Source organism: Aotus nancymaae, unplaced genomic scaffold, assembly GCF_030222135.1.
Source record: "Aotus nancymaae isolate 86718 unplaced genomic scaffold, 86718_ANA_hifiasm-v0.15.2.pri h1tg000058l, whole genome shotgun sequence".
Taxonomy (NCBI): Eukaryota; Metazoa; Chordata; class Mammalia; order Primates; family Aotidae; genus Aotus; species Aotus nancymaae.
Genome location: NW_026988472.1, coordinates 44,512,954 through 44,657,132, shown reverse-complemented (window position 1 = coordinate 44,657,132; position 144,179 = coordinate 44,512,954).

Sequence of the window (144,179 nt, the reverse complement as noted above, 5' to 3'; positions counted from 1 at the left end):
TCATCCCCATGACGCAAGGCTGGTTGAACATATGCAAGTCTATAAATGTAATCCATCACATAAACAGAACCAAAGACAAAAATCACATGATTATCTCAATAGATGCAGAAAAGGCCTTCGATAAAATTCAATAGCGCTTTACGCTAAAAACCCTCAATAAACTAGGTATCAATGGCATGTATCACAAAATAATAAAAGCTATTCATGACAAACCCACAGCCAATATCATACTGAATGGGCAAAAACTGGAAGCATTCCATTTGAAATCTGGCACAAGATAAGATTCCACTCCTATTCAATATAGTATTGGAAGTTCTAGCCAGAGCAATTAGACAAGAAAAAGAAATAAAGAGCATTCAATTAGGAAAAGAGGAAGTCAAATTGTCTCTATTTGCAGATGACAGGATTGTATATTTAGAAGACTCCATTATCTCAGCCTCAAATCTCCTGAAACTGATAAGCAACTTCAGCAAAGTCTCAGGATACAAAATCAATGTGCAGAAATCACAAGCATTTCTATACACCAATAACAGACAAAAAGAGAGCCAAATAAAAAGCGAACTCCCATTCCCAACTGCTACAAAGAGAATAAAATACCTACGAATACAACTAACAAAGGCTGTAAAGGACCTCTTCAGGAAGAACTACAAACCACTGCTCAATGAAATAAGAGAAGACACAAACGAATGGAAAAACATTCAATGCTCAACATTAGGAAGAATCAATATTGTAAAAATGGCCATACTGCCCAAAGTAATTTATAGATTCAACACTATCCCCATCAAGCTACCTATGACCTTCTTCACAGAACTGGAAAAAACCACTTCAAACTTCATACGGAACCAAAAGAGAGCCTGCATAGCCAAAACAATCGTAAGCAAAAAGAACGAAGCTGGAGGCATTATGCTGCCTGACTTCAAACTATACTATAAGGCCACAGTAATCAAAACAGCATGGTACTGGTACCAAAACAGAGACATAGACCAATGGAAGAGAACAGAGCCTTCAGAAGCAACACCACACATCTACAATCATCTGATCTTTGACAAACCTGAGAAGAACAAGCAATGGGGAAATGATTCCCTGTTTAATAAATGGTGTTGGGAAAACTGGCTAGCCATATGCAGAAAGCAGAAACTGGACCCCTTCCTGACACCTTACACTAAAATTCACTCCAGGTGGATTAAAGATCTAAACAAGACCTAACACCATAAAAACCTAGAAGAAAACCTAGGCAAAACCATTCAGGACATATGCATAGGCAAGGACTTCATGGCTAAAACACAAAAAGCAATGGCAAGAAAAGCCAAAATAGACAAATGGGATTTAATTAAACTCCAGAGCTTCTGTACAGCAAAGGAAACAATCATTAGGGTGAACCAGCAACCAACAGAATGGGAAAAAAATTTTGCAATCTACCCATCTGACAAAGGGCTAATATGTAGAATCTACAAAGAACTAAAACATATTTACAAGAAAAAAACAAACAAACCCATTCAAAAGTGGGCAAAGTTTATGAACAGACACTTTACAAAAGAAGACATCTATGAGGTCAACAAACATATGAAAAAATGCTCATCATCACTGGTCATTAGAGAAATGCAAATCAAAACCACATTGAGATACCATCTCATTCCATTTAGAATGGCAATCATTAAAAGATCTGGAGACAACAGATGCTGGAGAGGATGTGGAGAAATAGGAACACTTTTACACTGTTGGTGGGAGTGCAAATTAATGCAACCATTGTGGAAGACAGTGTGGCGATTCCTCAAATACCATCTGACCCAGCAATCTCATTACTGGGTATATACCCAAAGAATTATAAATTGTTATATTATAAAGACATGTACACACATATGTTCATTGTGGCACTGTTTACAAAAGCAGAGACCTGGAACCAACCCAAATGTGCATCAACGATAGACTGGATAAAGAAAATGTGACACATATACCCCATGGAATCCTATGCAGCCATAAAAAACGATGAGTTCATGTCCTTCATAGGGACATGCGTGAATCTGGAAATCATCATTCTCAGCCAACTGACACAAGAACAGAAAACCAAACACCGCATCATCTTGCTCATAGATAGGTGTTGAACAATTAGAACACATGGACACAGGGAAGGGAGCATCACACACTGCGGTCAGTTGTGGGAAGACAAGGGAGGGACAGCAGGGGGGTAGGGAGGGTGAGGAGGGATAATGTGGGTAGAAATACCAGATATAGGTGATGAGGGGTATGAAGTCAGCAAACCACTTTGCCATGTATGTACCTATGCCACAATCCTGCATGATCTGCACATGTCCCTGAGAACCTAAAGTACAATAAAAGAATCATAAATTCAGGTATAATACGTGCATTTATGTTATTATTTTTGATTTTTTCTATTTTAAATTGAGGCATGATTTACATATAATGGCATACACAGTTCTTAAGTGGACAGTTCAATAAATTTATATATATATAGATACCCATGTACTTACTCCTCAGATCAAGATATAGAATATTTCCAGCACCCCAGAAGATTCCTTCCTGCCCCTTTCCAGTACTACTCTTCCCCTGAGAAGTAACTGTTATTTTAACTTGTATCACTATAAACAAGTTTGCCTGCACTAGAACTTGATGCAAATGGAATCATACATTTATATATATGATTACTCACCATTATTCATTTATGTTGTTGGGAGTAGAAATAGTTTGTTCTTTTCCATTTCTGTGCAGTATTCCATTGCATAACCTTTGGGTTACTTTCAATTTTTGGGTCTTATGAATAGTGCTGCCATGAATATTCTTGAACATATCTTTTGATAGACATAAGCACTCATTTCTGTTATGAATATACATAGGAATAAAATTGCTGGGTTGTAAGCAAATATACGCATAGTGGATACTGTCAGTTTTTTTCAAAGAAGTTGAATCAAGGTACACTCCTGCCAGCCATATAGGATAGTTCCAGTTGTCCTACATCCTCTTTAATCCTTAGTAATGTTGATAGCAGTGTTGTTCATTGTAACTGTGAGATGGTATCTCATTGAGGTTGTACTTTGAATTACCCTGGTGGCTGGTGATGTTGAGCATGTTGCATATACTTATTAATTATTCGGTTGTCTTCTTTTACCAAATTTAAATATTTTATCGAATCTTTTGCCCACTAAAAATAATTTTCTCTGTTTTATGGATTTATATTTCTTTATAAATTTTGAACATAACTTCTTTCTTAAATATGTGTATTGTGTTTTCTCCCTGTCTGTGACTTGCCTTTTCACTCTATATATGTTGGTTTTTTGATGAACAGAAATTCTTAACTTTTTAAAAGTCTAATTTATCAATCTTTTAAAGTTAATGCTTCTGATGTCCTGCTTAAGAAGTCTTTGCTTACCCTAAAGTTATGAAGATATTCTGCTCTCTTTTCTTCCAAAAGATTGGCTGATTTCTCTTTCATATTTAAATCCTTCTTCTGTCTCAGATTAAATGTGTATGGTGTGAGGTTAGATATAATGTTTTTATACATTTAGCACATTTTCTGTTTTCACTTGTTTTGTGATTCTCTTCTATTTTAACACAGAATGAAAACTTTACCTTCAGCCACATTATTGTTAAGACAGGGAAATATGGATGCAAAAGGACAAACATGTTTCGGCACATCTATACCTCTGTTGAAGCCATTTTGCAGTCAAATCTAGGCACAGATACATCTTGGCAATTCACTTATTATTATTATTATTATTATCATTACTATTTGAGATGGAGTCTGACTCTGTTGCCAGGCTAGAGTGCAGTGGTGCAATCTCAGCACACTGCAACCTGCACCTCCTGGGTTCAAGTGATTTTTCTGTCTCAGCCTCCTGAGTAGCTGGGACTACAGGTGCATACCACCACACCAGCTAATTTTTGTATTTTTAATAGAGATAGAGTTTAACCATGTTGTCCAGGATGGTCTCGATCTCTTGACCTTGTGATCTGCCTGCCTGGGCCTCCCAGAGTGCTGGGATTATAGGCATGAGCCACCTTGACTGGACTTATTAAGTTCCAGGATATATGTGCAGAATATGCAGGTTTGTCACATATGTAAACGTGTGCCATGGTGGTTTGCTGCACCAGCAACCCATTACCTAGGTGTTAGGCCCCTCATGCATTAGCTATTTATCCTGATGCTCTCCCTCCCTATGCCCCCCGACAGGCCCCAGTCTGTGTTATTCCCCTCCCTTTGTCCATGTGGTCTCATTGTTCAGCTCCTACTTATAAATGAGAACATGCAGTGTTTGGTTTCCTGTTCCTGTGTTAGTTTGCTGAGGATAATGGCTTCTAGCTCCATCCATGTTCCTGCAAAGGAAGTGATCTCATTCTTTTTCATGGCTGCATAGTATTCCATGGTGTATATGTACCACATTTTATTTATTCCATCTATTGTTGATGGGCATTTAGGTTGATTCCATGTCTTTGCTATTCTGAATAGTGCTGCAATGAATATATGCATGCATGTATCTTTATAATAGAATGACTTATATTCCTTTGGGTATATACCCAGTAATGGGATTGCTGGGTCAAATGGTACTTTTGGTTCTAGATCTTTGAGGACCACCACATTATCTTTCGCATTGGTTGAACTAATTTACACTCCCACCAACAGTGTAAAAGCATTCCTATTTCTCCATAGCCTTGCAGGCATCTGTTGTTTCTTGACTTTTTAATAATGGCCATTCTGACTGGTGTGAGATGGTATTTTATTTTGGTTTTGATTTGCATTTCTCTAATGATCAATGATGTTGATCTTTTTTCATATGTTTGTTGACTGCATAAATGGTTTTTTTTAAGAAGTGTCTGTCACATGCCACGAATGTTCATCATGGCACTGTTTGCAATAGCAAAGACCTGGAACCAACCCAAATGCCCACTGATGATAGACTGGACAGGGAAAATATGGCACATATACACCATGAAATACTATGCAGCCATCAAAAACAATGAGTTTGTGTCCTATGTAGGGACATGGATGAATCTGGAAACCATCATTCTCAGCAAACTGACACAAGAACAGAAAATCAAACACTGCATGTTCTCATTCATAGGCGGGTGTTGAACAACAAGAACACATGGACACAGAGAGGGGAGTATCACACACCAGAGTCTGTTGGAGGGGGGCTAGGAGAGGGATAGTCAGAGCAAGGGTGGGGAGGGATAATGTGGGGAGAAATGTCAGAAATAGGTGGTGGGGGGATGGTGGCAGCAAATCACATTGCCATGAATGTACCTATGAAACAATCTTGCATGATCTGCACATGCACCCCAGAATCTAAAGCACAATTAAAGAAAAGATTTTTATTAATTAAAGAAGAAACAAAAGAAGTGTCTGCTCCTGTCCTTGCCCACTTTTTAATGGGATTCTTTTTTTCTTGTAAATTTAAGTTCCTTGTAGATTCTGGATATTAAATTTTGTCAGATAGATAGACTGCAAAATATTCATCCCATTCTGTCGGTTGTGTGTTCATTCTGATGATTGCTTCTTTTGTTGTGAAGAGGCTTTTTAGTTTCATTATATCCCATTTGTCAGCTTTTGCTTTTTTTGCAATTGCTTTTGACATTTTCATCATGAAATCTTTACCATGGCCTATGTCCTGAATGGTATTGCCTAGGTTTTCTTCTAGAGTTGTTAAAGTTTTGGTTTACATTTAAGTCTTTAATTCATCTTAAGTAGATTTTTGCTTGGGATGTAAGGAAGGGATCTAGTTTCAATTTTCTGCATATGGCTAGCCAGTTCTCCCAGAGCTATTTATTAGATAAAGAATCCTTTCCCCATTGCTTGTTGTTGTCAGGCTTGTTGAAGATCAAAGATGTAGATGTGTGGTCTTATTTCTGGGTTCTCTCTTCTGTTCATTTGGTTTGTATGTCTGTTTTTGTACCAGTACTGTGCTGTTTGAGTTACTGTGGCCTTGTAGTATAGTTTGAAGTCAAGTAGCATAATGCCTTTAGCTTTGTCCTTTTTGCTCAGGATTACCTTGGCTACTTGGGCTCTTTTTTGGTTCCATGTGAACTTTAAAGTAGTTTTTTTTCTAATTCTGTGAAGAATGTCAATAGTAGTTTAATGGGACTAGCATTGAATCTATAAATTACTTTGGGCAGTATGGCTATTTTCATGATATTGATTCTTCCTATCCATGAGCATGGAATGTTTATGTTTGTTTGTGTTCTCTGATTTCCTTGAGTAGTGGTTTGTAGTTCTCCTTGAAGAGGTCCTTCACTTTCCTTGTTAGCTGTGAATACAGCTAGGTATTTTATTCTCTTGGTAGCAATTGTGAATGGAAGTCCTTCACTTCCCTTGTTAGCTGTGAATACAACTAGGTATTTTATTCTCTTGGTAGCAGTTGTGAATGGAAGTTCATTCAGAATTTGGCTCTCCACTTGTCTATTGTTGGTGTATAGGAATGCTAGCAATTTTTGCACATTGATTTTGTATCCTGAAGCTTTGATGAAGTTGTTTATCAGCTTAAGAAGCTTTTGGGCTGAGACGATGGGATTTTCTAGATACAGGATCATGTCATCTGCAAAGAGACACAGTTTACTTCCTCTCTTCCTATTTGAATACACTTTATTTCTTTCCCTTGCCTGATTTTTCTGGACAGGACTTCCAATAGTACGTTGAATAGAAATGGTGAAAGAGGGCATCCTTGTCTTGTTCTAATTTTCAAGAAGAAAGCTTCCAGCTTTTGGCCATTCAGTATGATATTGGCTGTGGATTTGTCATAAATGACTGTTTTTGTTTTGAGGTATGTTCCATCAATACCTGGTTTATTGAGAGTTTTTAACATGAAGGGATGTTGAATTTTATTGAATGCCTTTTCTATGTCTATCGAGATAACCATGTGGTTTTTGTCTTTAGTTCTGTTTATGTGATGAATCATGTTTATTGATTTGTGTATGTTGAACCAGCCTTGCATCTTTGGGATGAAGCTGACTTGATCATGGTGGATAAGCTTTTTGATGTGCTGCTGGATTTGGTTTGCCAGTATTTTATTGAGGAGTTTTGCATCGAGTTTCATTAGGTACATTGGCCTAAAGTGTTTTTGTTGTTGTTGTTGTTGTTGTATCTCTGCCAGGTTTTGGTATCAGGAAAATGCTGGCCTCATAAAATGAGTTAGGGAGAAGTCCCTCCTTTTCAATTGTTTGGAATAGTTTCAGAAGATATGGTATCAGCTCCTCTTTGTATTTCTTGTATAATTCAGCTGTAAATCCATCTGTTCCTGGGCTTTTTTTTCGTTGGTAGGGTATTTATTACTGCGTCAATTTCAGAACTTGTTATTGATCTATTCAGGGATTTGACTTCTTCCTGGTTCACTCTTGGGAGGGTGTGTGTGTCCAGGAATACACCATTTCTTCGAGATTTTCTAGTTTATTTGCATGGAAGTGTTTATGGTATTTTCTGATGGTTGTTTTCTGTGGGGTCAGCAGTAATATCCTCTTTATCATTTTTTTTTATTGTGCCTATTTGATTCTTCTCTCTTTTCTTCTTTGTTAGTATAGCTAGTGGTCTATCTATTTTATTAATTAAAAAAAAAACCAGCTCCTGGATTCATTGTTAGTTTTGAAGGTTTTTTTTTTTTTTTTTCTGTGTTTCTATTTCCTTCAGTTCAGCTCTGATCTTGATTATTTCTTGTCTTCTAGCTTTGGGGGTTGTTTTCTCTTGGTTCTCTAGTTTTTTAGTTGCAATGTTAGGTTGTTAACTTGAGATCTTTCTAGCTTTTTGATGTGGGCATTTAGTGCTGTAAGTTTCCCCCTCTTAATCCATTTATGCCTAGTGTTCCATTATTGGAATGCTGAGCTAGTGGGAGTTATTTATATCCTACTGCTCAAGGTCATCACCAAAGTCTGGTTTTTCTCTCTCTCTCTCTCTCTCTCTCACACACACACACACACACACACACACACACACAAATGGACAACCTCTGGCATAAATGGGTTAACATTGATTTAGCTGAGTCCCAGAAATTCTGGTGTGTTATATCTTTCTTCCCATTAGTTTCAAAGAACTTCTTGATTTCTGCCTTAATTTCATTATTTACCCAGAAGTCATTCAGGAACAGGTTGTTCAGTTTCCAAGTAGTTGTGTGGTTTTGAGTGAATTTCTTAATCTTGAGTTTTAAGTTGATTGCACTATCTTCTTAGAGACTGTTTGTTATAATTTCAGTTATTTTGAATTGCTAAGTAGTGTTTTACTTCCAATTATGTGATCAATTTTAGAGTAAGTGGCATGTGGCACTGAGAAGAATGTAGATTCTGTTGTTTTGGGTGCAGAGTTCTTTAGATATCTATCAGATCCAGTTGATCCAGAGCTGAGTTCAAGTCCTGAATATCTTTGTTAATTTTCTATCTCAGTGATCTGTTTAATATTGATAGTGGTGTTAAAGTCTCTCACTATTATTATGTGGGAGTCTAAGTCTCTTTGTAGGTCTCTAAGAACTTGTTTTATGAATCTGGGTTCTCCTGTATTGGGTGCATATATATATATATATATATTTAGTATAGTTAGCTCTTCTTGTTTAATTGAACCCTTTACCATTATGTAATGCCCTTTTATATATTTTTTTATCTTGGCTGGTTTATAGTCTGCTTTGTCAGAAACTAGGATTGCAGCCCCTGATTTTTTTCTGCTTTCCATTGGCTTGTTACATTTTCCTCCATTTCTTCATTTTGAGACTATTTTTGTCTTTACACATGCAATGGGTCTGTTGAATACAGTACATTGATGGGTCTTCACTCTTTATCCAGTTTGCCATTCTGTGCCTTTTAATTGGGGCATTTAGCCCATTTGCATTTAAGGTTAACATTGTTATGTATGAATTTGATCCTGTCATCGTGATGCTAGCTGGTTATTTTGTAGACTTGTTGATGTAGTTGCTTCATAGTGTCACTGGTCTTTGTATTTCGTTGTCCTTTGTAGTGACTGGTAATGGTTTTTGCTTTTCATATTTAGTGCTTCCCTCAGGAGCCCTTGCAAGGCAGGCCTGGTGGTGATGAACACCTTCAGCATTTGCTTGTCTGAGAAGGTTCTTATTTCTCCTTCACTTATGAAGCCGACATACTGGGTTGGAAATTATTTTTCTTAAGAATGTTGAATATTGGCCCCCAATCTTTTCTTGCTTGTAGGGTTTCTCTGAGAGGTCTGTGGTTAGTCTGTTCGGCTTGCCTTCCTTTTAATGGCAAAAACTGCAATTTCTTTAGCATCAACCTAATAGGTAACCTGGCTTTTCTCTCTGGCTGTTCTTAACATTTTTTCCTTCATCTCAACCTTGGAAAATCTGCTTATTATGTGTCTTGGGGTTGACCATCTCATGGAATATCTTACTGGGGTTCTCTGGATTTCCTGAAGTTGAATGGTGGCCTGTGTTGCCAGGTTGACAAAGTTCTCTTGAGTGATATCCTGAAGTGTGTTCTCCAACTTGGTTCTATTCTCCCCATCTTTTTCAAATACCCCAATCAATTATAGGTTCAGTCTTTTTACATAGGCCCATAGTTCTTAGAAGTTTTGTTGGTTCCTTTTCATTTTTTTTTCTCTAATCTTGAGTGCCCGTCTTATTTCAGCAAGATAGTCTTTGAGCTCTGAAATTCTTTCCTCCATTTGGTCTATTCAGCTATTGATACTTGTGGTTATATTGTGAAGTTCTTGTGTTGTGTTTTTTTCAGCTCCATCAGGTCATTTATGTTCCTCTATAAACTGGTTATTCTAGTTAGCAGTTCTTGTAATGTTTTAGCATGGTTCTTAGCTTCTTTGCATTGGGTTAGAACATGTTCCTTTAGCTCAGCGAAGTTCATTATTACTGACCTGCTGAAGCCTACTTCTGTCAGTTCATTCATCTCAGCCTCAGCCTAGTTCTGTGCCCTTCCTGGGAAGGTGTTGCAATCATTTGGAGGAGAAGAGGCACTCTGGCTTTTGGAGTTTTCAGTGTTTTTTTATTGATTCTTTCTCATCTTCATGCATTTATCTGGCTTTGATCTTTGAGCCTGCTGACCTTTGGATGGTTTTTTTTCTGGGAACACTTTTGTTGATGTTGTTGTTGTTGCTTTGTGTTTGTTTATTTGTTTTTCTTTTAGCAGGTCCCTCTTACATACAGCTGATGTGGTTTGCAAGGGGGTCCACTCCAAACCCTATTTACCTGAGTTCCTCCTGCACCTGAAGGTGTCAACAGTGGAGGCTGCAGATCAGCTAAGATGGCTGCCTGCCCCTTTTTCTGGGAGCTCTGTCCGAGAGGGGCACCAACCTGATGCCAATAGGAGCGCTTCTCTATAAGGTGTCTGGTGACCCCGCTGGGGGAAGTCACACCAAGTCAGGAGGCATGAGATCAGGGACCTGCTTAATGAAGCACTCTGTCTGCCCCTTGGTGGAGGGGGTGCACTGCACTGGGAGGGGAATCCCACTCATTCAGATCACCCAGATTCCTCAGAATCAGCAGGGGAAAGACTAAGTCCATTGACCCATAGAGACCATGGCCGCCGCTCCCCCAAGGGGCTCCATCTCAGGGAAATCAGAGTTCTATCTGTAAACCCCTGTCTGGAGTGGCAGTTCACTTTTAAAAGTGCAAATTACTTTACCTCCTTGCTTGTCTATTCCTAACCTATTCTGCTCTCAGAGCAGGTAGCACTAGGTGGTCTAAGACTATGAAGATGAATATATCTGCTATAGAAACTTCAATTCTTAGCTTGTGAATAGTTTCTGCTGTGCAGGGCTTTTTAGTAGCCTATATGGTATGTAAGGGGCTATATAAATGCAAATTTGGTTTCACTTAGAAAGGAAATGAGCCACACTAAATGGACATGCGTACAACTCTGGAATTAGAAGGAGGGTGGATTCCTTCTGTCAGAAGGGCCAAAACAATACTCCATATCCAAATACATCCTTTAAAAAGTCTTAGCAGTTAAAAAGAACATACGAGTTTGGACAGGAACGAAAACAGGATGAATTCTCTGTTCTGCTTTGTTGCTTTACCCTTCAATAGCTGTGAAGCAAAACTCACCATCTTGGTTTGCTCTAGTGATTTCTAATTCTGAATGACCACTGGGCCCAAATGAGATGCTTTTTGACCTAACTCTAATATTTCTAATAATGAGGGACAAATTGGCATGCCATTGTTACAGAGTCCCTCTATTGCTCAACAGACAATGAACAATTTAGGAGCAATGTTTCCTGAATGAAAGAGAGAGATCAAGCAAATTGTGTGGTTGTGTTGCACTGGGCACATGCATAAATGTTATATATTTCTTCTCAGTGTCAGAAATTCCTCATTGGCATAGCAGGAAAATCATGTTGTTTTATCAAAATAATAACTGAAATTTGGCTTTGTTGAACACACATATCTTAGTTTCCTGAACTTTGGAGTACACAAAAGAAATACGGGGTTCTGGCAGGACAGCTGACAGAACTACCCTTAAGCTAAAAACACAGAAATGAGGACTAAACTAAAATGAAAATAAAAAATTAAATGCTCAGCTGAGTTCAAAAGGAAAAATAGGATTAATTTTCAGTTGCCAGAAACAAGGAATGTAAATTCATAGTGGAGTTTTATGAGTGGAAGGTCAGAGGGGGTTGAGGGAAATTGACCAGATATAGGCATTCGGGACATAGAAACTGAGGGAGATTAAAGATGGCCATAAATTCTTTGCCATTCTTACCATCGAGAAGTAGAATTTCAATTTGTAACTAAGCTGACCTGTTACTTGCTTCGACCAATAAAATGAGACAGAAATGATGCTGTGTAATATCAAAGATCATGACTTAAGAGATCTGCAGCTACCATGTTTCTCTCTTGAAATTCTCCCTCTTGGAATCTAGCTGCCATCCTGTGTGAAGCTCAAGAAAGCTGCATTGAGTCGTCATGTGGAGGATCACCGATGCATCCTATACAAAAGCTCTAGCTGGGGTTAGGCGTGGTGGCTCATGCCTGTAATCCCAGCACTTTGGGAGGCCGAGGTGGGTGGATCACGAGGTCAAGAGATTGAGACCATCCTGGCCAACATGGCGAAACCCTGTCTCTACTAAAAATATAAAAATTAGCTGGGCGTGGTGGTGTGCGCCTGTAGTCCCAGATACTTGGGAGGCTGAGGCAGGAGAATTGCTTAAACCCGGGAGGCGGAGGTTGCAGTGAGTCGAGATCACTCCACTGCACTCCAGCCTGGCACCTGGTGACAGAGCAAGACTCTGTTCCAAAAAAAAAAAAAAAAAAAAAACTTCAGCTGAATGCCTCAGCCAACAGTCAGCATCAACACTGCCAGCTATATGAGTGAGCCATTTTGAATGTTTCATTTCTAGTAAATCTTTCAAATAACTGCAGCCCAGCTCATACTTGAATGGAGCAAAAGAACTTAAGCTGAGTTCAGTCAACCTACAGATGCATAACAGCTGATAAGTGGTTGTTTTTGTTTTAAGACAGTAAGTTCCTGAGTAGTTTGTTACACAGCAATAGAAAACCAAAACAGGGCATGAGATTTTAATGCCCACACAATAACAGAATACAGTCGTCTTTTAGTATTCTAACAGACTGGAACCAATGATGAATTGGTTCCAGTACCACTGGCAGATACCAAATTCTAAGGGTGCTCAAGTCTCTTATATATGTAGCATTTGCATATAACCTATGCTCATCCTCCTTTATTGTTTAGGGAATAATGACAAAAAAACAAAGTCTGTAAATGTTCAGTATGAATGCAACCATTTTTAAAAAAATATTTTTGACTCAAGGTTGGTTGAATCTAAACATGTGAAACCCATTGATATCGAGGGCTGACTGTATATGGCTTTAGGTCCACACGTGCGGATGGGGGACACTGGAACCAAGACCTCTGGCTACATCCAGGACATGGAAATGCTGTTCCCTTGGTAAGAGTGATATGTTTTGGCTTTGTGTCTCCACCCGTCTCATCTTGAATTGTAATCCCCAGGTGTCAATGGAGGGACCTGGTGGGAGGTGACTGGATCATGGGGGCAGTTTCCCCCATGCTATTCTCATAATAGTGTTTGAGTTCTCACAAGGTCTGATGGTTTTATAAATGGCAATTTCCTCTGCACTTTCATTATCTCTTTCACCTGCCCCCATATAAGATGTGCCTGCTTCTCTTTCTGCCTTAATTGTAAACTTCCTAAGGCCTCCCCAGCTAAGCAGACCTGTGAGTCAATTAAACCTATTTCCTTTATATATTACTCAGTCTCAGGTATTTATAGCAGTGTGAAATCAGACTAATACAAAGAGGAACTAGAAGTACTCTGCCTACCATCCCAGATACGCAAAAGTAAGGTTGCTTTTCTTGTCTTTATTAGGGGCTAGATGAAAAAACATTCTTGCATGAATACAGAAGCCTGAGGCCAACATTACATATCACTGTGGAGTCTAAATTTACACTTCATGCAAGATTTCTCTAAGCTGTGAAATTAACACAAAAACTGATCAAGGATGGATGAGATCTTTTGAGTACTTTACAGAAACAACTTAAAACTGTTTGTTGAAACATTTCCACAATTTAAGGTGGCTGTGACACTTATTGGAGTGGGGAATTTCTACTGAAGATGGGCTCACTGTACATATTTGCAAACCACTTAAAGAAATGATTCATGTTGAGGAGGAGTCAAGAGACACAGAACACAGGATTGGTGACTCTTAAATATGACATAGCAAATCCAGCTGAAGAATCTATGTTTTAAAATTATTTAAAATAATTTTGAGAGAAAAGGACAAATAAAAACTAAGTTCAAAAGAACAAACAAGATACATATTTTTAAAAGTCACATGCCTTTGAAAAAGAACCAGAGCCGGGCGCGGTGGCTCACGCCTGTAATCCCAGCACTTTGGGAGGCTGAGGCGGGTGGATCATGAGGTCAAGAGATTGAGACCATCCCGGTCAACATGGTGAAACCCCGTCTCTACTAAATAATACAAAAAATTAGCTGGGCACAGTGGCACGTGCCTGTAATCCCAGCTACTCAGGAGGCTGAGGCAGGAGAATTGCCTGAACCCAGGAGGCGGAGGTTGTGGTGAGCCGAGATCGCGCCATTGCACTCCAGCCTGGGCAACAAGAGCGAAACTCCGTCTCAAAAAAAAAAAAAAAAAAAAAAAAAAAGAACCAGATAGAATGTCAAGAAATGAAAGATACAATCATTAAAATTTTAAAAGTCATTGAAAGTTTGAAACAATAGATTTGGTTCATTTGAAGGGGAATTAGTTGAACTAGAAAACAGATCAGAAACAATTGGCTCTAATTATCATAGAGTAATAATTAGGTAAAAATTTTGAAAGAGAGATTAGGATACATGAAGGATACAGGAATAGCTCTAACATATGCCTGATGGAGTTCCAGGAAGAAAGTCTAGAGGTAAGGACAGGAAAGGAATAATTGAAGGGATTATATATTAAATATTGTATCAATGGTCTGCTTATCACATTTGCATTTGTTATCTCACTAATTATTAACATAGAAAAGTGAGATTTACTGTTCTCCTTATTTTCATCTGAGAAAAATCCGATTTTGAAAAGCTACATAACACAGCATCATCTTCCTCTTCCCTCCATAGTAGTGTCTGTGCAAGACCCATATCCCTATCCCACTGACATTGATCTTTGGCCAAGGTCACCAAAAACTTCTGTGTGGTTGAATTCAGTGGGCTTTGATCACTGGCCTCTTTCCAGCCCCCACAGCAAAAGAGTAAGCATTCCTATCTTTACAGCCTCTATCTTCTTTGCTTGTTCCTTTATTTTATTTCATTTTATTTTATTTTCGATTTGGGGGTACGTTTGCAGGTTTGTTATATGAATATTTTGCATAATGCTGAGGTTTGGGCTTCTGGTGAACTCATCACTCAAATAGTGAACATAGTACCTAATAGTGTTTTGACCCTTGTCCTCCTCCCACTCCCCCACTTTGGAGTCCCCAGTGTCTATGATTTCGATCTTTATGTTCATGTGAACCTATTGTTTAGCTCCCACTTACAAGTAAGAATACACAATATTTGATTTTATGATTTTGAGTTATTTCATTTAGGATAATGGCCTCCAGCTCCATCCATGTTGCTATGAAGATCATAGTTTCATTATTTGTTATTGCTGCATAGTATTCCATGGTGTATATATACCATATTTTCTTTATCCAGTTGACTGTTGATGGATACTTAGGTTGATTCTACAACTTTGCTATTGTGAATAGTGTTGCAATAAATGTTCAAGTGCTGGTGTCTTTCTCATAAAATAATTTATTTTCCTTTGAGTAGATACCCAATAGTGGGGTTGCTAGGTCCAACAGTAGTTCTATTTTTAGTTTTTTGAGAAATCTCCAAACTATTTTCAATAGGGGCTAATTTACATTCCCACCAACAGTGTATAAGTGTTCCCTTGATTGCTCAGGCTAGGACTTCCAGTGCTATGTTGAATACGGGTGATGAGAGTGGACATCCTTGTCCTGTTCCAGTTCTTATGGAAAATGCTTTCAACTTTTCCTCATTCAGTATGACATGTATACTGGAACTTAAAGTAAAAATTAAAAAAAGAGAAAGAAATATTTTCAACTGTGTAAAACTTTAAAAAAAGATGTTTTCTTTAGTGCTGACCTTGGATCATTTGATGACTATATGTCCTAGTGATGTTCATCTTGTATACTATGTTGAAGATATTCTCTGAATTTCTTGTATCTGAATGTCTACCTCTCTAGCAAGATTAAGGAAATTTTCCTGAATTATTCCCTCAAATATGTTTTCCAAGTTGCTTACTTTTTCTTCTTTTCTCTGAAGTATGCCTATAAGTGATAGGTTTGGTTGCTTTACATAATCCTGTCTTTCTTGAAGGCTTTGCTTTTTAAAAAATTCTTTTTTCTTTATATTTATTTGACTAGGTTAGTTCAGAAGACTGGTCTTCAAGCTCTGAAATTCTTTGTTCTGCTTGGTCTAGTCCATTGTTAAAAGTTTCAACTATATTTTGAAATTCCTTCAGTTATTTTTTCAAATCCAGAGGTTCTATTTGGCTTTTAAAAATACAGCTATTTTGTCTTTCCTATCCTTCATCATTTTTCTATTTTCTTTGTGTTGGTTTTCAACTTTCTCTTGGATCTCATTGAGCTTCCTTGCAATTCATATTTTGAGTTCTTTGTGTTACTTCAGAATTTTCACTTTGGTTAGGATCCATTGCTAGAGAGCTAGTGCAGTGTTTTAGAAGTGTCAAAATACTTTTTGTATTTCCAGAATTATTGGGCTGATTCTTTCTTATATGAAGGAGCTGTCACTTCTTATTTTTGAATTTGCTATCATTTGAAGGGACTTTTAAATTTTTATTCTTTTTTTTTAACTTGAGGATATGACTGTTGTATATGTTGAATATGACCATTTGTCTTTGTTACTGGGTGCTTTCAGGAGGTCTAGACTCTGTATAGTTTCCTTGGTTGTGGAGAAATTTTGTACAGTGGCTTCCTCAAATGCTGCTTGTTGTAGTGATATTTTTTACGTATGAGTGAGCTGACACACTATCTCTTGTAGTACTGAGATTGTGGAGGTTTCAGGAAGTTTATCTTATACACTAATACTTTGCTTTTCTGAGAGCAGATGTTTTATTTGGTGGTGCAATTCAGTCTCCAGTTCAGTAAGTGGTGCTTAAAAGTAAGAGCTGGCTTACCCTGGGGTAGCCCAGTGAGTGAAAGCACTCACCCTGATGAGGGGTGGCTGAAGGAGATTGCATTGGTGTGTGCTGAGGTCTTGGGAAAGGATTGGGAGGGAAGCTGCACCAGCTCCTCACACTGTGCAGACAGGAATATAATCTACTTTCTTCTCATGGCCCTGTTGCAAGGCTCATGATCTTCAAACTCCTGGCTACAATGTGGCTCCAGACTGTGGGAACTCCCCTTCGGCAGCTATCACCAAAATGGTTTCAGGTAGAGCCTCTTCTCCAAGTTCAGAAGAGACAACTCTGTGGCTTGTCTGCCCTCCATTCCTGGGATACTGTCACTCTGTGTAGAGAGGGAGAGATGGGCCCTGCTCTTTGTGGAAGGCTCTGTGGCACAGGCTTACATTCAATAGGGGTGCAGCAGGCATTAAAAGTGCTGGAAAGGCTTTCTCCAAGTGCATATGCACTCGACCCCAGCTGGGAGAGCCTATGCTGTGTCTACAACAGTGGACAGGAAAGTGGGGGATGACCACCCTCTCCATGTCCATATCTAGCTGCTGGTGCCCCCCCTTCAGTGATAATTACTGTATCCATATTTCCTTTGTCCCAAAAGGGGCTTTAGTTGGTTGTGCTCCCACTCTCCTAGGGGAAGCCCATGCTGAGAGCTAGGTCTCCAGGGATCCTGTAGCTCCCCAGGGACCCACTGGTCACTTGTGATTGCTAAAGTTAGAAAGTATTGTGGAACATGTTTGTGGGGGATCTAGTGTTGTGGAAACTCAAGGACTGAGGTTCCCTGGGCAGGTCTGTGGCCCACAATGGGTGCACAACGAATATGGTGCCTGCTGTCTCAGTTTGGCCCTAGGGGAGTGTAAGCACCCTTGTGCAAGCCAAGTATTCAGTTCTCTGTCCTTGAGAGTTTCCCAAATCACCACCAACAGCATTGCCCAGGATTACAAGGGCAGAGGGGTTCCCTAACACTTTGGTGATATCAGATTTTTGCGGGGGTGAGAGGGGCAGAGAATCATCCTCACCTATCCTTTCTACAAACTCCTCAGGGGTTGATCTCTGCTAGATTCTTGCTGTTTTCCTTTTGTGTATCCCAACTTCTTCCCATGGGCTCTCCGACAGGTCCTGGCTTTCTTTCCTCAGCTTTCCATTTTGATCATGACCACTTACCTGTACCTCTGGTCTTCTTTCTGAGGAGAACTGGCAACTGATTCCACTAGTCAGCCATTTTCTTCTATTCTACTCTCCTCTAAACCAGTGGTTGTCAACTTTAGTATGCATAAGAATCACTACAGAAGCATGATTCAAAATAAATATTTTTTTGTAACAAGCCATTTCAATGCAAGTAGACATATTTCTTGTTTCTAGTTTTTCCCCTATAAGTTATTCCTTTTTTGTTCTATTTATCTCCATTGTTTCTATATACCTTCTAAGCAGGCATGACTATTTTTAATTCTTCAACCTCTTTCTTAAGTTGGTCCTATTCCTCTTTTGCTATGTGTAAGTTAACACATATTTGCTTTGTCATAATAACCTTTTTCCCTTTGTTTCCGTTTTGCCATGTCGCAAATATTTACTTTTCTAACATATTCCTCCATATTTTATTTTGAAAAGGTCCCCCTAGTGAGAGATATGAAGTCAATAAGCTCTGAATTGGCTGAAACATCTATTATTCAGGCAAATGCCTTCAGAGTAGGGTAAATCTGCCCAGGAGATATCCTCCCATTGGTCCAACATCTATGCCAGGGCAGTAATCAATTTATAGTTGTCTCTTCTGGTTTCCCTTTAGTACATCTCAGCTTCTATGCATCTTCTCTTGAAGCCTGAAACCTGTAACTGCTCTGGCTGTACTTGAACTTGCTTCCCCTCCTACAATAACTATGTCTCACCCCAATTGAACAAGCAATGCCAAAAGGGAATCAGTACTTGTTTATAACAATTTGCAAAGTCGGATGCTGGCAAAGATGAGGTGAATATTAAAGCCTGGGTAGTGCCCTTGAAATCTTCCCATTCAAATATAGAGAGTAATACATGAAGATGAGTCAGGGAGGAGAAAGAGAGGGGAAGGGAGACAGTGTGAGAGTAAAAAAGGGGAGGAAGAACTGAAAGAGGAGCTGAAGGAGGAGAGAGAGAGAAGATGAAGGAAAGATAGAAAGATGAGATTGAGAATGTTGGGCCCTTAGGGGGAATCCTGAGACTTTTGATTTCATAAGATTTACTCATGCAGTCATATGGAGCCAGAAAGAGAGAGTTGATGGTTTTTATGGTACAACAGATTCAGAAAATTTGGCCCCATAAATGCTTTGCTTTAGGAAGGGAAAGGTAGAGATGGGCTTAGAGGGGAAGAGATCCTCTGTGAATCACCTTTTCTCCAGTCTCTTAAGTTTATCTTGCCCACAAGCAGCCCAAATATTATTCCCAACAAACAGTTCTGACCATATCAACCTTTTTGCTAAAATGACTCCATGAACACTCCACTGGTTACTCTATGAAGTCGAGTCTCTTTAATCTAGAATTAAGACCTTTTTACAATCCTTCCCTAAAGTGGGAGGACTTCTGCTTTATCTCCAGTCAGTCTGATGCAGAATCATCCCGTTTTTCTTCTGTAACTTGATTGATCCAGTTTTCTCCTCTTAAACGTACTTATCTTATTGTTGACTGCTAAATGACATCCATATTTCAAAGCCTAGTTCAAATGCAATCTCTTCTATGAAACAGGACTGCACATCTCACCAGAAGAACTATATCCTTATTCGGAACTTATATAGCATTCCAGAATTGTAATAACACATGGCAAACAAAAATAAAGCACTTACTACCTACCATGTGCTAGCATAGGTGTTTTGCATATCTTAGCCTTCATAATGAACCTAAGAGGCAGGCAATATTATACCCAGTTTATAGATGAGTAAAATAAAGCCACAGAGACCTTAAATAGCTTGTCCAAGGCCACAAAGCCCTGATGTTGTATTTAGTGTAATATATATGATGTGGTTGCATATATTTGCTTTGCTTTATATACATCTCATCTCTCCACCTAGGCTTTAAGTTCCTTAAACATTGAGTCTTTGTTTAGCATCTTTAAAAATTCCTATTATAATACATCTTACAAAATAAAAGATGCAACAGATATTAGGAAAGAGAAAAAGGGAAGAAAAAGAGGAAGAGAGAGGAGAACAGAAAGAAGGGAAAGATCCCATTATATCTTGGCTGGGAAGCTATGATTACAAGGAAAAAGAGCAAAGACATTTCAGTGGAAGCTGTTTTCATTTCAATGGCTGTTAGTCCAAAATTGTTTTATGTTTCTATCTACTTTACCAGTAGACAAAGAAGAACCACAATCTTAACGTTATAACAGAGAAGGATAGTTCACTAATTTGATTACTCTTATTAAAGGATAAGTGTTTGCTGGTTTGAATTTAATCCTTTCACTGGTTACAATTATAATGCAAAGGTCTTGAGAGACTATCTTTTTCTTTATTTCTTACTGATCTAGGTGACTTTCAAGATGACTTGAAAGTTCAGGGTTTTATAATTCTGAAAAACATCATGTCTGACATTGGCCATTTATGTCATCAGGTAACTAAACACTTGTGATAGTCTCCCATTCCCCAAAGGATGAAGGCCATGACATTCATGTCCATCTGTCATGAGGAATGATTTGAACCTTTTTTGTCTCCTTTGATCACTGGTCACTGCTTCCAGACCTGGTACATTGCCAGGGGTTGGCAAATTTTTTTCTTAAAGAGCCAGAGAGTAAATATTTTTTTATTGTCGTGGGGCATACATGTTGCAACTACATGCCTCTGCTATTGTAGAATTAAAGCCATAGACAATACCTTCACAAATGCGTGTGGCTGTGTGTCAATAAAACTTTACTTATAAACTCAGGCATTGGACCAGATTTGGCTCATGGTCTGCAGTTTTCCAACCCCTGCACTATAGTTACGCTATGTCAGACCCTCAACCTTGTTCACTGCCACAAAGGAAGCTGTTTAGTATAGAAATAGAAGACTCAAGTGGGAAAACTTGCTTGAGAAGGGCAGCACATGAGTGTCATTAATGAGTATTACAATCTCTTTTGCAGAGGCCCCTTTCTTCTTAATGCTAACTCTTCTGTCTATGTACAGGCAAACAAAATCTTGATTCGCTTCATTTTCAGAATAAATATTTTAAGAAGCCTGCTTAAATGAAGATTTTGTATTTTAAGGAAAACAACATTTCCTTATATTTAATTGGAATCATGACATTGTAAATGTAACTAGCATCTAGGCTGTAAGGAATATCTTACTTCTGTATCATTTTGAGTTTATCAAAACTGTCAGAGAAGACTCCAGTAAGGGTAAATAAGAGAAATGGTAGACTTGGCCCAAATTTATTTCTTTCCATTTTACAAGATAAGGATGAAAGTATGAGAAAGTGAGTTACAAGGAATAACTGAAGCATAAAGATGAGAGCCTTCTAACACTCAAAAGAAATAGGTTTATCCTTGGTACTGACCTCAGCCTTCACAGCAGATCTCCTCGGGGAAATGGGATCTGCTAAAAAGTTGTTACACTTTGTAATAACCAAGAGCCTGGTTATAAGCAAGTGCTTGATTTTCTGTTGCATTGGATGGAACAGCAGTGGTTTGAAGATGGTGTAGGGAAGGCCCATCTCCTCCCTCTTTTATAGCTGCCTGATTGCATCCCTGTCCCCAGCCTGCACATGGTAGTGGATAAAGTTTAGGTATCTGTATCTTCTGTTTCTATTTTATCCATCTTTCTGTTATTCCCTAAAGAATAAGTTCCAACACACTTGTTGCACAATGGGAAAAGCCCTCTCTGGTTTTTATTTTAAGAACTGCTTACTCTGCTGAATTTCTTTCTTCTCCCCCTTCCCATTCACCTCTGTCCTTTTTTTCCAAACCTTTTTCTTTGTACATCTGTCCTTTCCCCTTTCCGTTTCCCCAAATGCAATTTCACTCTCCAGCTACTTGACTGTTTTCTATTTCTACTTTATGTTTCAATTTCAATATTTTCCAATAGTCTTTCCTCATTGAGTGACCTAGCCCCTAACTTTGGAAATAGCTATAAAGCTAAAGCTTTATTTAAAAACTTAAAAAATAAAAGATAAGCTGGCTATTTGGAACTCGGAGCACTTGTAACCGGACTATAATCTTGTCCTCTATGATTATGTGACAAACCAAGGACAGAAGTGTCTGGAACCCATACTGTGTGTAGAGTATGGCATAATTCTAGCAACTAGGAAGTCTGTGGAGCAGGAGAAAAGTGGAAAAAGAAGAACAAATCTCCCTTATTCCTGGATTGAGGTCATTCCTAGAGAAATTTTTGCTGTCAGTATAGCTTGTTGTTGGCTTCTTCTCAAACTTATTTTCCTGAACCTTCCTGTGTTCTCCCTTGACTTGTGAATCCTTCTGCTATTCTATTTTTTTATTTTATTTTTTGTCTTTCCATTTTAAAAATTGATACATGATTGATGTACATGGTTTCAGGGTACATGGGAGAATTTGATACATTGACATAATGTGTCAAGATCAAGTCAGGGTAACTGGGATATCTAAGTTCTCTATTTTATGGAATAACAGGTAACATTTCCTATTTCCTATTGTGCTTGATGCAGAATTCTTTCCTTTCAGCCTCTTCTATCCTAATCAAAACAGTCAAGCCCTCAATGCATTGAATCTCAACTAAACTTTAGGGGGTGAGGGCAGAGGGACTAAATGAGCATATGTGGAAAGTCTGATATATTTGAAGCACTTTCATGAACACAATTTCGTGAATCTTCACAACCTTCCTACAAGAAAGGCATTTTTGAGCCCAGTTTACAAACTGTAAGATGAAAGTTCAGAGAATTGGCCTTACTTGCTTTATTAGTTATCTATTGTCATGTAATAAATAATTTACCCAATAGTTAATTACTTAATATATATTTATTACCTCAGTTTCTGTGGGTCAGGAATCCAGGTGCAGCTTAACTGAGTCCTCTACTTCAGGGTCTCTCACATCCTTTAATTAAGGCATTGGCTGGGTATTAATCATCTTTTAAAAATTTTATGGGTACATTGTAGATGCATATATTTATAGGGTACATATGATGTTTTAGTGTAGGCATATAGTGTGTAATAATCACATCAGAGTAATTGAAGTATCCATCATCTCGAGCATTTTGTATTTCTTTGTGTTAGGAACCTTTCAACTCTAGTTGTTTAGTTATTTAAAATACATAATAAATGATTGTTGACTGTAGTCACCTGGTTGTGCTATCAAATACTAGATATTATTCATTCTCTCTAACTATGGTTTTGCACCCATAGTTGTTAATAGTTCCCAACATGAATGAGAGCATGTGAAATTTGTCTTTCTGTACCTGGCTTGTTTCACTTAACATAATGTCCTCTAGTTCCACCTATGTTGTTATAAATGGCATTTCATTATTTTTGTATATAATCAATTGGGTATATGCACCACATTTTCTTTGTCCACTCCTCTGTTGATGGACACTTGGCTTGCTTCCAAATCTTGGCTATTGTAAACAGTGCTGCAATAAACATTGGAATGCAGATATCTCTTCAATCTGCTGATTTTCTTTCTTTTATACCTGGTAGTGGTATGGCTGGATCATATGATAGTTTTTAGTTTTTTGAGGAACCTCCATACTGTTCTTCATAATGGCTGAACTAATTAACAGTCCAACCAACAGCGTACAATGATTCCCTTTTGTCCATATCCTCACCAGCACTTGTTATTGCCTTTCTTTTTGGTAAATGCCATTTTAACTGGGGTGAGATGATATCTTATTGTAGCTTTGATTTGCGTTTTTCTGATGATTAATGATGCTGAGCATTTTTCATATATCTGTTGGGCATTTGTATGTCTTATTTTGAGAAATGTCTATTAAGATAATTTGTTCATTTTAAAAACTGAATTATTCAATTATTTTCCTGAGTTGTTTGAGCTCCTTATATATTCTGGTTATTAATCCCTTGTCAGATTGGTAGTTTTCCAATATTTTCTCCCGTTCTGTGGGTTATCTTTTCACTATGGTGGTTGTTTCCTTTGCTGTACAGAAGCTTTTTAACTTTCTGTGATCCCATTTATCCATTTTTGCTTTGGTTGCTTGTGCTTTTGAGGTGTTAGTCAAGAAATCTTTGACCAGACTAACACCCCAGAGAGTTTCCTCAATGTTTTCTTACAGTAATTTCATAGTTTCAGGTCTTATATTTGAGTTTTTAATACATTTTGGTTTGATTTTTATATACAGAGAGAGATAGGGGTCTAGTTTCACTTGTGTTATAACTACCTTAAGGTTCAACTAGGAAATGAGGCAGTCTAAATTCACATTTCTTGGCAGAATTTATTGTCTCATTGGTTGTTGGATTGAAGGACTCAGTTCATGGCTGTTGGGAAGAAGCTGCCCTCAGTTCCTTAAAACATGAGCCCCTCCAATTTGGCAGCTTGCTTTATCGAAAAAGGCAAGCTGAGAAGGCAATATAAATAGTTAAATAACAAGACAGAAGTCATAATCTCTTATAACATTATCATGTAAGTGACATGTCATGAACTTTGCTGCAGTTTATTTCTTAGAAGCAAGTTACCATGTTCAGCCCACATTTAAGGGGAGATTATACGAGGGTGTGAATGCCAGCAGATTGGGATCACTGGGGCCGTCTTAGAGCCTGCCTGCCATATTTGTCCAAGAGTCTACAGTTTGTAAAGGGCAAATGGGACATAGACTCAGTCTGTTAGTCTCTAACTCTGTGTTCTTCACTCAACTAGGTGGCAACCTGATTGAGATACCTCACCTTGTTGAAGAATAACAGATATCTTGCAATGTTTTAAAATGTCTCTCTCAATCTGCTATCTCAAAGGGACATAAGGTATGAAAGTAAGGATGAGAATAGGTTCTGGAGGACTCTGATGTTCCTGAAGGTAGTGTGAGACTTCCTGTAGTGTGAACTACAGAGTCAGGGGTGGATGAGGAGGGGTGGGTCTGATGTAAATGGTAGTGCAGGAAAAGGAGGAGCTTGGCCATTATGTGTTGTATGCAGAGCAGGGAGAGGGAGGTAGGCCAGTTAGGGATTCTTACAGAGAGTGGCTTGTAGGATTTGTAGAATACTTTAGAATCTACAATATACGTTCACAATTGATCCTCACATAAAAAGCTACTAACTGTATAAGGTTCTCAACAAAGTAATTGAAAACATAAAGAGAATACTAAAGGATATCATGGAGATAGCAACTTCAGGAACCAATAGTGTGAAGACTGCTGTTTTTAAGATGAGGATATTGAGATCAGAGAGCTTATCCAAGAGGTGGTACAATTTGATGACAGAGCTAGTAAGACTTTGTTCTGATATGATGACTTAAAGTACCTTGCTCTGAATGTAAATAACTGAATAAGTAATTAGATGTAAACATACTTTCTTCTTTGCTCCTATGAGCAGAAGAAGTTGATTTGGTAAATAAGGAGATTCGTGTCTGGGAGGGTAATTGCCTTACTGCCAAGGATATGCCAAATTCCACACCTGCATGTGTTTAGCTCCATCCCTCTTTCAGTGTCATAGGATGAATATGAGATGAAGCCAAGATTAAACCCAGGTCTCATGCTGTCAAACTGTTTGCTCTTTCTTTTGCCCTAAACAGCTGATCAGGTATTGTGAAAGGGCAGATGTGCAATGATCTGAATATGGCAGTTGATGAGGAGGAGGCTCATAGGCTAGAACCAGTGGTCCAGAATAAGGAAGAAAGGAGAATGCCTGAAGTGTAAAAATAATATTAGTTAACATTTGTTTGGTAATTTTGGTATGCTGAGCCACCCACTCAACACTTCATAAGCATTTTCTCATTTAATCCTTCAACAAATTTTTGGGGTGCAATCTGTTATTGCTATATTACAGATGAGAAAATTGACACTTAGAGTGATTTAAAAGGTTTTCTTAAGGTTGAGAACTGGTAAGTGTTACAGATGGGATTCAAGCCTGGGTATCTTTGTTTTAACCAATCATATGCTGCTTTTAATCCTCAATTACCTCTGGAGTCTCATTCCTACCAGAATCTGAATAACAGAAAACATCTGGAAACCTAGCCCACTTACCTTTCTGCTTAGTCTCTGCTTTGAGCTCTTTTAAAGGCTAATGAAATGTCAATCATAATATTATATCAGTGTCCAATTGCAATTTGCATCTTATATAATAAAATATGAAGCTAAAATCTTCTACTTTACAGGTTATATACCTGAGGAATGTTGGAGAGAGAATAATCTCCAAAGGAAGATTTTAGCTAAAAGATTTTTTAGGCTGGATTTTTCATAGTCCAGTAGAAGCTTTGTCTGTTGCTTGGCAACTGGTTTTTGAGAGGGTGCAACCTGATCAAATTAACAGGCATGTGTGTGTGTGTATATATATATATTCATTAACAGGCATGTATATATATATTACATTATATATATAATTATATACATGTATATGTTAATGAATATATATATTCATTAACAGGCATGTGTATATATATATATGTGTATATATATATATACACACACACATGCCTGTTAATTGGATTAATTGGATATATGTCCTATATGTATGTATATATCCTATATATATGTGTGTGTACACACATACACACACACACACATAGACAGAATGCCAAATAAACTTGTTTTTTATACAAACTTATTCTTCTCTAATAGCTGAACCTAGATTCTAGATCATTTGTCCTCCAGTAACTTTTGTATTTAGCTACCAAAATTATTCATTCCCTAGGTAATAGGTATACCTACAGTTTGTAGCAAAATGCTAATATAACATCTATAATGTTCTTTTTACAAATAAATGTGTGCTTTTTCAAAGCCCTGAAAAGGTGTGGGTTCTCTTTGTGGAATATAAATCTTTACTTGTCTACCTGAGAAGTACAGCAAGATGTTTGCAGATGATAGGAGAACATCTGCATTCTTAGTGACCTTCCATCCATGTCCACCTTGAATCAGATATAATTTAAGTTGGTTTTTCTAGGAGCTGCTAAGTCTGAAAATAGTAAGAAAAAAAGTTATCTCCCTTTCTCACCATGTAGCTGTTACACATGCCTTGTGAATGTATCTAGAGGAAGTCCACCAAAGCTGGCATCAGGGAGGGAGCTCCAGCAGCAGTGCATCTGAGGTACAGCAAGTCAGGTCTGAGGGTCATATTCTTCCAAAGATATCTTTGGCTTTCATATCCTCTGCTATCCAAATTTAAGTGCTTCAAAATGGTAGAGTCAAGATTTAACCCAGGTTTATGAACTCAAGATCAAACTGTTTCCACTTTACAATGATAAAATCTCTACTTCCTCAACTGTCAAAGATGCTACTGTCATTTTGGTGATCAGTGGTATACTATTCTGAGATTACTTCTGCTGTTATGCAGAAAATAAGTGTACATTATCCAAGTATGAGTCCTACATAATGATCCAAAATGTGTTGCTATGAAGTTCATGTTTGAACTCAATCTATTAGAGCAGCTAATGATATTGCACCAATCTTCTGCTTTAAGAGTGCTAAAGTTAGAATGTTCATTGATAGTTTATATTCACTTTCATTACAATGCTATGTGTGTATTCACTATTGTTAATTTATCTGTGTGTAAATTTGTGTAGTTGAGAAATTGAAAAACACAATTATAATTTTAATGAATTAAAAACATGATGATAAAGTTAACTCCATCAATTACTTATCAATCAGGTAATAGATACAATATATTAGATGGGCTTTGGAGTTGGTTAATTCATTCATTTAAATGATCTCACACAAAAATTCAAAAGTATATGCACATGGATAATTATTACAGCATTATTTTAATAACAGAAAATCAGAAAAAACTCCAATGCCTATCAAGGGAAGACCAAATAAATAAACTATGGTAAGTACACATTGTTGAGTAGTATGTGGTTATATAAAGGAATGAGGACAAGCTGTACATACTGAAATGGAATAATGTCCAGGCTATATTGTAAAGTGAAAACAGCAAGATACAAAAGAAGATTAGATTACAGTATTGTAACTTTTATCTAATAAAGATGAGGATATATGTATGTATATTTACATTTGCTTATAGTTTAAAAAAATAGGAAACCAGGCTAAATATTTTTTAAAAGTTCTATTTTAGTTTTTAAAGTTCCATTTAAATTAATGATAACCCAGAGGCAATAAGCCTTTTCAGAGCCCAGACTAGGTTACAGAAATACAATATCTTGATTAAAAGGATCTATTTTATTTTTAAGTGGTGCACGATAATTGTACATACTTATGGGGTATGATGTGATGTTTCGATACATATATATGTTGTATCATGATCAAATCATGATAATTAGCATATTAAAATGGCTACCTGTAGAGTGATGGAGGAAACAGGATGAAGAAGACAGAGGTAAAGAAAGAATTTTGAAAATGTACTTTATTATGTAGCCTGCTTTTGAACTATGTTAATGTTTCACATAATTAAAAATTTAAAAAGAAATAGAAAACAAAACAAAAAAATCTAATTATATATCAAAATGATGTTATAACCATAAAGAAAAATAAAAGCCTCAAGTGACTTAAAAACACAGTATAGGCCAGGTGTGGTGGCTCATGTCTGTGACCCTGGCACTTTAGGAGGCTGAGGCGGGTGGATCATTTGAGATCAGGAATTCAAGACCAGCCTGGCCAACGTAGTGAAACCCCATTTCTACTAAAAATACAAAAATTAACCAGGTGGTAGTGGCGTGTGCCTGTAATCCCAGCTACTCAGGAGGCTGAGGCAGGAGAATCATTTGAGCCTGGGAGGAGGAGATTATGGTGAGCTGAGGTTGTGCCACTGAACTCCAGTCTGGGTGAGAGTAAGACCCTGTCTCAAAAAAATAAAAATAAACCAGTATATTGGATATATGTCTCTAGTGAAATATTTTCTAAGGACAGTAAGAGCCTCAAAGAAATCTTTTTTTTTTTTTTTTTGAGACGAAGTCTTGCTCTGTTGCCCAGACAGGAGGGCAGTGGTGCAATCTTGACTCACTGCAACCTCCATCTCCTGGGTTCAAGTGATTCCCCTGTCTCAGCCTCCTGAGTAGCTGGGACTACAGGCACGCGCCACCACACCCAACTAATTTTTTGTATTTTTTAGTAGAGATGGGGTTTCACCATGGCCAGGATGATCTCGATCTCCTGACCTCACGATCTGCCCGTCTCAGCCTCCCAAAATGCTGAGATTACAGACGTGAGCCACTGCACCTGGCCAGAAATCTTAAATTGTATTTAGTGAGTCTGTTATCAGTAGTAACATTAGTATTGGTTTATATGTTATCATCATTGGAAATCAGGATTTTTAGTGTGAAAGAAAAGAGATACAAATATAAAAGCAAAGAAGTAAAAATCTTAAAATCTTAGATGTGAATAGGAAATACAGTATGCTTTCCCCAACTCTTCCCACTGAAAAGGTCTTAAATTGATGATAATTCAGAAGCAATGAGCCCTTTTAGAGCCCAGACTAGGTTGCAAAAATACAATACCTTGATTAGAAAGAACCAAGGCTCTTGGAAAAATGACAGATTCTATGTCTGGAACAAGAATTGGGCAAGGTGGACCTGGAACTCTTTTTGTACCAGAAGGCAGAGGATGCTATAGAAAACTATTCTGACTGTGTAAAAAGGACACTGAACTAAGATGGGAAAGTTGAGTATCAAAAAGAAATATGACATTTAATTGAAATACATGAATTCAAAGAGTTAAGAATATTGTCTCTGGAGGTTGCACCAACAAATTAAGCCGAAAATTGAAAAATAAAGTTATAGAATCAAGATTTTGTTCATCCTTTCCTGTATAAATGGTATGTGAGGGTAAATAATAGTTTGTGAGAAGAACTTTCTTTCCATAGAAAAATTCTATCTAATTAATGTAGAACAGAATTAGAAAATCACAGGCTTTGCAACCATTAAAGAATAATCAATGTAGCCAACCACCATTAATAAATACCAAACCGTTAGGTGAAATGGTGATAACATCTTTAAATCTTTTTAATTTTTATTATTTTTGGTACATAGTAGGTATATATATTTGTGAGGAACATGAGATGTTTTGATATAAGCATGCATTGTGAAATAATCATGGAGAATGAGGTATCTATTTCCTCAAGCATTTATCATTTGTGTTACAATCCAGTACACTCTTTTACATATTTTAAAATGTGCAATTAAGTTATTATTGACTATAGTCACCCTATTATGCTATCAAATGGTAGATCGTATTCATTCTTTCTATTTCTTTGTACCTATTAACCATCCCTACCTCCTCCTTCAGTCTCCTACTACCCTTCCCATCCTCTGGTAACTATCCTTCTATTCTCTATCTCCATGGGTTTGTTTTGATTTTTAGATCCCACAAATAAACGAGAACATGTGATGTTTGTATTTCTCTGCCTGGCTTATTTTACTTAACATAGTGACCTCCATTTCCATCCATGTTGTTGTAAATGACAAGATCTCATTCTTTCTTAATGGCTGAATATTACTCCATTATGTGTAAGTACCACATTTTCCTTATTCATTAATTTTTGATGGACACTTAGGTTGCTTTCAAATCTTACCTACTGTGAATAGTGCTGCAGCAAACATGAGAGTGCAGATAGCTTTTCAATATACTGATTTATTTTCTTTTGGATACATGCTGTCATTGCTGGGTCATATGGTAGCTCAATTTTTTGGTTCTTTAGTGATCTCCCAACTCTTCTCCACAGTGGTGTACTAATTTACACTCTCACCAACAGTGTACGAGGGTTCCCTTTTCTCCACATCCTCACCAGCATTTGTTATTGCTTGTCTTTGGATATCAGCCATTTTAACTAGGGTGAGATGATAGTTCATTATAGTTTTGATTTGCATTTGCCTTATTAATAATGTTGAGCACATTTACTTATGCCTGTTTGTCACTTGTGTGTCTTTTGAGAAATGTCTATTCAAATTTTTTGCCCATTTTTTGATCAGATTCTTAGTTGTTGTTGTTGTTTTTTTCCTGTACAGTTGTTTGAGTTTCTCATATATCCTGGTTATTAATCCTTTGTCAGGTGGGTAGTTTGCAAATATTTCCTTTCATTCTGTGGGTTATCTCTTTACTTTGTTGATTGTATCCTTTGCTGTGCAAAAACTTTTTAATTTCTTTTTATATATATATATTTTTATTGTACTTTAGGTTCCGGGGTACATGTGCTGATCATGCAGGATTGTTTCATAGGTACATATGGCAATGTGGTTTGCTGCCTCCATCCCCCCGTCACCTATATCTGGCATTTCTCCCCATGTTATCCCTCCCCAACCTCCCTACCCCCTGCTGTCCTCCCCTAGTCGCCTCCAACAGGCCCCAGTGTGTGATGCTTCCCTCCCTGTGTCCATGTGTTCTCATTGTTCAACACCTGCCTATGAGGGAGAACATGTGGTGTTTGATTTTCTATTCTTGTGTCAGTTTGCTGAGAATGATGGTTTCCAGATTCATCCATGTCCCTGCAAAGGACATGAACTCATTGTTTTTTATGATTGCATAGTATTCCATGGTATATATGTGCTACATTTTCCTTTTCCAATCTATCATCGGTGGGCATTTGAGTTGGTTCCAGTTCTTTGTTATTGTAAACAGTGTTGCAATGCACATACGTGTGCCTGTGTCTTTATAATAGAACGATTTATAATACTTTGGATATATACCCAGTAATGGGATTGCTGGGTCAAATAGAATTTCTATTTCTAGGTCCTTGAGGAATCGCCACACTGTCTTCCACAATTGTTGAACTAATTTACACTCCCATCAACAGTGTAAAAATGTTCCTATTTCTCCATATCCTCTCCAGCATCTGTTGTCTCTAGATTTTTTAATGATCACCATTCTAACTGGCGTGAGATGGTATCTCGATGTGGTTTTGATTTGCATTTCTCTAATGACCAGTGATGATGAGCTTTCATATGTTTGTTGCCCTCATAAATGTCTTCTTTTGAAAAGTGTCTGTTCATGTCTTTTGCCCACTTTTGAATGGGTTTGTTTGCTTTTTTCTTGTAAATCTGTTTTAGTTCTTTGTAGATTCTAGATATTAGCCCTTTGTCAGATGGGTAGATTGCAAAAATTTTTTCTCATTCTCTTGGTTACTGGTTCACTCTAATGATTGTTTATTTTGCTGTACAGAAGCTCTGGAGTTTAATTAGATCTCATTTGTCTATTTTGGCTTCTGTTGCCAATGCTTTTGGCGTTTTAGTCATGAAGTCCTTGCCTATGCCTTTGTCCTGAATGGTATTGCCTAGATTTTCTTCTAAGGTTTTTATGGTGTTAGGTCTCATATTTAAGTCTTTAATCCATCTGGAGTGAATTTTAGTGTAAGGTGTCAGGAAGGGGTCCAGTTTCTGCTTTCTGTACGTGGCTAGCCATTTATCCCAGCACCATTTATTAAACAGGGAATCCCCACTGCTTGTTTTTTGTCAGGTTTGTCAAAGATCAGATGGTTGTAGATGTGTAACATTGCCTCTGAGGCCTCTGTTCTGTTCCATTGGTCTATATCTCTGTTTTGGTACCAGTACCATGCTGTTTTGATTGCTGTAGTCTTGTAGTATAGTTTGAAGTCAGGTAGCATGATGCCTCCAGCTTTGTTCTTTTTGCCTAGGATTGTCTTGGCTATGCAGGCTCTCTTTTGGTTCCATATGAAGTTTAAGGTGGTTTTTTCCAGTTCTGTGAAGAGGCTCATAGGTAGCTTGATGGAGATAGCATTGAATCTATAAATTACTTTCGGAAGAATGGCCATTTTCACGATATTGATTATTCCTAACCATGAGCATGGAATGTTTTTCCATGTGTTTGTGTCCTCTCTTATATCCTTGAGCAGTGGTTTGTAGTTCTCCTTGAAGAGGTCCTTTACATCCTTTGTTAGTTGTATTCCTAGGTATTTTATTCTCTTTGTAGCAGTTGTGAATGGGAATTTGTTCTTGATGTGGCTCTCTTTTAGTCTGTTATTGATGTATAGAAATGCTTGTGATTTCTGCACATTTATTTTGTATCCCAAGACTGCTGAAGTTGCTTATCAGTTTCAGGAGCTTTTGGGCTGAGACAATGGGATCTTCTAAATATACAATCATGTCATCTGCAAATGGAGACAATTTGACTTCCTCCTTTCCTAATTGAATACCCTTTATTTCTTTTTCTTGCCTGATTGCTCTGGCTAGAACTTCCAATACTATATTGAATAGGAGTGGTGAGAGAGGGCATCCTTGTCTAGTGCCAGATTTCAAAGGGAATGCTTCCAGTTTTTGCCCATTCAGTATGATATTGGCTGTTGGTTTGTCATAAATAGCTTTTACTATTTTGAGATACATTCCATCAATACCTAGTTTATTGAGGGTTTTTAGCATAAAGGGCTGTTGAATTTTGTCAAGGGCTTTTTCTGCATCTATTGAAATGATCATGTGGTTTTTGTCTTTGGTTCTGTTTATGTGGTGGATTACATTGATATATTTGCATATGTTGAACCAGCCTTGCATGCAGGGATGAAGCCTACTTGATCATGATGGATAAGCTTTTTGATGTGCTGTTGCAATCGGTTTGCCAGTATTTTATTGAAGATTTTTGCATCTGTGTTCATCATGGATATTGGCCTGAAGTTTTCTTTTCTTGATGAGTCTCTGCAGAATTTTGGCATCAGGATGATGTCGGTTTCATATGATTTGGGAGAGATTCCCTCTTTTTGTATTGTTCGGAATAGTTTCAGAAGGAGTGGGACCAGCTCCTCTTTGTACATCTGGTAGAATTCGGCTGTGAACCCATTTGGACCGGTGCTTTTTTCGGTTGTTAGGCTATTAATTGCTGCCTCAACTTCAGCCCTTGTTATTGGTCTATTCAGGGTTTCAACTTCTTCCTGGTTTAGGCTTGGGAGGGTACAAATGTCCAGGAATTTATTCATTTCTTCCAGGTTTACTGGTTTATGTGCATAGAGTTGTTTGTAGTAATCTCTGATGGTAGTTTGTATTTCTGTGGAGTCAGTGGTGATATCCCCTTTATCATTTTTTATTGCATCTATTTGATTCTTCTCCCTTTTCTTTTTTGTTAATCTGGCTAGCAGTCTGTCTATTTTGTTGATCTTTTCAAAAAACCAGATCCTGGATTTATTGATTGTTTGAAGGCTCTTTTTGTGTCTCCGTCTCTTTCAGTTCTGTTCTGATCTTAGTTACTTCTTGTCTTCTGCTAGGTTTTGAGTTTTTTTTATTTTCCTCCTCTAGCTCTTTCAATTTTGACGATAGGGTGTTGATTTTAGATCTTTCCTCACTTCTCATGTGGACATTTATTGGTATAAATTTCCCTCTAGACACTGCTTTAAATGTGTCCCAGAGATTCTGGTATGTTGTGTCTTCGTTGTCGTTGGTTTTAAAGAACATCTTTATTTCTGCCTTCATTTCATTGTTTATCCAGTCAACATTCAGTAATCAGTTGTTCATTTTCCATGAAGTTGTGTGGTTCTGAGTTGGTTTCTTAAGCCTGAGTTCCAATTTGATTGCACTGTGGTCTGAGAGAGACAGTTTGTTATGATTTCCATTCTTTTGCATTTGCTGAGAAGTGATTTACTTCCAATTATGTGTTCAATTTTAGAGTAGCTGTGATGTAGTGCTGAGAAGAATGTATATTCTGTGGATTTGGGGTTGAGACTTCTGTAGATGTCTATTAGGTCTGCTTGGTCCATATCTGAGTTCAAGTCCTGGATATCCTTGTTAATTTTGTCTTGTTGATCTCTCTAATGTTGACAGTGGAGTGTTAAAGTCTCCTACTATTATTGTGTGGGAGTCTAAGTCTCTTTGTAGGTTAAGAACTTACTTTATGTACCTGGATGCTCCAGTATTGGGTGTGTATATATTTAGGATTGTTAGCTCTTCTTGTTGCATTGATCCTTTTACCATTTTGTAATGTCCTTCTTTGTCTCTTTTGATCTTTATTCGTTTAAAATCTATTTTATCAGAGACTAGGATTGCAACTCCTGCTTTTTTTTGCTTTCCATTTGCTTGGTAAATCTTCGTGTATCCTTTTATTTTGAGCCTATATGTGTCCTTGCATGTGAGATGGGTTTCCTGAATACAGCACACTGATGGGTTTTGACTTTTTATCCAATTTGCCAGTCTGTGTCTTTTGTTTAGTGTATTTAGCCCATTTACCTTTATGTTTAATGTTGTTATGTGTGAATTCGATCCCGCCATTTTGATGCTAGCTGGTTGTTTTGCCCGTTAGTTGACACAGTTTCTTCATTGTGTCAATAGTCTTTACCATTTGGTACGTTTTTGAAGTGGCTGGTACTGGTTGTTCCTTTCTATGGTTAATGCTTCTTTCAGGAGCTGTTGTAAGGCAGGCCTGGTGGTGATGAAATCTCTAAGCAATTGCTTGTTCATAAAGGATTTTATTTCTCCTTTGCTTATGAAGCTTAGTTTAGCTGGATATGAAATTCTATGTTGAAAGTTCTTTTCTTTAAGGATGTTGAATATTTGCCCCCCAATTTCTTCTGGCTTGTAGGGTTTCTGCTGAGAGATGCATTGTGAGTCTGATGGGCTTCCCTTTTTAGGTAACTTTACCATTCTCTCTGACTTCCCTTAGTATTTTTTCCTTCATTTCAACCCTGGTGAATCTGGCAATTATGGCCTTGGGGTTGCTCTGCTTGAAAAATATCTTTGTGGTGTTCTCTGTATTTCCTGGTCTTGAATATTGGCCTGCCTTGCTAGGTTGGCGAAGTTCTCCTGGATAGTAACCTGAAGAATGTTTTCCAGCTTGGATCTGTTCTCTCTGTCAAATTCAGGTACACCTATCAAACATAGATTAGGTCTTTTCACATAATCCCACATTTCTTGGTTGCTTTGTTCATTTCTTTTCACTCTTTTTTCTCTAATCTTGCCTTCTCATTTTATTTCACTGAGTTGATCTTCAATCTCTGATATCCTTTCTTCTGCTTGGTCGATTCGGCTATTGAAACTTGTGTATGCTTCATGAAATTCTCATGTTGTATTTTTTAGCTTTATCAAGTAATTTATATTCTTCTCTATGCTGTTTATTCTTGTTAGCATTTTGTCTAACCTTTTTTCAAGGTTCTTAGTTTCTTTGCATTGGGTTAGAACATGTTGTTTTAGCTCAGAGAAGTTTGTTATTACCCACCTTCTGAAGCCTGTTTCTGTCAATTCATCAGACTCGTTCTCCATCCAGCTTTGTTCCCTTGCTGGTGAGGAGTTGTGATCCCTTGGAGGAGGAAAGGCCTTCTCGTTTTTGGTGTTTTCATCCTTTTTGTGCTGGTTTCTTTCCACCTTTGTGGATTTATCTACCTGTGGTCTTTGTAGTTGGTGACTTTCAGATGGGGTCTCTGAGTGGACATCCTTTTTGTTGATGTTGAAGTTATTTCTTTCTGTTTTTCATTTTCCTTCTAACAGTCAGGTCCCTCTGCTGCAGAACTGCTGGAAGTCCACTCTAGGCCCTGCTGGCCTGAGAATCCCCTACGGCAGCTGCAGAATAGTAAGGTTTGCTGCTGGTTTCTTCTTCTGTTATCTTCATCCCAGAAGGGTACCTGCCAGATATCAGCCTGAGCTCTCCTTTATGAGGTGTCTCTTTGTATATACTGAAGTCAAGTCGGGAAGGTGCTTGAGGAGACAGTGTGTCCCTTATAGGAGCTCAGTTGCTGAGCTGGGAGCTCTGTTCTTCCATTCAGAGTTTCTGCGCAGGTGCATTTAAGTCTGCTGCAGCAGAACTCATAACTGCCTTTTTTCCCAGGTTCTCTGTCCTGGGAAGGTGGGCCTTTATAAGTTCCTGACTTGCTGCTGCCTTTTTTCAGAGATGCTCTGCCCGTCAAGCAGGTGATCTAGTCACAGTCTGCCAGCAGAGGCATTACTGAGCTGCTGTGGACTCTGCCCAGCTGCTCTGTGAACTTCCTTGAGGTTTTGTTTACAGAGGTACAGTTAGAACTGCCTCAATAATGATGGTCTGCATCAATAATGGCAGACTGCCTCAGTAATGGTGGACTGCCTCAGTAAAGGCAGATTGCATTGGTAATGGTGGACTGCCTCGGTAATGGTGGACTGCCTTGGTAATGGCAGACTGCCTCAGTAGTGGTGGGCTGCCTTGGTATTGTTTGACTGCCTTGGTAATGGCTGACACCCTTTCCCCCACCAAGCTGGACTGTCTCAGTCCAGCTGCACTTGCTGCGAAACTCTCAATCCAGAGCATTTCAGATTGCTGATCTTTGTGGGTGGTGGGACCTGCTGAGCCAGATTACCTGGCTCCCTGTTTCAGCCCCCTTTTTTTCAGTTGAATGGGTAGCTCTGTATCCCAGGCATTCCAGACACCTGTTCAAATGGCCACCCAGATTTGTGTGAGTTTTTATGTGGAACCCACAGCGCTGGCTGTTCAGTGCTGGGAACTCCCGGTGCTTTTCAGCCCAGGAATCTCCTGGTCTGTGGGCAATAAAAACTCATTTGGAAATGCCTTGATCATTCACCTTCTGCATTGTTCTCACTGGGAACCGCACTGCAGAGCTGTTTCTATTTGGCCATCTTGGATCTCCTCCGCAAAAACTTTTTATGATCAAAAATGATCCAATTTTTTGCCTGGTTGACTGTGTTTGTGGGATATTACTCAAGAAATATTTACCAACTCAAATGTCCTGGAGATTTTTCCCACTGCTTTCTTGTAGCAGTTCTATAGCTTGAGGCATTAGATTTAAGCCTTTAATCCATTTTGATTTGATTTTTGTGTATGGCAAGAGATAGAGGTCTAGTTTCATTCTTCTGCATGTGGATATTCAGTTTTCCCAACATCATTTCTTGAAGAGACTTTTTCTCCACTGTATGCACTTAGGAAACTTTGTTGAAAATGAGTTTACTGTAGGTGTGTAGATTTGTTTCTGTGTTCTCTATCCTGTTTTATTGGTCTATGTGTCTGTTTTTATGCCAATAGTATGCTGTATTTATAACATCTTAATGGAAGGATTAGACTGATAGCCTGTGTACCCTGTGATCATTTTTGTGTCATTAAAATTAAACAATCAAACACTGGGTGCCTCATCATATAATCCAGTTTCTTCTGAATTGAATCAAACCTCAACATCGATCTAGCAATTTATGAAACATAAACAGTTTATGGAAGAGAAGAACAAGTTAAATGATACTATGAGGAAGTAATCATCAAAATCTAAACCATGCTATATTCTTCAGGACAAGTAACCAAGTTCATCCAATAAATACATAGCAGAAGAATTAAGAAAAAGGAAGAATATAATAATAAGAATTATAGAGACTTCAGAGTCATAATCAAATGCAATGAGTGGACCTTGCAAATCTTGATTACAACAAATTAACTCAAAATGACCAGAGTATTGGTGGCCTCTAAAGTAGATGTTTCCCTGCAGTGAAGCCAGCATATTTGTCTTCACGGGAACCAGAGGATGGGAGAAGGCTTGGTCAAAGGTTGGCATTTGCTGTTTCTCTGCTGGGTTCCTAGGAATTGGGGAGGGTATTAACTTGTGAGGGTGCTTGCTTTATACACTAGAAGTAGGTCTGAAAAATGATGAGTAAATTGCATGCTTGTAGATTAAATCTTATTTTAAATGTATATAGGACTTTAGAAAGAAAAGGCTTTGATTTGAACCCAAACTTAATAAATCTCAAGTTTGCTTCAGTGTTCTATATTGACCTATCCACATTTCTCTCTCTTATAAAAACGCACAGAGTAGGGAGTAAGAAGTGGAGAAGGGAAATATTGACTAAATTCAGTGTGAAATGAACTCATCCTTGCCTGCAAGTGATTACAGTCATTCATGAGCAAAACACTGTCATTAGCTTCCTTATCACGAGCCCTACCCAAAAATGGATCTTCTAGTTCATGACAACAGGCTATTTCATTTTGCATTCTACATCTTTACAACAGTTCTGCAGCCTATTTCAGATTTTAATGATATGATAATTCAGTTTTTCAATAGACTGCACAATATGGTGAAATTACTACAGTGGCCAAGGACCTACCTCTTTATTTCTTAAAACCAATTTGCAAGTATAATTAAACTATGAAAGAAAGTGTGTATCTGATATCATTTAACCTCCCCTTCTGAAAGGATGTCATTAATTGCCTATATCCTTTTCTCTGTCTGAGTCCTATTTATTACAGGGATGTCCTCAGAGTGAACCTTAGGGACTGCTTTCCTGAAACATTAGGAAGATTTAAAATTTTCAGTGGTTCGATACTTTATGAACTGTTTTATGACTTGGTCATTTAGGATGACACATGTCAGCTCCATGACCTCAGAAGATTGCTTGAGTGTCAGAATGAGCATCCAGACAGTTTATTGAATTGCATCAGCCTTTTTGAGGATGATGCCAACTTCATGAATGATTATTATAAAGATGGAGGTTGGGCTTCTGTATCCTGCCTGTCTGCCAGTCTGCTGTCTGATCAAAAGGTAGAATGTGTCCATGGGTTTGCTGCCATTTGTAATTCACTCTATATAATGTTAAAAATACTTATTTTATTGCATATTGATAAAATATTCTTATAAAATATGAATAAGCCAAAGGAAAAACTTTTTTTTTTTTTTTTTTTTATTGCATTTTAGGTTTTGGGGTACATGTGAAAAACATGCAAGGTTGTTGCTTAGGTGCATACGTGGCAGTGTGATTTGCTGCCTTCCTCCCCTTCACCCATATCTGGCATTTCTCCCCATGCTATCCCTCCCCAATTCCCCACCCCCCCGCTGTCCCCCCCACTCCCCCACAACAGACCCCCATGTATAGTGCTCCCCTCCCTGTGTCCATGTGTTCTCCTTGTTCAACACCCGCCTATGAGTGAGAACATGTGGTGTAATCAGCCATAACTCCAGCTCCTTGTTGACATTTTATTAATCATCATTCCTACTTTTCACTGTGAAGAGACACATATTTATTTTAACTAGAAATAAGATGTACCTCAATAAATAGTTGAAAAATTAAAAATATACAAAAACAGGATCAAAACATAGTATATAATAACTTGCTTCAAAATATTTATACAGTGAGGACTTCTTCCCATGTTATTCAATATTTACCCATGGTGTTATTTTTAATGACTATATAGAATTTTGTTGTATGGGTATAACAGTGTGTATAATCCAATTCATTATTTTTGGAAATTAGGTTCTTTTTTTTTTTTTTTAACCTTTCTTTAAGTACCACTGCTGCTGAATGAATTAGCTTATAGCAAAATATTTGTACATATCCATAATTATTTAATTGGGCAGATGTCTTAGAAATGGAATTTCTGAGTTGAAGGGCATCTATATATTTCTTAAACCTAAACAAATCTGTTAGTTTGGCCTAATTGTGTTTTCAAGTTGTGTAAAAAGACCTGAACATTAGATCTCATTGTTTTGTTAAAAGGCAGCTCCTATATATCACCCAACTTCAACTCAATGCCAAAGAATTCTGTGGTTGACTTAGTAAATTGCAAGAAGAATAACTTACATCTTCATTGCTCCCAGCATTTTTTCAGTCTTTTCTTTTTGTTTTACAAGCATGTCTTATAGGTAGCATGACCATATGTCACAATTTTCCTAGAATGGTTTATGCCTATTGTTTCAGGATAATTATTCATAGCACACCCTGTTTCATTCTCAAAATTGTTCCTATTTGGACTGGTCTAATGTGAATGTTAGAGAAATGTATTTGAAGTTTTAGAAATGAGTGGGAAAAGTATTTAGCACTCAACATGTGGGAGGTGAATAAGGAGCAAAGAAATTATTGTTATTCACCCAAGACACCACCTGAAATTCCTAGTTTCTGAAGGATGATCACCATTGGTACTAAAAGCTGGATATACTAAAAGGCTAAGAATTCTTTGGCTTGGAGAGTACCCTGGGTTTCTGATAGATCAAATATCAGAGGGCATTCCCAGGAAGGTGATAATTATTAGTAGTCAGGTAATAGGTTATCAAGATGGGCGGTTCTATGGGAACTGAGTTTCCCTGTCAGAATGAGTTGGTTTGAGAATTTAGGAACAGAAGGAGGTGTTTCAGCACTCTACTGCCTACTTGTAGATTTTCCTAAAGTCCAGTACTATACTGCTATTTATTTCATGTATATAAGTCCTAGTTCTTGAATGAGACATACTCTTCTTTTGAGTTTCTAGGGATATCATTCTGACATATAGTAATTGCTTACTAAATGCATATATCATGAATACAGGGGAATATGGTAGTAAAATATACAAGCCATGAAATTTGACATCCAAATTTTTAATTTCAAGCATCTTATCACTGACTTTATTATTTTTTCAAAGCATATTTTTTTACTTCTCCCTACATCTCTTTCTTCTTCTACTAGAAGCAGAGCTTAAAGGACTGTGTCACTGAAGCTCCAGCATTGCTACGAAGGTTCAGTAACTCCCGCAGTGCTTTGCAGTTGCAATATATCTTTTATTTTTGTTTTTGTTTTTAAAACATATATTTTATTTCTCTGGAAGTCATGCCAGAGATACAATGTACCCCTTTTATTTTGAAGAGTATGTTTTCATGAAGAATCCGGTGGCAAGCAGAATTCTCCATTTTCACTGATGAAAAAGACATTTCTAAACAGTTATGGTGTATAACTCAGCAGTGAAATTTCCCTAGTTAATCATTCACCTGTCTGCCATCAACTTGTCACATTTCATGAGCAGAGATTTGGTATTTTCATAAATGCAGTTCTTATTCTGGCTATAACAAAATGATAAGGTAGATCAATGATCAACCTAACATTTTTGGTTATCAAGACATTTAAATATACTTGTAGTATAACCCAATTGGTTATTGCCACTAGTAAAAGATGGATGAAAAATCACTTTGAAAATTTGTGCTCTATGCATGCACCTATAGTTCTAGCTACTCAGGAGCCTGAGGTGGGAGGATCACTTGAGCCCTGGAGGTTGAGGCTGAAGTGAGCTTTGATCATGCCACTGAACTCCAGCCTGGGCCACTGCACTACAGCCTGGGTGACAGAGTGAGACCCTGCCTAAAAAAAAAAAACCAAAAATTTATGCTCTAAATTTAGCAGTTTTGAATTACACTTCCACAAACCTTCATTTTAAAAATATATAAATGTTCTATTTTCCTTTTTATATGAACATTTTAGTTTAGAATAAAGTGTAATGGGTAGTGAAAATTTTAACAAAAACTTGCCAGGCAAAAAGTTCACCCTTCTTTAAATGGGAAAGTATCTACAGTTCATATTTGTTGCGACTGTGAGTCTATCCTAACCCAACTGAGTTGGCATTCTGATGATGTTACCTGTACTCATTTTAATATTAGCTGTAGCCTTGGGCTTGTATGGTTATTCAAAGTATTAGCTGTAAGACTCAGAAAAAATATAGGCACTATTTCTATTATCAAATGTTTTAACATCAGATTACAACTGTTTCATGGAATATCCATGGAGCTCAATTGGATATTACTTCAAATCAACTTTATTCTTTTCTCCAACTGCTCACTGATTTTTCCTCTGGAAGAAAATCTCAAGAGTTCTCATCATGTTTCCAGTTACTCTCATGTGATAAAAGCCATCTACTCATATGAATTGTCTCATTTTACTAATTGATATTTCCACTCCAAACTGTACAATTTCCCCTCTCAGATATGGGCTACTTCAGGTATAAAAGCTGGGGAGTGGGCTGGGCTGGGAGGGAAGAGTGTATGGCTTGGGAGGCTTTAGGCTTCTTCTTTGTTCATTAGCTCCACATTGCCACTCAGTCAGCTGGCCTTTGTTTTAGAACCCTCTGGCATAAGGAGTGGAGCTAGTGAGTAGGAAAGATCTCAAATAATTGTTAAGGTTGGAGTCTCCTGTTTATTTTCTCCAGGCTAGGCTTTAGGTGAGCTGGGGAACATCTCTCTCCCTTTGCCCAGTTGTGGGAGGAAAGAGGAAAAACACCACAGTAGGCTCCAAAGAAAATGTCCCTCTGGCTTCCTTAATTCCAACTTTGTTTTACACCAACTTAATAAGCTAAAATGTTCTCACCTCCCAACCTGGAGTTTCCATTTTGTACTTTTACTATCAGAATGGGAATAAACAAATTAGTCATAAAATGGACTGTTTTTCATGAAACAAAGTAAAAACACACATAAAACAAAGCAAAACGCACACACACATATAATACACACAAAATATTAATGAATTTTTAAAATATTGTTTTGAACAACAGAAGCCAAGCAAAGAGTGCACAAATAATACCAGTCCATTTGTATGAAGTTCTTATGAGTTAAAATTAAGATCTGATGACAGAAGTCCGAACAGTGGTTGTCTCTGGCTGGGGGAGAAGATTGACTGGGATCACTGAGATGAGATTGTTCCATATCTGGATATGAATGGTTGTTACCTGGATGTACACATTTATCAAAACACATTAAATCTGGTACATGTTTATACTGAGTGAAATTAAACCTCAATAAATAATTTAAAAGAACTTAGAATTTATTGGATAGCTTTTGCAGAATATCAGCATGGAGAGCATTAAAGTCAGTCACATAAAGGGTACCCTAAAATTCTCCTTCACTCTCAAAGTTGTCTTATGTATTTGGCTAAGCATTTTAGCATATCGAGATGGTTTAGAAATTGTATTCTCTCTTGCTTTTCTTTGTCTGTTAACATTATTTTGTTTTCTCTTTAATCCACGTCCTCAATATAAATGCTGAAAATCTTCCCCCGCAACTTCTTACAGGTTGAGATCAGGTCATTTCATCAACATGCCTATACTGGTGCTCCTTAATAAGCCATGCTCATAAGCATACTAGCTCACAATGAATATGCATCAAGTTAGCTACATGAATGCCACAAAACACTTTATCAAATACAATATTGATTGCAACATGCACTCCATTGTCATGATTTCTCTGACTTACAAAATTATCAGTATTTTCTAGATGTATTTTCTTTAACAAACTAAAATATATAAAATTGAGACATCTCCTTCAAATCATTCCTGATATTAATGCCATATATCTCCTTTGTGTTTTTTATCTTTTTCATCATATTTTAGTTTTATGTTTACAAGTATATGCTATAGAGAACGCTTGAAAGACTCTAGCCCCTTGCCCTTTTCAGATAATACTAGATAAAATGGAAAGTGCCTCACAGCTTCCAGTAATATGGTAAGAAGAGCTGATAAGGAAAGGCTTAGGCAGAGATACTGGACAAAATGTAGTAATCATCTTCAACTCAGCTGAGCTTGAAAGAAAATAAAGAAAATCCCCTGATACCACAAGTGAAGAGAAAACTGAACACCAGAGTACTAGGCAGAAGCTGATGTGATGGAAGCCCATGAGAGTATCAGGTCCTAGGAGTTGGAGACTGGGTTTTGATGCCCAGACAGGAATAGGATATTTGTGCTTTAGCCTGCACATTTAAAGAAACTTGAATCGAGTACCATAAATAAAGCTACAAAGCCTAAAAAAGCTGCCCCAATAATGCAAAGTGGATAACTCTTCCTCTCCTAGTGTAAGATACAAAGAATATCACTATCTGCCCTTGTATGTGGTGTGAATAAAAGAGTTGTCTGTGAGAATAAAAACATCATGTAGAATAAGTTCTGAATTGATATAACCTGTATGGCCCAGAAACCTCAAACTGAAAAGTTAAAACAAAAAGTGTAAGTGAGATGAATGAAACCAATTTCCAGTGGGAGAAAAAAATCTGTTCCCAAATCCAGAGCAATAAAGGACTATCCCCCACTTCATGGCACCCCAAAAAGATAAACTCACAAAAAAAAATATGAATAATTGTTGTTGTAGCAATTATTCCTAATGAGAAAACTCTCCTTCTATAAAATTCCTAGAAACGCTAGACAAACTATAACAAGCTTTACTTTAAATGTGTAGTTGGCAAAAATGAATGCAGAAAAAAAAAAACAAAGAGGTGGTAGTAAACATGAAATAAATTTATGACCTGAAGTTACAACTTCCCTGTAGTGCATGGCATGGGGGTCTTCAGGCTTAATGTCATCAAAGATTAGGTTTTAATATATGGAAATAGAAAATGTTTCCATTCCCTTTGACTTCAAGTGAGGAGAAAAGTTTGAACTGTGTCTTCTGGACAAACACAGGAATTTGAAAGGTTATATCCTTAATTTACTGAATGGTTTGTTGGGACGAAGCATCTTTCTCAGTTCCTATACTCTGTTCCAAAAAATGACCAAAGACAAGTGGAACTTGTTGTTTCTAGACTCTGCTACTACTTTTCTAAATTATTTAATCTCTCTCCTTTCAAGTGATAGTATAATTTTCTTACCAATTGATAAAATAGAAATATTTCCATTCATATTTTAAATAGATTTTATGCCTTAAAAAACTAAGATTAGCTAAATGCATGTATCTCCTATGGTCCAGTAATTCCACTCTTAGAAATATACCCATCAGAAATGAGTGCTCAAGTCCAATAAAAGACATGTAAACTACGTTCAAGACAGCTTTATTGTAATAGCTGAAAATGGGAAACCCAAGTGACCATTGACAGTAGATTTGGTAAGTTATTTGTCGTATATTTATTCAATGGCATTCTAATAGCTAGAAGCCTAATAACATTCCTACAAATCCTCTGTACATAGTATTCTGTCTTAGATTTGGCCAATGATGTAGAATTATCAAAGATCTGAGGATGGAAGAGAAGCTGAAGTCATTGCTCTCCCCTGGTGGTTAAGCACAGTTGTGTAAGCTGCAGATACAAAGTTTTGCTGTTGCTTCTTGGTGTACTACTATGAACCACCCTCCAAGATTGTGCAGAAGTTGTCATCCTCTGAGGGGTTTTCTGAAGTAATTGACTTGGATGGCGCACTAAGTTCTTATTTTCCTGAAACTGAGTGATGAAACAGAGCTGTGGCAATTGTCTTTAAAATTCATATTTCCAAAACCTTTGATGATTTACATAAGCACTTCTTTATATTATTCCTAAAAGAAATATTTAGACCAAATCCTGACTGATAGATTTAAAGGGTGGCTAAGGAAAAAATATTCTTAAATGGAGAAGGTAGACAAGGGAAGCTTGTCTTCCTTGACTTAGCCTCTCACTGAGGTAAAAATCTGTGAAAATTTATCATAATGGACCTGAACCTCAAGCAGATGGTCCAGGAGCCACAAAGTTGAAGATTTAATATTAAAGTGACAATAAACTAGTGAAACTCTTGGTGTACTTGGAAGAAGCACATGGAAATCCTCTTTGGAGGGATGTATACTCAGTACTGGCCACATGGATTCTTACCCAATGCCATTGAACTTGAGCCCATAATCCAAAATTAGGAAACTCACAGGATAGCAATCTCCCATAACTGAGGATCACCAGTCATAAAAGCAGCAGAACTATAACCTCAAGAACTTTAGATAATAGAGCCCTTTAATTAAGATAGTAAAATAAGTATGTTTGAAATAATTAAAGACATAAAGAGAGAGATGAAAGATAACTATAAGAAAATGGCAAATCTGAAAAATAAACAAATGGATTTCTGAAAGGAAAAATATAGCCAAGGCAATTAAAAATCCAATTCCTAGTTTTACAGAAGAGGGAACTAGCATGCACTAGAAAATTGCTTCAGAATGAAACATAGAGAGTTAAAGATATAGAAACAGGAAGATAATTAAAAGAAAATTAAGAGAATGAGAAGAACCAACACATATTAAGAGAATTAATTAATTATCATTAAGAGATGAGAAAACCAACACACATCCAATTGGAGCTCTAAAAGGAGGAAATGTAAGACAATCAATTCTTTGGGCAGGAAGAGCTGAGATGTTTTTCTGTAATCGATGAAGGAACTAATCTCCAGATCCTAGCCGCACAAATATATAAAGGAGGATTAAGAAAACTAAAAGTACACCTAGACATACCATTGTGAAATTCCAGGACATAGAAAACAATGAGATAATCTCTGAAGCAACCAACAAAAAAGATAGATCCTGTGTTTTAGAAAGTTTCTGATTTAATATCAGACAAGTTACTTAAGCTTTGTCCATAGCTGATATAACCTGAGATGTCATTTTTTAAAACTTTATTATCTTTGGGTATTTTTGATGAGTCACTATGATGTCACCATTGGTAAGCTGCCCATCCACTTTGGCACTTATCATTCCCATGGACTCAAATGTTTCCAACTGCAAGTATCTGTGGCCCTTTATCTATAAATACCCTTTATGCTCTATTCTCTATATGTATATAACATATACCTATACATACACACTACATATATAGGTATATACTATAATATATGCACACATACATATATACATACATAGTATACATATAGTATATATGTATTTGTTTAACCTTCAGACTTGTATAAGAAGAAAAGTTTTGATCTTTTACAGAATCAAAGCAAATTAACAGGTAGATTTTCAATGTCAATGGGATTTTCAGACTTGATTCTAAATAAATTAACTGATACTTGATACAGTGACCTGTTTCTAAGAGTGTCCTTTATAGAAATACAAACAATCCTACTTCAAGGAAAATAGATGTTCATTTCAGAATTGTGCTTTAAATATTATGAAACTGCTATGTTCTGTTTTATCAGGTTGTGATAAAAAATAATTAGTCATGACTTCTTTATTGGTGCTGACTCCCAGCTAGGATGCCTCCTATTTACAAGATGTCTTTCTTCTATCCCTACACTCCTTTCATGATTCTAAAAACTTTAGTATTGGTCATTTGGTCCAATGGTCTAAGTTCTGACTATTATTACCTTGAGCAAAACCCTGGAAATATTATGTTGTTATTGTTGTCTTGGCCCAGGACTCTTCCATTGCTGCTGTTTTTGTCTCATGGTATTGCTGATAGACAAACAGTCTGAAGCAGTCCTTCTATGTTGTGAAGACAAGACAGAGCTCACACTATAGGACTGGAAGATTCTTTAGGTACAATGAGGAAGAAGGAAGTCTCCACTCTTAACCCCCACACAGATGTGTCTAGGTGTGAAGGCATTTCAATATCAGTCACGAGCTGGAAATGGAATCAGCCTTCCTTGAAGAAAGGCATAACTTATCTGTGTTCAAGAAATGTTACTCCTGACTTTCATGCTGCTTCCTGGTTGAGCTGAATTCTGTAACTGTGCTATCCCCACAAGCAAAGTGAGAAAGGAGGGCGAGAAAGGGAGTGCTAGGGTGGAGTTCACTAGTTCCATGAGGCTAGGGGAAACTAACTGATAACCCCACAAACCCACCATTTTTTGTCTTTTTGAGCCTCAATGACTTGTCCCTAACCTTGATCCTAACCTACTCCAAACTTCTGTGGTCATAAGCATTGGTCAGTCCTCATTGAGATTACTGGATATTTTAATATACAATGTCTTGGCAGTAGAACATCACAGCTTAAAAAATGTTTTCTAAAATCTTTTTTTTCCTCTTATCTACAATCACTTTATTATGTTTGGAAGTAAACAAGTTTTACAACAGCCATCTCCAAAATCAACTCTGGGGGTTTCTTTAAATATATAGTTCTATTATTGCTAAATAGAATTTCAATTGGCAATTATAATAACTGATTATTTATTCAAATAGCCATGTTTCCTGTGCAAAATCACACAAACGGGTTGAGTGCTGATGCACCAGATTATAGGGCTTAGTGAACAATGCTGTGCACCTCTTTTCTCTCCAACTGCCTGGTATAGTTCTTGACACTGGAAAGGAACAAGACAGATATCCGGATCACAGTCTAAAATGGTGAGACAGGAAATAAATAAATAATTTCACACATAGCAAGAAGAAGAAAACAAAAGGGGGTTATGGGATAGGGTGATTAAGGGTAGGAATTTCTTTGGCTAGGAAAATCAGATAACACTCAGAAAGTAGCCATGAAAGATCCTGAGGAAGAGAATATATGCTTTATTAGGAAAAACATTTTTGTGTATATAGTTCATATGAACTAGAATACTGACTGAAACAGATAAGAAATATTTGTGGACTGAATTAATAAGAGTTGTTTCAGGCAGAGGGAATAGCAAATACAAAAGCCCTGAGATAGAAAGTTCAGTGCAGCTGGAAAAGAGTGAAGGGAGAGTTAAAGGAGATGACTTTAGAGAGGCATATAGGGATCAAATTTTGTAGCAGCTATTGGTCATTGTAAAAAGTTTGAGATTTATTCTATTTATAATGAAAACCCATTTGAGGTTGTTGGGCAGTGGAGTGATTTAATCAGGATTTTTATTTTATGTACCCATTTACCAGGGGATTCTCCATAGAAAGATAATCAAGAGGATATATATATATGTATATATAAAATAAAAAATCGACTATTATGACTTCTCAGCTATTATGGAAGCAGAGAAGTGCCAAGAACTGTAGTCAGCAGACTGGTGACCCCCAAGAGCTGATAGTGTAATTCCAGTCTGAATCTGAAGGCCTAAGAACTGGGAGTGCTGGTATAAGTTCCAGTCCAGAAGTTGGCAGGTTCAAGACCCAGGAAGAACCAATGTTTTGGTAGCAGTCTGAAGACAGGAAAACAAACAAACAAACAAAAAAAAAACAGTGTCCTAGCTCAAGCACTGAGGCAGGAGTTCCCTTGTACTTAAGAAAGGTTCAGCCTTTTTGTTCTATTCAGGTTTTCAACTAACTGGATGAGGGCGACCCATGTTAGGGAAGGCAATCTGCTTTACTCAGTCTACCATTTGAAATGTTAACCTCATCCCAAAACACCTTCACCCACAAACACAGAATAACATTAGACCAGATATCTAGAGACCCCATGGCCCGGTCAAGTTGATATATAAAATTAACCACCGCAGATGACTTGCCATGAGAAAGGTGGGTGGCAAGTTTGGAGGGCTTACTACATGTCTGGGCTCAGCCCTGCCATACAAGAGTTAGGCATCTTGAGCTAACTCTACTCTCCCCTCCCTAGAATTAGTAGAATTGGAGGATGCCCGAGGCATGAGTGGCTCAAGACCAGAAGTAAGGCTGGGGGGTGTAGGTGGTTCTCAGCAGTGAATACAGTAAAAAGACATGACAAATATAGGAAAAGGAGAAGGCTAAGAAAAATGCATTATCAGGTGATCATCTGTAAGAACAGCAGCCAAAACATTGAATTGCATTAAAAGCTCATCAATCACAGGCATTGTGTTTGTATGGATTTCTTCATTATAGTTAAAAAATCAAAATTTGCTTTCAACTAGACTCACATTACGTTTGTTTTCGGCCTTGCTTTTATCTTTTTAGAACGAAATTGTTTCGGATCATTGTTCAAAATGAGTATATTTTAGAAAAAATAATACAACTTTGAAGAGTCTCTTTGTTACATAACCTTAATGTATAAAGGTTTTCTTTCATAAATGAACAAATATGCCTATGTAAAGTAGCTCTGCTGTGAAATAAAAATATGATTTAAAAATATATAGTTTTGAAAAGTTTGGATTTTAACTTTTTTCCAAATATTTATGTGTATTTCTTTGTATTTTATTTTGTTTTTTCCTTCCAAGTCCAGGATATGTCCAGGCAAATTCCATTATTTTTGAATTGTTAGATGTGTAGGAGATGCTACATTTACAAGTGGAGAAAATGTGGCTGGAAGTCACAAAATTGTGAAGATACTTAAGCAGAAAACATGATCACTTTAACAAAAGTAGTCAAAGATGATACAGCTATTTTATTCTCATTTACTTCATACTTTTCTTCAGTTTTGATGTGCTTATATAATCATTCTGTTCACTGTAGAATTAAAATCAATTCCATTTAATGAACACTTATTGTATTCCTGTACCTGATAATACAGCTTAAACTTAGTGATATAGAAACATGGAGTGGTCTCAGTTAGCTCATAGCACCTATCATTGGCTCAATAGCAGGCATTGGTATGAGTGGAGATGGGAGATATGGTAGGTTGCAGAATGGCTCCAGTTCTTCTCCCTTTTCTGGATGTGTGCCTTTTGTCATGCAACTCCGTGGTGCCTCCATTCTGACTTTGGGCCAGACCAATACAATGAAGTGGAAGTGGCAGTGTGCTCATTCTGAGCCTAAGCCTTAAGGAGTCTTGAGTATTTATGCTTCTTCTTTGACAGGTCTGCTGTTGCATTGAAATATGCTTGGGCTTATCTGCTGGAGGATGAGAGACACACAGAACAAAGCTAAGCAGCTTCAGTTATCAGGCCATCAGTCAATTAGCCTCCAGACATGTGAATATTCGCAGTCAGGGCCAGCAAATGAAGCTGATTGGCCAGCCCTCAACTGACCCCTACTCATGGGCAATAAACTTCTTGTTGTATGCTACTGAGGTTTGGTGGCTGCTGGTTATGGCAGGTGGAATAATGGTTACCCAAAGATGTCAACACCCTAATTACTGGCAATTATAAATATATTACCTTACATGACAAAGGAGATTTTGCAGATGAGATTATGTTAAAAATCTTGAGATGGGATATTATTCTGAATTATCTGGGTGGGATCAATTTAATCATGCAAGTTCTTAAAAGTAGGGAACCTTTCCCTGCTGGAGTGAGGGAGAGGGAGATGTGATATGGAAGAATGGTCAGAGAGATGCTGACTTTGGAGATGAAGAAAGGATGCTAATAACCAAGGAATATGGGTGACCTCTAGAATCTAGAAAAGGCAAGGGAATGGATTATTCCCTAGAACCTTCAGAAAGGAGTGAAGCCCTGTTGACTTTTTGATTTTAGCCCAATGAGACTGTGTCAGACTTCTGATATCCAGAACTGTGAGATAATAAATCTGCATTGTTGTTTAAGCCACTGTTTATAATAACTTATTATAGGTCAATAGAAATTATGCATGACCATAGATTAGCTGATACAAGAAAAAAATTAGCAGATTTTCTCTGTCTTCTGGTTTAAATAATCTTTTTTATATGACTTGGTCCATATTCTCTAATACTCACTGAATCCAAATTTTAACTCTTCATCGAGGCTGTTGTTTTCCTGTTTATCTTTCTTTCCCAATTTTGGTTGGATGGGGAAGCTTGCAGTCCTTTTAGTTTTCGGAGTGAGTGGTAGATGGCCCAGACTATTTCCACTGTAGGGTTGGTCTTGTCTGGATGGAGTCTGGCTGTTATCCTCTGATGTATACTTGCTATGGTCCTGGATCTGGCTGCCCTTTGACATTCACTGCTGTAGTCCATGGCTTGTAGATCTTGTAGTTTGTTTTCTCATTACAATTAGCCATCTCTCCTTGCATCCCGTGTCCCACCTTAATTCTCTCTGGCTTTGTGCCACCTCCAAGGTTTGACTCACTCTTCTGACCATCCATTTCCTGAATGGCCTTCCTTGTATCCCTGAGATATTAGGCTACATTTCCTTCCACAGAGACCCTCTGTGGCAAACTACCCAGTAGATTCTCAAGCTTCATTCTCATCATCCTTTGGGACATGTGAAAACTTTCAGATCCATTCCACATATGGGAAGTTAGGGGTGACCCAAGAATATCACATTAAGCCTTCTCTACCAAGTATGCTTCTCCCCGCTTGCCTGCTGTCTCAGAAGTTACCAATTAGGAGTGCACCTCAAAACCACTCATGTTTCAACTTCTTTCTCAGACATTGTTAACAGACCTCTCCACTAAAACGATTCAGTTCACAGCAGAGAGGCCAAGACACACATTCTTACTCTTTCATTTTAATTCCTCTACTTCCTCTTCCCCACATTCCACCAGGACAGAAGTGGTGGATTTTCCCCTTCTTTCTGTCTGAGGGAGATTCCCACTGCGTCCAGCCTCCTCCTAAAAAAGGTGGTATGTTCTTGTCTCAATAACTGGATTCACAGTGGCAAGTGGGATGTACAGAGGAAAGCGATGTTAATATTAATGCAAATTCAAAAATATATTTCCTGTTATATGCCTATTACACACCAGGCACTAAGGTAGATACAATATGACGTATAATATTCTCCAAAAAGAGACTTCTGTTTAGAAAAAGATGTGAAGAGTGTGTGTGTGCATGTGTATTTTCATGTTGCTGAAGTTTTGTCTTGTGTAACAAAAAGAAAATTACTTATGTAATAATTTTTGAGTAAAAACGGGGAGAGACTTTTTAAAATGGTGTATAAAACTGGATGATCAGAGGATTCTGGGAAGATGGCTGAATAAAAAGTACAAGGAATCTGTTTCCCCACCAAGACAACAATTATACTGGCAGAATATGTCCAATGTACCATTTTTGAACTCTGAAGGCTATTGAAAGCTTGCAACTTCCAGGGGAAGGCTTGGATTGTAAATTATGGTTAATCTTGGTCAATTTCAGCCCCTAGCACAGCAGCAGATACCTCCACCCCCAGCTCCATGAGAAGCAACTGTGTTTATGCTCCTGGAGCAGTTTATAATTTTCAGGAGACAGAGTGGGCAAAAAGGACCCTGTCTTCCAAATATGTATGACCTGTGATCTGAATGTTAATGTTTCTTTTGATCACACAGGTGTATACAAATAGGTGCTGTCCATGATTGTAGCACCTCTCTTCATTGCTGCAAGCCCCTCCAGCTCTGGCTGTAATGACTTCCAGGTGATTTAAAGGGCCAGTACCCTTTCTCTCTTTATTTTTGTTTCTTCCCCTTTTTGGGAGCCAGATATTAAAGATTAGGACATTCAAAAGCAATCACATGTACAGGAAGAATTAGAAAGTCATTGTGCATATACAGGGAAAGGCACAACTTCAAAAAAGACCTGAGAAGACCTTAAGTTTACATCTCAGGCGGATCCTTGGCACAGAGGCAATCTATAACAATAAAAATAAAACAAAAGAACAACAACAACAGCAACAACAAATCAAACTCTGGGATAGAAGAAGAATCTGATATGCAGAGTTATAATGTTAGATTAAAATGTACAGTTTTTAACAAAAAGTTACAAAGTATATAAGAAATAAGAAAGTATGGTTCATCATTCAAAAGAAAACTCAAACAGAAGCTGTCACTGAAAAAGACCTAATGGCAGCCCTACTAGACAAAGATTTTAAAAACAGCCATCTTAAAGATAGTCGAAGAACTAAAGGAAGACATGGAGAAAGTGAAGAAAAAAATGTATTAACAAAATGTAAATATCAATACACACACAGAAAACCTAAAAAGAAAGGAAAAAATGCTAGAGCTGAAAAGTATAATAGCTGAAATTAAAAATTCACTAGTGGGATTCAGAGGCAGATTTGAGCAGGCAGAAGAAAGAATAAATGGACTTGAAGATAGAACAACAGAAATTATTGAGTCTCAGGAACAGAAAGAAAAAAAGTTGAAGCAAAGTGAACAGAGTGTAAGTGAACTCTGGGACACTAACAAGTGGACCAACATGTGTATTTTCCATTTCAAAATAAGGGAGAAAAAGACAGAATATTTAAATAATTATTGGCTGAAGACTTAAATTTGATGAAACATATGAACATAAACATCCAAGAAGCTCAACAAACTCCAAGTAGAATGAATTCAGAGACCCACACCAAAACACATTATAATCAAACCATCAAAAGCCAAATACAAAGAAAGGATATTGGTAACAGCAAGAGAAAAGTGACTCATCACATACAAGTGATCCTAAATAAGATTATCAGCAGATTTCTCATCAGAAACTTTGGAGGCTAGAAAAGCAACTAGATGATATATTCAAAGTGCGAAAAGAAAAACCTGCCAACTAAGAATTCTATATGCAGCAAAACTGTCCTTCAAAATTAAAAGAGAAATTAAGATATTCCTGGATAAACAAAAGCTGAGGGTGTTTGGTACCACTAGATTTGCCCTGAAAAAAAATGGCAAGGGGTGTCCTTCAGGTTGAAATGAATGAACACCAGGCAGCAACTTGAAGCTATCTGAAGCAATAATGATCTCAGTAAAGGTAAATACATGGGCAATTATGAAAGTTAGATTATTTTAAAAATGGTTTGTAACCCTGCTTATTGTTTCCTACATGATTTAAGGGACTAATACATCAAGAAGCAATAATTAATTTAAAAGATGGAATAACTGTAACTTTGGTTTTTAACTCCACATTTTGTTTTCTGTATAATTTAAAAGGCCAATGCATTAAAAGTATTAGTTTATGTTTTTAGACATACAATGTATAAAGATGTAATTTTGTGATGTCAATAACTGAAAGGAGTGCTGATGGAGAGGTAAAGAAGCAGCATTTTTATATGTTATTGAAGTTAAGCTGGTATAAATTCAAATTATAGTGTATAACTTAAGGATTTTAAATGTAATCTTTATGAAAACTACAAAGAAAATAGAAGATATACAAAAGGAAATGAGAAAGCTATTGCAATATTTAACCTTCAAAAATTAACTGAATATGAAAGAAGACATTAATGCAGGAAGTGGGAAATAAAAAAGCTATAAGGCATGTAGAAATCAAATAGTAAAATGGCAGAAGTAAGTTCCTCCTTATCTATCAGCCTTATCAAGGAAGGAAATTCTCACATATGCTACAACATGGGTGAACCTTGAGGACATTATGCTAGATTAAACAAGCAAGTTCCAAAAAGACAAATACTGTATGATTCCATTTATATGGAGTCCTTAGAGCAGTCAAAATCATAGAGACAGAAAGTAGAATGGTGGTTGCCAGAGGCTGGTGGGAAGTGGGTAATGGGAAGTTATTGTTTAACGGGTATATAGTTTCAGTTTTGCAAGATAAAAAAGTTCTGCAGATGGCTGGCTGGTGATGGTTGTATAACAATATGAGTATATGTAATACCAATGAACTGTACACCTGAAAATTGTTAAGATGACAAATTTTGTTATGCATATTTTACCACAATAAGGCAGTGAATAAAAAAACTGGGTGATGGATTACTTGAATCTGCAAAAGAAAAAAAAAATCGTTCTACCAACAGACAACTGTGGTCCAAATTATGAGCTTTTATAGAACGCATTTTGGTTCTGAAGCATAAGACAAATCATTTGTAGTAAAACCAGGAATGGTATGAACGGAGAAGTCTTTGCTAAACAGTAGTTCTTAAAAAATAATCCTTTTTGCATCAAATAACATCAGATGTAGGGCTTGAACTTGGTGAGATTTTTAATAACCTCAGATTTCATATAAATGGACAGTAATTGTTTTGACTTGTTGGAAAAAATCCCAAGTCAGATTTTCAGCTTCATCCTGGTACTTGCTATAAAAAAATCATACATTAAAAAAATCTCATCCTAGGCAACATAGGGAGACCCTGTCTCTACCAAAAAATTTTAAAAATTATCTGAGCATGGTGCCATGTGCCTGTGGCCCCAGCTACTCAGGAGGCTGAGGATGGAGGATCACTTGAGCCTGGAAGGTTGAGGCTGTAGTGAGCCATAATTATGCTACTGTGCTCCAGCCTGGGAAACAGAGTGAAATTGTCTCAAAAAAAAGTCCCATTTGGAATAGTGAACAATAAAAATCCATGAGTGGCACTAAACATGGTGCATGTAAGAGCATTTTGTTCATCAGAGCGAGCTGTTCTAGTTTGGGTTCTCTGGAAGAGAACCTGAAACAAGGATTCCTGTACACATGATAAATAAGGAAGTGATTCTAGGGATGATTAACACGGAAAGTGGGAAAGAAAGGAAGAGGAGAGGATGCTACATAAACTTGCAATCTCAACAAAACTTCCTGAAAGTTAGCTTCAGTCTGATCCTGCAGGGGAGCCCTGGAGTGTAAGTTGTGATCCAGATTTTGCCTCAACTTGGAGGAAAGGAGGTAGGCTTTCATACTCCAGAATCCTATCAGTCATTTCGCAGCCTGTCAGGGAGGAAGGTGGTTGGGTAACATTAGTCCTAAAGCTTCTTCTGGCTCTTCACAGTTGCCTGTGGGGATGCAAATCCAGTTGCCTGTGGGGCATCCTCTAAGGAGAGCCAGAGGTACAGGTGTTAGAAACAAACACACATAGAAACCAAGGAAGGCATCCACTGAAATGGCAAAAGGGATCAGAGGGTATCTGGGTGGAGCACTGAGAATATCCTCAACACTCAACTAGACTAATGTGAGGTTTTATGATGAGGAAAGACTGAGCTTCCCCAACATATTTTTATTGTTCCCTGGTTTCCTTCCACAAGTAAAAGGTAACCATAAAGCCATAGAGGATTTTGAAGGACTCAATACCAGCTCAGTAACAGCTGATATACAATTTTGGTGCTGCTTAAACTCCAAGTTACATTCACCTCTTTCTCCATTCTAAGAAACTTGCTATGGCCAGAGCTAAGCTACCACTATCAAGCTCAAATGTTTTTCGCTTTCAGCAATCTTACTTTGCCAAAGATGGCACCATCTGTCATGACAAAAAACCAAGGACATCCCTTTCACTGACCCTCCAATTGCCTAATGTTACCAGCTTAGGCTCCTTTGCCTGGCTTCTGAGGTCTTCTTCTGCAATCTGACTCCACTTTACTTTGTCTAAATGTATATTTTCTCACCTTCATACTCTTGCCAGGTTGACTCTCAACAGCCCACATTGCGTAACATGCTCACACCTGCTTTGTTCCTTTATTCTTGTGGTTTCTGCTACATGGATTACCCCATCACTCTCTTTCACTTGTGCAAATTTCATTCACTGTTCACTGTTCAGCCCAAGTTACTCCTTCTTGATCACCCCTTTCTGGACAACTTCAGGCCTCACTGCAGTCATTCTTCTTTAAACTTTTATGGATATTTAAGGTATCACCAGAGCATTTTACATGCCTTTATATTGGCTTTATCTATTCACTATGCAAGTGTTCTGTGAATTATGCTCAACTTCAGGGCTGTAGTTTGGCCCAGTTCAGTTGTTTTCAACCCTGATTACATTTTTGGAATAGTTTAAAAAATGCTGATGCCTGGATTCCACCAAAACTATTTATATTATACCCCTGGGGGTAAGGCCCTGCATATCATTTTTTAAAGAACCCTGAGTGATACTAATATACAGTAAGAGTTGAGAATTTGATTTGAGATACAACTGAATAGAATCACTGTTGTAAGTAATCACCTCTAGAAAACAAATAGATTCTTATATTGTGACAATGGGAAAAATACAACACTGGAAAGAGAAGCTCATTAGCATCCAGTGTCACTTCTGGTCACAGGATTTCCTAATGAAGATGACTAAGTTTTACTCAGTGTTCACAGCATTCCCAAGTCAGCTAAGTCCTTAAAGAGAGCAGCATTCTAAGCCATTTTACAACCATCCTACTACAAGCCCTGCAGGCATTAACAGACAATCCTTAGCTAAACAAAACAACAAAAAAATGAGAAGGGAATACCCATCTATTTCCACAACTTTCAGATTCCTATGTTTGGCCTTCTAAGCATCATTTTTACTAGCAATAACTCATGGTGGTAATATAGGCCTAATTTTCACCAGGTTCCCAAGAATAAATATCGCTAGGTATTTCAAGCAGAAAGAAATTTAGTTCAGATAATCAGTTATTTACCAAACTATTGGAAAGTTTAGAGATATCAAAATAGGAGGCCACCTCTAGGCTGACTTCAAGGTCATCTACCAATTTCACTGTCATGCAGAGACCAGGCAACTACTACAGGGATTGTGAAATCCATGCAGCATCATCCTGTTGGGCCATACTTTTATGCCCAAAGGGCAATAGAAGAGAATGGCCTCTATCTCCCTCCTGCTTTTTATATCACGTATGAGTGTATGTAGTTGGCAGAACCTGTATCACATCTGGAATTGTAGCATCAAGGGAGTTTGGTAAATGTAGTTTTTAGATTTCCAGTCTTTTAGATACCATGGGTGGATACAGATACTGTATGCCAAAAGACAATATCCTGCATACATTCCTGAGCAACTGTAGAGCTATTGCTGAAAAATAATAATGTTTCATATCAATGGTGTTGCCTTGTGCCTGGGTTACAAAGATGAAAAAGACTTGGTACTTGAAATGGTAAGTTCTTTTATAGCTAATACTTATTTTTATTTTACTTTAAGTTCTGGGGTACATGTGCAGATCTTGCAGAATTGTTACATAGGTATACACATGCCATGATGGTTTGCCACCTCCATCCCCCCGTCACCTACATTAGGTATTTCTCCTAATGATATTCCTCCCAAATCTTCCCACCCCCTACTATCCCTTCCCTAGCTCCCTACCCCCAACAGACCCCAGTATATGATGTTCCCCTCCCTGTGTCCATGTGTTCTCATTCTTCAACATCCACTTATGAGTGAGAACGTGTGGTGTTTGGTTTTATGTTCTTGTGTCAGTTTGCTGAGAATGATGGTTTCCAGATTCATCCATGTCCCTGCAAAGGACATGAACTCATCCTTTTTTATGGCTCCATAGTATTCCATGGTGTATATCTGCCACATTTTCTTTATTCAGTCTATCTTTGATGGGCATTTGACTTGGTTCCAAGTCTTTGCCATTGTAAACAGTGCCACAGTGAACATATGTATGCATGTGTCTTTATAATAGATCGATTTATAATCCTTTGGGTATATACCAGTAATGGGATTGCTGGGTCAAATGGTATTTCTATTTCTAGATCCTTGAGGAATCACCACACTGTCTTGCACAATGGTTGAACTAATTTACACTCCCACCAACAGTGTAAAAGTGTTCCTATTTCGCCACATCCTCTCTAGCATCTGTTGTTTCCAGATTTTTTAATGATTGCCATTCTAACTGGCGTGAGATGGTATCTCAATGTGGTTTTGATTTGCATTTCTCTAATGACCACTGATGATAAGCACTTTTTCATATGTTTGTTGGCCAAATAAATGTCTTCTTTTGAAAACTGTCTGTTCATATCTTTTGCCCATGTTTTGATGGGGTTGTTTGTTTTTTTCTTGTATATTTGTTTTAGCCATTGTCTCAGCCCAAAATTTCCTTAACATGATAGGCAACTTCAGCAAAGTCTCAGGATACAAAATCAGTGTGCAATAATCACAAGCATTCCAATACACCAATAACAGACAAACAGAGAGCCAAATCATGAGTGAACTCTGATTCACAACTGCTACAAAGAGAATAAAATACCTAGGAATACAACTAACAAGATGTGAAGGACCTCTTCAAGGAGGACTATAAACCACTGCTCAAGGAAATAAGAGAGGACACAAGCAGATGGAAAAACATTCCACACTCATAGTTAGGAAGAATCAATATCATGAAAATGGCCATACTGCCCAAAGTAATTTATAGATTCAACACTATCCCCATCAAGCTAACAATGACCGTCTTCACAGAACTGGAAAAAAACACCTTAAACTTCATATGGAACCAAAAGAGAGCCTGCATAGCCAAGTCAATTCTAAGCAAAAAGAACAAAGCTGGAGGCATCACGCTACCTGACTTCAAGCTATACTACAAGGCTACAGTAATCAAAACAGCATGGTAGTGGTACCAAAACAGAGATATAGACCAATGGAACAGAACAGAGGCCTCAGAGGCAACACCACACATCTACAACCATCTAATTTTTGACAAACCTGACAAAAACAAGCAATGGGGAAAGAAGTCCCTGTTTAATAAATGGTGTTGGGAAAACTGGCTAGCTATATGCAGAAAGCTGAAACTGGACCCCTTCCTTACACCTTATACAAAAATTAACTCCAGATCAATTAAAGATTTAAACATAAGACCTAATACCATATAAACCCTAGAAGAAAATCTAGGCAATACCGTTCAGGACATAGGCATAGGCAAGGACTTCATGACTAAAACACCAAAAGCAATGGCAACAAAAGCCAAAATAGACAAATGTGATCTAATTAAACTTGAGAGCTTCTGCACAGCAAAAGAAACAATCATTAGAGTGAACTGGCAACCAACAGAATGGGGAAAATTTTTTGCTAATACTTATATCTGAGGCTCCATCTGGGTCGTATAGCTCCTTGGAGGGTTTGCCTTGTTATACCAATCACTCCCTAAGCCTTTCTTAAATTAGATGGACTCATGCCAGTAGTGCATGCTTAGGATCATCACTTAACCTTCCTTAGCAAGTAAAATTGATTCATGGAAAGTTGGTATCCATTTGGCAGACGTTAAGCACTGCTTTTCCAAAGACAACTCAAAGGGTAGGACAAATCTTAAACACAGAAATCGTTTGATACAAGGAGTTTTGAAAGTTTCCAGTTCTTAGTACATATGGAACACTTAGATTTTTAAGATTTTTTAAATTGTTTTTGACAAAAACAGTGGGATAAATGACAGTTTGAAATGTCAGTGCTAATTTGTAATATACCCTGAGAAGTTAAGATTGGCCCTTGCTTGTCTGTTCAAGCTGAAATTTACATCCATGGAGAATTTCTAATTAAAGAAGCTGTATAATTTGGGGTAAATTAATAACTTCTGTAAGCCTCAACTTCCTCAAGTGTAAAGTAGGGACCATCACACATTTGTTAGAATTAAATAAGGAAATGTCTCTCAAATTTCTTCATTAATGTTCTAATGGCAGAGAAAGTGTGAGGGTACCTATAGAAAGTTAACATGTTTTCTGAAGACTTTTGTTTCACCATAAACTTTTAAGTGAATTCTACATCCAAATCCACATTATATTCACTACAATTTTATTATAGAAATATCTTAGAGGATTTTTCGTTATGTAAAATTGACATTTTAAGAGGATGTACCAGTTTTATCATATGTCTTTCAGTATATTCTAGCATGCTCTTCTGAGAGCTAAGTCTATAATTGAAAGGTTTGCCAGTAAGTTCATATAGGAGACCCCTAATAACTTTTAGATTAATTTTGAAGCTTTCAGACATAAGGAATTTATAATGTAAACATGGAAAATTAGGTAGCACTTTTGAACTTCTGAGGGTAATTGTTTCTGTCTTGATTTTACAACTTTTCAAAAGAATTTCATTCTTTTGGATATGTTGAGATGTGCCTGTCTTTCCTTTCCTTGTCCCATCATTTACAGATTCTGAAACTTCTGATGTCTGCTCTGTCTAGCTACTTAATCAGTCCAGACCAAGACTACCTTTATACCTTTATGTATGTGGAGTGTAGCCTAGTTGCCCAAGTACCACAAAGCTATGCAAATTATCTCCTCCCCGCCCCACCACCATACTGCCAACTAGCATTAGAAGGGAGTTTCTTCTCTGTTTCCCTGAATGCATTCCATGTTCTCCACTGGGGAGAACTTTCCTAATTAAAAAGCTATTCAACTGGGATGCATCATGGGAGCACAAAAACAAATTTAATTTACCTTGCAAATGTGCTGGTCCTGTTCTGCTCTCCATGTGCTGACTAAGAGGGTCTATATGTTTATCAGTCTCCAGTAAACACCTACTTAGAGTTTCTCAGTCTGTTAAGCTTTCCCCTCCTAGATGCCTTCTGTTTCATCTACCATCTCTTCCCATTTTTTCCACCCAAGGTGTTCTAATATTAGACATATATTTCTATTTTAGCATTGACCACATCATATTGGTGATTATTATGTACTGTCTATCTCCATTGCTGGCCTGTGATCTTCATGAGGGGAGCCCTGTATTAGTGATTATGGCATCTCCAGTGCCTGCAAACTATGGGTGACTAAATGTTGATTTAGTGAATGAATGAATAAGTAGCGGCCCAGATCATAAATAGAAGCACAAATCAAATAGTTGAAATGCATTAGTACCATTGAATGTGCTTTCCTTCCTTGTGAAATCTTTGTGAAAAATGACATGAAGAACTGAAAGAAATCTTTACATGAAGGTACTTTATTTGCAAATGAAACATACATCGAGCATTGGCTTAATACCTTAAATCTGCTTTACTAAGAGGGCCATTTCTCAGTCAAACACATTAGGAAGATGACCACACTCATCTCCGTTACCCATTCTTGTTATAAATATTGCAGAAATTAGAGTCTGCATGCCTGAAAGTCAGTAATGTGTAGCTTGAGTTTGTGAATTGGCATTGTATCTATGCTGTCACTTAATTATTTCGAAGTTAGTGGATTAATTAATGGTTAACGATTATGTGTGAATGATGCATATGCCTCCTTTTCCAATATTAAATTTAATAATTAATAACTCATTTATGAATAAAAGGCAGTCTTATGGAACCTCCTTTCTCAAGAAGATGTAAAACAATTCCATTTTTAATTTAGCACTGAGATTGCTGTTTCTTTGTCATAGTAATAATGGGCTTTTCTGCCAGGGTCCCATTTTTGCTTCTACTTTACAACATGGTTATGGCTGAATAGCTTTAATCAGACACCAATTAGTCCCAACTCTATAACTCATTTAGGCTGGTCTTTGGTGGTTGTGCTTTATCCTTTCAGACTGGAAGGGAAATATTAGAAAAGTTTGAGCAAATGATCTCAATCCCTGTTGAATAATTTGTAGAGAGATAACCTGCCCAATAAACTGGTTATCATATTAAACTCATTTTTAGCAGCTTATATTCACTTAAGCATTCCTCCAGTTGGTGGCTGTCAAAATGTTTCTTATAATTAGGATCAGTAAACTTCTCTTGGGCCTTTAAAATTCATTGCAAATCACATGTTGTCTATAATCATAAGATTGGAAATGTTATTAATATTCTGTTCAGTATTTTGCTACACTAGTTTTTGTAAAACTGTATGAATCAACAGAGCCAACTTTTCTGTACTGTGCTGTCTCAAAAGCAGTTAAATGGTAAATGTGTCTATTATCTAGATGTAAAAATTTATTTGATAATTTTCATAGAGTTGACTAATCAACTCTCAAAAATAAAGATCAGCCAAACCATTTATTTTCTCAAGCCTTTGAATATTCTGTTCATATTAACATATCTAGTAAAATAACCATTTTGTATCACATCATATTCCATTGAACTTGGTGTCTCAGTTATTGAATTAGTCAGATCTCTTTGGGTTGCAAATGACAGAACCTCTACTTGAACTTGTTTATGAAGAGGAAACAAGACTGAAATGAGAGTAAATTTCATATGTTCTTACCACAAAAAGTGATTCATATTTGAGGTGAAGAATATGTTAACTAGCTTGATTTATTTATTTCACATTGTATTTAAAAATCATAATGTCACTTTGTACCCCATAAATATATGCAACTATAATTTGTCAGTTTACAATTAAAAATTAAAAAAAGGAAATGGCACTGGGAATTTTAGTAACCAAACTTCTGAGGTGTACGGAAGGGCCCCAGGGATTTTTGAAGCCAGTGACTTGCTTGAACAGCATCTAAGTTTGTGTTTTTAGTGCTTCTTAAAGAAACAAGTAAGGGAGCATGAGAAGCAGGACAGAAAAGGGACGAAGCCAAGCAGGAGGCTCTTCCAAGCCACGTCTCTGCCTCAACCAAATCCTACAAGGGAGTTCTGAAGTGTAAATTATAACTCAGAGTTTGCTCCAACAGGAGGCAAAGGAGTTTGGTTTTCATACACCTGCGGCCGGTCAGTTAAACCCCACCCTCACCTGGGGAAACATAAATCCAACCCCCAGGCACTTCTGGTTCCACCTATCAGGGCAAAGAACTCTAGTAGCCCCAGAGATGACACCCTAAAAAAATCATATGTGTGGACCATTAGAGGCAAAGCACACAGAAGCTGGGGAAGGAGTATGCAGGATGGTTAAAGGGATTATCAGAGGGCTTATGGTGGGATGCTGAGAGTGTCCATAATAAACACTATTTAAATTTTTTTTGACTTTTTTCTTTGCCTGTTGGCTTTACTTTTTCTCCAATATACCAGCTTCCTCCATAAGTCAGGGAACATGGCTGTCAATTACTCTTAAGTATCATATCCTGCAGGTTTCACCACCAAACTTGGAGCTTTGTACTTAGTGCCAGGTAGGAAAGTCATGAGAAAAGAAGAACTTGTATTGGCCTGGCTTGCATACAGTGCTCACTTTTGAACCAACTCTAGCCTTGGGAACAGGGTGATATTAAAAACATGGTGGCCCTACAAGAGCTACATTTGAAGTAAAGGAAGAAGCAGTCTCTAAAAGAAGAAGGGCTGTGATATTGCTGGAAGAAGGTAGGTATGCTGATGAGACTAAAAAGAAACCAAATCCACTTGGTTGGAGGATGGGTTGTCATAGTTAGAGTTATGTGTTCAATCCTTATGGGACTTGTCAGAGTTCTACACAGACAACCTAGTTAAGAATGCATCTTTACTGTGAGTGGGTCTGCAGGTGCTAGTTTCTGGTCACAAAAAATGTATGTATATGAAAGAAGAGATTGTATATTATTTGGGGAAAAAATCTCAAATGGACAACCTGTTGGGGTACATACAAACATGAATTCAGTCTTCATTAATTTAGTCTATTGGATCCTTATGCATGGATTTCCTTGTTAAATACAAAAGGGATTTTCAATGTAGGAAATAATACAGCTGGAGGGGAATTGGACCATTTAGATCACCTAAATTTATTCTCTTAGCCCGAGTTTTCGTTTTGAGGCTACAGATGCTTAATAACTATCTAATCCAACTAGAGGCTTCTCCCTCTAGTATTTCAGAGGTGAAGTACCTGCATTTGTTTATTCGATTTAAAGAGATGCTGTCTTTGCTCATTTAACATTACTTTCAACCTATATCTCTGGTTCTGTTTATCAAAAAATTTTACTGTAACTTTCTCTGATATTAACATAGTCTTGAATATTGCAATGTGCAGAGGGACAGCATTGTTATCAAGCATCAGCAGCTGGTGTTTATTGGTGATAAATGAGTTTTGTTCCCATTGAGAGCAATTTCCCTGGTTTTTACTCTATTATCTAGGTAGAGATGAAAGATATAATGCATCCTTAAAGTGGTATTCATACACTTATCCAGTTAATGAGGCATTAAGGGAAGGGGTTGTGGAGAGAGACACACACAGAAGGGGGAAGGGCGGGGGAGAGAGACACACACAAAGAGAGACACTCAGGTACAGAAACACACAGAGACAGAGAGGCAAGGAGAAACATGTGAGAGGCAGAGAGAGAAGCAAGGAGAGAGAGAACATGAAAGAGAAGCAGAATCTGAAAATACTGTGAATCCTCCGCAGTATATCACCAGGGTTTGACTGTGCTATAATTTGTAAGAAAATATTGTCAGACTGGGTAAGGTGGTGAATCATTAGTAAATATGATCAACAAATTTCCAAGATTGTATTTCATGGTAAGCTGGGTGCTTCTGCTGCTGTTTGGAGTTAGTTTCCCTAGTGCTGAGGCAAAGGCTTAATTCAGTGAGTAAGTTCATACCTACATGTTGGCAGAGGCACCACTTTGTTTACCTCTGTCGAACATTGAATCAAGGGAATTACGTGGAAACAGTTCATCAGCTTGGGCATTTGGATCTACTATGTGCAGGGCAGAGAAGCTTCACCTGTTGAAAGAATAAGTTCAGGGAAGATGGAGTTTGAAAGCTGGCTGTTAGGAGTTGCTATGTGGACCTTGGGGCTCATTTTAGAAGCTGCACTAATTCAGGTCAATTCAACAAACGTTTCTTGAGTATATACCATATGTCAGATCTTGTGCTAGGCACTAAAGATTCCAAGATAAATCATAGTGCCTGTCTTCAGCAATGTAAATAGATTATTTTCAATCATTGTGATACATGCTGTGTGGAACTGAACTTATGATGCTATGGAAATACAAAAGAGAGTTAACTCATGACTTTCAGATGGTAAGCATGGGCCAGAAACATTTTTATGTATGAAATATGGCAAAGATAAGGAGGTTAACTGGCCAGGATGGGCATGGAGACCACAAATGAAACATCTGAGTTCTCTGGCCTGAAGGATAGGTCCTGTATGGTTATCCTTTGTTGGTATTTATTAAATGCTGGCCAATGATGGCTATCCTAATGCTGCTCAAATTAATGCTTATCTTTAATGGTTTTCATTAATACCAGTTCACAATGATTATTCCAGGGTTGGTCAAGATAATGCTTATCCTTAATACTGGTTCACAATGGTTATCCTAATGCTGGTTATCATAAGGCTTATCCTTAATAGGAATAATAAGGATAATGTTTGTCCTTATTAAGGATAGTAAGGGTAATGCTTAACCACTAAGGATAGTGGTTATCCTTAATGCTGCTCAGAGTAATGCTTATTCTTATTGTTAGCCTAAGTACTGGTCAAAAATAGTTGTCTTTAATGGTTGTGAACAAAGATTATCATCAATACTGGTCAACAATGTCTATACTTAATGGTCATCTTTAATGTTGATCAACAACTATCGCTTTCTTTATTTTCTGGTCACATGGTAGGAGGGCACTTCCTGGCCCCCTTAGAGATGGGTGGTCTCACTTGATTAGTTATAGCAAAGCATTGTGACTCTAAGTGATATGTGTCACTCTGAGACTGGAACACTTAATCCCAGGGGTAAGAGCCTCCAGGACTCTCTTTTCTTCTTGGATAGTAACCTGCAACATCTGCAGTGACAGTTGCTCCATCATTATCAATGTTATGAGCAGACAAGTTCAGTAGCCCTGGAATGAATATGTAGCATGAATGAGAAATAAATATTTTTTAAGCCATTGAGATTTGAGTGTGATTTTTTCCTGAAAAAGAACATAAACTAACTTGACTGATCTGGGGACAGTGGCTCTCAGCCTCAGTTGCATACTGGACTCACCAAAGGAGCTTTGAAAAGATGCCTCTATCTGTGTTTGGCTGCAAATCAGCTGGATTAGAATCCAAAGGTGTGAATCCTGAATATTATTATTTTTGAAATTGAATTTTAAAAATTCAACTATGGAAGGACTAGAATGTAAGCTCCACAAGGGCAAGGACATGGTATTAATTACTGCTCTATACCCTCATAGCACACACTAAATAAATATTTGTTAAATGAGTGAATAAACACTATCATGCCTAGTTTATTGAGGTTCTTACACTAGGATTTCCTATGCTAGGATTTGAGTGCTTCTTATGTCATATACTCAAACCATACACATTATGTGGGGTCCTTTTAAATAATGCTTGAGAAGAGGACCCCAGGTTGCTTTGTCTACCTTCCAGTACCTCGACTTCTGTATATGTGTCAACCCACCTCTGTTTTGAGTCTATGTTTGTTCTAACTCCTGAAACACTGATTATTAATATGTCCAGAGATCTCCACAGAGGCCATTAGTTATTTCCTTAGCCCCATTGCCTGTATCCTGACTGCTTCTGGCTTCTCTCTCTTCTCATAGACTCAGATTATACATTACTTCTTAGTTATGATTCATGGAACTTGCATAGTTATATTCTTGTATTTAATGCTCATTATTGTGGTAATAGTTTGTATTTCTTTAGTAGTTAGTCATTTTTATATAGTTCTTTACATCTCATTTAAAGCTTTCATAAAGCTATTATTCGACTATATAAATGTGCATTATAAGTTAAAGATTCACAATAGACTTGAAATTGCCTTGCTATTGAATTTCAGAATCATGTTCTTCAAAGCTAAAAGAAAGCCATAGCAAAACTTGTTTATATTACAGGTCAAATGAAAGAAAAGCTCTCTTTTACCGCATTTTTACCTCTTCCAACATCTTATTCATCTTGATTGATATTCCATTTCTGATCATAGATATAAAAAGAGAAAATGATGTTCATACTGTAATCATCTCCAAGGCCTAACTGCATACTTGCTCTTCCACCAAACCTTTCTCTAGGCTTCCCAAACCACAGTGATCTTTTTACTCTCTGAGCTCCAAAGAACATTTTGGGGACTGAACTAATCATCTTGGCTCTTGGATTGTGTTTGATTGTGTCTCTACTTGTGTAGATATTAAGTTCATTGAAAAATTATGAGTTATATGGTAATTATTGTATATTCTCTATAGTGCTTAGCAGTGAAAGAGAGTTCATGTTCAATGCATTTACTCAGTAAATACTTAAACAAGTATATTTATTCAAATATTATAGTAAATATATGATACTTGACCGAATATGAAAATTTGTATGTGTACATATGTATATATGCATTTATTACATTCATCAAATGAAAATTTATATGGTTTATATCAAGATCATAATTACAGTGAAAAATTCTAAATCTTGAATCTCTTTTTGGAGTATTTAATCACTTAAAATATTAAGGGTTTCTAAATGCACACATCCATCATGTTCTGTAGCGTATCACTATCATTGTGGCTGTTGCCTATGACTTTTGAGCAATGCTTCCAGCAAGACTAATGCCTGAAATATCAAACATAATCAAATATTTACTAGTTGTACAATCCTGCTAAACACTTATGGAAAAAGCTGGAGGTGTAGTTCTATTACCAAATGGTTAGTGTTAATGAATTTTTCATCAGATATATAAATGCATAAATCCAGCACTCAGCCAATTATTTCTTTCATTCCAGTAAGGAATGAATGTATTTAAACCAATTGAAGGAATCTGAATATGATCATTGGTTTCAAGATCTTTCTTATAACCTTATTTTTAGCCATTTAATAATAGTGCTTGTATTTAATGAATTTTTTAATTTTAAAAATATTGTCTTTCTGAATCAATTACATACTTCTTGTGAAGAAGAATGAAGTTGTCTTGGTCACCTGCCACAATGTTCATTAACTCTTCATTGACTTGATTATTTATTCAGTTGAATGAAATAATTGAATACAGTTAAATGTGCATTCAATATTGATTATATATTATTATAAATTACAGTTTCACCAAATCTGGTTGTTTTTTTCCTGTATTGTGAACTTCTTTAGCAGTCTGGTGAAATCTGTGGCCTCCTTCTCAGAAGCATGTTTTTATGTGTATAAAATAAAATGCATAGAATTAGGTGATATCAAGTTGATGAATGCCTTGAATTCTACCTATGGCATTCCTAGTCCATGAGCTCCAAGTTATGAACCTTTGGGCTAGGAGCATGAAAGTCTTATAGATTGAGTAAATCATAATTGATAAGCAACTCTAGTTACTATGTGCACACATTCAATGAAAAATTCCATGTATTTTACTTGTGATAAAAATCTTATAGTGGAATTAGCTTTTCTAAAAGTGTCAGCAACATTGTTGGTAAATTTGTGCTGTGAAATATACATTTTTTGACATAAGTAAATGAGAAGATGACTAATGAATGAATGATTTGCATAGATTCTTGTGAGAAAAGGAAAATTTACATTTCTCCTTGAAGACACGTTCAATTTTTCTATGTGCCACATACAAAACAAACAAAACATAAAGAGTATTAATAACCACTGATACAAGATTGATATTTTTATTGTATTGGATTTGTATTTGTCTATGTGTTTAAATATTCCCTGTTAACTCAGATGAATATATTATTATGATCCAAACTAAAAACAAATAATAACCAGTTATGATCCATGATTTTTAGTTTGTTAGTCATTATTTATAATAATCATCTATTAGGAGTACATGGCATGATATACATATGATATGGTGTACATACATGCAGACACAAACACACATACCCACACACAAACACAGTGGGGGCAGTATTGCATAACATAATGAAGTTGGGTTTGAAATCAGATGGATATGGTTTTGAATCCTGTCTCTTCCACTTAGTACTTTTGTGACCTTAGGGGTGTCCCTTTCTCCCTTTCTTTCTCTTTTGCTTCATTCAGAAATATTCATACTGTGCTTAGTGAGGTATCTGGGAGTAAATAAACTGATGTGAAATCTGTGTCTCTAAGCCTCAATATCTTCATTTGTAACACAGGGAGCATCATACCGACCTTATTGGATGCAATATGAAATGGCTTTTATAGAACATTTTGGTGTCCTTTGATTATGTTGACACAGGAGAAGAGTTCAAGACCTACTCACTCTACCCAGTCTTGCATCTTTGTTATAGTGGTGAAGCTCACTTAGAACTAATGAGAATATGCAACTAGCAATGATTTAAAGTAACGAAGACTAAGATAAATAATACATACCAGAAATACAAGTCTAGATCAGTGTTTCCCAAATTTAAGCATAAATCACCTGGAGGACCACAGATTTTTGAGCCACATCCCTGGAATTTCTGATTCAGAAGTTCTCAGTGGGACCCAAGAATTTACATTTCTAACAAGTTCTGGGTGGTGCTGTTATGCTTTTCCACACTGAAGATCACTGGTCAAGACTTCACCATACTACAAATGTAGCAGATCTACTAGAGATCAGAGAATCTTGCAGTTTGCTAATGGGCCACAGAACATCACTTGAGAGCTCCGATATTAAAAGAAAGAAAAGAGGAAGAAAGGAAGCAAATGCAGTACACAGAATAATGGCCCTCAAAAATGTCCATTTCCGAATCCCTGAAACCTATAAATAGATTACAAGTCAATAGGGACTTTGCACATGTGATAAAATTAAGGACCTTGAGATGGGGAGATTAACATGGGTATCTGGGTTGGCCTAGTGTAATCATACAATTTCTTGTAAGGAAAAGAGAGGCAGAAGAGTCAGAGACAGGGAAGGAAGTGTGATGACAGAAGCAGATAAGAAGGAGATGTGATAATGGACACAGAAGTTGGAGTGATGTGAGGTAGTGGCCATGATCCAAGATACAGAGGTGCCATCTAGACAGTGGAAAAGGCAAGGAAAATGGATTTTTCCTGGAGTCTCCAAGAGGAATGCAACCCTGCCAACCCTTTATTTTAGCTCAATCAGACCAGTTTCTGACTTCTGATGCCCAAAACTGTAAGATAATAAAATTGTGTTGTTTTAAACCATTAAACTTGTGGTAATTCTTTATAGCAGTAATATGAAACTAATATAGCAAGTAAGGAACGGTAAGGGACAAATTAGTGCCTTACTCAATTTACCCAAGCAAGAGATTATCAATGCTTCAGAATGCAATTATTTATCTTTTCCCTTAAGGAAGTTGGTTAAAACAGTTAAAAATGAATTTTCTAAGCTATTTAATGGGTCTGTAAATATAGTATCAGTCATTATTCAACAGCAACCCTCAATATTCTCATCACCCTTAATTCATCCACTGCTATACCAAGTCAGCTGATCCTAGACTATTGATTCAAGTGTAGCCACATGAGTCTCAATGTAAAATCTGGTCTGGTTTGATTCACCTGTAAGAACGTTCAGGTGTGTTGGTCTTACTATCATGAAACCGTTAAGATAAATAAAACCCAAATGCGCTGTAAAGAGACTTCTCTAAACCTTCTTAAACATAGATTGTACAAATTGGCTCACTTTATTGTGTCTGCATATCTGGACCAGTGCAATGCATATTTTGATAACTTTTGTATGGTACCTATATTCTTTATATGTACAAATGTTGACAAGTATCTCCTTGTTTTAGTAAATCCCAAATGAATTAGGACATTACCTCAATACTAAGGCACATTCCTCTCTCATATTTTGATTCTGATATTATTATTATTACTTTTTGGAGACAGAGTTTCGCTCTTGTTACCCAGGCTGGAGTGCAGTGGCATGATCTCGGCTCACCGCAACCTCCGCCTCCTGGCTTCAGGCAATTCTCCTGCCTCAGCCTCCTGAGTAGCTGGGATTACAGGCACGCGCCACCATGCCCAGCTAATTTTTTATATTATTAGTAGAGACGGGGTTTCACCATGTTGACCAGGATGGTCTCGATCTCTTGACCTCGTGATCCACCCGCCTCAGCCTCCCAAAGTGCTGGGATTACAGGCGTGAGCCACCACGCCTGGCCGATATTATTATATACAATCATTATGATAGTCTGTTTTTTTCTTCTCAACAGCCATTATTAATCTGATGAAATATTTACAATTCTTCGTTTGCTAGATAAGCACGAGTTTAGTATTATTATTATTATTGTTATTTGGCTTGGCAAAAATATTTATATTGAATTTTAAACATGCATTTTAAATTTCCTGTAAACATTTAGAATAAAACTAAACTAATGAAATATATACATCGATTTGATTATCAAAGAATACAGCTATTACCCATAGTGAAGACACACTTTCCAAATATTCAGAAGCTTTCCCTGAATCATGAAAGAGTTGGAGACGATCTGTAGGTCTTTATTTCAGGAGTGATTACTAATCTAGAAGGACAAGTGTGCCTACAGTCAAAAGCAGAAGTTGGAATCTGAGTGAGTTCCTTATGGAAAGAAGATTTTTCTTTAGGGAGTGAGAATGCTGCTTTTAAAGCAGAAGTGATTACATATATGCAATTTCAAAAAATCCTGTATATTGATTCCATAGGGTTTTCTCTGTCAGGACTCACAAGAACAAATGACCTTATTGATTTTTGCAAGTCTGCAATCTTCACATGGTTTATAGCTGCACCAACGATTGAGAGAAAATTAGTTATCCAAGTTCCTCAGGCTGAGATTTGGTGGGAGTAGAGTGGGTTTCATTGCTTTCAGTGTTAAGATACTGAGGACATGACTTTGAAGGCTCTAGCATTCAAGGGGATGTGATATGGCTTAATGTTTTCTACCACTTGTTTGACATTAACTGCCATTGTATCTGTTCTAAGAATTAGGGTAAATCCCTGTCATATATTTGTTTTATTACTACCTTTCAACGCATGAACAAGTGTGGGTAATATATGAAAATTAATTTAGTACTCCCTAGTTTGTGTTCCTTTCTAATGCAGCATAGAGAAGAGTTTTCATTTGGTATTGTAAGGAAGAGAAAGAAAATTCACTAAAATTAATAGGCAAGTTGGTGATACCGTTAAGTTAGAAATAATGTTAATTTCTCCATTAATTTGCAATTTATTTGCAAACGTATTTCTAATGGAATAGTAATTTAGGTCAATAAATAATTTACATGCAATGAATATTAAAAGAATGGTTATCATAAAAACATAGAATTGGACTGTTCCTCATTAGAGATTTATTTATTTACATATGTTTATAATGGACATGCATTTGGCTTGAGGAGCTCATAATGGCAAGATTTCTATATGTGATTTTGAAATTTTGGAAAATTATATTTTGCTTCATGTATTTTCCCTTGAATGACTTTAGAATGATTTTCTCCTACTGCATGAATGACACTTTAAAAATGTTTCATTCCTTGCACCTGTGTTGATGTACATGGCTCATTTCATGAGACTTATATTTTCCTTCTATTTTCAAATTTTCTGTCTTTATTGGTAGGCCTGTTACAGATCTATTCTGACACAAAGATCTTTTCATTTTTCCACTGTAATGTCAGCATCAACTCCAAACACTGAATGTCCCTTTGTTGTCAGATTTTTGAGGACCATAATTAACTAGATGTATGCATCATTGATATTTACATGCAACAGATGGCTTAGCTGGAAGAGGTAGATAAGTTTAGCTTCTGTTGGGCATGTATGACCAATGTAGTGGAACAAAAAATGTGTAGAAAATGACTTGGATTCTTCTGTATTGTGAAAGCTTTGTAAATTCAGCGTTGGGAAACTGTATCTTTTCATAAAAATGAAGTTCCTTGAAGGCAGAGGTCTGACATATGTTTGCCTTGGTAAAGAACTAGTATGAGCAAAGGGAAGTTTATGGCTTTGGGTATTGGAGCAGAACCCTTGGCTAATCGTAGTTGCGTAGAGAAGAGGCAGTGGCTGATTGCCAAGGGCAAAACTATTTATTTTTCATTGTATTTAGAATAATATTAGGTTCTCAATAAATAATTGCTGGTAGATAAATGAGTGAATGAATGCATGTATGGATTGAATGAATGGCTGCTAGGGATAATTAAGAAATCCTTTCATAATAAAGTCACAGTTTACAAAATTTTTTCAAAATACTTTCAAAGTTTCATAGTTGAACTTCATGACAAATCCATGTTGTGGAGATTATTGTTCTCATTTTACAGCTAAGAAAGCCAAGGTTAAGAAAGATACAGTGACTTTTCCAAAGTCTTTAGCTGGTAAATGATGAAGGCAGAATTTAACCAGAATTTCAGGTCCAAATTCTCTACTCCTTTGTTTATATCCTGCCATGTCCTATTTTCCCTGTTCAATGTGATCTTGGGTGTCTAGGAGGATAATGGAAGGATTTCTGGTGTGCTGGATATTTATGGAGCTACAGATTTCTTTGAGGTCCTAATGTAGATCTCCCTTTATTCATAGTTTACTAGAGAGGCCCAATGATTCCTGCCCTTTGGGAACTACACCTGACCTTGATGGCAACAGATTTCAACATTGAGGCCAGCAGCCATTTACAATAATCATACTGAATAGACTCAGATAATGTGATATATTACTTTTCTACTTTTCAAAAAGAAGCAAACTATTTTTTGAAACCCTAGAAATAAGTTTAATTCAAACCCTTAAATGCATGCCCATATACATTTTCAGAAGAATTCCTAAACTTTTGGGCCTGAGATCTTTCCTGAGTAGCTAATGCTAATAAATATAATTATTTCCCACACTCAGCCTTGCTAATTTTTAAAATCTGTTTTTGAAGATTTCTTAAGATGCAGACTTTTGAAAACAAATTAACACGGGCAAATTCTGTGGTTTTCAAAATGTGGTCCCAGACCAGTAGTATATCACCAGGGAGCTTGCTAGAAATACAGATTATTGGATCCCACCTAAGACCTACTGAATCAGACACTCTGGGGGTGGCGTCCAGCAATTTGTGTTTTAACAAACCATCCAGGAAATTCTGATTCTGATGCATGCTGAAGTTTGAGAACCACTAAGGTATATTAAGAGTGCAAAGACCTATGCAAACACCTGCCTTCAAGTCCAATTTCTAATCTAGAAAGCTGAGACTGATCTTAAGTTTCTACATTATCTTTCCTGGGTATTTGTTTCCCATACCCAAAAGAGTAGCCAGTACAGAGTAGATATTCTGTGAATATCAGTTGAATGGATGAGTAGTTGCATAAAGTGTTGTTTATTTCAGACTTATGGTGGACCTATTAAAATGTGTTTAATTATACTTAGTTTACAAGCTTCAAAGTTTTTAAAAAATTTTTTGTCAAAAAATACAAAAATTTTTATTTCAGTTTCCTTTCTAGAGAACCATTAAGCAAATTAAAATCACACTATAGTAGTTAAGACTGTAAAGTGGTTTTATCTTTTATAATGTGTTTTAAATACTATTTTTTAAATTATACTTTAAGTTCTGGGGTACATGTGCAGAACGTGCAGGTTTGATACATAGGTATACACGTGCCATGGTGGTTTGCTGCATCCATCACCCCGTCATCTACATTAGGTATTTCTCTTAATGCTATCACTCTCCTAGTTTTAAATGTGTTTTTAATATAACATGAGCAAAATTTAGTTAAGGAGTTGATAGATATTAGAACTGGAAGTGAAATTTAAAAGATTTTGGAATGAATAAAGTGAGAAGAAAGTTGTCATCATAGCATCCTGCAAACTACAATTTGGCAAAAATGAGTATTCAATCCTTCTCAGATTTCTACTCTCCTGTTTGTTTCTTGATTAAAAAACTTTAAGTTTTGCTTTTAAATGTTGACTTTCATGGGTAACTCAACCTATAAGTTATATACTTGATAAAATGGATTATGAACAATCTAAGCATTCTGGAGCAGGTTATCAGGACACATTTTGAAGTTTCCATCTCCAGCTTTGTCCAGTAGAGCTCGCTGAGAGATGATGGAAATGTTCTATTATCCATGCTGTCCCATATAGTAGCCACTTACCACATGTGACCATTGAGTACTTGAAATGTGGCTAGTGCAGGTGAGGAAATAAGATTTTTTATTTTAATTATTTTAAATTTCAAATTAAATAGCCACATGTGACAATTACATTATTGACAGTGCTGTTCCAGAGGAATTTACAAATCTATTTGGGATGGTTTTGTATATTGTTCTTTCCGGAGGCAAGGTATAAAGCATTTTGGAACCCTATAACTTGAAGAAATGTATGAAATTATCTGTCAACTTTCTGCTTTCTCCACCCTTTGACAAATAAGGACATTGGAACTTGGAAAAGTGAAATGGTTTGCCTGAGATCATACAATTTGCCAGTGATAGGACAGTAACTAGAATCTAGATATTCTATTACATAGATCAGAAGACACAACTGAGTATTTTTTATTCCGGCTTGCATTTATTTATTTTCTTCTTCTTCTTCTTCTTATTTTTTATTTTATTGCATTTTAGGTTTGGGGGTACATGTGAAGAATATGCAAGATTGTTGCATAGGTACATACATGGCAGTGTGATGTGCTGCCTTCCTCCCCATCACCTATATCTGGTATTTCTCCCCATGCTATCTCTCCCCAACTCCCCACCCCCTGCTGTCCCTCCCCTATTTCCCCCCTACAGACCCCAGTGTGTGATGCTCCCCTCCCTGTGTCCATGTGTTCTCATTGTTCAACACCCACCTATGAGTGAGAACGTGCGGTGTTTGATTTTCTGTTCTTGTGTCAGTTTGCTGAGAATGATGGTTTCCAGGTTCATCCATGTCCCTACACAGGACATGAACTCATCGTTTTTGATGGCTGCATAATATTCTATGGTGTATATGTGCTACCTTTTCCCTGTCCAGTCTATCATCGTTGGGCATTTGGGTTGGTTCCAGGTCTTTGCTATTGTAAACAGTGCTGCAATGAACATTTGTGTGCATGCATCCTTATAGTAGAACGATTTATAATCCTTTGGATATATAACCAGTAATGGGGTTGCTGGGTCAAATGGAATTTCTATGTCTAGGCCCTTGAGGATTCGCCACACTGTCTTCCACAATGGTTGAACTAATTTACACTCCCACCAACAGTGTAAAAGTGTTCCTATTTCTCCACATCCTCTCCAGCATCTGTTGTCTCCAGATTTTTTAATGATCACCATTCTAACTGGTGTGAGGTGGTATCTCAGTGTGGTTTTGATTTGCATTTCTCTAATGACCAGTGATGATGAGCATTTTTTCATATGTTTGTTGGCCTCATGTATGTCTTCTTTTGTAAAGTATCTGTTCATGTCCTTTGCCCACTTTTGAATGGGCTTGTTTGTTTTTATCTTGTAAATCTGTTTTAGTTCTTTGTAGATTCTGGATATCAGCTCTTTGTCAGATGAGTAGATTGCAAAAATTTTTTCCCATTCTTTTGTTTGCCGATTCACTCTAATGACTGTTTCTTTTGCTGTGCAGAAGCTGTGGAGTTTGATTAGATCCCATTTGTCTATTTTGGCTTTTGTTGCCAATGCTTTTGGTGTTTTGGTCATGAAGTCTTTGTCAATGCCTATGTCCTGAATGGTTTTGCCTACGTTTTCTTTTAGGGTTTTGATGGTGTTAGGTCTTATGTTTAAATATTTAATCCATCTGGAGTTAATTTTAGTGTAAGGTGTAAGGAAGGGATCCAGTTTCTGCTTTCTGCACATGGCTAGCCAGTTTTCCCAACACCATTTATTAGACAGGGACTCCTTTCCCCATTGTTTGTTTTTGTCAGGTTTGTCAAAGATCGGATGGTTGTAGATGTGTGGTGTTGCCTCCGAGGCCTCTGTTCTGTTCCATTGGTCTCTATCTCTGTTTTGGTACCAGTACCATGCTGTTATGATTACTGTAGCCTTGTAGTATAGTTTGAAGTCTGGTAGTGTGATGTCTCCCACTTTGTTCTTTTTGCTTAGACTTGACTTGGCTATGCAGGTTCTCTTTTGGTTCCATATGAAGTTTAAGGTGGTTTTTTCCAGTTCTGTGAAGAAGGTCATTGGTAGTTTGATGGGGATAGCGTTGAATCTGTAAATTACTTTGGGCAGTATCGCCATTTTCACGATATTGATTCTTCCTAACCATGAACATGGAATGTTTCTCCATCTGTTTGTGTCCTCTCTTATTTCATTGAACAGTGGTTTGTAGTTCTCCTTGAAGAGGTCCTTTACGTTCCTTGTTAGTTGTATTCCTAGGTATTTTATTCTCTTTGTTGCAATTGTGAATGGCAGTTCATTCTTGATTTGGCTCTCTTTAAGTCTGTTATTGGTGTATAGGAATGCTTGTGATTTTTGCACATTGATTTTGTATCCTGAGACTTTGCTGAAGTTGCTTATCAGTTTCAGGAGATTTTGGGCTGAGACGATGGGGTCTTGTAGATATACAATCATGTCATCTGCAAATAGAGACAATTTCACTTCCTCCTTTCCTATTTGAATACCCTTTATTTCTCTTTCTGGCCTGATTGTTCTGGCTAGAACTTCCAGTACTATACTGAATAGGAGTGGTGAGAGAGGGCATCCTTGTCTAGTGCCAGATTTCAAAGGGAATGCTTCCAGTTTTTGCCCATTCAGTATGATATTGGCTGTTGGTTTGTCATAAATAGCTTTTATTATTTTGAGATACATTCTGTCAATACCTAGTTTATTGAGGGTTTTTAGCATAAAAGCTGTTGAATTTTGTCAAAGGCCTTCTCTGCATCAATTGAGATAATCATGTGGTTTTTGTCTTTGGTTCTGTTTATCTGGTGAATTAGGTTTATAGACTTGTGTATGTTGAACCAGCCTTGCATCCCCAGGATGAATCCTACTTGATCATGTTGGATAAGCTTTTTGATATGCTGTTGTAATCGGCTTGCCAGTATTTTATTGAAGATTTTTGCATCTGTGTTCATCATGGATATTGGCCTGAAGTTTTCTTTTCTTGCTGAGTCTCTGCTGGGTTTTGGTATCAGGATGATGTTGGTCTCATAAAATGATTTGGGAAGGATTCCCTCTTTTTGGATTGTTTGGAATAGTTTCAGAAGGAATGGTACCAGCTCCTCTTTGTATGTCTGGTAGAATTCAGCTTTGAACCCGTCTGGACCTGGCCTTTTTTTTGGGTGGTAGGCTCTTAATCGCTGCCTCAACTTCAGACCTTGTTATTGGTCTATTCAGGGTTTCCACTTCTTCCTGGTTTAGGCTTGGGAGGAGGCAAGTGTCCAGGAATTTATCCATTTCCTCCAGATTTACTAGTTTATGTGCATAGAGTTGTTTGTAATAATCTCTGATGATGGTTTGTATTTCTGTGGAATCTGTGGTGATATCCCCTTTATCATTTTTTGTTGCATCTATTTGATTATTCTCTTTTCTTTTTTATTAATCTGGCTAGTGGTCTATTTTGTTGATCTTTTTGAAAAACCAGCTCCTGGATTTATTGATTTTTGGAGGTTTTTTTTGTGTATCTATCTCCTTCAGTTCTGCTCTGATCTTAGTTATTTCTTATATTCTGCTAGCTTTTGAGTTTTTTTGATCTTGCTCCTCTAGCTCTTTCAATTTTGATGATAGGGTGTCGATTTTAGATCTTTCCTTGCTTCTCATGTGGGCATTTATTGCCATATGTTTTCTTCTAGAGACTGCTTTAAATGTGTCCCAGAGATTCTGGTATGTTGTGTCTTCGTTCTCATTGGTTTCGAAGAACATCTTTATTTCTGCCTTCATTTCATTGTTTATCCAGTCAACATTCAAGAGCCAGTTGTTCAGTTTTCATGAAGCTGTGTGGTTCTGCATTAGTTTCTCAATTCTGAGTTCTAACTTGATTGCACTGTGGTCTGAGAGACTGTTTGTTATGATTTTCTTTCTTTTGCATTTGCTGAGGAGTGATTTACTTCCAATTATGTGTTCAATTTTAGAGTAGGTGTGATGTGGTGCTGAGAAGAATGTATATTCTGTGGATTTCGGGTGGAGAGTTCTGTAAATGTCTATTAGGTTTGCTTGGTCCAGGTCTGAGTTCAAGTCCTGGATATTCTTGTTAATTTTCTATCTCATTGATCTGTCTAATATTGACAATGGGGTGTTAAAGTCTCCCACTATTATTGTGTGGGCCTCTACGTCTCTTTGTAAGTCATTGAGAACTTACAGGTGTTACAGTCACCTGTTGAAAAGGCACCGGAATCTGTGTGATTTCACCACTCCTTATGTATCTGGGTGCTCCTGTATTGGGTGCATATATATTTAGGATCATTAGCTCTTCTTGTTGCATTGATCCTTTTACCATTATGTAGTGTCCTTCTTTGTCTCTTTTGATCTTTGTTGGTTTAAAGTCTATTTTTATCAGAGACGAGAATTGCAACTCCTGCTTTTTTTTGCTCTCCGTTTGCTTGGTAAATCTTCCTCCATCCCTTTATTTTGAGCCTTTGTGTATCCTTGCACTTGAGATGGGTTTCCTCGATACAGCACACTGATGGGTTTTGGCTTTTTATCCAATTTGCCAGTCTGTGTCTTTTGATTGGGGCATTTAGCCTATTTACATTTAGGGTTAATATTGTTATGTATGAATTTGATCCTGCCATTTTAATGCTAGCTGGCTGTTTTGCCTGTTAGTTGATGCAGTTTCTTCATTGTGTTGATGCTCTTTACCATTTGGTATGGTTTTTGAGGGGCTGGTACTGGTTGTTCCTTTCTATGTTAATGCCTCTTTCAGGATCTCTTGTAAAGCAGGCCTGGTGGTGATTAAATCTCTGAGTACTTGCTTATTCGCAAAGGATTTTATTTTTCCTTCACTTATGAAGCTTAGTTTGGCTGGATATGAAATTCTGGGTTGAAAGTTCTTTTCTTTAAGGATGTTGAATATTGGCTCCCACTCTCTTCTGGCTTGTGGGGTTTCTGCTGAGAGATCGGCTGTGAGTCTGATGGGCTTCCCTTTGTGGGTAACTGGCCTTTCTCTCTGGCTGCCCTTAGCATTTTCTCCTTTATTTCAACCCTGGTGAATCTGACGATTATGTGCCTTGGGGTTGCTCTTCTTGAGGAATATCTTTGTGGTGTTCTCTGTATTTCCTCGATTTGAATATTGGCCTGCCTTGCTATGTTTAGGAAGTTTTCCTGGATAATATCCTGAAGAGTATTTTCCAGCTTGGGTTCATTCTCTCCATCACATTCAGGTACAGCTATCAAATGTAGATTAGGTCTTTTCACATAGTCCCATATTTCTTGGAGACTTTGTTCATTCCTTTTTACCCTTTTTATCTAATCTTGCCTTCTTATTTTATTTCATTGAGTTTATCTTCAGCCTCTGGTATCCTTTCTTCTGCTGGTCAATTCTGCTGTTGAAACTTGTGTATGCTTCATGAAGTTCTAGTGTTGTGTTTTTCAGCTCCATCAATTCACTCGTATTCCTCTCTAAGTTGTTTATTCTCGTTAGCATTTTCGTCAAATCTTTTTTCAAGGTTCTTAGTTTTTCGCATTGGGTTAGGACATGTTCTTTTAGCTCACAGAAGTTTCTTATTACCCACCTTCTGAAGCCTGATTCTGTCAATTCATCACACTCATTCTCCATCCAACCTTGTTCCCTTGCTGGTGAGGAGTTGTGATCCCTTATAGGAGTAGAAATGTTCTGGTTTTGGGTGTTTCCATCCTTTTTGCGCTGGTTTCTTCTCATCTTTGTGGATTTATCCACCTGTCATCTTTGTAGTTGTTGACTTTCAGATTGGGTCTCTGAGTGGACATCCAGTTTGTTGATGATGAAGTTATTTCTTTCTGTTTCTTAGTTTTCCTTCTACCAGTCAGGCCCCTCTGCTGTAGGACTGCTTAGGTCCACTCCAGGCCCTGCTTGCCTAGGCATCACCTGCAGCGGCTGCAGAACAGTAAGGGTTGCTGCCAGTTTCTTCTTCTCCTATCTTTGTCCCAGAATGATACCTGCCAGATATCAGTCTGAGCTCTCCTTTATGAGGTGACTCTTTGTATATATGGGGGTCAGGGAGCTGCTTGAGGAGACAGTCTGTCCTTTATAGGAGCTCAAGTGCTGAGCTGTGAGCTCCTTTGTTCATTCAGAGCTGCTGGGCAGGTACGTTTAAGTCTGCTGCAGCAGAACTCATAAACACCCCCTTTTTTCCCCAGGTGCTCTGTCCCAGTGAGTTAGGGCTTTATTTGTGAGTTTCTGTTGTGCTGCTGCCTTTTATTCAGGGCTGCCCTGCCCACCGAGGAGGCAGCCTAGTCACTCACTGTCTGCCTGCAGAGGCTTTGCTGAGCTGCTGTGGTCTCCGCCCAGCTGCCGTGTGAACTTCCCTGCAGTCCTGTTTATATGGGTGTAGTTACAACTGCATTGGCAATGGCGGCCCACCTCTATAATGGTGGACTCTCTCTGTAATGGTGGGCTGCCTTGGGAATGGCATGCTGCCTTAGCAATGGCAAACTACCTCCGTAGTGGTAGGCTGCCTTGGTAATGGTGGATGCCCCTCCCCCATAGAGCTGGACCATCCCAGGTTCAGATGTGCTTGCTGTGAAACTCTCAATCCAGAGTGTTTCCGATTGCTGTTTTTTTGTGGGGGTGGGACCAGCCGAGCCTGATCACCTGGCTCCCTGCCTTAGAGCCCCCCCCTTTTTTTTAGTTTAATGGTCGATTCTGTCTCCCAGGTGTTACAGTCACCTGTTGAAAAGGCACCGGGATCTGTGTGATTTCCCGTGCAGTGACCCACTGTGCCGGCTGAAACAGCCGCGCTGAGATTCATGGTGCATTTTTGCCTGGGAATCTCCTGGCCTGGCTCCCTGTTTCAGTCCCCTTTTTAATCAGATGAATGGGTGACTCTGTCTCCCAGGAGCTCCAATCACCAGCTAAACTGGCGCCCGGACCCACGTATTTTGTACGGAGAACCAGCACGCTGGCTAAAACAGCCACGCCGGCCAAACAGCCGCACCAGTCAAAACAGCCGCACCAGCCAAAACAGCTGCACTGGCAACCTGTGGGGCTCCTCCACCTGGGAATCTCCTGGTCTGTGGGCAATAAAAATCCATCTGGAAATGCGGTGTCCACTCACCCTCCGTGCTTTTGCTGGGAGCTGCAATCCTGAGCTGCTCCTAATCAGCCATCTTGGGGTCCCTTTCCAAATAGTTATATTTCATATATCTACTCTATTTAGTTGAATCCAAGCTATGCTGTGTTTGGTGATTATTCTGATCAAAGCTGACTCTACCGTGCATCTGTGGATTGACTATGGGTGACTTTATGTAGGTTGGACTCAAGTGGGGTGACTTGGCTTTGTTCCAAGTATTTCTTGTCCACTTTCTGGAACAGTTGGCTAGTCTGTGCCTGCTGTTTGCATTGTGATAGCAAAAGCAAGAGAGAGGAAGCAGACAAACTCAATATCTCTTAAAATCTAGGCTTGGAGCTTATACATTGTCACATCTACCTGATTCTTTTCACCCAAACTAGCTACATGGCTGAGCCTGGATCCAATAGGTAGGAAAATAGACTCTGTTTCTTTAAAGAGAACTTCAGCATCACCTGGGCAAAGGCCATGCATATAGAAGGAGGGTAGTGGAAAAATGAGGTCATTAATGCAATCTACACAGTACAATGTATAATAAAAAATGTCTAGAAGATGCTGAATTGTGTGTAGTTGCTTAGAGTGGATGGATCCAGAAGAAGTATGAAAACACATAATTATTATTTTTCAGTAGCAGTTGGCACACTAGTTTTCTAAGGAAACAGAAACTTTATTATTTAGGTAAGACTGTCTTTAGATGTGGAACAACTAGTGTGTGTCCTCAGACTGTATTTTGGTGTAAAAATTTTCTATCACTTTTTCACATGCGATTTAACTTTTATCCTGGAAATTTCAGTCTGCTAAATTAGATCTAACTGACTCCAATTTCTAGATCCTTATTGCCAACTGTGAACTGAAATTATATTCACTATTCTTACTCCCTACTTCCAATAGCTAGAAGAGAGGAAAAATATTAGCTCATTACTTTCCATCTTCCTGTAGTAGAGCAAATCTTTACAGCCAGTAAACCTGAAGGGCTGAGAAATAAACTTTAGTGCTCAGACCTCTCATTTTATGGTCTTATGGATAATGTCACTGTCAAAGACCTTTGGACACTATTTTCTCTTTTTCCAAGTACCTGGGTTTAGAAAATGTGATATTTGGCATCTGCTCACAGAAAGAAAAAGTTTATCACCATCAAAATTTCTTGTCAATTTAACATTTAGCAATGTGATCCTGAGGGTTGTACAATGTGAGTCTGAGGCCGAGTAAAGAAAATGTATACAGAAAAATACCTTGATTATTGGAAAAAGAACTAAACCAGAATATCTGTATTTTACACCCTGCTGTGGATGTAAATTGCTGTGATTTTTGGCAAGTCGCTCCTTTTTTTCAAACCTCAGTTCCTTCACCTGTGAAAATAGCAGGTTAGAAATGAAGATCTCACTTGTTGACTAATGGGCATTTAGGCTGGTTCCATATTTTTGCAATTTCAAATTGTGCTGCTATAAACATGTATGTACCAGTATCTTTTTCATATAATGACTTCCTTTCCTCTGAGTAGATACTAAGTAGTGGGATTACTGGATCAAGTGGTAGTTCTACTTTTAGTTCTTAAAGGAATCTCCACAGAAATTGTGGTATATAAATACACACACACACACACACACACACACACACACACACACGATGGGCTACTATTCAGACATAAAAAGAAACGAATTATTGGCATTTTCAGCAACCTGGATGGAACTGGAGACTATTATCCTAAGTGAGGTAACTCAGGAATGGAAACCAAACATCGTATGTTCTCACTCATAACTGGGAGCTAAGCTATGAGGATGCAAAGACATAATAATTATACAATGGACTTTGGGGACTGGGAAGAAAGGGTGGGGGTGGGGTGAGGGATAAGAGACTACAAATTGGGTGCAGTGTATACTGTTCGGGTGATAAGTGCACCAAAATCTCACAGATCACCACTAAAGAACTTATTCCTGTAACCAAATACCACCTGTTCCCCAGAAACCTAGGGAAAAAAAAAAAAAATTAAAAATAAATGAAGATCTCTAAGTCCCTTCAAGGACTTAAAGATAAGGTAAATTATTTTCCTCATTCTTTTGGCTCCCCAAAATGCCTTCTTATTTACCTACACATCAATATTCGCTTGGAGTAACTTTCCTTTGTCTCCTCTGTGAAGATTCTCTTCCTTCCAACACATGTATATTACTGGGTTGTAAATTTGATTAATACTGTAGACTCAGGGTCAGCAAACTACAGCCCAGAGGCAAATCCAGCAGCCATCTGCTTTTGTAAATAAAGGTTATTGGAACACAGCCATGCCCGTTAATTTATGTATTAAAGATGACTACTTTCATGCTACATTGGCAGAGTTGAATTGTTAACTGTGACAGAGATTGTTCCACAAAGCCTAAAATATCTGACCCCTTACATGAAAAGATTGTGATCCCTGGCATGCACAAAAAATTTGACCATGAGAGGAAAAAACACCATTATACAAGAACTTCTTCAGGATTATGTCAGTCCATTTATTAGCAGTTGATTGGTCTAGCTGTATTATCCTTTTACTGAAATGGCCATTTAACTCATTATTTTTCACCTCTGTACAAAGATAAACATGATTACCAAGGGGTTACTTTGAATCCAACAGCCTTTCCCTGATCTTGTCCAACATCCCTTCTCTATAGCACAAGGTAACTTTGGCATTCTTATTGAATATGTTTTCATCCCTATAGGCATACAATGGTCATGATTTTTTTTTCTTAAACCTGAGGATTAACAGAAAGGCAACTAGAAGTACATTAATTGACTGTACCAGTTAGAGACACCTACAAATCTGTGTAAGAGCTATGATTTAGAAACTTCCCATCTTTGCCTCAAATTACCCAGGAAGGCAGCTTGGATAATACATTATTGCTTGTTGAGAGCAATAATGGACCAGAGTCCTAGTTTGAGATGTTCATCTCATTTCATCCCTTCCCTGTATCTGATAGATTCCCAGAAATTCTCCAGAGCATTGTAGGCAATGGGGCATATTTTTCCCTTCATACTTCAGCTGACTGAGGCAAGTGTTGGCTTTCATTTCTATGTCTCTCCTAACAAGAGTGTGCATGTAACTCTTTTCCCTTCTTACTGTACCCTTCTGACTGTGAGTCTGAGATGCCAGAACATGATATGGACTGTTCTGGAAAGCCTCTGGGCAGCCAGTATCAGGACTGCAAATGTCTGACATTTGAGGCTTTAAACTTCAAACAGGAGCTTCAAAGCAAGGGGATTAGGGTCATGGCTCCACAAAAGGTGAGGAGTAAATTATAAGTATTGTGACTGTTGAACATTGAACATTATTTTCTTTTTTTTTTTTATTTTTTATTTATTTATTTTATTTTTTTTTGTATTGCATTTTAGGTTTTGGGGTACATGTGAAAAACATGCAAGGTTGTTGCATAGGTGCTTACGTGGCAGTATGATTTGCTGCCTCCCTCCCCTTCACCTGTATCTGGCATTCCTTCCCATGCTATCCCTCCCCAACTCCCCACCCCCCTGCTATCCCCCTCCCCCCCAACAGACCCCCCGTATATAGTGCTCCCCTCCCTGTGTCCATGTGTTCTCCTTGTTCAACACCTGCCTATGAGTGAGAACATGTGGTGTTTGATTTTGTGTTCTTGTGTCAGTTTGCTGAGAATGATGTTTTCCAGGTTCATCCATGTCCCTACGAAGGATGTGAACTCCTCGTTTTTAATGGCTGCATAATATTCCATGGTGTATATGTGCCACATTTTTCCTGTCCAGTCTATCATCGATGGGCATTTGGGCTGGTTCCAGGTCTTTGCTATTGTAAACTGTGCTGCAATGAACATACGTGTGCATGTGTCTTTATAATAGAACGATTTATAATCCTTTGGATATATGCCCAGTAATGGGATTGCTGGGTCAAATGGAATTTCTATTTCTAGGTCCTTGAGGAATCGCCACACTGTTTTCCACAGTGGTTGAACTAATTTACACTCCCACCAACAGTGTAAAAGTGTTCCTATTTCTCCACATCCTCTCCAGCATCTGTTGTCTCCAGATTTTTTAATGATCGCCATTCTAACTGGCGTGAGATGGTATCTCAATGTAGTTTTGATTTGCATTTCTCTAATGACCAGTGATGATGAGCATTTTTTCATATGTTTGTTGGCCTCTTGTATGTCTTCTTTTGTAAAGTATCTGTTCATATCCTTCGCCCATTTTTGAATGGGCTTGTTTGTTTTTTTCTTGTAAATCTTTTTTAGTTCATTGTAAATTCTGGATATCAGCCCTTTGTCAGACGGGTAGGCTGCAAAAATTTTTTCCCATTCTGTTGGTTGCCAATTCACTCTATTGACTGTTTCTTTTGCCGTGCAAAAGCTGTGGAGTTTGATTAGGTCCCATTTGTCTATTTTGGCTTTTGTTGCCAATGCTTTTGGTGTTTTGGTCATAAAGTCCTTGCCTACGCCTATGTCCTGAATGGTTTTGCCTAGGTTTCCTTCTAGTGTTTTTATGGTGTTACGTCTTATGTTTAAGTCTTCTTTCCATCTGGAGTCAATTTTAGTGTAAGGTGTCAGGAAGGGGTCCAGTTTCTGCTTTCTGCATATGGCTAGCCAGTTTTCCCAACACCACTTATTAAACAGGGAATCCTTTCCCCATTGCTTGTTTTTGTCAGGTTTGTCAAAGATCAGGTGGTTGTAGATATGTTGTGTCACCTCCGAGGCCTATGTTCTGTTCCATTGGTCTATATCCTGTTTTGGTACCAGTACCATGCTGTTTTGATTACTGTAGCCTTGTAGTAGAGTTTGATGTCCGGTAGTGTGATGCCTCCCGCTTTGTTCTTTTTGCTTAGAATTGACTTGGCTATGCGGGCTCTCTTTTGGTTCCATATGAAGTTTAAGGTGGTTTTTTCCAGTTCTGTGAGGAAGGTCATTGGTAGCTTGATGGAGATACCGTTGAATTTGTAAATTACTTTGGGCAGTATGACCATTATTTTCTTAAGGGGCAACTATGCCTTTAGGCAATCTTAGAAGCTCATTAACTCAGGTTTCTTTTTTTTCCTTTTTGCCGACAGAATTTTTTTTTTTTTTTTTTTGAGACAGAGTTTCGCTCTTGTTACCCAGGCTGGAGTGCAATGGCGCGATCTTGGCTCACTGCAACCTCCGCCTCCTGGGTTCAAGCAATTCTTCCGCCTCAGACTCCTGAGTAGCTGGGACTACAGACAAACGCTATCATGCCCAGCTAATTTTTACATTTTTGGTAGAAATGGGGTTTCACCATGTTGACCAGGATGGTCTCGATCTCTTGACCTCGTGATCCACATGCCTTGGCCTTCCAAAGTTCTGGAATTATAGGTGTGAGCCACCGCGCCTGGCTTTAACTTAGGTTTCTAAGATAAATACCTATTAGAATACCCCATGCAAGGGCAGATCCTAATAGCTTTTAAGAGTTCAGAATCTTTATTTTTAATTTTTAATTTTTTAATTTTCTTTTTATTGCATTTTAGGTTTGGGGGTATATGTGAAAAACATGCAAGATTGTTGCATAGGTGCATACGTGGCAGTGTGATTTGCTGCCTTCCTCCCCTTCACCTATATATGGCATTTCTCCCCATGCTATCTCTCCCCAACTCCCCATCCCCCACTGTCCCCCCACTCCCCCTCAACAGACCCCAGTGTATAGTGCTCCCCTCCCTGTGTCCATGTGTTCCCATTGTTCAACACCCGTCTATGAGTGAGAACATTCAATGTTTGATTTTGTCTTCTTGTGTCAGTTTGCTGAGAATGATGGTTTCCAGGTTCATCCATGTCCCTACAAAGGACGCAAACTCATCGTTTTTGATGGCTGCATAATATTCCATGGTGTATATGTGCCACATTTTTCCTGTCCAGTCTATCATCGATGGGCATTTGGGTTGGTTCCAGGTCTTTGCTATTGTAAACTGTGCTGCAATGAATATTCGTGTGCATGTGTCCTTATAGTAGAACGATTTATAATCCTTTGGATATATGCCCAGTAATGGGATTGCTGGGTCAAATGGAATTTCTATGTCTAGGTTCTTGAGGATTCTCCACACTGTCTTCCACAATGGTTGAACTAATTTACACTCCCACCAACAATGTAGAAGTGTTCTTATTTCTCCACATCCTCTCCAGCATCTGTTGTCTCCAGATATTTTAATGATCGCCATTCTAACTGGCGTGAGATGGTATCTCAATGTAGTTTTGATTTGCATTTCTCTAATGACCAGTGATGATGAGCATTTTTTCATATGCTTATTGGCCTCATGTATGTCTTCTTTTGTAAAGTATCTGTTCATATCCTTCACCCATTTTTGAATGGGCTTGTTTCTTTTTTTCTTGTAAATCTGTTTTAGTTTGTTGTAAATTCTGGATATCAGCCCTTTGTCAGACGGGTAGGCTGCAAAAATTTTTTCCCATTCTGTTGGTTGCCGATTCACTCTATTGACTGTTTCTTTCGCCGTGCAGAAGCTGTGGAGTTTGATTAGGTCCCATTTGTCTATTTTAGCTTCTGTTGACAATGCTTTTGGTGTTTTGGTCATGAAGTCCTTGCCTACGCCTATGTCCTGAATGGTTTTGCCTAGGTTTTCTTCTAGGGTTTTTATGGTGTTACGTCTTATGTTTAAGTCTTCTTTCCATCTGGAGTCAATTTTAGTGTAAGGTGTCAGGAAGGGGTCGAGTTTCTGCTTTCTGCATATGGCTAGCCAGTTTTCCCAACACCACTTATTAAACAGGGAATCCTTTCCCCATTGCTTGTTTTTTTCAGGTTTGTCAAAGATCGGGTGGTTGTAGATATGTTGTGTCGCCTCCGATGCCTCTTTTCTGTTCCATTGGTCTCTATCTCTATTTTGGTACCAGTACCATGCTGTTTTGATTACTGTAGCCTTGTAGTATAGTTTGATGTTTGGTAGTGTGATGCCTCCCGCTTTGTTCTTTTTGCTTACAATTGACTTGGCTACGCAGGTTCTCTTTTGGTTCCATATGAAGTTTAAGGTGTTTTATTCCAGTTCTGTGAAGAATGTCATTGGTAGCTTGATGGGGATAGCGTTGAATCTGTAAATTACTTTGGGCAGTATCGCCATTTTCACGATATTGATTCTTCCTAACCATGAACATGGAATGTTTCTCCATCTGTTTGTGTCCTCTCTTATTTCGTTGAGCAGTGGTTTGTAGTTCTCCTTGAAGAGGTCCTTTACGTTCCTTGTTAGTTGTATTCCTAGGTATTTTCTTCTCTTTGTAGCAATTGTGAATGGCAGTTCGTTCTTAATTTGGCTCTCTTTAAGTCTGTTATTGGTGTATAGGAATGCTTGTGATTTTTGCACATTGATTTTGTATCCTGAGACTTTGCTGAAGTTGCTTATCAGTTTCAGGAGATTTTGGGCTGAGACGATGGGGTCTTGTAGATATACAATCATGTCATCTGCAAATAGAGACAATTTCACTTCCTCCTTTCCTAATTGAATACCTTTTATTTCTTTTTCTTGACTGATTGCTCTGGCTAGAACTTCCAGTACTGTGTTGAATAGGAGTGGTGAGAGAGGGCATCCTTGTCTAGTGCCAGATTTCAAAGGGAATGCTTCCAATTTTTGCCCATTCAGTATGATATTGGCTGTTGGTTTGCTGTAAATAGCTTTTATTATTTTGAGATACGTTCCGTTGATACCTAGTCTATTGAGGGTTTTTAGCATAAAGGGCTGTTGAATTTTGTCGAAGGCCTTCTCTGCATCAATTGAGATAATCATGTGGTTTTTGTCTTTGGTTCTGTTTATGTGGTGAGTTACATTTATAGACTTGCGTATATTGAACCAGCCTTGCATCCCCGGGATGAATCCTACTTGATCATGTTGGATAAGCTTTTTGATATGCTGTTGTAATCGGCTTGCCAGTATTTTATTGAAGATTTTTGCATCTATGTTCATCATGGATATTGGCCTGTAGTTTTCTTTTCTTGCTGAGTCTCTGCTGGGTTTTGGTATCAGGATGATGTTGGTCTCATAAAATGATTTGGGAAGGATTCCCTCTTTTTGGATTGTTTGGAATAGTTTCAGAAGGAATGGTACCAGTTCCTCTTTGTATGTCTGGTAGAATTCGGCTGTGAACCCATCTGGGCCTGGGCTTTTTTTGGGTGGTAGGCTCTTAATTGCTGCCTCGACTTCAGACCTTGTTATTGGTCTATTCAGGGTTTTGACTTCTTCCTGGTTTAGGCTTGGGAGGAGGCAAGTGTCCAGGAATTTATCCATTTCTTCCAGGTTTCCTAGTTTATATGCATAGAGTTGTTTGTAATAATCTCTGATGATGGTTTGAATTTCTGTAGAACCTGTGGTGATATCCCCTTTATCATTTTTTATTGCATCTTTTTGGGTTTTCTCTCTTTTCTTTTTTATTAGTCTGGCTAGTGGTCTGTCTATTTTGTTGATATTTTCAAAAAACCAGCTCCTGGATTTATTGATTTTTTGAAGAGTTTTTTGCATCTCTATCTCCTTCAATTCTGCTTTGATCTTAGTTATTTCTTGTCTTCTGCTAGGTTTTGATTTTTTTTGATCTTGCTCCTCTAGCTCTTTCAATTTTGACGATAGGGTGTCAATTTTAGATCTCTCCTTTCTTCTCATGTGGGCACTTATTGCTATAATTTTCCTCTAGGGACCACTTTAAATGTGTCCGAGAGATTCTGGTATGTGATGTCTTCGTTCTCGTTGGTTTCGAAAAACATCTTTATTTCTGCCTTCATTTCATCGTTTATCCAGTCAACATTCAAGAGAAAGTTGTTCATTTTCCATGAAGCTGTGTGGTTCTGGGTTGGTTTCTGAATTCTGAGTTCTAGCTTGATTGCACTGTGGTCTGAGAGACTGATTGTTATGGTTTCCATTCTTTTGCATTTGCTGAGGAGTGATTTGCTTCCAATTATGTGTTCAATTTTAGAGTAGGTGTGATGTGGTGCTGAGAAGAATGTATATTCTGTGGATTTGGGGTGGAGAATTCTATAAAAGTCTATTAGGTTTGCTTGGTCCAGGTCTAAGTTCAAGTCCTGGATATCCTTGTTAATTTTCTGTCTCGTTGATCTGTCTAATATTGACAATGGTGTTTTGAAGTCTCCCACTATTATTGTGTGGGAGTTCAAGTCTCTTTGTAAGTCATTAAGAACTTGCCTTATGTATCTGGGTGCTCCTGTGTTAGGTGCATATATATTTAGGATCGTTAGCTCTTCTTGTTGCATTGATCCTTTTACCATTATGTATGTCCTTCTTTGTCTCTTTTGATCTTTGTTGCTTTAAAGTCTATTTTATCAGAGACGAGAATTGCAACTCCTGCTTTATTTTGCTCTCCATTTGCTTGGTAAATCTTCCTCCATCCCTTTATTTTGAGCCTTTGTGTATCCTTGCACTTGAGATGGGTTTCCTCGATACAGCACACTGATGGATTTTGGCTTTTTATCCAATTTGCCAGTCTGTGTCTTTTGATTGGGGCATTTAGCCTATTTACATTTAGGGTTAATATTGTTATGTGTGAATTTGATCCTGTCATTTTGATGCTAGCTGGCTGTTTTGCCCGTTGGTTGATGCAGATTCTTCATTGTGTTGATGCTCTTTACCATTTCGTGTGTTTTTTGAGTGGCTGGTACTGGTTGTTCTTTTCTATGTGTAGTGCCTCTTTCAGGAGCTCTTGTAAAGCCGGTCTGGTGGTGATGAAATCTCTGAGTACTTGCTTGTTCACAAAGGATTTTATTTTTCCTTCACTTATGAAGCTTAGCTTGCCTGGATATGAAATTCTGGGTTGAAAGTTCTTTAAGGATGTTGAATATCGGTCCCCACTCTCTTCTGGCTTGTAGGGTGTCTGCTGAGAGATCTGCTGTGATTCTGATGGGCTTCCCTTTGTGGGTAACCCGACCTTTCTCTCTGGCTGCCCTTAGTATTTTCTCCTTCATTTCAATCCTGGTGAATCTGATGATTATGTGCCTTGGGGTTGCTCTTCTAGAGGAATATCTTTGTGGTGTTCTCTGTATTACCTGGATTTGAATATTGGCCTGCCTTGCTATGTTGAGGAAGTTTTCCTGGATAATATCCTGAAGAGTATTTTCCAGCTTGGATGCATTCTCTTCGTCACAGTCAGGTAAACCTATCAAATGTAGATTAGGTCTTTTCACATAGTCCCATATTTCTTGTTGACTTTATTCATTCCTTTTTACCCTGTTTTCTCTAATCTTGCCTTCTCGTTTTATTTCATTGAGTTGATCTTCGACCTTTGATATCCTTTCTTCTGCTTGGTCAATTTGACTGTTGAAACTTGTGCATGCTTCGTGAAGTTCTCGTGTTGTGTTTTTCAGCTCCATCAATTCACTTATATTCCTCTCTAAGTTGTCCATTCTCATTAGCATTTCGTAAAGTCTTTTTTCAACGTTCTTAGTTTCTTTGCATTGGGTTAGAACATTTTCTTTAGCTCACGGAAGTTTCTTATTATCCACTTTCTGAAAGCTGATTCTGTCATTTCATCACACTCATTCTCCATCCAGTCTTGTTCCCTTGCTGGTGAGGGGTTGTGATCCCTTGTAGGAGGAAAGGTGTTATGGTTTTGGGTGTTTTCATCCTTTTTGCGCTGATTTCTTCCCATCTTTATGGATTTATCCATCTGTCGACTTTGTAATTGCTGACTTTCTGATTTTGGTAAGTTTAAGTCTGCAGCAGCAGAACTCATAAACCCCCTTTTTTTTCCCCCAGGTATTCCATCCCAGGGAGTTAGGGCTTTATGAGTTTCCGCTGTACTGCTGCCATTTTCCTTGCCCACAAGAGGGCAGTCTAGTCACTCTCAGCCTGCAGAGGCTTCGCTGAGCTGCTGTGGGCTCCGCCCAGCTTCCGTGTGAACTTCCCTGCAGTCCTGTTTATATGGGTATAGTTAGAACTGCTTCCGCTATGTTGGCCCGCCTCTGTAATGATGGACTCTCTCTGTAATGACAGGTTGCCTTGGCGACGGCAGATTACCTCAGGAACTGCAGTCTGCGTCCGTAATGGTGGACGCCCCTCCTCCACAAAGCTGGACTGTCCCGGGTTCAGTTGTGCTTGCCGTGAAAGTCTCAACCCAGCGTGTTTCCAATTGCTGTTTTTCTGTTTTTGTTTTTGTGGGGGTGGGACCAGCCAGGCCTTGTCACCTGGCTGCCTGCCTCAGAGCCTTTTGTTTTTTAGTTGAATGGTCAGCTCTCTACCAGGTGACCTGGTTGCCTGTTGAATAGGTGCTGGGATCTGTGTGATTTCCCGTGCAGCGACCCACTGCACCGGCTGAAACCACGGCTCTGAGGTTCGTGGCGCTTTTTTGTCCGGGAGTCTCCTGGCCTGGCTCCCTGCTTCAGCTCCCCTTGCTTGCTAAGAGGGGACACAGTCTTGTTTACTCTTCCCCGGGAGCCACTGCGCTGGCTGAAATCACGGCTCTGAGATTCATGGTGCTTTTTTGCCCGGGAATCTCCTGGCCTGGCTCCCTGTTTCAGCTCCCCTTGCTGGCTAAGAGGGGACACCGTCTCGTTTGCTCTGCATTGGGAGCCACTGCGCTGGCTGAAACTGCGGCTCTGAGATTCATGGCAATTTTTTTGCCCGAGAATCTCCTGGCCTGGCTCCCCGTTTCAGCTCCCCTTGCTGGCTAAGAGGGGACACCGTCTTGCTTACTCTGCACTGGGAACTGCTGTGCCCGGGCGCAGGCCAAACAGCTGTGCCATCCAAAACAGCCGCGCTGGTGACCCGTGGGGCTCCTCCGTCTGTGAATCTCCTGGTCTGTGGGCAATAAAAATCCATCTGGAAATGACGCGTCCACTCACCCTCTGCGCTTTCACTCGGACCTGCAATCCCGAGCTCCTCCTAACCAGCCATCTTGGATCGAGTCCCAGATTTGCATTTTAGAATGATCTCTCTGGTGCCCATGTGAAGGACTGATGGCACCCGCGAGCTGTGCAGGGCCGAAGCACAGTGCCAGCTGAAACCACAGGATCATGGCCAAGAGTCTCTGAGGGGACTGAGGTTGCTGTTGCTGCTGCTCTAGAAATCCATCTCCATTGCTCAGGTTCATTCCATGATATATCTTTCATCCACAGAGGGCATCCAGCTTGCAAGAGTCTGTGGGTCTCATGCATGCAGCTTCCTTCCCTCCTCCGCCTCCTCCCCCCGCCAGTCTAACCCGCATCTGTGCGCAAACTCTGCTGCCGCCGCTGCGCAAGTGAGCAAGACAGAAGCTTCGGTGGCAGTGCCCGGCTCCAGTCGAGTTCAGAATCTTGGAATAACTTTACCCTGAATTTGGCTTCACTAATTTAATGAGGAAACATCTTCAGAGAATACAGATCTTAATTAACTCTGGGCAGATAGAGCCATATCCCTAGAAAACAGAAAATGATTTCAATCATCTTCCAGCTTGACTGTAAACACCAGAAGGAAGGGACCACACCATTCTTTTCCACAATCTTTCCGTCAGTGAATACCATGACTTTCAAAACATAGTAGTTCCTCAGTAAATACACTTAACTTTCTCTTATTAACTTTAAATTATGCCCCTAAACCTGGTTTCAAAGTAAAAAGTCTTTAAATTATAAAACATTTTCACTAATATTAATGTGAAAAATTATGCTGCATCTCATCCCAATTGGAGGAAGCAATTAATATTTTGCAGATAGAAGAATATTTCAACTGAACAATTAAAATAAGCTCTTATAAATAATAAACAACAATTTGAAAGTAAACAAATACTGTTTGACATGAAATATAACAAAAATTACACTTGGCTAAGGAAGAAGAGAAGTCTTGATAGTGATTTGGGGAGGTGGGCAGTGGAGAAGAGATATGAGGTTGTTACGCTTTTGGATGTTTGTCCCTCCAAACCTTGTGTTAAAATTTGATCCCCAACATTGGATGCAGGGCCTAATGGGAGATATTTGGCTTGTGGGGGCAGATCTCTCATGAATAGATGAATGTCTTATCTTGAGGGTGAGTTATCATTCTATTAATTCCCACAAGATCTGGTTGTTAAAAAGAGCCTGGCCCTCCCACCTCACTCTCTTGCTTCCTTTCCTGGCATGTGATCTCTGCACAAGCTGGCACCCCCTCGGAGTTGCCCCATGAGTGGAAGCAACTTGAGACCCTCATCAGATGCAGATACTCAATCTTGAACTTTACCAACATCAGAATCATGAGCCAAATAAACCATTTTTCTTTGTAAATTATTCAGTCCCAGGTATTCCTTTACAGCAACACAAAACAGACTAAGACAGAGGAAGTCTTTCTTCATAAAGTGTGTTTTTCTTTCTGCCTGGTTTTCTCCACTAATTTTTCAAAGTTTTTGAGAGGTCATGGTTATCTTGCATTCAGATTATCCTTAAAAATGTTAAAGCATAGAAAAACAACTAAAAGTCAAAATATAGGATAACTTATAAAGGAGTTTGAAATATGTGGAAATAGCTTGTGCACCCAACAGATTGAAGGAAAGTCTTTAAACAAGCTATCTTACTGGTGTATATATGCAAAACAAAGCATTTGGGTTTATCCCAATAAGTTCCATATTGACTTTTATGACTAGGAAACAATTGTTTTGAGTAAATTGTAGAATGTATCTTTTTCTGAAATGGTAATGTTGTTATATTATTTCCTTAGTGCATTTGCTTGATGGGCTTTGGGGTGAAAAAGCAGTTATATGAAAGCAAAAAACAAAAGAGTTATCTAAAAAGTGGAATGACTTTGAAGAACCTTTACAAAGATTTGTAACTGATTAACTGACAGTCTCTATGTGAAGTAAATCTGTATTTGATGATTGATTTAATCCGAATTATGAACAAACCAGAAGCTCCAAATTGATCTGAATTTGGATGACGCTGACCTCTGTTGATAAACATGCATAGCTCTGTCAAAAACTCACTAACTTCACTTTTGCTGGAACAAAGCCTGAAACCAGTCGATCTGCTGCTTGAAGAGGGAAATGAGGGCACGGTAGGGAGAAGGGTTGGCTCCAAAGACCCCCACAGCCTAGTCTTTCTACCCTCAGGTCCCATCTGTCTACCCAGATGCCTTTCTCCTTACTTCCTTCCACTCCTGTGATTCATAGAATTTTTAGTTTTGAAAGCCTCAATAACAGTTTGAAAAGCAACTTTAATTCTAAAGCTTGGTTTAGAGATCTTTAAGAAAATCATTCTGTTGGTAAAAAAATGTTTTCAACTTTTTAATTAGAATTTGAAGGCAGATAGATATTCTTAAAGGACTTTAACTCTATTTTTACCTTACATCACAGTTACTAGTTTCAGTATCTTTTCTCCCAGAGTAAACGCAACTTCTTGTGAGAGAAATCCTATTCTTTTTCATTGCTTTATCTCCTATGCTTCACATATACAAGGCACTCACTAAAGTGTCTCCTGAAAATATGAATACATAGATGTCACAAAGAGACTGAGAGAAGGCTGATTTTAAAGATCTACATACTCACACATATACTCATGTACTTATATGCATGTTGATCTCCCAAAGAAGAATTGAAGAAGTATGTAATTAGTACCCTACATCATCTGGTTGAGGTGTGTGATAAAATTAATGCCAGCTTATAATTTTAATTGTAGGCCATTTTTCTGGTCTCATGACTCTAAGATACATTCCATAGCTGTAGTTACTGGTACTCTGTCTAATGAAATGATTTTGAAGTCTCTGCATTCATTTCTGTATATGTGTATTTGAAACTCTTTCTGGAATCTCATGTAGATATGTTTGTTTTCAGGATCCCTTACCTTTACTTTGGGTGATGACAGCTTGTCCTGGGACTCTAGCACTTCTATCATCTGGAATTATAGTTTAACATAGTTTATAATTAGTTATCCTTTAGTTTCCAATCTTTTTGTGGCATTCAAATACACTCAATCATGTCATTTGCTTCAACTCTTACCCACTTATTAGACTCTATCCTGTAACACTAGATTTTGGCATTAAATGGGGTAATATATAAAATTTTAGCAACCTAAAATTAGCAATATGCTAACCCAAGATCTACATTCTTAAATGTTTCTTGAGTGTTTGGAAGTTATAGGATGCATTCAGCTTTCGTGTTTGTTTTGTTTTTAAAAAGAAAAAGTTATTTTTATCACACAAATACTAATAGATTATATGAACAGACAAATCATGAAGAATCTGAGTTTATATCAAGAATCTTCAGGAAACAGAAATATATGTTAGTATCTAAATAAAAACATAACATGTTTTGGTATTCAAAAGGAAGATAGAATTCTAGAGATTGTTTTCCTCTTCAAATGGGAGCTAATAAGAACTGATGACTGAGACAGGTGGTAAAATTAACTAGGCCAACCATCCAATCATACAAGCTGACACAAATCACTGGAATGTACTTTTCAGGCTCAAAACACAGGGTCTGAAACCAATCAAAATACATTTTACAGATGATTTGCCAAAAGTCATCATGTAAGATGCAAATCATTTTCTACACTCTTTCAATATATATTTGCTTTTTTTAAAAAATTTTATCCTCAAGATTTCTCTTAGCTTTTAACTCTGCTAACAAGAAGTATAAAAATGTATCTGTCTTATGTATTCCATAGTAGTATTTGGAAAACACACATGTACATACATACACACCACACACACACACACACACACACACACACACACACACACATACACTTTTTCTCTTGTTAGAAAGCATGTATATTAATGACATTGTGTCTTAAAGTATTTTAATATTGTAATGTTTTCATGAAAGGTGTTAGAGAAGCTCTCTCTTGAGGTGAGGAGAGAAATGAGAGAATATTGATTTTACCTTAACATTACTGGTCTGATCTAGGCCATCATCCCCCTTGTGACAAGGGTATGATAGCATTCCTGATTGTTCCCATATACTACCATGGAGAAGGTTACGTGTTGACTCTAGAAGGATCAAACATCCCATCTTATCTCATAGTAGTTACAATTCAACTGTATTTGTGCTGCATTAGGTACAGCCTGGTCAACTGTCTCATACTTAGGCAGGTTAATTCTCAAAAGATTAAGATTGGATTCCCATGGGACTATGTGAGTAGAGTTCTCAACATACAACATATTTGGAGAAAGGTATCAGTGTATCAGTATGCTCTTTTGCAGGCACTCATGAGACATTAAGTGACCTGCTGAAGGTTGGTTGCTCTGTCAGCAAGGAATAGAATTCAGACTCCAACCTAATGATTCAATCCATGATATTTGGCCTTTTCTATGACATTACACATGCCTGACAGCAGTGGTACACTGGTAGATGTTTAACAACTGGCTCTTCAAGAAAAAATGAAAATGCCCTGATTTGTAGTAAATCCTCTCATGATGGCCAATTTTAAGCCACCAATATAGCATCATTATACACAGAATTGGGATGCCCTGCAAAGTAACACACCATTATATAGTATTTCTGCCATACATATGCAATAGACACAAATAACTTCAAGCATATGAGTAACAGTAAAGTAATTAGGAAGTGATGCTTTGAGTATTACCTTTATTTCTGGTAACTTGCTTGGTATTAAGTTTATATAATTTTGACTAATAACTATGTTTAACCAGTGGCTTGTAAAATTTCTGAAAATTAAACAGTCAGTTCTTGTGAGCCAGTATGAGCCAGCTCCAGTATTATTATATATGGCCTGATGTTTGCATGAAGACCAGGGATAATGAAAATCAGCATTTTAAAGATTTCATGTTAAGACTACAACTTACTCACTGTATCTTACTAATCTATTTCTGTGCCTGCAAGAGGAAAAGTTAAACTATGAACAAAAAAAGAAGAATGTAAGCTTCTTTGTGAAACTCTACGAAGGGGAAAATTTGGAAAACTTAGCCAGGTTTTGAAGCCAAGGCTAGAGAGAGAAACTAGGCAGAAACTGGGAGCTGCCCCAAAATTAGGAAAGAGGTTTAGAGCCTAAAGCAACAAGAAAGAAGGATTTGTGCTCCTGGACAGAGTCCCAGAAGAATTTTTCTCATTGCTGATCACCAATGTGTTTTTCCTAGACAACTCACAGATATATATATGCCATTTTAATTTTAGTTCTATAAATTGCTACAGGCCTATTAAAACTTCACTTCCTCTTTTCCCACTTCCCAAGATGACTTGGAATATTTAATTTCCACAATGTAAAATTATTTGAGCTTCATTTTTGGATGATTCCCAACTTCTCTGTCTAGCATGTAACTCTTTCCTGATTCAAGTCCTGAATTTCCAAATGCCTGTAATAACATCTCCATCAGTATGGTCCTAAACCTCAGTTTGGACTTCGGCCACAACAACCTCATCGTCCTCTCCCCAAACAATCTGAGCCTGCCTAATTTTCTGGCTTCTGCTGGTGACCCTACTGTTCATCTAGTCTGAGTCATATTTGACTTTTTTCCTTTACCTCAGTGGCCAAGTCTGTCAATTCTATCATCAGAAGGCTTTCCTTATATGCCTCTTCCTTTGTATGACAACTGCCCTACTCTAACTTTGCATATTGGAATGTAAGAAAGCAAACATAACTTTATTGCTGAGATAACTGTATATTCTTTCTAATTTATAGCAAAGGGGAAAGTTATTATAAGCTTCAGAAATAAAATGGTGAAATAGATTGTCTTCATTCTAAAGGAACTTTACATCATTCATAGTGCCAAAATACTTGTAACATATCCACAGTTAATAAGGGTTATCAATATATCATGATAGTAAACTAACAGCTGCGAAATCAGAGCTTGGCTCTAATATAGGATATTAATCTGAAATCTCCTAATAAGATCTTGCCTGACAATCAGGTATTGTAATGATCTCCCCTCTGGTTTTTAGGTTCTGATTGCTCCAACATGCTCATTTTGGTTAGGTTTATCTTGCTCAATCTATCATTGCTTCCTGGATTTAGTCCAGATGCCTTTCCCTGACTTCACAGTTTTACATTCCAGGTGTTTTTTTCCCCCATGACTCCAATTACTACTCTACACTAGTCAAACTCATTGTTTCCAGAGACTGCCTTTCCCTTTTCCAACTCTCAACCTTTGGGCATTCTGCTATTTCTGTCTGGAGTTACCTTCTCTCAAATTATACTGTTTCTTTCCTTACCTCAGCTTTTCACTGAGATTCCATCCTTCCTCTCTGCAAACCTCTATTCTTTTGTTGCACCCAGCATCTTCTGCCTTTTATGAGGGTCTTTTTGGGCAATTGTTTTATCCTTCCTGCTAGAAAAAAATATGTCTTACATTTATTTTGAATTTTACGGTGCTCAGAATGGAGGTATTTAATGACTTACTGAGATGGGCGGTCAGCTGGATTTTCGCAAGTTTCTTCCAGACTAACTTTGTTAGGGCTGTGAGAAAAAAACACTGTGGCATGTTGATTGTTGTGATGGGAAAAATCAACAATAACAAGAATGCAACAACATTAATAGTTATCATTTGTAAGTGTCTGCTAGATTGTCATATATTTTCTAGGTGATTATATGTATAACCACCTAGAAATACACACAAACACACACATACACACACACGTGTGTATGTGTGTATATAGATAGATAAGATAAGATAGATAGATTCTTACTGCACAGCAAGGAATATATTATACAAACTGCACCTTAGACAAGAAGACCCCACCTCTCTGTGCCTTCTGCCAACCCTTTGTACAAACTTTAAAAATTTGCCCAAATTTTACACCTGCATATCGCTTGGTTTCAAGGATGATATTGGTCTACTACTGTGCAAGGGCTGAAATCCTCTGGGTGTGCCTAAAGTTGGTTCTTCCAACTTGTTCACATCCTCTTCATGTGTACATGTTACTGGCCTCAACTTTTTATACTCAGAAATGTGATAAAAGATTAATGTTAAAGATAAAGAGATATGTAAATATCAAGTATAATAAAATCAAGCAATCTACATGTGAAAAATTCTATTGGACTGAAGAACATGGATAAATATCAGTAAATAAAATTCCAAAATGTAACACCAGAGTGCTCTTCATAAGATTTTTTGCTAGATGTACAGTTGAATCACAAGCTTCTAGGCTAGAATGAGGGGATTGGGCTCAAATGGTAGTACTTCTCAATGTTGGCTACTGAGCAGTATTATTGGACTTTTGCCCAGTGGTTTTGGAGGTGATGTGGAAGTTGGGAGCGCTAAGCTTTCTATTTATTTATGTGCATTTTACTTTATGAATGTTGTGATATAGGAGAAAAAAAAACCCTTAGGATTAGACATGGCTTGATTCCTGTTTCCACCTCTTGCTAGCTGCATATTCTGGGGCAACTTACCTAACATCTCTAAACCTGAGTTTCCTCATCAATACAAAGAAGTTAACAATACCTACCTAATGGCACTGTTGCCAAAATAATGAAATATATAAGCATTGTCTATGGCTTTTAAGACTTGCTGTCTTAAAAAATCGCCATTCAACAAAAACCATATGATTATTCCAATAGGCACAGAAAAAGCTTTCATAAAATTCAAAATTCCTTCATGATAAAAACTTTCAACAAACTAGGCAGAAAAATAATATGCCTCAATATAATAAAGGCCATATATGACATCCACTGCCAACATCATACCGAATGGGGAAAAGTTGAAAGCCTCTCCTCTAATAACTGGAACAAGGCAAAGATGCCAACTATCAACCACTCTTATTCAACATAGAACTGGAAGTCCTAGGCAGAACAATCAGATAGGAGAAATAAAGAAAATGTATCTAAACTGGAAAAGAGGAAGACAAATTTTCCCTCATTGCTGATGATATGATCTTATATCTGGAAAAAACTAAAGACTCCACCACAAAACTCTTATATTTGACAAGTAAATTCAGTAAAATTGTAGAATAAAAAAATCAATATACAAAAAATAAGTAGTGTTTCTATACAGAAATAATGATCTAGCTGAAAGAATCAAGAAGGTAATCCTACTTACAATAGCTACAAAGGAGAAAATACCCAGGAATAAATTAAACCAAGGAGGTGAAAGAGCTCTAAAAGGAAAATTACAAAACACTAATGAAAGAAGTTGAAGATAACACAAACAAATGAAAAAACATCTCATGCTGAGAGATCAAAAGAATAAACACTGTTAAAATGACCATATTGCCCAAAGCAATCTACAGATTCAATGCAATCTCTATCAAAATACAAAGGTTATTCTTCACAGAATTAGAAAAGGAATCCTAAAATTCACATGGAAAAAAGAAACCAGAATAGCCAGAGCAACACTGAACAAAAAGAACAAACCTGGAGGCATCATGTTACCTGACTTCAAAATATATTACAAGGCTATAGTAAGCAAAACAGTATGGTATTGGTATAAAAGTAGACACGCAGACCAATGGAACATAATAGAGAACCCATAAGTAAAGTCACATATTTACAGCTCATTAATTTTTGATGAAGCCATGAAAAACTTACATTGGGGAAAGGACATCCTCTTTAATAAATAGTGTTGGGAAGACATGATAGCCACATACAGAAGAATGAAACTGGTCTCCTGTCTCTCACTGTATACAAAAATCAACTCAAAATGGATTAAAAACTTAAACACAAGCCTGAAACTATGAAAACACTAGAAGAAAACCTAGGGAAAACTTTCCTGGACATTGATCCAAGCAAAGAATTTATGACCAAGACCTTAAAAGCACAGGCAACAAAAACTAAAATCGAAAAATGTGACTACATTGAACTCAACATTCATATAAGCAAAGAAAAAATCAAAGTAAAAAGACAACCTATTGGATGGGAGAAAATATTCGCAAACTATTCATCTGCCAGGTGACTAATATCTAGAATATACAAGAAACTCAAACCAATAGGAGGAAAAAACAAAAAACAGAAATCCTATTAAAAAGTGGGCAAAGGACATGAATAGAAATTTCTCAAAAGAAGATGTACAGCTAGCCAACAGGTATATGAAAAAATGCTCAACATCCCTAGTCATCAGGGAAATGCAAAGCAAAACCATAATGAGAAACCATTTATCTTGGCTATCATCAAAATGACAAAATGAAAAATGCTGGTCAGAATGTGCAGAAAAGGCAGGTCTTATACACTGTTGGTGGGAATGTAAATTATCATAGCCATTATGAAAAGCAGTATGACCTTTACTCAAAAAACTAAAAATAGTACTATATGATCTAGCAATCCCACTATTGGATAGTTATCCAAAGGAAAGGGAATCATTATATCAAAGAGATATCTGTGCCCCCATGTTTATTGCAGACTATTCCCAATAGCAAAAACATAGAATCAACCTAAGTGTCCATCAACGGATGAACGGATAAAGAAAATGGTGTAACTGGATACTATTTGGCCATAAAAAAGAATGAAATACTGTCATTTGCAGCAACATGGATGGAACTGGAGGTCATTATGTTAACTGAAATAGGCACAAAAAGACAAATATTATGTGTTCTCATTTATGTGAGAACTAACAAGTTTGATCACATGGAAGTAGAGAGTGGAGAGATAACAGAAATTGGGAAGGGTGAGAGCAGGGAAGGGGAGGTATGAAGAGAACTGAGTTAAATGGTACAAACATGGTAAGATAGAAGGAATAAATCCAATATTTGATAGCACAGCAGGGTGTCTATACTTAACAAAAATGTAGTGTAGTCAGGTGATAGACAGCCTTAATACCCTGACTTGGTTACTACACATTTTATACAAGTAACAAAATTTCTCATGTACTTCATGCATTTGTAGAAATAAAAAAAAATAATTAAAAATCATCATTTATTATTATTCACAAGTGTAAGGTTAGTCAAGTAGTTCTACTGATTTGGACCAGGCTTGGCTGATGTTGACTGGGCTCACTTGTGCATATGCTATTGGTTGGCAGGTCAGCTGGGGCAGGCTTGCCTAGGATGGACTCATTCACATGTCTGGTGGCTGACCAGCTGTTGGTTGAGATAAGAGAGTTGACTCAGTCACATGCTTCTTGCCATCCAGCATGCTAGCTTGAGCTTGTTTACATGGAAGTTTAACAGGATAACAAGAGAGCTAGCCAGAGCAAGCCAGAATGCCAGTATAGGTTCAAGGGTGAAGGATATAGACTCCATCTCTTGTTTGTTTGTTTGAGAATCCACTTTAATCAAAATCTTTTATTTATTTGTTTGTTTTTAACTTTTAGGTTCAGAGGTACATGTGTAGGTTTGATGTAGAGGTAAATTGTATGTCACAGGGGTTTGGCATACAGATTATTTTGTCACCCAGGTAATAAGCATAGTACCCCATAGGTAGTTTTTAGATACTTGCCCTCCACACACCCTTCACCCTCAAGTAGGCCCCAGTGTTTTTTCTCTTCTTTGTGTCCATGTATACTTAATGTTTAGCTTCCATTTATAAGTGAGAACATGTCGTATTTGGATTTCTGTCCGTGTGTTAGTTTGTTCAGCTCAGGATAATGGCCTCCAGCTCCACCCATGTTATTGCAGAGGACATGATCTTATCATTTTTATGGCTGTGTACTATTCTATGGTGTATATGTGCCACATTCTCTTATCCAGTATACCCATGATGGGCAATTAGGTGGGTTCCATGTCTTTGATATTGTGAATAGAGCTGTGATGAAAATACACATGCATGTGTCTTTATGGTAGAATGATTTCTTTTCTATTGGGTATATACCCAATAATGGGATTGCTGGGGTGAGTGGTCATTCTGCTTTAAGTTCTTTGAGAAATTGCCAAACTACTTTCCACAATGACTGAACTAATTTACATTCTCACCAGCAGTGTATAAGCATTTGAACCAAAATGTAATAAAACACATTTAGCTATCTTCTTGTTTGCCATGGATATGTCTTTGATATTTGTAGTTACTTTTTCTTCAATAGCTTCTGGGAAACAAGTGGTTTTTAGTTACATGGATGAATTGTATAGCGGTGAAGTCTGAGATTTTAAAGCCCCCCCACTCAAGTAGTGTATGCTGTGCCCAATATGTAGTTTTTTTCTATCACTCACTCTCTTCCCAACTTCCCCTCTTCTGAATCTCCAAAGTCCTTTATATTTCTCTGTATGCCTTCATGTACCCATAGCTTAGCTCCCACTTATAAATGAGAACATACAGTATTTGATTTTCTATTATATTATAATATATATAAAGCCACATTCTTCTACATGTGGCTTTCCAGTTTTCCCAGCACCATTTATTGAATTCCATTATATAATATTTTATATTATAAGTGAGTTACATCCACTCATAATAATGGCCACCAGCTCCATCCAAGTTGCTGAAAAAAAATATTCCTTTTTATGGCTGAGGGTATTCCATGGTGTATATATTCCACATTTTCTTTATCCACTCACACCCATTGATTGATGGGCACTTAAGCTGGTTCCCTATCTTTGCAATTGTGAATTGTACTGTGATAAACATATGTGTGCAGGTGTCTTGATGATATATTAACTTATTTTCCTTTGGGTAGATGCCCAGTAGTGGGATTCCTGGATTGAATGACAGATCTACTTTTAGTTCTTTGAGAAATCTCCATAAAGTTTCCATAAAGGTTGTACTAATTTACATTCCCACCAACAGTGTGTAAGTGTTTCCTTTTTACCACATCCACACCAACATCTATTGTTTTCTGACTTTATAATAATGGCCGTTCTGTCTAGGGTAAGGTAGTATCTCATTGTGGTTTTAATTTGCATTTATCTGACGATTAGTAATGTTGAGCATTTTTTTTGGTATGTTTGTTGCCCGTTTGTATATCTTCTTTTGAGAAATGTCTATTCATGTCATTTGCCCACTTTCTGATGGAATTATTTGGGTTTCTTCCTGCTGCTTTGTCTGAGTTCCTTGTAGGTTCTGGATATTAGTCCTTTGTTGATGCATAATTTGCAAATATTTTCTCCCATTCTGTGGGTTGTATGTTAATCAGCTTTTGCATTTAATTAGATCCCCTTTATTTATTTTTATTTTTGTTGTATTTGCTTTTGGGGTCTTAGTCATAAATTATTTGCCTAGGCCAATGTCCAGAAGAGTTTTTTCTAGATTTTCTTCTAGAATTTTTTAGTTTCAAGTCTTAGATTTAAGTCCTTAATACATCTTGAATTGATTTTCATATATGGTGATAGATAGGGATCCAGTTTCATTCTTCTACATGTGACTTTCCAGTTTTCCCAGCATCATTTATTGAATAGTATATATTTTCCCCAATTTATGTTTTTGTGTGCTTTGTCTAAGGTCAGTTGTTTGTAACTATTTGGCTTTATTTCTGGGTTCTCTATTCTGTTCCATTGGTCTATGTGTCTACTTTTATACAAGTACCATGCTGTTTTGGTTAGTATAGATTTGTAGCATAATTCCAAGTCAGGTAATGTGATGCCTCTAGATTTGTTCTTTTTTGCTCCGTATTGCTTTGACTATTCTGGCTCTTTTTGTATGAATTTTAGCATTTTTTTTTAATTCTGTGAAAAATGATATTGGTATTTTGATAGGGATTGTATTAAATCTGTAGATTGCTTTGAACAGTATGGTCATTTTCATGACATTGATTCTTCCAATCCCATGACTTCCTTGAAAAATTGTTTATCAGTATTTTCTAAAACTGAGCACATGCATTCCCTTTGACCCAGCAACAGCATTGCTAGATATATACCAAAAAGATGCATTCATATGTGATAAAAATATATATACTGGAATGGTCATAGCAATAACATTCATAATAGCCCCAAATTGCACACTATCCAAATGCCCATTAACCTCCCTATTTTGGACAGATAAATGCACTGCAGTAATTTTCATGCAGTGGAATACTATGTGCAATGAGAATGAACACCTACAACTATGTCTAACTATATGGATGAATCTTAACAAGCATAATGCTGAAAGAAATAAACAGACACAGAGGAGTACATATTTTCCAATTTAATTTACATGCACTTTTAAAATAGTCAAAATAAATCTATTCTATTAGAAATCAGGATAGTGATTACCTATCCTGGGATGAAAGGGATTGGAAATGTTTACAAGGTCAAGGGAGGATTTCAAGGAGGCTAGTCATGTTCTGTTTCTTGATCTGGGTGCTTATTGCACAGGCATGTTTAGTTTGTGTGAATTCAGCTATACTCTCATGAATTAAGCAATTTTCTGTATGCATGTTTTATACAAATTAAAACATTTATGAAATACAACACATTTCAAAGTACCTTTCATAGCAAGCTCTCAAATATTTATCTTTCCCCTTCACATTCCCAAAGGAGAGTATATGTATGGTAACAATTTCCACTGTTATACATTGAGCATGAAACAATGTATCCTTTATGTGAATGTGAATAGGATAACCAAACATAATTTAAAATGGGCATATCAGCTAAAATCTTGTACTTTTAAAGTACCCATCTAGCCTGAGATATGATGTTGGCATTCAAAGAACTGAATCTGGTAAAACAGCTGGGTTGTATACCATCTGGACAGAGTATCTCAGCTGTCTTCAATCTCTTTTCCACCTGTTCAGTTAAAAAAAACTTAAGGTTATATCCAATTTTCAGGTCAATAGCTTTATCTTCATTCCCTTTTTTTCACTCAAAAAAAAAAAAAAAACAACTGATTGGAATGTAAAAAAGCAAGCATAACTTTTTTGCAAGGGTAACTCTGTATTCTCTCTAATTTATAACAAAGGGGAAAGTTATTACAAACTTTGGAGATAAATAGTGAAACAGACAGATTCTGTCTCAATTCTAAAGGAACATGCATAGTGACAAAGTATTTGCAACATATCCACAGTTAAGAAGGATAACCAGTATATTATGACAGTAAATGAACAACTGTTAAATCAGAGCATGGCACTAATATAGTTTCTTAATCTATATAGGGCTGAGTTTTGCTGTGCTAAAAATTATTCTCCAAAATCAGAGGCATAAAGCAATGAAGCTTTGTTTCCTGTTTTTGCTGCATGTCGATCGAGAGTGGGCCGGGAATTTTGTTCTGCCTTACCCTCAATCTTGGGTCAACTTCGATCTGGAACATTTTGTATCATCACAGTAGAGGGATAGAAAACATGGCAAAGCACACACTCATTCTTAAAGTTTCCACCTGAAAGTGACACATGTAATTGATGATCATTTTTCACTTGCCAAAGCTAGTTGTGTGGCTGCACCTAGCTTCAGGTGGGTAGTGTAGTTGTATCTTACCATGTGTCCAGAAGAAGAGAGAGCCAGACTAATGGTGAACAGCCTGAATGACTACCATATATCGTCAATTTGCAGGTCTTAAAATAGCTTTATTTAGTTTTTGGTCATAAGATTTACCTTGATTCCTACCCTAGATACCCTGAAGCATCTATTGATAATCACAAGAAAAACTAAAAACTAGAACATAGATTAGTATAAATGTATCCTTCCATTATTCATAAGATTTTAGAACTGGAAAAAGCCTTCCTTAATGATGTAGTTTAAGACTATTATATTAAAGATAGGGAAACTGTAACTCATAGGTGACCTGCTAAGTCAGAGAGGTATTTATGATAAAACCAGAAATAAGTTCAAGTTTCAAATTCAAAGTGACAGCCTTGTATGTAAATGAAAGAAATTGTTTATTGTAATAGCGTTTCAAGCATCTATAATTTGGGGCAATATTCAGTCTTTGTTCACTCAGTAAATATTTGTTCAGCAGTTACAGGCACTGAATTAGATCCTGTAAAAAATAAAAGATGAAATAGCTATAGACTCCACTCAAAGAGGCAGAGTCTGGTAGAATCAGCCAAGGAATGGGATACACACACACACACACACACACACACACACACAGAGTGAGAGATCAAGAAAGCAAGAGGCAGAGAGAGAGCGAGAGTTACAAAGGAAATAGCAAAGGAATCATTTTCCCCTCCACAAGATGAACTGTAAATGATAACTGATCAAGAGTTGATATGCAAAAAAATCTAGAAATACTAGCTAGTATCAGTTGATTCTCTTCTGTGCACCAAGAACTGTGAAGACTTCATAGTTCTACTTTTCAGAGTGATTTAGAAAGCATTTTTATTATATCAATCTTCTGTCCACTTATTTAGGGTGTTTTTTTTTTTTTTTTTTGCCATTGTATGGCATTTTCTAAATTTATCCAAAAGGGACCTGAACATGCATCACTAAATGTATTCCCAGGCATCTTACAGCATTTTGTTGTTATTGAACAAAACATTTATATATATTTTTTAATTGATTACTGCTAATGTGTAGCAAATACATTGATTTTGGTATGGTGTTTTTATATCTAGCAATCTTGCTGAATTCTGTTAGTTCTAATAATAGCTTGTTGATTATTCTGGATTTCTCAAAATGATCATATTATCTACAAATTAGAATGAGTTATTGCCTCCTTTCTCATTCTCTGCCTAATATTTTCCCCTTTTCTAATATTATTTCATTGTCTAGGGCCCCGATCAAATGCTTAATAACAGTGAGGAGAACAGAGTTACTAGTTTTGTTCTTGACTTTAATGGGTACTTCTTAAGATTTCACCATGAAACATTATTTAATATAGGCTTTTTCAAGGATGATTTTTGATGTCAGTGAAGGTTTTCTTTTTTCAAATTTTCTAATAATTTTATCTTGAATGGGTGTTGAATTTTTCAAGTATTTTCTTTTTGTTTCTGTCCAGAGATACAAATGTTTTCTCTCACATAAGTTGTTTATGTGGTAGATTAGATCAGTGTACATTTCTGTCACTTTATTAGTCTTGCATTCTCAAGTGTAAACAAACTCTACTAAAGTCGATGTATTAATTTTGAATGTCACTGTTGGATTTGATTTATGAAAATTTTACTTAGAACTCTTTAAAAAAATCTATGTATATCTGCATTTGTACTTTTTTTCTTGTATTATCTTTGACTGGTTTTGATGTCAAGTTATTAACAACTTTGTAAAAACGAGTTTGACAGCTTTCTTACTAGCATCTGAAGTACTCTCTCTCTCCCTTTCTCTCTCTCTCTCTCTAGATAGATAGATATATAGATAGGATCTATTCTTTGAAAATTTTGTTAATTTGGCCTTTAACAGTTATTTCACCTAAGATATATATTAAGGTAAGAGGGAGATTTTTAAATACTTAACTGATTTCTTCAATGATTATTGTTTATCCAGGTTTTCAATTTATTCTTGAGTCAATTTTATTTAATGTATTAGCCAAAGTAGACTAACTTCTGTGCCAACTAATTTTCAAATCCCAATTGCTTAATATGATAAAAGTTTATTTTTCATTCATGTTACAGTCCAATGGGGGTTAGTATAACAGTGCTAATGAGTTGAAGGTTACCTCTGTAACCATGATTACTCAGGGACTGAGACTTCTTTTGTATTGTACCTCATCTAGTTCCAGGCCAGTGGATGATAAAGGAGTATGACAATCATGCTTGGAAGATTTTTATGAGTCACTTCATTGACCAGATTAAATCACTGGTCACATCTAAGTGCAAGGGAGTCTTGGAAATTGAGTCTAGTTTTGTGCCCAGGAAGAAGAGAACACAGATATTGACGAGCACTAGCAGTCTGTTCTACAGTAATTTATACTCTTCTAGAAAATTTCCATTATACCTGTATTTACTGGCATGAATTCATTCATTGAATTCTTTATGATTTTTATAAATATTATATTTTTGGTTATGTGATTATAATAGAATTTATTGGTATAGTCTCTATCAGTCTTGCTAGAGGCTTGTTTGTTCTGTACATTTCTTTCATAAAACTAAGCTTTTGTTTTGTTGAATCTTTCTGTTGTTTCTTTATTTTCTATTCTGAATTTCCATGCTATCTTTGTTATTTTTGCTTCTATTTTCTTGGGTTTACTTTATTGTTCATTTTCTAGTTTCTGAGGCTCTTTTGTTGATTTTGAATCCTCAATGTTTCAAAAATTCTCTTTTTCCATAATTTCCATTACACTCTTTTTCTCATTTGTACTACCAGTAGTGCTAAAGAAAGCTCGCAAACTTTCACAACAGGGAGCTATCCTTGCCTAACATGAAGAAGATATACTGTGGAGCAACTTGTGCTAACAATAATAGCAAAAGGCCTATGAACAAACAAACTTACTGTACCTTAATCCCAGGAATTTACCAGTGTGGATAGGTAAAACAGTAAAATTAAACCAGAAATCAAAAGTTACCCAAAGCACACAATCTTAATTAATCACACATTTCCTTTACTCAATGGGAACATTATCCAAGGCACTTATTTCCAAGCAGTTATTTCTTCTTGTTCAACATTAACATAAAACATAAAATAGCTGCATCTCAAGTATACCTTAGTTTTTTGTTTCCAACTAGGTTGTGCATCCACAGAAATTTAGAAGCACTGTTTAAATTGTTTTGCCAAAATCACAAGATATAACAACACCACATTCAAGAACAACTCTAGTTGTATAGAAATATACAACAAATGTGCTGAGTCATTACATAGAGAAGAAGGTAGGGCAGTTGAAAAATATAGCATAGAAATGGAATTAGTCTTGGAAGGTCTTCATGGAAGAGAGAATCTGGAAGACAAGAATGTGCATGTTGGCAAGGGGTATGTAGAAGTGAATAGTTTGAAGTTGAGGATGCTTTATGAAAACTTTGGCAGTCAAGGCCATGATTTCACTCATATTTGCATTTATTCATAGTGGTCTTGGCTCTTAGAAGATGCTCTGAGTGTTAATGATGTTTAAGTAAAAAAATTTAGAGTGAGGAATGTAAAGCATCTGGGTGGTCAATTCGAAAATAATTTTTAAAGTTAACATATATGGTCAGAACTTTGAGATCATAGAATTTTGGGAAGTTACACATGTTAGACCTGGAAAAATATCTAGGCATGGTAGAGTTCAGTCCCTTATTTCACAACTGAGGAAACTGAGGCTTCTAAATAAAAAATGTAGTTCTCACGGTACCTTCAATATACCAATTAAAATCAGTAGCTATAGGGGCTTTCAGGCCTCTTAGGTCATTTTGCAGTTATGACAATTTTGTATAGATCCATATTTGATGTATATTTGGAAAGCCTATTCAATGTTAGGAGTTGACAAATGATGGCCCACAAACCAGATCCAATTGGATGCATGTTTCTGTAAATGAAGTTTTACTGGAACATGGACTATACCCATACATTTTGTCTGTGGCTGTTTTCACACTATGGCAACAGAGTTGAATAGTGACAGAGACCATATAGCCCATAAAGACTAAACTGTTTGCTACCTGTTTTTTTACAGAAAAGATTGATAACCCCTGCTCTAGTTAGTTGTATTATCCGAAGTATCTTTTATTCCACAGCCTATCAAGGAGTTTCTGTTTTTGCTTATCTAGAGTTAAAATTAATTTGACAATTTATCATAATTTAAAGAGTGGTACCATGTGTTAATTTTGAGACTTAAGGGCAGTGATGCAAAACTTAAGAGCTGCCAAATAAACCGTTATCAAGAAAACATTCTTTCATGGATTGGGGCATGCTGTTTTTCCTCTGGGTAAGAGAGATGGATGTTGGGAAATGGCCTGAACCAGTAAAAGTCATTATGAAAGTAATTCCCAGCCATCCTGTAACATTTAGAGTTCATTACCTCAAGAGCTACATTGCCTCCATGCATATTTAGACGCTGCTCATTCAGCCAGTCACCCTTTTGAAAGGCAATGGAATTTGCCCTTCTTAACACAACTCTGAGCAGCTAGGGAAGTGGAGCTTGTTATGGGTGAGGGCTCACTGGAAGCTTTACTTGCAAGCCAGTGGCAGGAATGCTGCTTAGAGGAAAGGGGACAGAAAGCTCAAGATGACAGCCAGTTTAAAATGCAACCTTGTTAGTAGCAATTAGCACTCAGTCATGCCTGGGAGATTTTCCCCATAAAGCAGATCAAATCAATTACTGCCTGCCTCTGAGACAAAGGAAGAGGCCATTGCAGATCACTACATGCTAGTTGTGATCTTTTGTGTCTGAGTAGGAGCAGATTTGATTATACTTTAAAACCTTCTCCCCAGAGGAGGGCTTCCCTCTTTTCCTTTCTTTGTGTGCACAAAGAAATATAGCTGCTGTCAAGAAAATGCCTGCTGGTGTCTTCAAGGTTTTTTGGTTGTGGGAGAATTGGGCAAATTTCAAAGATGCTGGAAACTTTGTGACTTTGTAAATGAATATGGGGACCTGGAGGGGTTCACTCATAGTGAAAGAGATCGAAGGAGAATGAGGTTCACACATGATGTGAATGGTAATTCCTCTCATGACACATATAAACCAGCTCTAAAGAACATCAAAAAATTGATCATGTTCCTGCTAATGGCTAAGCTAGTGACAGCATTTTTGTCTTTTTAGGAGGTGATGGAGAAGGGTCAGCCAAGGTGCTTTATGAGCTTCTTGGGAAAGAGAAATGTAAGCACTGGACAGGGCCCTGGTATGGATTCTTACAGCTGGCAAATGTTCCCAGAGGCACTTTTGTTCCTCCTGCACTGCGGGAGCCCAGAGAACAGCAAAGCACATTCCTTGGGAAAGAGCTAAAGATTTCTGCTTTGTATGCAGCATTTTATGTAAATAACAGTTTGTGTAATTTTCACTTGGTGTTCACAATAAGATGCTCTCACTTAATATTACTTTGCATTTATATGGTTCATTTTATCTCATACAAAACATGCCAGGAACTGCTTTTCTGGGATATGACTATGTCCTGATACTATAAAGCTTCTCTTCAGCTGCCCTCTATCACCAACGAAGAAAATTCCCCAGGCCTCTCCGCAAAATGTCCCTCAGAGGCATCATTAGCTATAATAAATAGGGTAGGTTACAGCACAGGAGGAAACTCATGCACAGAAACACCCTGCAGTGTGGCTGAGGTTCTGCATCTACCTCCTCAGTCTCATCACACCAAGTATCCTCCAAAAAACATACTGTCCCAGGAAAAATTCCAGGGTTCTTTCTATGCTAACTGAGCTTCATAACAAGTCCTTCCTTCTGGGCCAGGTGCCTATCCCTGTCTCTTTGATACTGAAATCCATTGGCAAAAGGCTTAGGGTGACATTTCGCAAAATATCTGAAATCACTTGTGTGACAATTGCTAAGGGTGCTTCTTAAAATGCAGATGACCAGGGTCTTTAACATCCCACTGAATTGGATTCTGAGGGTTGGGCATTTACATAATTAGTATATCTATAAAAGTCTGAGAAGTGCTTGTTGATTTCCTAATGGCATGAAGTTTTACTTATGATAAGTAATACTGGGGTATGAGACTTGATAATTCCAATTTATGGTTTGCTCATCGGTGTTTATTCCAGGTCTCTGCCTTTAAGCCTGAACCTTTCTCTGATTCAATGTTTTCTTTGTTTGGTCAGTGTTCTGAGGATGGAAGGGTTGTCGGCTTAGGCCAGGGCTTGGGGCAGTCAAGAGACGATTATAGTTCTTCAGGCTATAGGTTCACTATACATCATATAGGTTTTCATGGGAAGAAGAATAGAAATTAAGACAGGCAAGATATGGAGAAGTGGGCTAGGAGTTGCGTGCAGAATCTATTTTGATTAAGTCAAGACACCAGCATTCAGAATGCACTGATATGAAAATGACTCTGAGCTTTGCGAAATTGCTCTCCAAATGAAGATTTTACAACTTGGATAGGGCTAGATGCATTTCATCAGTCGCTTTTGCACAGGGCCCTTCGTTTCCTTCACCACTCTCCTGTCAACACTCCGGGCAACTTTAATCCCTGCATTGTCACTTGTTTATCCCTGCAGCCTTTGATCCAGTCACCCATCACATACTGTGACTGTCCCACTATGTTCCAGGAATAGGGCTTTGAGTTGAGGGCTCACAGAAGAAAAGACAGAGTTCCGGCACTTGAAGTACATAGGAATAGATGAATATATGAAGACCAAAGAAAATTTGCAAGCTACTGCTTCATCTCCTTTGCTTTCCTTCCATTATAGCCATTCTCAGGTGTATTGTCGTTATGGATTTCATCATCAATCAGAACAGCCCCATATTCATGACCTTGAACCCACACCTTGCCTCCTGAGACCCCAATATCTTTATCAGCCATATCTCTAAATTTGTCTCACTTATTCCCCACATTCATGCTAGCATTTGATTTTTTTCCCCTTTATTCTTCATGACAGATTTGGAACTAACTTGTCTTTTTACTCATGTTTAATCTGGGTGTACCCATTCAATGCTTCCTTCTTGAGCTTTAGAATTTCTTTTCTCCTTGAACTTATGTGGACTTTGTCAGGTCAATTCAAGCCCCTGGGTTACCATTTTTATTTTATTTCTCCATTTATGTGCAGTGGTCTTTAGGGTAGAGAAAGTCATGAAATAGTGTTGATTGGAATTGTACCAAATCCATTTGATGTGGCCTCTCCTTGGCCCTTGCTGTGGCTCTGCTGTTCTTTTATTTAGATTTCTTTTCTTGCTTTTGCAGACCTTATTCCCACCTCTCAAGGTCTCAGTATCACTCCTGTCTCTCTCAATCTGAGCAGCCAAGCTCGTCTCTTACATTCTGTAGAATACTCAGAACATTCAGCTGAACTTTCTAATTCTCCATCTTCCCAGTCAACTTAGTCTTCTCTCTCCTCCAAATTTACATTTTTAGTTAACTCACCTATTCTGTTTTAAGAACTCATCTCTGCCCTTCAAGGCATACTCTTCTGCCTGGCTTCAATAAAATAGGAAACTTCATAATCAAATGAATTTTGGGAGTTCAGTGTAGCAGGTGTGTGGTGGTTTAAAAAAAATCCCACAAATTCTTTCAAATCCTCTCTTTAAGAGATGAGGCTTACTTCCCATCTCCATGAGTATGGGCTGACCTAGTGACTCACTTCTTACGAAGAGTAGATGACAGAAATGATGATGTGTGCTTTCTGAGATTAGGTCATAAATGACATTTCACTTTTCTCCTTGACTTCTTTCTTGGATCATTCACTCTGGAGAAAGCCAACTGCCATGTTGTAAGGACACTGAAGCAGCCTGATGATAATATTTATCCCATTCTCATCTGGCTTGACTTACATATGATCTTGAGCAAACCGAGGTTAGTCCTTCCAAATTCCACTGGATTGACAGTCTCTTTTGAGTCTACTTCAGTCTGTGAAATAAAACCACCCAAATCCAAAGTCCTTTCAAAGCTAAGGACATAAATCTGTGTGGTGTTGGCAGAGTCTGAATTGAAGGGAAAGCAAATAGCAGCAAAGATTGTAAATCCCCGCTTCTTTCAACTATAAACCAATCTGCCCATAGTGAGAAAGCATTTAATAAAGGGTTTCATTGTACTGGAGGAAATGGTAAATTATATTCCATGAGCAAATGGTCTGCCAGCAATAGCCTGGAACCAGCATCAAGGATGCCTTTTAATGTTTTTTTTTTTTTTTTTTTTTTTTTTTTTTTAAAAATCAATAACTTTAGCCTTTTTAATTAAATTAGTATAAATGGGAAGAACACTTAATTATAGCTTCTATTCCTTCATAAAATGTTCTCTGTGAAGAACTAGTATAATCAGATTCGGATTCTTCCCAGCCAACATACATATATTTTTTTCATTGTGTTAGTTGGCTGAATTCTTGGTTTTTGGTTGCCTAGAAATAAAAGTAAGAATAAATGGGGGAAAAAAAGTAAGAAAATAGAAGCCTACTTAAACAGCATTGGAGACATCATAAATCCCGACTTGGGCTTTACAGAAAGGATGAAAAAGAATCAAGACTTCAGAAAATAAGGCGGGAATAGCTGGAACAAGATGGCCGCTTAGGAGGAAGTCGGGATTGCAGCTCCGAGAGAAGGCACAGAGGGTGAGTGGACGCCGCATTTCCAGACGGATTTTTACTGCCCACAGACCAGGAGATTCACAGGAGGAGAAGCCCCACAGGTCGCCAGCGCCGCTGGTTGGACCAGAGCAGCCGCTCGGCCTGCACCAGGGGCAGGGAGCAGCAGCTCCTTGAGCAAAGTGAACGAGACTGTGTCCCCTCTGGGCCAGCAAGGGGAGCTGAGGCAGGGAGTCAAGCCAAGAGATTCCCTGGCAAAGAGGGCCCCACTGGAAACACGGCTGAACCAGGGACAGTCCAGCTCTGTGGGGGAGGGGCGTCCTCCATCGGGAAACACCCTGCAGTTCCTGGGGCAATTTGCCGTAACCAAGACAACCCGCCACTACAGAGACTCCGTCACTACAGGGGCGGGCCAGCATAGCGGAAGCAGTTCTAACTACACCCATATAAACAGAACTGCAGGGAAGCTCACAGGGAAGCTGGGCGGAGCCCACAGCAGCTCAGCGAAGCCTCTACAGGCTGAGCGTGACTAGACTGCCACCTTGTGGGCAAGGAAAACGACAGCAACACAGCTGAAAATCATAAAACCGTAACTACTCCCTGGGCCAGAACACCTGGGGGGAAGAAAAGGGGGTTTATGAGTTCAGCTGCTGCAGACTTAAAATTACCAAAATCAGAAAGACAGCAACTGCAAAGTCGATAGGTGGATAAATCCACAAAGATGGGAAGAAACCAGCGCAAAAAGGATGAAAACACCCAAAACCAGAACACCTCTCCTCCTACAAGGGAGCACAACTCCCCACCAGCAAGGGAACAAGACTGGATGGAGAATGAGTGTGATGAAATGACAGAATCAGCCTTGAGAAAGTGGATAATAAGAAACTTCCGTGAGCTAAAAGAACATGTTCTAACCCAATGCAAAGAAACTAAGAACCTTGAAAAAAGACTTGATGAAATGCTAACGAGAATGGACAACTTAGAGAGGAATATGAGTTAATTGATGGAGCTGAAAAACACAACACGAGAACTTCGCGAAGCATGCACAAGTTTCAACAGCCGAATTGACCAAGCAGAAGAAAGGATATCAGAGGTCGAAGATCAACTCAATGAAATAAAACGAGAAGGCAAGATTAGAGAAAACAAGGTAAAAAGGAATGAACAAAGTCAACAAGAATTATGGGACTATGTGAAAAGACCTAATCTACGTTTGATAGGTGTACCTGAATGTGACGAAGAGAATGCATCCAAGCTAGAAAATACTCTTCAGGATATTATCCAGGAAAACTTCCCCAACCTAGCAAGGTAGGCCAATATTCAAGTCCAGGAAATACAGAGAACACCACAAAGATATTGCTCTAGAAGAGCAACCCCAAGGCACATAATCATCAGATTCACCAGGGTTGAAATGAAGGAGAAAATGCTAAGGGCAGCCAGAGAGAAAGGTCGGGTTACCCACAGAGGGAAACCCATCAGACTCACAGCAGATCTCTCAGCAGAAACCCTACAGGCCAGAAGAGAGTGGGGGCCAATATTCAACATCCTTAAAGAAAAGAAATTTCAACCTAGAATTTCATATCCAGCCAAACTAAGCTTCATAAGTGAAGGAAAATAAAATCCTTTGTGAACAAGCAAGTACTCACAGATTTCATCACCACCAGACCAGCTTTACAAGAGCTCCTGAAGGAGACACTACACATAGAAAAAAACAACCAGCACCAGCCACTCCAAAAACACACGAAATGGTAAAGAGCAGCAACACAATGAAGAATCTGCATCAACCAATGGGCAAAACAGCCAGCTAGCATCAAAATGACAGGATCAAATTCACACATAACAATATTAACCCTAAATGTAAATGGACTAAATGCCCCTATCAAAAGACACAGACTGGCAAATTGGATAAAAAGCCAAAACCCATCAGTGTGCTGTATCCAGGAAACCCACCTCACATGCAAGGATACACAAAGGCTCAAAATAAAGGGATGGAGGAAGATTTACCAAGCAAATGGAGAGCAAAAAAAAGCAGGAGTTGCAATTGTCATCTCTGATAAAATAGACTTTAAAGCAACAAAGATCAAAAGAGACAAAGAAGGACATTACATAATGGTAAAAGGATCAATGCAACAAGAAGAGCGAACGATCCTAAATATATATGCACCTAATACAGGAGCACCCAGATACATAAAGCAAGTTCTTAAAGACTTGCAAAGAGACCTAGACTCCCACACAATAATAGTGGGAGACTTCAACACACCATTGTCAATATTAGACAGATCAACGAGACAGAAAATTAATAAGGATATCCAGGACTTGAACTCAGACCTGGAACAAGTAAACCTAATAGACATTTACAGAACTCTCCAGCCCAAATCCACAGAATATACATTCTTCTCAGCACCACATCACACCTACTCTAAAATTGACCACATAATTGGAAGTAAATCACTCCTCAGCAAATGCAAAAGAACGGAAACCATAACAAACAGTCTCTCAGACCACAGTGCAATCAAGTTAGAACTCAGAATTCAGAAGCCAACCCAGAACCACACAGCCTCATGGAAATTGAACAACTTTCTCCTGAATGTTGACTGGATAAACACTGAAATGAAGGCAGAAATAAAGATGTTCTTCGAAACCAACGAGAACGAAGACACCACATACCAGAATCTCTGGGACACATTTAAAGCAGTCTCTAGAGGAAAATATATAGCAATAAGTGCCCACATGAGAAGAAAGGAGAGATCTAAAATTGACACCCTATCGTCAAAATTGAAAGAGCTAGAGGAGCAAGATCAAAAAACTCAAAAGGTAGCAGAAGACAAGAAATAACTAAGATCAAAGCAGAATTGAAGGAGATAGAGACACGAAAAACCCTACAAAAAATCAATAAATCCAGGAGCTGGTTTTTTGAAAAGATCAACAAAATAGACAGACCACTAGCCAGATTAATAAAAAAGAAAAGAGAGAATAACCAAATAGATGCAATAAAAAATGATAAAGGGGATATCACCACAGATGCCACAGAAATTCAAACCATCATCAGAGATTATTACAAACAACTCTATGCACATAAATTAGAAAACCTGGAAGAAATGGATAAATTCCTGGACAGTAGCCTCCTCCCATGCCTAAACCAGGAAGAAGTCGAAACCCTGAATAGACCAATAACAAGGTCTGAAGTCGAGGCAGCAATTAAGAGCCTACCACCCAAAAAAAGCCCAGGCCCAGATGTGTTCACAGCCGAATTCTACCAGACATACAAAGAGGAACTGGTACCATTCCTTCTGAAACTATTGCAAATAATCCAAAAAGAGGGAATCCTTCCCAAATCATTTTATGAGACCAACATCATCCTAATACCAAAACCCGGCAGGGACTCAACAAAAAAAGAAAACTACAGGCCAATATCCATGATGAACATAGATGCAAAAATCTTCAATAAAATACTGGCAAGCCGATTACAACAGCACATCAAAAAGCTTATCCACCATGATCAAGTAGGATTCATCCCGGGGATGCAAGGCTGGTTCAATATACGCAAGTCTATAAATGTAATTCACCACATAAACAGAACCAAAACCAAAAACCACATGATTATCTCAATTGATGCAGAGAAGGCCTTCAACAAAATTCAACAGCCCTTTATGCTAAAAACTCTCAATAAACTAGGTATCGACGGAACGTATCTCAAAATAATAAAAGCTATTTTTGACAAACCGACAGCCAATATCATACTGAATGGGCAAAAACTGGAAGCATTCCCTTTGAAATCTGGCACTAGACAAGGATGCCCTCTCTCACCACTCCTATTCAATATAGTACTGGGAGTTCTAGCCAGAGCAATCAGGCAAGAAAAAGAAATAAAGGGTATTCGATTAGGAAAGGAGGAAGTCAAATTGTCTCTATTTGCAGATGACATGATTGTATATCTAGAAGACCCTATCACCTCAGCCCAAAATCTCCTGAAACTGATAAGCTACTTCAGCAAAGTCTCAGGATACAAAATCAATGTGCAAAAATCACAAGCATTCCTATACACCAATAACAGACTTAAAGAGAGCCAAATCAAGAACGAACTGCCATTCACAATTGCTACAAAGAGAATAAAATACCTAGGAATACAACTAACAAGGAACGTAAAGGACCTCTTCAAGGAGAACTACAAATCACTGCTCAACGAAATAAGAGAGGACACAAACAGATGGAGAAACATTCCATGTTCATGGTTAGGAAGAATTAATATCATGAAAATGGCCATACTGCCCAAAGTAATTTACAGATTCAACGCTATCCCCATCAAGCTACCAATGACCTTCCTCACAGAACTGGAAAAAACCACCTTAAACTTCATATGGAACCAAAAGAGAGCCCGCATAGCCACGTCAATTCTAAGCAAAAAGAACAAAGCGGGAGGCATCACACTACCGGACATCAAACTCTACTACAAGGCTACAGTAATCAAAACAGCATGGTACAATAGAGTGAATCGGCAACCAACAGAGTGGGAAAAAATTTTTGCAGCCTACCCGTCTGACAAAGGGCTGATATCCAGAATTTACAACAAGCTAAAAAAGATTTACAAGAAAAAAACAAACAAGCCCATTCAAAAATGGGCGAAGGATATGAACAGATACTTTACAAAAGAAGACATACATGAGGCCAACAAGCATATGAAAAAATGCTCATCATCACTGGCCATTAGAGAAATGCAAATCAAAACTACATTGAGATACCATCTCACACCAGTTAGAATGACGATCATTAAAATATCTGGAGACAACAGATGCTGGAGAGGATGTGGAGAAATAGGAACACTTTTACACTGTTGGTGGGAGTGTAAATTAGTTCAACCACTGTGGAAAACAGTGTGGCGATTCCTCAAGGACCTAGAAATAGAAATTCCATTTGACACAGCAATCCCATTACTGGGTATATATCCAAAGGATTATAAATCGTTCTACTATAAGGACACATGCACATGAATGTTCATTGCAGCACAATTTACAATAGCAAAGACCTGGAACCAACCCAAATGCCCATTGATGATAGACTGGACAGGAAAAATGTGGCACATATACACCATGGAATATTTTGCAGCCATTAAAAACAAGGAGTTCACATCCTTTGTAGGGACATGGATGAACCTGGAAACCATCATTCTCAGCAAACTGACACAAGAACACAAAATCAAACACCACATGTTCTCACTCATAGGCGGGTGTTGAACAAGGAGAACACATGGACACAGGGAGGGGAGCACTATACACGGGGGTCTGTTGGGGGAGACAGCGGAGGGGTGGAGAGTTGGGGAGAGATAGCATGGGGAGAAATGCCAGATATAGGTGAAGGGGAGGGAGGCAGCAAATCACACTGCCACGTATGCACCTATGCAACAACCTTGCATGTTTTTCACATGTACCCCAAAACCTAAAATGCAATTAAAAAAAAAAAAAAAGAAAAGAAGGCGGGAATAAACTATTTTAAGGAATAATGGCCCACAATTTTTCCAACTTCTATGAGGATATATTGACTTAGAAGTCCTGCAAATCCAAAGTAGGATAAATCCAAATAAAACTGCACTTAAGAAGATCATTGTCAAACTGCTAAAAACCCCATGAAGAGAGTATCTTGAAAGCAAAAGCAACCTGAAAAAATAAACAAACAAAAAAAAACACATTGCGTACAAACTGCTGACTGGAAGGAAATATATTTGCAATACATTAATCAAAGGATTTATATATAGGAAGATATAAGGAACTCGTAACATTATAATGAAACACAATCCAATGAAAATCTCGTAAAACACTTTAATAGGTGCTTCACTAAAAAAGATACAGGCAATAGTCAGAATGCATATGAAAAGATATGGGAAGTAATTGGTTATCAGGGAAATGCAAATTAAAGCCATAAGGAGAGGCAAAACTATAGGGAGAAAAGGAAGATTAGTGATTTCCTGCAGGCTAGAGTCAGGATGTGGAATCAAAGGGCACAAGAACCTTTATGGAAATAGATCTGTTCTATACTTTGATTGTTGTGTATGTTAATAAAAAGCTATCCTTTTGAAAAAAAAAAAAAAAGAATCAAGACTTCAAATAGCAGACACAGCACATCCTGTTCCTATTATAAACAAGAGCAGGAGAGGATTGGCCAAAGTCCAATTTTGAAAAGGCACCTAGAGATTTGTAATATATTGGTGAGAGCAGTGGGTGTTTTCAAGAATAAAATGCTAGCATGGTGCTTCTAAAAATATCCTTAATGCAATGGAAGTTGTGTCTTCAGTTACTCTATTTTAATTACATTCTTTCCTCCACTTATTTGCACTGCTTCCTTTCTATTTTTCTCGTCCTCCTCTGTCCTGGGGGCTCTTCCACATTAGCACAGGCGGTGATGCTCAGTGGTACTGACAGGCTGCCAGGCCGATGCTGCTTGTCTCCCCTGGAGCCCAGCTTACACCAGCCCCTCGCTCTGATTCATGATCTAGAAAATTCTCTATGCCCAGGTATGACAGAATTCACCCTGCACAGACAGTGGCCACAGCTTAAAGACCCCTCACTTTTCCTATTCCCTGTCAACCATTATCTGAAACTACAAACCTAAAGGTAAACCAATATAAAAACCTTTGAACTTAAAAAATTTTTTACTTTATATGTCAGCAAAATCAATTTAAAAGTCACCTTGGCATGCTATAGACCATGAAATAGCTTATGAGGTGGGAAGTTGTCCCTTTCTTTGATTGCTATGCAAGGTGATGTGACTCTGTGATGTGTGGTGTGAGAAGCCAGAAAGCTAACTCAGGTTCAACATGCTCAGTAAGTAAACTTTAGACACACTCTGGCAGTTTTATATAAAATCAAATCGTATTTTAGATGAGCTGAAAAACATAGATTGAGTGTCTATCTATCTATATATAAAGCTGCAGCATCGTCAGCCACAAATAGCACATAGGACATGGCAGCTAACCCTCGCCACAACCTCAGCATTGTTCATTCCGTAAGATGTGCTTAATCTCACAAAATGCAGGGGCAACTCTCTTGTCTCATTTTGCTATTTTAGTGCCAGTCTTCCCTGCCTAAAAGCCCATAAGAAGGCTCACAGGAAAGATACTAAGATGAACAGATCACACAATGAGTTCTAGAAAGAACACTCGTAGAAATAAAGATTCTGGTTTGGAAAAGAGCAACCTCATAATAATGTGGGAGGGCTTATTTTTCTCACCTCTCAAGTATAAAAGCGAAGTTGTTTGAGTGACAGCAAAGGATTGGTGCATGCAGTGGAGACCTCTGAATGTGTCTATAGTTTGCAGCTGGGTGATGGTCCTGTTTGTCAGCAAAGCTCCTCTCTCAGCAAATGATTGGAAGAGGTCTGGCCTGGCCTGATACTTCCTGCTGTTTGCTACCTTCTGTAGCTCTCAGTTTCACCATATTGGAGTTGAGTTGGAATCAAGCCCTTGCTTTTGTATGTCTTTTGAAAGAATCATTATTTATAATATAAAAGAGAATTTTTTTGTGATAAGATTTGGGTTTTCTCTACTGGCAATTCTCTGTCAGTCTTTCTTAGAAGGTTTCCAAAGAGAGAGGCCATACACCACTTACTTGGTGGCTTTCTTAAAGAGAATGATCTGGGTGAGAGGTCACTATCATTATCCAATTGCTATTGAAGTTTGTCAAAATCTGGATTAGACAGACTCCTGAAGGGGTGATATGCTAGAATTTCCCTGACTAAAATATTGGCAACTATCAATTACCATTGACTCAATGGAAAAGAAGGGGCTCAATTTCCCAAAGCACAGGCTAATGAAAGTCAATCCAGTTGTGATGGCAGATTTCATTTTCTAGTTAAGAGAAGACAGCACACACTCAGGAACAAGATCATACTTGCAAAAGTCAGAGGAAGAGGGAAATATATATGGGCCCTTCCAAGAAATTGTACATGCTAAAATTCAGAATGTGCCATCTGATATAAATCTATTTTAGTTGCCTTCTGTGCTTCTGTAGTAGGTAATTGGTTCTGGAGCCAACCTTGCCATTGCTAAAATGCATGTACTGCTCCTCTTCCCATATCTTCACATCGAACACACAACACTGAGAGCAGCACTTAGGGTGATGAACTTTCCCTGGTCTGCCTAGGACTTTCCCGCTTCTAGCATTAAATGTCGCACACTTCAGGAACCACCTCAGTTCCAGAACCCGTCTCAGTCCTGGGCAAACTGGGATGGTTGATACCCGTATTTGGCTGCACAATAGAGTCATCTGGGGAAATCTGAAAAATTCTGATGTTTAGGCCACACTCCAGACCAGTGACACCAGAAACTCTGGGGGTGTGACTCACAGGATTCCAATGTGGAGCCAAGGTTGAGACCAGAAGCTGAGAACTCATGCAAACGTTCTATGCTGAAGCCAGAGCTTCCAAAGGCAAATGGCACAGCTATGCTTGTCTTTTGTACCCTATTTGTGATGAATAGTGCCTACAGTTTAACTAGGTTGACTTATCGGAAGCCTTCCTTTGTCTCGGAGATCGAAGACCATTTTGGATCACAAAGCCAGCCTTTGAAGCAACCCTGTTTGATTGTAAAAATGGGTAGCTCTCTAATGTCAAGCAAAATTTGTACAGAACTTTGAAATTACACCCTCCCTTCCTGGCCTTGTTTTGTTTCAGCTCACTGGGATAGGAGGCTAGAAGTGGCCATTTGGAGTTTCTCATTTCAAGTGCTGGTCACAGCAGCTTGCTACCTTCCCTCATCTTTGGGGCTATCACCAGTGAAAGATGTCACTCACCCTACTTGGGCTACTTCATTTTTTAAAGGTTTGTTCACCTATACTTAATCTGAGAAATCTCCCAGAGAAGATGATGATATAATTTCCATTAATAGCAAGAAGAGCAGGTGTGTAGGTGTTTCCTCAGCAGCTGTACACCCCTTTCCTGGTTTTTAGCAATGACCAGATAGGTCCTTTAGGGATAAAGGTAATCTGAAAAACTCACTCATTCTGAAAGGCTAAGAAGCTCTTGAGTTGATGTTCCCAAAAATTTGCATGTAGAGGGCAATGCTTTCCATTAATTTATACAACAAAGAGTTGAGTCCCTTTATGCCAGGCACTGTGCCAATGACTGTGAATATAATGGTGAACAAGGCATTCTATGGTCCCTGAAGTCATGGAAGTGGCATAGTGATGGACCTTGCATTATTAAAAAGGACTGAATCATCAGTCTTAGAATTTTAGGCATTTGTAGAAAAATTTTTGGGTCACCTTGGAATTCCTTATGTCATGGTATATATAGGATACCAAACACTCTGTTGACAGAAGGGAATTGGAGTGGCCCTAGAAATTGGAGTGTTATTTATCTAAATATATATACACGTGCACACACACACACACATACACACACACACACACACACACATACATCTACTTGGCTATTATTTAATTTGTAGGCTAAATACTTACAGAAACCTTATTAAAAACCAGGTATTACTTAAACAGACATGGTGAAATTACTTTTAAGGCAAAAAACATCTTATTCTAAAAATTACCGTCAACACCTTCAGCTCTTATTCCCTTATTTTTCTGTCACTTTGGTATTTAGTTGAGGCTGTAAGTAAAAGAATCATAGAGGCCCCTGTCTATATTTCTTTTCACAGGAGCCTTAGGCATTGAACCTCTTTGACCCAAGAGATGTTTGATAAGGTTTTGAAGAAAACAAATCTTAGCAAGTTACAGAAGGGGAAAAATCAAAGACAAAAATGAACTCAGTAGAGTGGCATGGCACATCAAGGGCTGGCTATGCCCCATTGTTCTGGTGGTGCTCCAGACACATGAATTAATAAAGAATCCCTCATCTTTATCATTTAGTACCATTATTGCTTGGAATTTCAAGACACTCTCTACTTGAAAAATTGCATAAATTGTATTTTTCCTTTTTTTTCTTGATCTTTGAGAAGATGAAGTTTTACCAAACACATTTTGTATGTTATATTTGATTTTAACTCTCAGCATGAATGCTATTTGAAATGGTAGCACTTAAGATAGATTATATTGTGTTACTAAGAATAAAATTCTTTATAAAATAGAAATTATTTGGGAGTAGTAAAACAGTCCTTAGGCTGTTTTAGGATCTTTAATCTGGCTATTTATCATCTATCAATCTCATTTATTTCTTTCAGCATACATACCTATACATACCTTTATGCTTAATATAGCTGGGTATTATGTAAAAATATGAGAGTTATAAAGATAAATAGTCTCCTTCTTGGTCTTCATTTTATATAGTTCAATCTTTTGTCTAATAATTACCATATCTATTTTGGAAACAATAGCTTGACAATTTCTAACAAATAAGACACACAATAGCAGGCAGTGAAAACTCAAGTGCTCTCTTCTAAAGTAAACAAGTGCATTGGTGCCTGGGACAGCTCTTATGAGTTCCTCTGGATAGTGTTGATCAGTCAAATTATAATTACTAATTAGCTGCTCTGTGCTGGACAAAAATACGCCCTTCTACTTCTAAAAGAGCCTAAGATACAGTTGGAAACAAACTGGCAGTAGAAGAGAGAGACATGATTTCTACTACAGTTAGTGAGGAGAGTTTGAATGACACAGAGGGAATGTATACAGGATCTTAGATGCTGAGTAAGGAACTGATAGGTGCATAAGAACTTGCAGGGTGTTCTAACTTGAGCGTGTAGTTGGTTGCCATGGGAAAGCTTGAGAATCATAGCTTCCCCCAGGCTCTGTGACTAACCTTATAATACATGGCACCACACCACACCATAATGACAGTCACCTGCTCCTCCTCTCTATGTTAGGAGTCAGTAGACTTTTGTAAAGGGCCAAAGAGTCAGTATTTCCAGCTTTGTGAGCCATGCAGTTTATGTTTCAAATACTCAATTCTGCTTTGTCATGAAAGCAGCCATAGACAATACCTAAACAAATGGGCATGGCTGTGTGTCAATAAAACTTTATCTACAAAAACAGATGGCAAATCAGATTTGGTCCATTGACTGTCTTTGCTAACTCTTCCTCTATTCTACAAATCTGGTGTTTAATTGTCTTTTTCCCTTTGTGCTCGATGGTGGTATGAAAGTCATATTCTAAAAGAAACATTAAGAAATGAAAGCACACTTGTCCATATAAATCAGCTGAAAAGATGAATCTTAGAAAATCATTAACCAAATAGAAGCTACAGATGGGTTTGTCTCTAGTTTATTTGTCCTTTTTCTTGGTTCTAACTCCATGTTAACAAACTCCAGTTTTTAGTTAATTTACAAAGATGAAATGATCTATTACATTTTGGATTCAGTAAGTTAGTAGAAGTTGTCTGATTTACCCAAGTTTTGTCTGACCCTCATCTTTTGGAGATGACCAGGCTCGAGTGGGATGCTCCAAATTGTATTTTTGCAGCATTTACTATTGGAAACATGCAATGAATTCTTATTCATTAATTCTCAACAAGAGTAAATGAGGCATTTCCTCAGAAGTCACAATCCATATTAGGCACAGTGACAAAGTCCATTATTTTATGTAGTGCATAAATAAGACATTATTAATGAATATGTAGGTAGATTATATTAGACTGAGCATAATGTCTTCAAATTTAGCATTCTATTTCCCATACAACAGTTTGAATCTATCAGTCTTTATTGAATTCAGGGTTCAATGATAATTTATGATTCCTAAGCCCAACAGCTTTCTCACACAGGAGATAGAAACCATACCAGTAATATTAACAGACATAATTTAATGTAAATAATATTCATAGGCATTAGAAAACTAAATAGGAGGTTAGGTGCAGTGGCTCATGCCTGTAATTCCAGCACTTTGGGAGGCCGAGGTGGGTGGATCACCTGAGGTCAGGAGTTCGAGACCAGCCTGACCAATAAGGTGAAACCCAGTCTCCACTAAAAATACAAAAATTAGCTGAGTGTAATAACAGGTGCCTGTAGTCCCAGCTACTCAGGAGGGTGAGACAGGAGAATTACTTGAACCCAGGAGGCAGAGATTGCAGTGAGATGAGATCACACTACTGCACTCCACTCCAGCCTGGGCAACAGAGTGAGACTCCATCTCAAAAATAAATAAATAAATAAGAAAGAAAAGAAAAGAAAACTTAATAGGAAAAATTGGAAACATTAAGATATCATGGAGGTAGCAACTGCAGGAAGCACTATCTTTACAGTTTGGAACAAAGAAAAAAAAGAAATTGACATTATTAAAATGTAGAAGCTTAAAGGAAGGGGCCTCTCTGGGGGGTGGCAGTTTTTGGCTTGTGCTGTTGTCTCTAAACTCAAAGAACAAACCCGTGGGACTGGGACCTAGACCTCTAAGAAAAGGACTTTGCCAGTGAGCAGTGACATCTCTGAGGGTATGCTATGAGGCTGGTTCTGAGAGTGTCAGCAAGATTGCAAACTGGACTCAATTCCTGCCAGAATGAATTAAACAGCAAACAGGAAGGAACAAATTGGGTCCTCCTCCAGGCTTCTAATGTTTCTCTAGCACTCCCCTATTGGCAGAGTCTAATGAAGACCAGCTGGCCAAGCAGGAATGCGGTTTGCAGACTTCCAGCCCCAATACCACAAAGCTAACTATGGTCAGAGTGGGTTTGAAGCCAAGAGTCAAGGACTTAACAGCTGGTGCACCACATAAGAACATGATTCTGAAAAGATGTATGTAAAGAAAAAGTTGTTAAATAGAATAAAAGTTTTTAATCAACTGTAAGAATAATTTCAAGAGTTCCTTTATCTATATTTCTGAAAAAGCTGTAGATAATTGCTGAACATTTTAAGTTTTCAATGTTTCTCCTTTCTTCAGACCAGGGATTGGCACTTTTTTTTGGTAAAGGGCCAGAGAGTAAATATTTTTAGCTTTGTAGGCCATATGGTCTTTGTCACATCACTCAACTAAGCCACCACTAGTCAATTCTGTATTTGTCTCAACTACTCAATTCTGCCATTGTTGTGTGAAAGCAGTCATAAGCATTATGTATGAAAATGACTGTGTTCCAACAATACTATATTTACAAAAACAATTAGGGGGTCAGATTGGGACCATGGACCACAGTTTTCCAACCCTTGCTTTACTGCAGTGATTCTCAACCCTGGATTCACATTTAGATTCATCCTGGAAATCTTTAAAAATACTAATGCTAGCAGGGATACAATGGCTCACACCTGTAATCCTAGCACTTTGGGAGGCCAGGACGGGAGGATCACTTGAGCCCAGGAGTTCAAGACCAGGCTGGGCAACATAGTGAGACCCCTACCTCTACAAAAACATTGAAAAAAAAAATTAGCCAGGCATTGTGGCACATGCCTGTATTCCAATCTATAAGTAAGAGGAATGCTTAAGCTTGGAGGTTGAGGCTGCAGTGAGCTATGATCACACCACTGCACTCCTGCCAGAGTGACAGAGTGAGATACTGTTTCAAAAAAACATAAATACTAATGCTCAATTCCTACTTCCAGAGATTGTTATTCAGTTGGTTTAAAATAGGGCCCGGATATTAGTATGTTTTAAAAGGTCCATAAGTGATGTGAATGTGCAAACAGAGTTGGGAACCATTGTTTTAGACTCCCTCTAATCCCATAATCAAGTGATCAATCATCAATAATTCTTAAATGCCCTAAGAGCATTCATGATTTGAAATAACCCTGAGGTTCTTTCATGAATTATTTCGTGACAGTTTTTTTTTTAAATCAGCAGCATCATTTCCTCATTTATCTGTTATGAGTTTAGATATTCATATATCATTTTTTTTAAAGTAGGACTCAAATGTACATGCACAAATAAGTACCTTATACAGTTGTTGATTTGGTGGAACATGTTTTATACCAAGACACTGTTGTCTTACTCATATTTATGTGTCAAGAATCTAGTATATGTCTAACAGGCAGTGATAGTAAACAAATACTTATTGATGGAATAAATGAGCAAGTGAATGAAGATGGAATTACTTAGAAATCTTAACCATCATTCATGTCAAGGCTTAAATCACGATCACTGTAAGGCTACCATTGATAATTTGTCATGGATAGAATAAGTCTTTATTTTTGTACAAGGATTAATTTCTTTCAGGATACTGGTAAAAGCAAGTTATATGACACTCTTAAGTCAGGGAAGAACCCAGTGGTCATTTTATTTTCTTAGGCCACACTTGTAAAATTTTCACTGTTTTATTTACAATCACACATGTAGAGTCCTCAGAAACTCAACAGTGTTTTGTATGGTGCGTTTCCATGGCAATTACTATCAGCGGGGGAAAAGTGGAGATATGAACACTAAAGATGGTACTGTTATTTCACTTGGTCTTACTGGACTGCTCCAGGAATGACACTGATGGCTCAAGTATAATGGAGAACAGCAGCTGTGACTGCAGTGGGGATTCCACTTGGATTTCATGATTGAGAAATCAGCACTGCCAAAGCTTTATAATCCAAGGCTTCCCCATTACTTTATATTGAAGGTCTTAATAACCAACAAACTCCCCTCTTCTAGAAATTCTCAGCTATTTAGTCTTACTTTTGAATAACAAGATTTTAAAAATATCTTGAAATGGTTTAGATATTTTAAAACTGAAATCAAAATTGGAAGAAACCATTGTGAGTTCCTATTGTATTTTCCCCATTGCAACAATTCAGTAGGTATTATTGGACCACTGAACAGCTGACAAATAACATGTCAATTTCCGTCAACATTGTATATTTTACACATGCATACATTTGCATAGCCAAGTAAGGATTACTAGTAGCTAAAGACTTAAAAATTCTTCTGTGGATCCCAGACCTCCAGTCTCGAGGCCAGTCCCAACTTTAGTTGGAAATATCAAAGATGTACCATTGCTCATCTGCTTATAGGTTCTTAGCCTTGATTAAATATTAGAAACACCTAGGGAGTTTGAAAAATCACTTATGACTGGAACTCCCTCCTAGATGATTTAATTTGTTGTGGACTTGTCCTCCAGTAAGTATCCCAGCGGATTCTATTGTGTGGTCAATGTTGAAAACTTACTTTATGTCCTGTGCTGATAATCTGGTTTTCTAATACAAACCCAATTGCTTTTCTCCCTGCTTCAAAGGTCTTTCTAGTATTGGCACCTTGCATTGCATGAATACTGGAGACCTACCTTTGAGTGGTTTTGTGGGTGAGGTTGTTCACTTGATTGTTGATCTTTATGCTATCTGCCTACAATTTGAATTTGGGCTCCTTGTCGAGTCTTTGCTGGGCCAGCTTGTCAATATATACTCTGTACTGAACCACCAAGTGGTGGAGGCCTACCTGGGTGGCGTCTGTTATTTTGCCTATTATCCCACATGTAGGCTGTCACATTTTGCCACCTAGTCTTTGCCTACCTTCCCAGAACCTTTTGCTCCACAGAGGATAGGTCTCATTCTAGGCACCTTCCTTCCTCAGCCTATTTCATTATGTTGCAGTTTCCTGGGCTGTGTCTGGTTATGTCCACAGATAAAAAAAAGCACAAATCACTTACATAAGCTCATATATTTTATGTAGAAAATGCTTTTGCTCAAATAACCCAGACATTTATAAATGATGTCAGAATTCTTAAGTCTCTTTAAGTCACATGGTTTGAAAAGGAAGTAAAAGCTTGCCTAAAGATCTTTGGAAAGGAGAAAAGGAATTCACTTGAAAGAAATGCAAGGCTCAATTCCAAACCAAAGCTGTACTAAGCTTCATAAAGAAATTTATTTTATTGACACGCTTCTTTTTCTTACTCTCCACTCCTGTAGCAGAAACAAAGCTCTCTGATCACCAAACTGTCTTGTTTTTCTTTTCCTGGGCAGACAAGGAGTCTCATTTCCCTGACCTTTTTGTAGTTGAGACCACATAGCAGGGTCCTTCCCAATGGGATATTGGTGGGAGCTATTGAAGCCATTCCTAAACCAAATCCTTAAAAGAACCCATTTAGTTGCCTAGTTGCCCAGTCTTCTCTTTTCCTGCTGCCACACCCTTGGGAACCATGTCTTCCAAATGGTTCAGCTACAAGATGGCAGAGTTTCCATCACTATGGAGAAGATAGGATGGAGGCCAGTGTGGTTGGAGTTGAATCCAGAGGTAGAGCTGCAGATTCTCCTGTAGATTCTTCTCCTGTGTAGGGAAGATCCTAATTGACTATTTACATTGGATTTTTAATGTAAGGGAGAAACACACCTTGGTGAAACTGTTGGTTTTTTTTGTTTGTTTTGGTCACCACAGAATAAGCTAGCTATCTAATCAACACATCTCATGTCTGTCTTTAAAATATTTTACTCCAACATATAATTGAGAAAGCAATACAAAGTTTGATGTAGAGCCACTTGATGAAGATAAATGACCAAAATATTTTACCATAGCAGGATTAAAGTATAATAAACTATGAAATATTCCTATGATATTATTCTAGTTTGTTATATCTCTACAGGAAATGAGCAATTGATCTATTTTATGTTGTATAAATATGCAGCAAATTTTTATGAACAAACATAATCACAGCAGAATCTGTTTCATGTATGTTTTGTATATCTATAATTTTATAAGTTCCTTGGATGGAAATTATTACACTATTAATCACACCTTTCTCTTTGATACTTCTTTTCACTTAGTTTCTAGAACAGCACCTTCTTCTGATTTTCCTCCAATCTTAGCAGCCACTAGTTCTTTTTTTAAATTATTTTTTATTTTATTTTATTTCAAGGTCTGGGATACAAGTGTAGAATGTATAGGTTTGTTGCATAGGTTAACATGTGCCATGGTTGTTTGCTGCACCTGTCAACCCATCATCTAGGTTTTAAGCCCCACATGCATTAGCTATTTGTCCTAATGTTCTCCCTTCCCTTTCCTGTAACCCTGGACTGGCCACAGTGTGTGATGTTCCCCTCCCTGTGTCCATGTGTTCTCATTGTTCAACTCCCACTTATGAGTGAGAACATGTGGTATTGGATTTTCTGCTTCTGTGTTAATTTGCTGAGGGTGATGGCTTCCAGCTCAATCCATGTCCCTGCAAATGACATAATCTCATTCATTTTTATGGAAAAGCCATTAATTAAGTCTCTTTTGCTGGTTTCTTCTAATCTCCTTAAATTCTGAAGGTCTGGCTACTCCAGGCCTCAGTCCTTGGACCTATTCTCTTTTCTACATAAAATCCTCATTTGATCTTATCATTTATTTTCATGACTATAAATACCATATATACATCAAGAACTCCAAATTCATATCTCCAGTTGTGATTCTCCCCTGAACTCCAGATTTGTGTGTCTAGCTGACTTCTTGACATCTCCATTTTGATGTCTAACAGACGTGTCAAATTTAGCATAAGCAAAACTAAATTCATAATCTTTCTCCTGGAGACCTCTTCCTTCTAAAGTCTTTCTTGTCTCAGTAATAGGCAATTCCATTTTTCCAGTTGCTTAGGCTGAAATTCTTGGAGTCAGTTTTGGCTCCTCTCTCTCATTTCATACATTCAATCTGTCAGCAAATACAGAATCCAACTACGTATTTCCCCACTGCTTTCACAATATTCTTTATTTGGATTATTGCCTTCTAACTGCACTACCACTATCTATTTTCAACACTGAGGCTAGAGTAATCTTGTTAAAATATAAAAGTCAGGTTATGCCATTCTTCTATTTAAAACCTTCCATTGGCTTTGTATCATACTCTTAATAAAGCCAAAGTCCTTATAATGACCTACAAAGCCCCACAAGATTGATCCTCCATTGACTCCTTAACTTTCTTTTGCTCTCTCCCTGGATTCAAGTTCAACCACACCGGCCTCCATCCTATGCTTTTATTTTAGACAGGGTCTCATTATAACCTGACCTGAAGGGAGTGGCTAGTGGCATCATCATGGCTTACTGCAGCCTCAACCTTCTGGGCTCAAGCATTCCTCCCACCTCAGCCTCCCAAGTACCTGGGACAACAGGCATATGCCACACCATGACCAGCTATTTTTTTTTAAGAGATAGGGTCTCCCTATGTCACTGAGGATGGTCTTGAACTCCTGGGCTCAAGTGAGCTTCCCACCTCAGCCTCCCAAAGTACTAGGATTACAGGCACTAACCACCACGCCTAGACTCTATCCTATTCTTTAAACAAACTAGGTATCCTCCCAACACAAGTCCTTAAGAGGAAAACCTTACTATTTTCTCTGCCTGGAACACTCTTTCTCCCAGGTATCTACAGGCTTTCTGCCTCATCTCTTCTGGAAGTTTACTTGAATGTTACCGTCACAGTAAAACTGTTTCTTACCAGCCAATTTAAAGATATACTCCCCCAAACTCAGCCCTTCCTATCTTTCTGTCATTCTTTAAATTTCTTCATATTACTATTCACCATCTTACATGTCATACTTACTTGTTTACCATCTCTCTCTCTCTTCCACTAAAATATAAACTTTATAATTATTAATATTTTGTATATTTTATTCACTGCTATATCACCAGCATCTAGAGCAGTGCCTGGCACAAAGTAAATGATAAACAAATAATTATCAAATTAATGAGTGAAGAAAGAAATGAGGTAATGAATTTTACTGCAGGATATAAGAGGTATTGACCTTAAACTATCTCAGACAGATGCTTAAAATAGTATCTCATAGTGGCCACTCATTCAGTGGATTACAATTAAATCCTGTTACTAACAGCATATATGCCAAGGCTTAACAGCCTTCATTATGTGAGAGTTATTTATATCTGACTTGCTGAGATTTAAAGAGATTTCTCTTCCTTGCTCAGTAAAAGTGGATAAAACTAGTTAGAATGTATCATATGATTATATTATCGAGAGTCTAGTTAGAAATACAGACACCATACTATGTACTTCAACTAAAGAAACTTAATGCAGGGAATTGATCACACAGTCATTGGAGGGTAGAATGATCAAAAAGGGAAGATTGAGGCAATTCATGGATTATAAGTACAAGAAGGAGCTGCTACTGCTGGGGTTGGGAGAATAAAATACAGAGAGAGATAATCAAAACTAAGAAGCTTCAAAAGTATCGTATAACCCACTAATTCTACTTTTACATACATAAGAGAAATGAAAACATATGTCTACACAAAACTTGTACACAAATGTTCATAGTATAAGTATTCATAATATCAAAAAAGTAGAAACAACTCAAATATCCACTAACTGATGAACGAAAAAACAAAACTGATATATCCATACAATGGAATACTATTCAGTCATGAAAAGGAATGAAGTACTCATACATGGATAAATCTTGAAATCTTTATGTGAAGTGAAAGAAGCCAGACATAAAAGCCGAAAATTGTATGGTTTCCCTTATATGAAGTGTCCAAAATAGTTAAATCAACAGAGACATAAAAGCAGGCTAGTGGTTGTTTAGGGCAGGGGGAGAGGTGGAAAATGGGGGGAGAGGTGGAAAATGGAGGGAGAGGTGGAAAATGGGAAATGACTACTGATTGGCACTGGATTTCTTTTGGGGATGGCAAAAATGTTCTGAAATTAGGTTGTGTTGATAGTTGGACAACTCCGTGAGTATACTAATAACCACTAAATTGTTCCTTTTAAATGGGTGAATTTAGTCTGTAAATTATACCTCAACAAAGCTGCTTAAAATAAAAGAATATTGGAAGAGGAGGTCTGTGGATCTAGGGTGTAGATCATGGATGAAGGGCCCAAACTGGCTACTTCTGGTACCTCTGAGGAACCATGATAAAGCTAATTTGGTGAAGGAAAAAATGTTGGAGACTGGAACAAGCTGTACTGCTGGGATAAAGGTCTATTGCTGTTAGTATGATACAGTGACAGCAAGCTACCAGGAGAAATTCTCTTTTCTTCCCCCTCTCCCTGGACTTTTGATCTCTGTCTAGCTCCCCCTACCATCAGAACTTCGCAGGAAGAAAGATGGCAAAGGAGAAATGTAGTTTGCTGAGTTCCAGTCTCAAAACAGAATATAGAAAGGTGGATTTGAGTTATTAATGGCCTAACAATGTATAGGATACAGACCTGTGGCACCTCCAGATCCATGCATACCTGTTTACACATATGTTAAATTATTTTAAACCAAAGATTATTCTGCTTAATGATATACAATTATCCTCTGCATAAGCAAACATACTCTCATCTCTTCAAAAAAGAGAAAGATGAAGTCTCAAGAATCACGGTAGGCATCTCTGTTTGGCAGTTACTCTCTTTCTGGAGAAATTTTATTTTTCACTTAGTTTAGTTACACTTGTACCTGAATCTACTGTAAGCCATGCAATTTCTGAATCTAAAATCATTTCAAAGTAAAACAAAGACTAAATTTTGAGGTTAACTACTACCACCAATACTTACATAAAATAAAACACTTAAATAATACTTATATAAAATAAGAAGGGAAGAGAAGATAGAAAAAAGGAGTTAATATTACACACACACACACATGCATATACACATACAAATGTACAGAACAGGAGGCAAGGAAGTAAATATAACTGAAGATGTCATTTCTATAACTGAAGGCCTGTAACTGTTCACAGTGCCTTCATTGATATTTATAAATTTCCTCTTCCATTAGTTATTCTGTATTTCTTTTCCCCAAGACAGTTGGTTGCTATTATTTTACCTGGTTGGATGGTTCTGCCTATTTTGTGTTTTGTTTTGTTTCTTGATGGGGTGGAGCTTACTCTTAACTTTCACTATCAAAAATAGAAAGTATCAGAGAGATACTCAGAGAATCCTTTGGATTTCAGATGTAATCTACCCTGATCCTACTGAATAGAAGCAACTCAGTTTTCTCTTAGTAATCCAGATCAATCATCTCAATCAGGACACTTAATCCTTCTTTGCCTTTGGAGTCAGGGGCATCAGGAGTCCAACACAGTCAGTGCCACTCTCAACTTCCAATTCAGTGAAGCCATATCATGTTCTCTGCTTGGAACCTAGGCCCCCCAAAAAGCAGAACCCAGGTAACTAGTTTAAAAGCAAACATTCTGTAAACAGGATATTAGGTGTGATGGTGAGAAGAGTCACTTCCACTTTAATCCCTTTATTCTTGGGCCCATGATTTCTGCCTATAGGAGCTAGATATAGATATTACTTGCTCATTCAAAGTGTTTTTCTATCTCCTGTGAGATAGAGCCCAGTATTTTTATCTTGTTTAATCTCCCAACTGGACATAATTAAACCTTTAGTTGGGCTTTTCTTCCTCCTATAAGGTGAAGCTTCTGGGTGATGGGATATAAGCTAAAGTCAATGAATTTCACAGGCATGCACTCATTGCCACACATTTTTTTCCTGTGAACTGAGTTTTTGGTTATAAGCAATTATTTTTGGTACATAATGATGGTGAATAAAGCATTCTGTGTGTGCACAGATGGTAGTGCTGGCAAAAACATTATAGACAGGGAAGGCAAATCAGTATCTTAAAGACATGTCTACTCAAGTGAAGAGAAAACAGTACTCTGCTGGTGACAGAAGGGATTGGTGTAATTAACCTGCCTGCCACCAGGTGGCTGGCTGGTCTTCTGGGACAGTGGTGCCATACTGGGTGACTTTGTTATTTGGCTTCTGCCAGTAGTAGTTTAGGCACTCGGCAGTAGCAGTTGCTATGTCAGTTTTGGTGACAGACACGGCTAGCATACAGGAAAAGGAAAGTCGCCTCTTCCTGCCTGCTAATCTTCCTCTAGTGCTTCCTATTGGCAAAACCAAATAGGAAGCTAACTGGGAAGTGAGAAATGTAGTTTAATTGAGTCCCAACCATAGCTTCACAAAGTGGAATAAAGACTGGTGACTTTAGTTCAACGAGACAATAGCTTACTAACCATCTGTACCTGGTAAGTATAATTCTCCTCTCTTGGGGCAGAAGAAACTGCATGAAGCTAGGCCTTTTACTTGAACTGAGAGTCATGAGGGCAAAACAGGATGACCATAGGCTTTGTTGTTAAATCTCCATCCAGTCACAGAAAAGTTATGTGTGAGATGGGGCAAATCACCTGATTCCTGTAATTTTCTGTTTTTCTATCCATAAATGGTGAATAAAACCATCTCATACATCTGATATGAAAATTACATGAAATACATGAGGTAACATCTGTCAAAGGACTTGTTACTGAATATTGTTTCCTATCGCCCAGATATTTTTAGTTTGAATCAATGTTCACTGACTTGAGTTTGTAATGATTTATTACCTTTTAACAATTGTTCTCGATGGGTTTATTTTGACCCCCAGGAGACACTTGGAAATGTCTGGAGACATTTTTGGTTGTTACAACTGGGGTGGGGATGTTAATGGCATCTAGAGCATAAAGGCTAGACGTATATCTAAATATCATATAATGCACAGCTATCTACCCTGGCAACAAATAGATAAAGTTGCATATATCAGTAGTACCAAGGTTGAGAATCCCTGTCCTATAGCCAGAGCCAGTATGATTACTTATACACTAAAGCTACTTTCTTGGATGGGAAGACCAAAGGGAAGTAACTTAAAAAGTGGTTAAACTGTGTTAACTGACTCCTTGCCACATTGCCTTGGTTCAGCTCCTAGCCATGCCTCTCATATGGGTTCATAATGGTGCTTTTAGATTATATGACAATAGCATAGCACAAGAGCACTTACAGAAGATAAATAGCTGCCAAACTGGCCCAGAGAACAGCCCTCTTCCTTTCTAAATTTATAGCAGTCTTATCTTTTCTCTCACAGAGCAAGTAATGAGTCAGCTACACATTCTCTTTCCCAGGTTAAACAACAGAGACATCTTGGACAGCTTCAGCAGCAGCAAGAAAAGCTAAAACTTAGAGAGTGTTCACTGTGTACCAGGCACTATGCTAAACACTTTGCATGCATTATCTCACTTTGCTTTTCTTCAGAGGCTTAACATTTTTTGTTTTCTTATATTGAGCCATGGTATCAGATTGTATTGAAGTGTTAACTGTTTAAATGGTACTGCAGGGTCATTCAGGGGATGTGGGCACTAATATTTGAGAACGGTAAGTGCTATGCAAGTATTATGGTTTGTGTGTTCTCCTTCCCTGGAAAACAAACTATCTGAAGAGAATTCATCATTGACTTTCAGTTATTCAGTTTGATGTGTGTTGGCTCTATATGACTGAATGAAAAACAATAGCAACATCTCACGTTTTCAATTTAGGAAATTATTTTGCACTTGTCTTTTGGTCCTTATATTACATTAATCCAAAAGGAAACAACATCACAAATCCTGCAGAGGAAAGGCCAAAGTCATTGTGATTTTTGTATGATGAAGGATTTTTCCATAAATTTTGATCACTAAATATTTGTATTTGTTATTCCATAACAAATTGCTATTTCTGAAAAAGTGACGCTATAGGCTTCTACCTTAAGGAAAATAAAATGGAGAATCAAATTCTAGAGTAGCCATGTACACTCACATGCACGTGGATTTGCTTTAATGGTTTTCTATACTGAAGAAATGCTTGTCCTAAGCTCCAAAAATATCTGGCTTTAGAGTCAGACATCTCTTTTATGACTTTGGGTAAGCTACATAATTTTTAAGAAACTCAATAAAATGGGGATAACAAGACTGACTTCACAGAGTCTTTAGGAGGATTATAGAAAAACAAAGGCAGTGTGTGTAGTATATAGTTGATGCTCTATAAACACTATTTGTATTTTTCTTCTGTAGCATTAAAATGGCATTTACAAGGGATCACAATGAACATCATTATTAATAAGATATATCACTATCATGAGTCCTTTGATATGATGCATTCTGCTAAAAATGCATGACTTAACTCCAACTGTTAGAAACATCAGATAAACCCCAAATGGGGAGCATTTTACAAAATAACCAATCAATGCTTTTTGAAAGTATTAACATCATTAAAGATGGAAAAACTAAAGAACTATTACACATGGAAGAGACCAGAGAGACATAACTACACACAAAGTGGGATTTTTGATGATACTGCAATGGAAAAAGGACATTAGGGAAAAAATTGGTGAAGCTTGAATAAATTTTTACATTTAGTTAATAGTATTCCAACATTAATTTCCTGTTCTTGATAATTGTGCTATTGTTGGGTAAAGTGTAAACATTAGGAAAAGCAGGAGAGTTATGTAAGGGAACTCTTTATACTATTTTTTGCAAGTTTTCTATTAGCCTAAAATTAGCTTAGAGTAAAAAAAGACAGATGTAATAATTTGTTGAAAGATAAATACATTTATGCTTCATGTTAGTTGTATTTCATTAATTTTCCCAAATAGTAAAACAAAGTCTCCAAAAAAGCAATACTTCCCTTCTGTGGGGACTAAATAAACTCTTTTACTCACATAAACATACACACACACATATATAACTGCAAGACAATTTAGAAATATATATCAAATCCCTCAAAATATGCATACATTTTAACTGTGCTATTCCAAGTCTAGAAATTTATTCCAAGGAAACCGTGCTTGGAATAGATTTCAGTATTCTTTCATAAGATGTTCAATATGTATTAGTTAAATACACAGAAATTTAGACTGGGTGCGGTGGCTCATACCTGTAATCCCAGCACTTTGGGAGGCCAAGGGGGGCAGATCACTTGAGGTCAGGAGTTTAAGACCAGCCTGGCCAACATGGTGAAACCTCATCTCAACTAAAAATACAAAAAATTAGCTGGGCTTGGTGGTGGGCACCTGTAATCCCAGCTACTTGGGAGGGTGAGGCAGGAGAATCACTTGAACTTGGGAGGCAGAGATTGCAGCGAGCCAAGATTGCACCACTGCACTCCAGCCTGGGCAGCAGAGTGAGACTCCATTTCAAACAAATAAAAATAAATACACAATTTTTAAAAAATCCTAAAATTCATATGGAGCCACAAAAAAACCTTGAATAACCAAAGCAATCCTAAGCAAAAAGAATAAAGCTGGAAGCATCACATTACTTGACTTTAAAGTATATCACAATGCTGTGGTGATCAAAACAGCATGGTACTTGCATAAAAACAGATACATAGACCAATAGAACAGGATAGAGAACACAGAAATAAAGCCACATATTTAGAGCCAACTGATTTTCAACAAAGGTGCCAAGAACATACACTGGGGAAAGGACAGTCTCTCCAATAAATGGTGCTGGGAAAACTGGATCTTCATATGCAGAAGAATGAAGCTAGGACCCTATTTCTCACCATATACAAAAATCACCTCAAAATGGATTAAAGACTTAAATATAAGACCAGAAACTATAGAATTACCGGCAGATAATGTGGCAAAACACTTTAGAACATTGGTCTGGGCAAATATTTTATAAATAATATTCAAAAGCACAGGCAATAAATAGACAAGTTGGATTATAGCAGACTAAGAACATTCCACGCAGCAAAGGAAATAACACAAAGAAGAGACAGTCTGTAGAATAGGAGAAAATATTTGTAAACTGTTCATCTGACAATGGATCAGTATCTAGAATGTACAAGGAACTCAACTCAATAGCAATAAAACAAACAATATGATTTTCAAATGAGTAAAAGGATCTGAATAGACATTTCTCAAAAAAAGACATACTAATGGCCAAGAACATAAAAAAAATGCTCAGCAGTACCAATAATCATCAGGGATATGCAAATAAAAATCACAGTGATATATCATCTCACTCCAGTTAGAATGTCTATTATCAAAAAGACAAAAAAAAAAAAATGCTGGCAAGGATGCAAAGAAAAGACAACTGTTATACACTGTTCATGGGAATGTAAATTAGCACAGCCAGTATGAAAAACAGTATGGATTTTCTTCAAAAAACTAAAAATAGAACTACCATATGATCCAGCAATCCCACTACTGGGTATGTATCCAAAGGAAAGAAAATCGGTAAACAGAAGAGATATCTATACCCATACATTTATTGCAGTATTATTCTGTATAGCAAAGTTATGAAATCAAAGTGTCCATCAATTAATGAACAGACAAAGAAAATATGGTATGTATACACAATGGAATACTATTCAGCCATAAAAGGGAGTGAGATCCTGCCATTTGCAGCAAGATAAATGAGCCTGGAGGACATTATGCTAAGTAAAATAAGCCAGGCACGGGAAGACTAATACCACATGTTCTCATATTTGGGAGCTAAAAAAGTGTAGCTCATAGAAGTAGAGTAAAATTGTGGTTATTAGAGCCTGGGAAGGGTAGGAGGAGGGGAGGATAGGGAAAAGTTGCTTAATAGATACAAAATTACAGCTAGATAGGAGGAATAAGCACTATTTTATCCAGTGCTATATACATTATATAGCACTAGGTAAATATGGTTAACAATGTATTGCATATTTTCAAATAGCTAGAAAAGAGGTTTTGAATGTTCCCATTACAAAGAAATACTAATTGTTTGAGGTGATGGATATGCTAATTACACTGATTTGATCACTACACATTGTGTATATGTATCTAGATGTCACTCCATACCCCATAAAGATGTGCAATTATTACATGTCAACTAAATGTAAAATTAAAAAATATTGGTTAAATAATTGCGTATTTTGAAATTCCTCAATAAAGATGTCTTTCACAGGATGATTTTTCATAATATAAAGAAGAAACAGCCTAAATCTGTGTCAAACAGAAAAAAAATATTAAATAAATAATGGT